This window comes from Oreochromis niloticus, linkage group LG13, assembly GCF_001858045.2.
Source record: "Oreochromis niloticus isolate F11D_XX linkage group LG13, O_niloticus_UMD_NMBU, whole genome shotgun sequence".
In the NCBI taxonomy this organism is placed as follows: domain Eukaryota; kingdom Metazoa; phylum Chordata; class Actinopteri; order Cichliformes; family Cichlidae; genus Oreochromis; species Oreochromis niloticus.
The window spans coordinates 6,955,718-7,074,790 of NC_031978.2; the positions used below are offsets into that span (position 1 = coordinate 6,955,718).

The window sequence follows — 119,073 nt, forward strand, 5'->3', positions numbered from 1 at the left end:
CATTTGCATTTTTACCTTTTAACACATTTAGCGGAGGTTTAGATCCAGACAGACATACAGTAATCCCAACAGTACAGCATTGCTCCCGTGGAACTGCAATATTGCTATGCCTGTGGCAAAATGATTAAAAAGAATAAATAAATAAGAATGCCTGTGAAGCAAAGACGGAAACACACAAAAGCTTCATGAATATATAAGAATGCTAAGTACTTATTATGTGGCAAATATACTGTGGATGGTTTTAATACTAAGCAAAGGCAACCAAAATATACCTTCTTCATATAGATCCTTTTCTCTGTAAATAGCATGAGACATGTAGAATGTCTCTAAAGATGCTTCATTTTCAAACCAAAATGCAAGAGGAATACAAAAAGGAAGCGTGCAGAGCATGTTTATTTCTCCCTTTCTGCCTCAGGCAGTTTAAACTGAACACATTTTCTTTTGCACTGTGAGTTCATTTGAATTCAGTCATTTGAAAAGATAAAGTCTTTCTCTGTCACTTTTTTTTCTTTTAAAAGCAGGAGCTCATTCTTTTCACCTTGTTTGCTGAGCGCTACCCAAAATTCAAACAAGGCAGAATAAAACACATGCCAGTTTCACGGTTCTGCATTTTAATACTCTATGCAGCAGTGTGAGTTGGTTTTCTATTGCCTCATTTCAGAAGTTGAGCATCACTCCGTTTGCCTGTAAACAAAGTGTTGAGATGTGCTGCTCACTGGTGCAGTTGTAAGATGTTGCAAGTTCCAAGTGAAGGATTTTCAAATACCTTTGATTAAAATAATACACAGGCAGAATTGTGGTATGAAAATGCAGCTATGGTGTAGGTGACTGCCATCTCACACTGTTGTTATGACTGGTTATTTCAAAAGCTGACTACGGTTCCAGTGAACTCTCTGCTTTTCTGTCACAATGAGACAGAAAGGCTGAGAGCTGAGACAATGACACACTGTTTTCATTTGAAATATCTCTCGTTTTTCATGCGGATGTTGTGGCTCTGTCTGCTTATTCTGAGACTGTAGAGCAAGAAGACAGAAAGCATTTTGGGAAAATATTAAATAGTAATAATTTTTTTTAAAAGTAATACTGATAGCAGTTTCTGTTACAGCTTGGTAAAAAAAATGGTAATAGTAGGGTAACAAGGCACAAACAAGAATACAAGAATACAAAGAAGAAGTGTATAAATCCCAGTCTATTTACCAGTTACTGTACAAATGTCTATTTTATAATCGATGATTTGTAAAAGAGAAACAGGCCCTCAGTTTTCATTAGCTGTGCCTAAAGAAGCAGATTCATAGTCATGTCATTTTTTGTCAGCATATCATCTTGGTAATTTGTAAAAAATAACATTCAACTATTTGCGTTATTTTACAGTGTTGTGTAGTGAATTTCCTGCAGTGGGTGATGTAATTGTTTGCATTTATACTTATATGCTGATTAGTCTGCTTGCTCTGCCACCACTAGTGAAACTGAGCTGATCACATTGGACATGGTGTTAATAAATATTGAATAAAAAGTACTTTTGCTGAAATGCAGGAAAGATAGAAAATGTCTGAACCCCATGAAAATGATAAAATATACATAGACAGGAAGCTTGCATTACATTAGCATTGTGAGAAAGCTAGACACAAATACAGTCTGTTAAACTCTGCTTCACAGAAAAATGATCCTAATGCTAATCAGTGTAGTGTTTTTAATTAAATTCAGTTCAGTTCAACTGAATTTTATTTATATAGCGCCAAAGAACAACATTTGTCTCCTTAAGGCACTTTATATTTTAAGTTAAAGACCCTACAATAATAGAGGGACAAATAATAGTCAGACTTGCCCCTTTGAGATAGCACTTGGTGACAATGGGAGGAAAAAACAGGAAGAAACCTGCTGCAGAACCAGGCACAGGGAGGGGCAGCAATCTGCCATCACTGGTTAGGGGTGAGGGTAGAACAGCGTCCCCACATACAGACAGCATATGATTACCAAGTGGACCTATTGTTCACTCACCAGCCACTTTGTATATCTTGCTGGTATTGGGTTGGACCTAGTTGGAAGCATTCCTCAGAGACTTTGGCCCATGTTGACACGATAGCATCACACAGTTACTGCAGATTTATTGGCCTCACGTCCATGATGTAAATCTCCTGTTCCACCATATACGAATATGCTTGAAATCTGGTGACTGTGAAGGCGAGTTGAGTAGAGTAAATTTATTTTCATGTTCACAAAAACAGTTTTAGGTGATTGTGAAAAGGCATGTAACAATGGTGGAAACAGCATGGACATGGTCAACAACAATACTCAGGCAGGCTGTGGCGTGCAACCAATGTTTGGTTTGTACCGAGAAGCCGAAAGTGTGGCAAGAAATCAGGAAAGCAGGATGGCTCTCTCGCTCCTGTTGGTTATACCAAGTTTTGTTGCAGCAGAAATCAAAACTCATCAATTCAACATTTTTCCAATCTTCTACTGTATTATCTATTTCTGGTAAACATAAGTGAATTATACTCTTAGTATCCTGTTTTTGATTCAGTGTGTTGTGTGTTCTGAGATGTTCTTCTGCACATTTTAGTTCCCATTGCCTTCCTCTATAAGCAGTCTGGCCATTTTCCTCTGACCTGTGACGTGAACAAGGGCATGTTTATCCACAGAACTGCTGCTAACTGGATATTATCTCTTTTTAGGACCATTCTCTGTAAACCCTCGAGATGATTGTGTGGGAAAATTGCAGTAGTTTCTGAAATACTCAGACCAGCTTGTCTGGCACCAATAATCACGCCACATTCAAAGTCACTTAAATCACCTCTCTTCCCCATTCTGATGTTCACTTTGAACTTCAGTAGGTTGTCTTGATTAGGGTTAAAGAAGCCAGGAAACACTAAACATACATAAACATAAAGGCTAATTTACATCATGGCTCTACTCTCGAAAACTAACACAGATGTAACTCTGGCTGTGAAGCTGATGAAACATAAAAAAAAAAACACAATTCAATTAAATTTTCCTCAACAGTAAAGACTATTTAATAGTTTAATGAAGGTCAATAATGAAGAAACAAACAAAAGCTAAAATTTTTAAATCCTGCTCTTCCAATGTTTTTTTTATCCTGTTTCTCTTTGGATATGCTCTAATGTAAGTGTCAGTTTCTGTATTTCGAGGAGTATCTTTCCATGCTTGCATCTGTCTGCCTACATGTGAGTTGGTACAAGTATGACTATCTGGTTCTACCACTGTCCATGTTTGTGTATGCTCTATATGTGAGCCTATTCAGTCCTGCTGTTTTCAACAGTTTGATGTGAATGAGGACCGACTGTGTTAAAAGCATTAACATTTTCAAACCCCGAATCACTAATCAGGATGTTGTTGGGGAGGAGAGGCATTCGGCAGAATGCTGCATTATTTAGCATCCACTAGTTAGCATCCTCAAAGAAGGAGCTCACTCAAACACACGCACAAACACACGCGCACGCTCGCACACACACTCACGTAAATGTGTTTTTTCACACTTTTTGATATATGAAATACTGAAATGGGAGCTAGGCAGAGCACATTAAACCACACAATCGCAAAATCTCTCAATAATGAGGAAGAAACACATACACAGATTTCTTTTCACAATGTGCAAATGCATACACACATTTTCTCTCACTCAGATCTCAGATATACATGCAGAGACATCCTCAGACATCTCGTCATTGATTCAACCTCTGATAGGTTTCGGCCACTGAGTGGAGGGGGTGATGAAAGACAGCAGCAATAAGAGACAGACAGGTGGGAGAGAGAAGGAGAGATGGGGGAGTAAAACAAGACGAGGCAGAAGGGACGAGGTCTGTTTGGGAGAAATTTGTAGGTCATTATCTCTGGATTTTAATGGGGGTGTTGCATATAAATCCTTTGTGTGTGCATCAGTGTGTGTGTGAGAGTAAGAAAGTGAGACCTGTATCCTTCAGCGCTTCTTTATTCTTTTCACCTCCCTTTCTCCCTTCTTCACCTCCATATTTTCTCCCTAGTGTTCTACACTAGAGACTGTCTTTCAAAACACCAGAACAAAAGAAAAGTCGTACTTTCTGGTATCATGAGGAAACTGTACTACTAAATATATTATGAGATCAACTGGAAGAAAATCTTTCCAAGGTTGGTCATTTTTCTGCTTTAAAATACCCAAAATAGCATGGATTCCTTTATATTAATCTCTTTGGATAAAATGAAAAGTACATGGTCATTCAACTAAAGTAACACCTGGTTTGAGGTCTCTAAGTTGCTGCCATGTTTCCAGTTTTCACATTTTGTTTTTTTTAAAGCAGCTGAAGCACAGCAGCACCTATTACCAGTGAATCATTTTGCATCAGTACTTTGTTAGGCCAAGGATGTTATGCTACTCTTTTACTTTCAGAAACATTTTTAACAAACAGCTTAACAAATAACTGGCTAAGTCACACAGTCAAGTGTGATTTGACATTTTGGAGATGTGATTCAGGCCACCCAGTGAAGGTTGCGTTGGCACCGAGGATTTTGAGGTATTATATGGTGCTTCTTTTTTTAATGTTTTCCTCTGTTTGTTTTATTGTTTCCCCTTTTTATATTTATTGCTGTTTTTCTTTATATTCTTGGCAGTTGGATGGGTGGGGTGGAAGGTTCAAATTCCATTCTAGAAATTCTATTTAAAATGAAATATATTCTGTGTTCATGCCTATTTGGTGTAATGAACTTTAGTTTAATGAGTCTTAAAAAAATCTAAAGATTAAACATGTTTCTTTGTGTAGCTTTTATTTCCTTTAATTTGTGTTCTGTTTTGCTGGATTCTGCCTCCTTTATGTCGTCCTGTTGTCAGTTCTCTGTCTCTATGTTTAATCGGTAGCCACCTGCTTTAGTTTGGTAGTCTTTTTTCTCCTGTGTTGTGTATTTAGTTTTACTCCCCCTGTCTTGTTATCCTTGATTGGTTTCAGGTGTTTCTGTTACCCAGGTGTTTCCTCTGCCCTTGATTGCCTTCAGTGTGTCTTTGTGTAGATATTGCTTTTGTCAGGTCACCTTTTTGTTTCCCTAGTTTGACCTGTTTGTCTGTGTGTTCTTGTTTACAATTTTTCTTTGTCTTTTCTTTGTTTTTTGAGAGTTTTCCTCCAGCATAAATAAAAGGCTACTTTTACTTTATCTTATTTGCCTCTGATTTTGGATTCGGATCTTTTCAACCAAACCCTGAAGGTCCAACATTAGCTCTCAACATTTGGCTTTCATTTACTCCTCAGAGAAATGATTGCCACAGATTTCCTGTAAATCTTTATCTGCTAAATTGTTGGCTTTGTATTCATAAATAACACAATTTGATTCAGTGTTAAGATAAAGCTGTTTACTTAAGCAGTTCTAATTTGCACTGTTAGACAGCCAATACAGCCACGCATCTGTCATTAGTGACTGATTAGAAAAAAATCAAATTCTTTCATTGTTTGGTTAGTTTTTTTCCCCTCCTGATGTATGCAGAATTAGATAAGATAATTAATAATGTCAGTCATGGGCTTGAGTTTCATTTCAGCATTGGGAGGAGGAGTACTTAAAAAAAGCCTTTTGGGTTGGGTGGGGTTACACCCTATACATTTTTGAGCTGCAGGCACAATTTCCTGAGTTCTGGGGGAAAAATATTCTTGACGTTTTGTTTTTATTATTATCCCTACTGAGTTAACACATATACAGGCATAAATTTGCTCCGCCTTTTTGTGTTTTGTCTGATGCTGACTCCCCCAGATGTGACAGTCAGCATGTAATGATTGAACCCATCTGACAAGCTGGTTTGCAAACAGCAACAATTCTAAACTTATGGAAAAATGTCCGAATACCTGACTTTGGACCCTTTTTTCCGTGCGCCTCCTCCCTGATTATCAACTGCCAACACCAGATGAAATGCTGCAGCTGCTGACTAAGATCACAAAACTCCCTCTCTCTGTGTGTGTCACAGTTGTTTACCACAAAAGATTGGTTATGTGAGCTCATCATTCATGTTTTGGGAGTAAAAAGACCCTTCCTTGTCTTCACTGAGTTGATTCATAAACCTTGTCTTGTACGCACACCCCCAACCCCCACAGAAATGTTAAATCTACACCTATGATGTGAGTGGTGGATTGTTTACATTTGAGCTTTTAGGATTATGTATGATTTCGCCTATAGAGGAGACACTTTCTTTCTGTTCACATTTAAATGCAATGGGGGCGATAATAACAGAAGCAATGTCAAAAACTGTGGGGATTAAAATAGGGATGGAGGAACATTAAATTACATGTAGCTAACATACAAATATAAATACTTAGCATGTTTGTTTTATATTGCTGTTTTGGCTCCTCATCTACCTTTTTTATTACCTCCCATCCCATTCTTTCTCTTCCTGAGTCACCCCGGGGCAGTATTTCACATTACTATGTACATCAGACACAGGAGCTCTGGATGAATACACCTCATTCCTCTTTGCAAACACACACATATATTTATTATTACACACATACACAAAGGGCATGCAGTGATCAGTCATGCCTGAAAACAGATCCTTTTTCTCATCGGAACACATGCAGAAAACACAGAATGATACAGTGCAGGAATAAACATACATTAGCGCACACAAAGATCATTGTGGTATCTTGGAATACACACACAAACACGGACAAATGGACACAGAAACAAAGAGCTCATCCAGAGCCAAGTAATGTTGACAGCGACCCTGCTATTTTTAAAGGGCACACTTCACAAGATATCATCTCCTCATCATTTGTCCTCAGGGATCTTGTCTATTTACACAACACAAAGACACACAGACACACACACACACACATGATGTTAGACGCATGTATAGTAACACAAAAGATTTTCACACGCATGCACACAGGAGGGGTTAATGTCCTAACATATATCTCTCTTGATTGGTGTGTCGTAACAATTCAAGCTGGTTAAAACTGAAATGACTTTTTTTTTAAACTGAGGTCATAGGAGAGTGAGGCCTTGTTTGCCCTGGTTTCATTTTCACAACATTTTCAGATTACGAAAGCTATGAATACACTAGATTTTACTGTAAATTCAAAAATAACATGAAAGATAGAAATTAAGTCAGTCTCCAGGTTAAAGGCTGGACTTTTTTCCTTAAATTTTAAAGAAAATTCCTGTTTTTCCTTCTAAGTGCAAAGTGGAACAAATATTTTACTGCTGTTCTTAAATTTTATAGGTTAATGTGATGAGAAATCAAGAACAGGTGGCAAGCTTTAGAGTCACAGCTGACTGACAGCATGAGGGAAAGTTAGATATTTCTGCTTTTCAGATACAGACACAAACACTAAATCATACATCTGCAACTCAGTCTGACCTGTTTTAAAACTGTCTGTCGTGATGAAGCAAGATGCCCACAGTCTGCCTGAGGCAGCCAAGCAGAAAAGGGTAACTCATCTGTTTGGCTCTAATTTGGGTTTTGATAGCTAGTAAATGATGTTATGGCCACAAATCTTTTTTTCACTTGTAGCCATAACATATTTAACATATATGGTGGATCGGCATACAAGAGCTTTTTTACTGGAAGCTCCATTATATCTTTGTTTTACAGACGATACACTTTATTTATGCGTGTGTGGATTTTATATGTTCTCCCTGTGGATGGTTAGGTTTGTACTTCCTCTTACAGGCAGGTAGAACAACATAGATGAGCTTTCTAATCTGCTTTTGAAAATTTACTTTTCCAGCAAAAATAATTCTTAAAAATGTAACCAGTTTTATGATATGACTGTCTCTGTGTTGTGGGCAGCAGTCTAAGTGGAGATGCACAGACCTTCTCCCCAACCTCTGATGAGACCAAGGTGCTCCCAAACCAGCCAAAAGATGTGATTTATCTGCAATCCATCTAACCCAATACTCTCCACCCATTGGCTGCATTGCCTGCTCCTAGAAATCCTGTTTGTAATAACTATGTACAGAATTAGTGACAGAGTGCAGCTCTTGCAGAGTCCAACACCCAGTGGAAACATGTCTTACTTATTGCTGGTAAGAGCTAAGATGGCTTGTGAAAAAAGTTGTCTTTAAATGTGGTTTAGAAGATTTATATATGTGTGTGTGTGTGTGTGTGTGTGTGTGTGTGTGTGTGTGTGTGTGTGTGATCTATGTTGAGTCAAAGGGGCTTTGGTGTTGTGTTCATAAATAGTTGGTTGAAAATGGAAAAGGATCAAGGTGCCTAAATGAAGCCAACACTGACTATAAATGGGAAATAGCCGTTTACTTTGCAGTAGATGATCTAACTTTATAACGTTATTACTGTAAATATATGTGGGTTTTTTTCTCTGCATTAGTTACAGTTTATATTATATAAAATATTTGGACCTAAGATTTGGGGGAAAAAGTAGAGATTTGAAAGAAACATCAGACATGGCATTTGATAATTCTGCCCAACTCGCTCTAAGAACGAGAGCCAAAATACAACATTTAGTGGAAATCAGGGCTGATGTGCATAATTTGTGTGACTAGAAACATGGAGGCTATGAGCCATTAGTACAAGCTTGCCAGGACGAAGGGTCATCTAATCGCATACTGTACATGGAATTGGATATTTCAATATGTCTACTCAAGTGTCCATGTTTAATATGATATACTGTATAATCCCAGTATGTTTGACCTAAATGCACAACAGCTGCTAAGAATGACCTAAAACTAAAGATATGCTGCTTTCTCACATGAAATGAATCTGATGCAACAACACACCGAGGAGGTCTGTACAACCATTAAACCATTTCAGTCACTATGCTGAAATTTACTGACAGCCATTTACATAATGCTTTTCTAACAGCCTTTTTGTGGTGGTTAGGCGATTAACAAATGTGTTGCAGCATGACTAATGAATCATGACTGAATTTACATGCTGAAATGTATTTAGTGATCAGCTTGTGCAGTAATAAGCATTGAAACATTGTTATTCGGCATGGTGTGAGGTGGGTGTATAGCACAGAGGATTTAACAGACTCTAGCATGTTCAAGGTGTAATCTGCAACAAAATAAAAGTTGGAGGCTGATGATTTCAAGGTTAAACATTTCCAAATCAATTTACCCATTCAGTTCCTTAAAGTTACAAATCTAACCTTGGCGTCCTGACTTGAATATAATTATTTTTATCTTTACTTTTTCAGTAAGAAATCTTTTTCTAGCTTCATTTTGACTGGTGCAATGAAGATTTTTAATGTTCTTTTCAGAACTTGTTGTTCCACTGAAAATATATTTTCAAAGTATTTGTTAGCAATATGAATGGGATTCAAATTATTTACTAAAGAGACAGGAAGGACTTCTCATCACTTAAGTAACTACTTCACAGTTCTTCAACTGTAGCTCCATGCTTTTGTCATCCTATGACATGCCTTTATACTCCACTTCACTTGTCAATATTCTGTATCTTCTTGGCAGGCGCTGTTCACAACCTGAAATCCTACACCTGATGATGCAAGCACTGGCCAAATGGCAGCAAGAGAGACTCATTCCAGTCACAAGACTTGTAATCATTCTCTTTATCAGATAAAAATGTGAAAATTTGATGAGGAGAGAGAAACAAAACTGCAGTTTTCCCAGATGAATTCATCTTAAAATAAAACATTATGTAAAAAATACATTTTAACAGTAACTGCAAAGCCTAATGGAGTATATCATATTTTGAAGTAGAGTAAAATCTTGGCTAGAGGCATAATAAAAATTCACTCTGCCTGCCTTATTCTCTTGAAAGCAATATCTGTTGAACACCTTGAAGGGATTTCTTCAAGTTTGATGGAAATTTACACTTGCATTCAATGACGAAGTGATTAGACGGTAACAGGTCAACAATCAAGGTCATCCCGTTCTTGCAAATGAGGTATCTCTGGGGTAAGGAATCTCAGTAATGCATCAAGAGAAGATTTTTTTAAAATTGAAGTCAGTTGGGGTTTCTCATGATATGTCAGAGATTGGTTCCCAACCATATCGGACATGATACAACCAGTAAGGAAACTTCTATCACCCAACTACTTAGCAGTGGTTCCTGGAGCTTGCTGGCTGTCGCTGGGTGAAACTGGTCGCAATGAAGGTGCTACAATGAAAACCTCGTATTGACTGCTTGGTTGCTAGCATGGTTGCCTATGTTTGTTTGTTTTTTCATGTTTGTCTGCAAATACTTACTAACTACTTCCTGAGCAGTATAGTAAAACTAGTACAAATTTCAAGCAGAAATAGAAGTTAGCCTTCAAAGTAAGAGTTTTGCCTCAGCACTACAGCCCACATGTTTCACAAGCATATTTAATTGAAAGTCAAATGGTCACCATTATGGTCCCGTTTGTGTATCATTTTTCTCATATTTCACACTTGTCTATAAACAGTTTCACCGGTGTTTATAGACAAGCCAGTTGGTTCCACTGAAAATATGTATCCAACAATTTGCTTGTGACCAAAGCAGAAAAAAGGACGTTTTTGCAGACTAGTTACAGAATACACATTTTTCCCTAGCGACAGATGGTTGCCAAGGGGTCACCGACTGGTCTCTAGGTTTCTGTGACTGGTGCTTTATTTACTTGATCCTATATTTTCACCATGATTACAACATGTTGACTTCATGTGGTTGCTGGTCATATATATGGAAAACATCAATAGACTTTAGTAATCAAATGTCAAGTGACCTCACGGACACGTTTTTCCTTCCTCAAGAAATTTCATGCAAATGTCTAATGATAATGAAGTGATGATAGTTTATGTCCACATGATAAAAGGTCCACTTCTCTGTGGCATCTTATTGTTCTGGAAAAAATCTAATTCGATGCCGTTACTGTTCTCACACTATACTTAAATTTGATTTGATACTGATTTGATGCCCACCTATTAGATTGCTTTAAACTCTTCTAGACAGTCTTCCAGACTGGCATGAAGTTAAACTGACTGTTGGAGGCATAAATCGGTAAGGTGATCATTTTAGTTTTATGTGATAATTAGGTAATATTCTGATATACTGGATGGGCAGATGGTCAGATTACAATGCTCTAGTCTGTTGCTTTTCTAACTATGTGCTGCCTGGTGCTTATAGATAACAATGCAGGGAATGGAGTTTGTTGTGATTCATGGTAGCATGGTTGTTTCTTATAATGAAGGGTTGAGGAGGATAAAATATGATGCTTGTCTCAAGAGTAGATGAAAACTGTCCAAAACAACAACAAAGAAAATATAAATGGGAACTATAATTTAAAAGAAGATGCACTCTTTTAGAGAATGAGCCAAAGATTTGAGGAACAGAAAGCTTAACAAATACAGGCATTTATCTTCTAAACTGCTCATAAACAAAATGACTTAATTTTTGTTTCTCTTTTCAGTGTTTAAATAGATTTCATCATTCTTGCCCGCTCGACGTAGAAATCTATTGTCATGATGAGCTGTGTCGAATGTAGTTATTTTTTTGAGTACCCAAGAGCAGGGTGCAGGAGGAAGAAGTACAAAAATAAATATTTATTGCTAATAAGTCAAAGAAATGCATAGTCCAAAATCTTCTAATCCAAGAAAACAGAAAAGGCAAAGTCCAGGGAATCAAGAAATCCAAAAATCACTAGGATCACAAGCTCAGGAACAAACTGCTGCAGATACCCAGCTAAATGGATGACGCAATACTGAACAAAGGAATTATAGACACAGACTAATGGGGGGGGTTAACACAGGAGTGTAAATGAAATGCAGATGAAACTAATAAACAGCTGCTGAAAGCAATAAAGGGAAGACAGTCAGCAAGTAAAACGAAAACAGGACGCTACAGAAAACCCACCAAAATCTCAACGAAAACACAAAGAACCAACAGAGACACACTAACTAGACTCCAAAAGTATTAAGAATAAAGCTGGACATTAATCAAGATTAAGATCAAACACAACAACCAACAGAGACCCAAACCCATGGCTTCTGTATACTGAAGTGGGACCAAACCAAGCAGAACCAAACCAACAAAACCAGCAGAAGTTAAATTAAGAACTAATGCTGGATTTGCAGTAGTATTGATGGACAGATCTGTTTTCTTAAAGTGCTAAATGTAGTGCTACTCCTGACTGACTCCTTCACTATAATAATGACAGCACAGTTGCATGCTTTGCTTACAATAAAAAGATTGAGACTGCAGAGTATTTAAGGAGAGGTGTGACTGCTGATACTGGCAAAATGCTAAATGCCAAATGCTAGTGTAGATAAAAATAAAATCAAGAGACGGGTTTATTTGAGCAGATCTTAGCAGTGCATATGTCGGCGTAACCACTTTCACTTATTGTGGTAGTAACATAATGATGTAGCATGTGTCTCATAAATGGTCTGCATATGTTACATGGTTGGTGTAGCCGCAGAGTCATGAAGCAGCAGAATTCATCGTGCAAAAATTACACAGATGTAAATCAAGCCCAGTTTTGAGCAGTTTTTCTCCTAAAGAAAAATAAGTCTTCTGCTTATAAATTAACAAACATTTCAAAATTTCCAAGTCCCTGATGGCAGTTTTGAAAAACACAAATTATTTGAAGGGAAAAAACATATGGTTCCTTACAGTACGAGCGTGGCTTTCAAACTTTTCATTTATTATTGAAAACTAAGTCAAAATAAATCTGGTGGTTCTTCATTTAAAATAAATGCCTTGTTGAAGCCTGTGGGAGTCAACTGGACAAACTAAAAAGCCAATAATTTACTCTGAAATTATAACAACTTACTTTTACTTTTAAAAGCTGAATTTGCTCAAAGGTCAGCTGCAACTGAACCTTTAAAAGAATGATATTTGAGAACCTAACAGGGAACGTGTTTCTTTTTCAGAAACATTGTTGTTTTTAATCATTATGAGCAGTGGGAACATACTGGAATGGATAAGTAGGAAAAGTCCTGTGTCATTTGGACCCACCTTTGAGGTAGTGTTTCCAAGAGGGATCTATATTTATAGGAAAAACATTATATGTGTTAATGATGAAAGTGGACCCTCTAGGCACATAGACACTATTTAAAAAACATCTGTCATGTTAGACATATTCCTCTCTTGCTCATCCTTCTCTTTCTTCCCTCTCAGTGCTCCTTGATGTTCAGCCCCCAATGGTCTTCTTCCAGTCAAACCACTAGTGGGGGAATATCGCCTGTTTCCTTACATGTCATGAGTGGAACGAAGATGCAATTTTTAGTGCCAAAGTGTTATTTAGGAAAGTAGGCCAAGAGCATGAGGATTTTTGAAAAGACAGAATGACAGAGATACACTGAGGGGTAGAAGGAAAGAGATGTGTAAACAAGAGAGTTTCCATCATATTTGTGACATTTTGTTTGTTTGTTCTTGAGACAACCATCAGTCTTGTACATGTCGCCTTGTTTACTGAAAGAAAACAGACAGCCAACATGAGGAAAAACTCTGCGCTTGTTGCCTTTATTCACATACATCACTGCCTCTGCTCTGTAAAACTGAGCTCAATTAATGTGTGATTTAAAGAGTGTCTTTTTAGATTTAACAGTGGTTATGATGTGAGCATGCAAATGTCATTAAATGTGGCACATAATGTTAAGGATGTAATCTTAATTTTCATTAAATCTAATGATGGACTAACAAATAAAAAACGACACATTTTCAAACACCATCGTTCAGGCTTTCTTTGTTTCCTCTGGTGTGCAACTGCCATTCAAGTCACTAGTTTCTTATTTCTTATCTGTTTAAAATGACTGTCTATCTCTCTCTCTCTCACACACACACACACACACACACACACACACACACACACACACACACACACACACGCACAGTAATTTTCCGACAGAGAAGGAGTGAAGCGGGTGAAAGATTTTCCCTGAAGGTAGATGTTACTTCTTGGTCAGAAACAAGAAAACACTTAGGAAGGGTGGTTCACCAGGGGGGAACAAGAATACTGAACAGAGCAGACAAGACTCTCGAATGCAAAGGCAGCATGATGTTTCTATAATAGTGCAAGACCACTTCATCCTCCATTTCAATGATGGAGTGGAAAAAACTGCACACATAAAGTATTCACACTGCAAATTAAATGGCCAGAAATTTGTGCTTCTATCATTTTGATTGGTCAGATTTTAGCCATCTCACACCTCTGCACTTCTTTTCTCCTGGAGTTTTTTGCACTGTTGCTGTGCTTCATGCAGTGCTGATGTCAGTCTCAGCAATACAGAGAAACTAGCAGATTCTTTTTTTTCATTGTGTTTGCATATTGAAAACACTTAAATTAGCGCTGTGGGTGGGGCTGCTTTCTGAGGTGCGGCCTCAGACACGACATTTGTCTGTTTTGTCAAGTCTATAATCCTCATGTATAGAACATACACAGCACAGGCTTCACAGAAATCCTTCATTAATTAAAGAAGTTCCTGATTAGAAGAAGCTTGCATTGTTTTTGCGAAGGCCATGTGTTTCTTATTTGAAAAGCAATGACAAACAGTCCTTTTGTCTTAAAGTTTGGACTGTGTCTAGAGAGAAAAAAATAACAGTATTGCTCTCACTAATCAGATCAGAGAACTGAGAGCAAGAGAGAGACTGTACATACACAAGTACTACATAAAGTAGATTTAAAGTAAATGTTGATGTATGATGTCTGGAAAAGCTGCTCCCAGATGAAATGACAATATTTTATGTAGAACTGAGCTGAAACTGCAAAATAAAATATAAAAAACAAGAGACAGAGCAAGCGGGGAGAATGAGAAAAAGATGACAGAGAGAGGGAGGGAAGGAGAGAGGGAGGGAGGGTGAGATGGGAGTGAAAAAGAAAGGCTGGACTGCTATTGCCACAGGAGAGGTTTCAATTTAAAAACACACAGCCGGCTTTCCTGTCCAATTCACCAAATTACTGACGAACAACTCACCCCCGAAGAGACGGGGGGAGTAAGATAAGGAGTGTGTGAGTGTGCGTGCGTGTGGCAAGGCGTCCCTCTCATCTCATTTTCCAGCTTAGACGACATCTCTCTGTCAGATACACTCACACACACACACACACACAAAGTCAGCCCTCTGAAATATTTACTAGCCTCATGTGGGGAAATCTCTAAGGATTATCCCCAATAACCTGTTTAACTTAATCCTTATCTCACACACATGAATAATAAATCTCTCCCCCACTCCCCGTTGCTCTCCCGCTCTCTGAGAAGGACCGAGAAGTAACGCCTCTCTCACCTTACTCTCCATCACCCTCCCTCCCTTCTCCTATCTCACACACTCACTCCATCTGCTTCATGAACATGAGCCGGCTGCTTTCTCTGCCTCTCCTAGTGTTTTTGAGCTGTTTTGACATATGCACTCCCTCTCTGCTTCTCTTGCTCTCTCCATTTTTTTCTGTCTTTTCACCAATCCACCAATACCTCCCCATACCTCCATCTCTTTCTGTTTTCCCCTCCAGGACAGGAAAAGGAGCAGTAGCTGGGAGCACCAGTGGACAACACTGACCAGAATAACAGGAAGAGGAAGTGGGCAGTGACCTGTGTGAGAGAGGACTGCGGTCAGACAGCTGTGGTTCACCATTTTTGGCTCTTGGATGAGAAAAGCACATCAGAAGGGAGAGAGGAAAAAAGAACAAGAGAGACTCGAAACCTGTTGGATTCACACCTGCGGAAAAACCTCGACAACCTGAGAAGAGAAAGAGGGTGACAAAGACATTTTGGGGTAAAAACTCCACTGTTGGAGTAGCTGAGTTTTTACTTATTTGATAATAATCTTACTAACTAAGAGACAACTGCAATACCCACTTGAGTAAAAACTGATAATTATCTGATGAGTGGGTTTTTCTGATATTTGATTCTCAGTTTTTCTTTGGAAATCCATCTCTGGGATACAACTTAAGAGGCATCAACCCATTTTTCATCATCACAGACTTTCTTATCTCTCTGGCAGTCCAGGAAGGGATTTGTACAAAAGCCTAGTAAAAATCTAACAAAGAGAGAAATCCCTGCTTGTACACCTGCTGCTCTCATTCTACATCAGGGGGGAAAAAAGGAGTACGAGAGAGGAAAAGAAGTAGTCGTATCAGTAGGTGGTTTTTGCCTCTGTTGAGCTCATGACCACCCACCAACCACTGATTTCTACCACAACCTGCGAGATTAATAAAGCATAACTCCAGTCTGAGCAAGTGAACACCTTGAAGGATTTGGGCTTCATTTTATACCTCGACAAAGATCTGAACAGCACTTCTGCCCGGCTTCGACTTCAGTTTGACTGGTAAGTTCTCTTTTTATGTCTTGGAAAGAAAAATACTGTGCATGTGTGTTACATATGTGTGTGTCTGTACCTGAATAATGAGAATGTGAGTTGGTGAAGGGTGTGCTTTCATGTTCAGCAAATGGAAAGTGTGAAGCAGTTCTTTCTGATTGAAAAGCAGTGCACTGCAGCGTACCCAGAAAATGTAACCCAGATCCCTTTAAAACGCTACAGGCTACTTTCCCATTCACTCCAGGGTGAAATGCTCATGAATACTGGTAAAACTGTCTCCAAGAGGGTACAGAAATAACTGAAAATGATGGTTATAACCCCTTTTAAGGACATGCTGTCAGCCCCCGTCACTGTTCACATATGCTGTGCCAATGATCTCGGACAGCTCTGTGTAGATTTGAATGCTGTAATTGAGTGCTGTTCTCCCCCCCTGAGGCTGGACTGTCATTCCTGGAGACAGGAGGTTACAACCATTAAAACAATATAGGATGATCCGGAGACACAGCAGGAAAAAATTAAAACCAATCTCAGTTCACCGGGAGGTCTTCAGTTAATCAATTTTGAGGAGTTAAACAATGAAAAAAAACGTAACTGTCAAGCTGACGTCAAGTTCATTTGCGATTAAATATTGATGAAACAAAGTATGACGCACATCTAATATTAAAAAGTAGCGTAGCTCTTGTCAGTTGAGTGGTGTCAGTTTGTGAGCAGAAGATTTCCTTGCGTTATAGTGAGTTTAGGCTCCCTCTTATCAACCTTTCAAGCCAAACTGTACATGAAAGGACAGAGAAAATAACACCTTACAGTAAAATTTCAATTTCTATTAGGTTATTCAGAGTGTGTCTGTGTAGTGATAGCCACAGGCAACTACAGCAAAGTGTTTCTGTGTACCTGCATATATACCCTGTATATATGGGAACAGTTGTTTTGTAGTACTCTGGATCTATGGCTCAAAGTGATAGAAGTGATTTGATTTGTTTGTTACATTGAAAGCCGTTGATGCAACTAAACCCAGTGGTCTAATTCCTGGAGAGAGAAATCCTTTGGGTGCCATCTGGGAGACTTCACCCTCCCACACACACACACACACACATTACACAAGATTCATGATTAGAGCCATTCATTCATTCATTCAGATATGTCAGTGTGGTTGACAAGCTGTCCAGCTGTGGCGATGTTAGCTCAGCTGAAGTTACTGATTACTACTGAAAGACCCAGTTAAGGTTTTACTTAAAGGGACTGACCTGTATTCTCTGTTTTAGACAGTATACCTTATTCCATTATATATCTGCATAATGTCATTTATTACTTCAGATTTTTGAAATCTTTTTTGTTTCTTTTTTGCGATTGCCTGAGAAACCGATTAATAGGAAAATGCCGTTAATAAAATTAAGAATAAAAATGAGGAATAATCCGACTGGTCTCCAGCTCCCACACTAGTCTGCCCACTGTGGGGAATTAAAAGCTTTCCAGTGCAGCAAACTGACCTGATCTGGCAAATCAGCATTTATATATTTATTGTTTTTACATTCAGTCAGCACCACTTAGAGTTATGGAGTATTTACTAGAGATGGAGCTCGATTTTTGAGAAAAAATTAGATTATAAATATTGCTCACGATGTTTTTGATCATTTAAATTATGTTTAATATGAACAGGAACTCGTAAGTCCAGTATTTAGACTCACTTATTTTGTTTATCTACTGTGAAGTGCTGTAGTTGCAAAATTTGCCTTCAGCAGAGGGGCTGACAGCTGAGTCCAAACCAATGAGGATAAGACTTCAGGCTTTAAATTACTTTCAAATGACTGTTTGTTATCACCATCGCTTATAAGCTGGCCAACATCAGTCATAACCAATTCACTGTATGGAAATGGGATTTGTCTGATGTGACCCAGTGACTGTGTCAGTGAGGACGCTGTGTTTGTGTGTGTGCGTGTGTGCGTGTGTGTGTGTGTGTGTGAGTGACTCCTGGTGTGACTTTCTGGCAGACAGATTGTTAGAAGCTGCTCTGTGATTAAACCTGTTTTAATCTCTACAACACACACTACACTATTCAATAGGCGAAGATCACAGATCTGAGACTGTGAACTCACTCTGCGTTCATAGTTCCCACAAATAAACAAACTCCTGATTTTAAGGTGGCAAAAACTGCTAAAAAAGCTAAATGGTGCCAAACACTGATATTTGTGTAACACAACCTAAAGACTGATGCTGATGTGTTCATTAAAACGAAACTGGTGCCCCTTTGCATGTATAATTTGTTATTTATGTACAAAATATGATTAAAATATGCAAACTTGGGGAAGACAGAACAGATAAAGACATGAATTTAAATGTGGTCAATAATAACAATAAAGTGAGATAGAATTCTTTAAAATGTCTCCAGCTCTGCTTTGCTTTTAGTCAGCTCTTAGCTATGAGAATTTGTTCAAAAGAATCAACAATTTGGTCGTTATGTTGAGTCCAAGCAAATCTCATACTAAACCTGCTTCATTTTACGACAACCTTCATGTTAAATCAACCAACTGATAACTTTAAAACATTTCACTGGTGGCTTGTGTGCAAAAGCGGGATCATGAAAGTGGCATTTACATGGTAATCTATTAGTTTTATTTTAATTAAAGGTACAGATGATGATTATCCACAGCAAAGATATGATGTCTATGTGGTGATTTGTTCTTGAGAACTTTTGCTTCAATACAAGCATTGGGCAGATGTTACTGAATATTGATTTTATATGCTCAAGTTATTCCTATTGAAATCATAAATTAGTTATAATTTCATCTATAGATATTTATGATGTATGGCAAAAAGACTCTGAAAGGAATCATCATCATCAAGGATCTTAGTTGGTCAGTTTAATACTGGAGGGACAGATGCCACTTCTCAAGACCAGGCTGGTTTTAACAACTAAAAAAACAATGTGATTTTAGAGCGTTGGAACTAGGCTAAGTTAAACTTGAATGGACACATTTTTATTTTAGTAATTTTAAATGTTTTAATTATTTAGTTATGAGTTGTTAGGTTAGGATTCTTCAAATTTCCTGCCCATTAGAGATGGTATTTTGAGTCGGGTAGCCATCCTATCACCGTGTAACCCTTAATTAAAAGATTTAAGATAATTCAAAAACAAAGATAGGAAAAAGTAGAAAAAACTCGGTAAGTGTAATTAACTTCTTGCAAATCCAAATCTGACTGAATTTCTTTGTGAGAAAAAGTAATTGACTCAAATCCACCAAGCGTCAAGTTATGCTGAATGACAGACTAAAGGAAAGACAGATTTCTTGTCCTGCCATAGTAAGTGAGGATTAAATCAAATTATATTTCTGTCTTCAAAAACACAGAAGCGACAACAGGACTTCAACATGAACTTCAAATACCCTTCAGCGACCGCTAGGATTATGAAGTCTTGTTGACTCGCTTCTGTGCTTTAGCCTTTGGTAGACTGAAAAACTAGGTCAGACCTGTCTGCCAGTCACAAAACATCCCGGAGAATGACAACTGTATCTCCGAGTCTGTCTGTTTCTGCTCCTCTGTCACACTCACACACACTCTCTTGCCTGCGGACAATGTACAGATGTAATTACAGATATTCCTGAATGTTATTTATTCTTCATAGCTCCGAAAGATGCCTTTGATAAATGATGCCGTAAATAACTTTGTATAATCCTCAAGTGAGATTTGTGTGCCTGACACTTGCAGTTTACAAAGTGATTATTATATAAGCTTATATATATACTGTCAAGTATTTTAAAAAACAAACAAACAAACACCTAAACCGAAAACTCCTGTAACTTTTCATACATCAATCTACATGCCTGCTTTTACATTTTAAATTCAAAGAATTAAAAAACTTGAGTTAAACTATAAAAAAGGGGGCGAACTTGGGTAAACTGGGTGCACTGGTGTGTTTATTTATCCGGGTTCTTATAAGGTGCTAGATCTGCTTTTAAGGCGAGACAGAGAGAGTATGGGGGTGGAAAAAAGGAAAGGGGGAGAAAAAAGGTGAGAAAAGGAAAAGGGAGAAGGAATGATAGACGGGGACAGAAATAGACTGTATGAAAACAACATGCATCTTTCACCTTGAGAGATACAACAAGCCACAAGTGGAGACTTTTAAGAGGAAAAATGTATTGAAAGCACTGTCAGAGAAAAGAAAAGAAAGAAGACGTGGAGGGAAGAGAGACAGCGAGGCGTCAACGGGCAAAAAGAGACGGGGAAACTAAAAAGGGAATGAAACAAAATACAAAATGTTAGTCAAACACAGTGAGACACTTTGAGTCTGAAACTGAGACAAACGCACAGTCAGCAGCAGGAATGAATACCAGGAAGGGTGTGTCCACTTACTAATGATGACTCCACATTAGCAGACCCGACAGCATTTCCCAGAAGGCATTGTGTTTACACTTCCTGTTTGCTGATAAAGGGAAACAGGAAATGCTGTGTCAAAAAAATGCCCCTTTGGGGAAAATGCCCCCAACAGATTTTTTTCTCTGTCAGAAATAACTGTGAATGTACGTGTGACATTTCTGTGTAAAAGTAAGCTGTGATGGTGAGATATTTGTCTTTTTTCTTTCTTTTTTCAGTATGCAATCACAGCTAAAGGTCAGCTTTGTCAAACAATTATTGTTATTCATCTGAAGCTACTTTTAGCTGCCACAGTTTGAAGCTCCACACATTTGATCTGGGAGATTTTTATGCAAACTGCCCTTCCTGACACAATCCCCGGGGCAATTGTGTTTCCTTCCACAACTGAATTGGGGATCATTCACTTGTTTGGCAAATGTGTAAATTATTACACTGTGGAGACACTTAAGTAAGAAATAAATAAATAAATAAATAAAATAAAGGGGCAACATTTTAACTGCTGCTTGACATTCTAAGGTGGAAATGTTATAAAGGTAATCTTGATTAATAGTTATTTGTAATTAATTATAAAACTCCTTTATATTTGTGGTATATTAGTTTATATTGGCTAAACATACAACTTACAAAATGAACAAGTAGGTGTTGAATCACAGGAATCAAAATAATGCCTGATTCAGTCTTTTACTTTTAAGTACTCACTAAATTATGAACTAAGGTGGGGATTTACCCTTCACAATTCCATTAATGTTTGAGTTGTCAGTTTAAAAACTCCCCCTGCTGCTGCTGAGACTAAGGTTAAGCAATTCTTTACATTTTTTTAGTGCGTATTTCAACTCTATTGCTCAGGAATAACATGAATAAAGTTTAAGTAAATGTTTAAGTAAATATTCTAATAGTTAAGTAGCTCAATTTGCCATCAAAATACATTGAATGAGTGGCAGTCCTCTTAAGCAGTTATGGAACAAATCACAGATTTGGTCACCTAAGACGTTTTCCTGCATACGTTTTATATGTTAAATTGCTTCAGTTATGGTGTTTGTGAAATTTAGGCAGATTTAATGAGTTTGATTAACTCTCAAATAAAATTTTTTTAACGTTATTTTATTTTGTTTTAATTTAATTGTATTTATTTTAGCTTTAGTATTGGCTAACATTCTTCTTCAAATTGTAGGTAAGGCAAGTTTAGTGAGTACAGTTTTTTGTTTTAAAGATAACAGAAGGTGTGAATGCTTTCTTTGTTCACTGTACTTAGTTTAGTTTGTCAGAAGCTGACAAACTAAACTAAGTACAGTGATTAGAAATGTACAATTAGAAACGGCTCACTGTTAATATATGATTTACTGAAGATGTAAACGTTTGAAGGGACCAAATGCATATTATTATTATTTTTTTCAGTTTTTCAGAGGAAAAAAAATAAATGGATCAGAAATGGACAAAATTTGAAAGCAGAAAGACAGATTAGCTAAAACGTGCTGAGGTCAAAATAGAAGAAAGGAAAGAAAAACACTATTAAAAACATCTGAATTCCCACAACTCAGCTCTTCATATGATTCATCATGTGAAATTTCATGTTTTAACTTTTTAAAACAAGTTAAAGGAGAAAGCTAATTCTCCTTTAATGGACCCTTCCTTCCTCAAATCCTTGAAATGAATGAGGAGCAGAATGAATGGGAAATAAATCACCTTGTGATCCATTCACAGATCGGCATTGTGACATCACACCCACCCCTTGAAATATAATTAAGATAAACTTTGAGATGTAATATATTGCATGAAAATAAAAAGGGGCCATATTTAATAGTTTCAGACTCTTCTCCTCATGATCATCATTTACATTTTTTTCTTGTCAACTCTACATAAGAGACAGCTGTAGCAGCCGTGCATCATTCATTGGTTTGCGGCCCAAACTGATGTTTCAAAACCTCAAGACTGGCATATTTGTCATGTTGGAGCCAGAAGTGATCATACTTGGAATGGGTTGCTGTTATCAGCTAACAAGCTTGGTTGGCAAGCTACAGTAATAGACTGTAGGGCTGCATTCCACAGACAAACACACACATACTTACTAATTAGTGCAAAATTCATTTTCAGTTACCACAGGTCTAGAAACCTGAAGCACCCAGTGTCTAGACCTGACTGACTGAAAGTGGATACTGGAGATTGCTGGCATTTGCTTTTAAATCAGTCGCTAAAGCTCCATTCACGCAGGTCTAGAGACCAAAGGACTGCTTTCTGTGACCATTTGGCAAGTGGAAGTTGGAAGCTTTTGGCTGTCGCTAGCAATAAAATTGGTCTCAAAGAGGTTTAAGGTGCTTCATAGAGACCTCCTTGGCGTCTTTGCCATTCTTGTCATTGCCATGGTTTCCCATAATTTGCATGGAAGATGCTGACTTGTCTGCAAACAAAAAATGAACTCTTCAGTAATTCAAATTAGGAAAGGTGATGCCTAACAGACAGCTACTTGCCACAGCTGCCTGAACCCGAAGATCAAAGTCTTCCTCATTTTTGGGGGCTGATCCTGACAGGGGTCACACCAGCGGATCTTTGCCTCTATCTCACACTCTCCCTTGCACTCTCTGATGTCACATTTACCCATCCATCAGTTTTTCTAACTTTAAGCCTTTGCGGGTGATTATCATCAACTGCCCTCACAGGCACATTAAAATGTAAGTGACACAAATGGTCTTTTTATCAAGTCAAATCACCAAATACCTGGATTACGGCTTTAAAGTAATAGTAAAAGTAATAAAAAATATTTACTTAGAAGATGGAATAACAGTGTTATGGAAAACAGATGCTGAAGCTACTTAAAGGTAACAAAAATCATAAAGCAAAAGAAGGTTAATAGCAAGTGAAATTAAAGTATTTAGAAGCAACATTATTTCTCAGTGGTATTAACTTTTAATTTAGTTTTGATCACACTGTGTTTATTACCTGCCCATGGGGACAGACGTATGGGGATCCACAGCCAGGAAAAACAAATATTTATTAGCGCTGCACAAATGCACTTTTATGAACATGGTGCTCAGATGTTCATTCAAGTCTCTGTTAGACTGCAATAGAACACAATGCACTTCTGTTTAATTAATTTAGTCCTGAAAGGAAACTAAAGAAAGAAAGCACAAGAGAAAAAATAAAACCCAAACAAAGGGAAGTCAACTAAAGGCCAAAAAACACTACTAAGTCTTTGTCTGAGCTGATTTGCAGGGAGCCGTGTGAAGAGGTCATGGGAGGTCAACAGAATATGAGATTAGACCATTAGAGTGAGGAGACTTTGTGCCAGTATAATCCCTTCATCATAATCTCGCTTTCTTCCTCCCTGCTGCTAATGGCTGGAAGACAATAAGATGCACTAATCTCTGCTGGGATGGCGCGGGGCTGTGCTGAAATATCTGCTGAAGTACAGAGTGCATATAGACTAAAGTGTTTTGAAGATTATTTCCCTGGCATTTCTGCTTTATTAGATAGGGCCCAGTGGGGGGAGACAAGAACGATGGGGAAGACAAACACAGACAGAGAGGGTGAGACAGTATAAGAAAGACTGGCAACAAAAGTGAAGATTTGCTGCACTGCTGGTGTTTGTGTACCACATACACTTTCATTTTGGTTAAATGGTGTTAAATGCCTTGCAGGGAGGAAGAAGTGATGCAACGCACTGAAACGCCTTCCAACTTGTAATCAGTCAAAAGCCATAAATCAAACGAGGTGCCAGTTAGACCCAAGTTTTTACGATAAATGGAAGCAATTTTGAATTTAATATAAATGATTCCAATGATTGCTGTTGTTCATGATTAGATAGCTTGGGTCAAGGTAAATGCGAATCGCTTGCATGTGTTACAGTACACACCACATCAATGGTTTATGATGCAACCTATGAGTGAAGTGGTGAGAAATGTGAGGAAACAGTTAGTAAGACTTACAAGTGTTGGAAAAAACCTGAGGCATGTAAAATGGTCAATATCAGTTAATACTGGTAATATCGCTCGACTGAAATCAGAAGCGATGAGCGAGGGTTTGCACTCTCATAGTGTAGTGACTTGTCAGTTACAAGGTAGCCAGTCCCTACTTCATATCCTGCTTTTTCGCTTATCTAACTTTGAAAGGGACCATCATTTAAATATTAATGCCATTCTGTAATAAAGAAGATGCGAAACAATTGGGACCATAAAGACATCAGGATAATGCCTACTGAAGTCAAGTGAGAGTGTTTTCTTGTTGACTTCTATAGAATTGTCTTTTCACAACCAGAGCACTTGCCCCTGCTGGCAATGAGAAATAATGCAGGTTTAAGGCTTTTCTGCATTAGTATAACTCTTCAGATCTGAAGGTTACGTCAGTCTTTTCCATGCAGTGTATTATAAATGTCTTTAATCCCATTCTTTTTATATTTTTAACCACACTAGCAGCATGATTAACTTTCATGCATCAGAATGAATTGCAATGCAAAATCTCATATATATTAATTATAGTTGCTTTGTACAAACATTTTTGATGAATAATAATGATGTTGGCTAACTTTTTGGCTTTGAGTATTATGTCTCTACAACTGTTGGAGGAGTTGCCGGAATTATGAATACAACTTTGAATACAAAACCCGAGCTACCTTTCTTCCCAGTTGCACCAAGAACTGACCCACATTCCCCCCAAAATGTGTTGTACTACATTGAAAAAGAACAAAGAAAATCCAGAAATCCAAATGTCAAAAAGTCCCTTTATGGAAAGTGGCCTTTCTAATGGCTGATTAAGACAGACATCGTAAGTGGTTGTAGCGTCATCTCCCCTCTTCGTCTCTGTCAGTCTCTCTTTCTCTGTCTATGTCGCTCTCTCGCACTACACCAGTGGGTCAAGACCTAAAATAGGTCACAGGCCTATGTTTAATAGATCCCCATATGACCACAGCGGTGATGTGCTTTCATTCCAGGTCCCATGATGAGGGGCTAAATGTTTCATTGGGGTCCCAGGATGAAAAGCTTTAAGAGCCCTGGTCCTAAATGATAGCTAGACCTCGAGCTCAGCAGCTGACTGTAAGGGGAGGACAGAGAGTCCTTGGCCTTCACTCTAAGTCTTACCCGTGCACAGTGAAGGGGTCTGTCCGTAGCTGATAAGTGGTTTTAATGTGATCCTCTCTCTGTTCCTTTCTGGTCCCTCTCTCCTCTCTCATTTCTACTCCCCCAATGTTCCTTTCTGCATCCTTTACTCCTGTCTTGCCTCTTCCTTCTTTCATCTTTTTTCTTTTACCCCTCTCTTCCTCTCATTCCTCTCTCTTCTTGATCCTATCCTCTTCTGTCCAGATGATGGCTTGGCTCCAGCTGTGGACCACAGGACTTCTGGCCACTATGGCCTTGACTATCATCACTGCTCAGGACTCTGGACTTCCTGGGGTAGAAAGAGAGAATCTCGGCCCAGCTGACATTGTCAAGAAGGAATCCCATCCCGTGCTGTTCAGGCAAAAAAGAGACTGGATCTGGAACTCTCTCTATGTAGAAGAGGAGAAACCTGTTGTGACTCCGTTCAAGATAGGACGGGTATATTAATATTAGTATTTTCACCTCAGAGTTAAAACAGCATTCTCCTTGCCATGGCTGTCTATGAGAAAGCATTTTGGTATTTTGCCACGCCCCCTCAGGTTGGAGCTATAACATGCAAAGTGAATCTAGGGCATTATTTGTTGCAGAGAATCTCTTTCATGCATATCTGAATATTTTTTTTCAGAATAGTTTATTTGCAGTAATTTATTAAAAGGTTGTTTATTTTCTATTTTCTTTCTTTCTCAGCTCAAGTCAGACAAGAGTGTGACAGGTGGGCATTTTAAAATAGCTGGTGAAGGAGCAAACGACATCTTCATCGTGGATGATAAAGGAGACCTGTTTGTCACCAAATCTCTGGACAGAGAACAGAAGAATGCTTACCATTTGACTGCTATGATGTTTGATGTGTCTGGCAACCGAATAGAAAACCCTGGAGAATTTGTTGTCCAGGTGACAGATATCAATGACAACACCCCTGTTTTCACTCAATCATACAATGGATCCATTGAGGAGAGGTCTAGAATAGGTAAGTATTATCACAGATTTTTTATTTTTATTTTCTATAAAGAATTGCCAGCAGCTTATTTCAGGTTAGAAAAGATGTTCATGCATTTATGTTTATCTGTACTGCCTGTGCCTTAACTGTGCAGTGGAAATCTACGTTGTAACCTACGATGTAACTGGAAACCCCTCTTAACCCTAGATTGTAGCCTTCCATGTGCACCTCCTGAGAATTGTAACCACACATGAGGTCAGCGCAGTCTACAACGGCTGAATGGCAAGGAAGGTTGTGGTGTAGGGTTAATAGGGGTTTTCGGTTATAATCTACAATGTAGACTTCCAGCTGAAGTATAATGAAGCATCACACTCTCAAGTAGTTGTTAATGTAATGCAAGGAACCTAAACTCAGAAAGAAAAGGCACAGAAGCATAATTTTCAGAGTTGCTAAAGGAAAAAAAACTTTATTTATTTTAAGTATGCACGTGGCATCTGCTAAACAGGGGTAAAAAGACAGATTCAAAATAAACTGAAGTGTGAAAATCCTAAGAAAAACGAAACATTATGCTCACACCTGTCACAATCATTAGTACATCTCGCTGTGAAAAACACAAGTCGGTGACTTTAATTACAGTGTTGGCACTTAATCATGAAGCATTAACCATTTGACATCTGCAAAACACATACACTTTAACATGATCAGCTATTTACTGTGATGATTTCTATCATACATGTATATTATTTCCTTGTTCCAGGAAAAACAGTGGTTGAGGTGAAAGCTACTGATGCAGATGACCCCACCACTGCTAATGCAGAACTCAGGTACTCTTTGACCCATGGAGACATTTCAGCCTTTGAAATCGACAGCACCACAGGTAGGCTGACTCCAGTGGTACTCACCATGATTGCTATTCTGTAGCGGCCTTTTTTCATCCTGGCAAATTAATTTAGGGTCACTTTAGGGTTTCAAGCTATTTTTACTGGAATATGAGTCAGAGCTGACCTGAAAGATAACACCCTCTCTGAATGTCTCGCTCTTTCTCTGTCCCTCTGCAGGTGTGATCAGCTGCAAGATAGACACTTTGGACCGGGAAACCAGGGAGGAGTATGTGGTGGTGGTTAAAGCTCAGGACATGAGAGGAATGGCCTCTGGCAGCACAGCCACCACCTCAGTCACTATTAAGATAACTGACATCAATGACAACATTGCTTCTTTTACCAGAAGTAAGGAACAGTTTTATGAGCATTTACAGTAATGATAAAGAGATCCTTAAAAAGAACAGATTATCATCAGTCAGGTTTTAGAACCATTACATTATCAAATTGTACAGAATCAACAGAAATATTCAGTCTTAATTAGTGTGTGTTTTCCATCCACAGCGAAATATGATCTGAACGTTCCAGAAAACCACAAGGTGGATGAGACGATCGGGATTCTGGAATTGGTGGATAAAGATGAGATTCAGAACAAGGAGCCCATATTTACCATTCAAAATCTTAATAGCAACATATTCAATATTGAACCCAACCAAAACAAGGATGGAAACCTCATGCTCAAAGAGGTAAGAGACTTATGTGTAAATGGTAGAAAGAGAGCCATAACATAACCATAACAAAATAAGTTTTGTTTTTTTCCCCATCAATCACATATAATCTTATGTTAATAAAATCCATGCTAGTATTATATAGTATATATTATGGATATGGCTAACTGATGGAATTACAAGTATGTTTATCAGCATTTTTACTACAATTAATGCATATAGCTATGTTTGTCACTACCCAGCTTAACCTGTGCAAAAGTTCTGCTGGTTCATTTCCTGGTTTGGCTTATAAGAGGAATGTGGGGCAGCCATATTTGACATATAATTCTCCATTGTATTTCAATCTAACATTCCTGAACTGCCATGGCTGTCCCATATTTTTGTATAATTTGTAATAACAACAACATAAATAACAGCTATATCAGATCTGCTCAAGCTCTTCTGTATTTTATGGTTTTAAAAGACATGATGATTTCATTGGATTCATTTGAATTATTTTGAAGCATAAAAAACCCAAACCTTGACTGTGCTATTTGACTTGATTCAAACATTTTATTCTGCAACAGTTGTTTGGTTGTTGGTCAAAATATGATAAAGGTGCAATGTCAGTCTGCCCCAGGGCAGCTGTGGCTACAACCGTAGCTTGCCTCCACCAGTGTGTGAATGTGAGCGTGAATGAATAATGTCATTGTAAAGCGCTTTGGGTGCCTTGAAAAGCGCTATATAAATCCAATGCATTATTATTATTATTATGTCATCATTCATGCTACCACAAGGAGTGGCAGCAACCTGGTTATCGTTTTCCCTGAATGATTGCCTTTATCATTTTTATTATACATCATCAATTTTAATCAGTACCAGGCTTATAAACTTAGTTAGCAGCTTGACCCATTGCTGCCAATCAAGGGATTGTAGTAAATTATATCATAATTATTTTATGTGGGTTTTCTTTCTGTATTTCAAACAAAAAAACAAACAAACTGTGAAATTAGTGAAATATTATTACTTTTGTAAAAGCAGATTTATCAGTCTGATGGCCATAGTACTACTCATGCACCATCTGTTATCAGATACTATATATCTGTTTCGCAATCTGTTTTTAAAAAAAAAATCCTATTAATGTGTTCATTTTCCTCATAAACACACGTTGCGCATAAATATTACGTAATCAAATCAATAATTTAGTTTTAATGTGCTATGTAAACTGGCTTAGTCTTTCCATGCAGCACCAGGAAATGGATGCATATCCCAAAATACATAAAGGGCAAGTCACTTGTATTTTTATATATGTATATATATATCTATACACACAAGTAAATCAGAGTGTTTTGGGAAGTGTTGTATCCTCACACTTTTTACAGCATCCAATTTGATGGGACCTCATGCCCAAACAGCTTTAGCACAAAAATAGATTTGCAGTCTACCATTACCAATGAGGATCATAGCCACAGCATGGTGACAAGATTTCCACAAATTCAAAATACTAATGTACTGACATTTTCAAAGTGGTTTCTGAAGCCTTCCTGCATACTCTGCCACCGCATGGCCACTAATTATATATAACATTAAAAGGTGCAATGTCAAATTTCAGATTTTTTTCTGCAGGATATATAAGGTGTGACGTGTTTAAGACTGACTTGAAACCTGGCCTCCTTCTGGTTTCAAAAGATATTTATGCTTGCGGGATTTCTAGCAGGTTGACTTCACTGGGTTGTGCTCTTCAGATAAAGTATTTAGGACATCAGAGAGCTGGAAATGTATTCTAATGAAATGAGCTCTGTAATAGCTTGCACCCATGCTGGCCTGGAATCAAATCGTACCTCAATCTTCCCCTCAGCTCTCGAGCCCTTCTCATCTTTCTCAACGGCTGTGTTTACACATACAGAATAAGCCAGCTGTCGGCCACACTGTGGTTAAGGTCTTATTCTTGTTAAGCTGTTTACAAATGCCTTTGATACCTTGGGACTGAGTATCCTTGTTACCATGAATAATCCAGTTAGCAGAATATTCCTCTCTACCTGTAGTGTCCCATTCACTGATAAAAGAGTCTGCCAGAAAAAATAAGAATATCTGTGTATTTCTAATACATAGGAAATAAATTATAGCGCCAATGTGAATATGACAGTAAGCTTTCTTATATTTGCCAAAGTAAAAATCTTTCCATAAAACTTTGCAACTATAAGTTGTTTTTGCCCCCAAAAATATAGAACCTTTTAAAAATTGAGGAAAGTGAGCTACACAAGTTGCATAGACTGATTTGTGACATTTACAGCCTTTTTACACCTGAAATCATGAGTTGTCCTTGGTGGACTGATGCAGGTGTACAAGACACATTTGTGCAAAAAAAAAAAAAAAACCAACCCCAAAAAACACTAAGGTGCAAATGCAGTGTGTCCCCAGTTACAAGGAAAGACATACAAGGAAAATGAGGTCAAAAGATTTAAAGTTGACAGGCTTAAAGAGTAACATATTTTTGAAGGACTACTATAAATTTTGTGAAAGACTGAAAGAAATAGTAACAGAACCCAAATGCATCAGATTCACACAGCATACAGTTGAGTTCTGTGTTAGTGAGAGCTTTAAGCAAACAGCATAATCTAATTTCAGATGCCGTTAAAAACTGGAAATTAACGAGAACAAAAATCTCGAATATTTAATGTTTAAAAGAGCGCAACCTTCCACTACTAAAACTGTTTTGTATATTTATGTAATAAAGATAGTATTGACTCTGCACTGAAGCTTAGAGTCACAGCTATCGATTCTAATCTAATTAGCACTGACATGTTGCTTACTCACTCACACTGTCTTTGTTCCCTAGGCTCTGGACTTTGAGAAGACAAACAGCTACTCTTTCACTGTCCGGATGAAAGAAAATGTCCGAACTCCTGCTGACAACACAAACACTGCAGTCACCAGTGCACAGGTAAATATCAAACAGGGCAACTGAAAATGTATAACTGGATCACTTTCGCCATCTTCAAAGCCAGTTGCCGACTTGATTTTCATTCTCTAAAAAAAAGAGAATCTATGCTGAGGAATGTATTTAATGCTTCACTGTCAAGAAGTACTTTTCACAGATTTGGATTAGCAGGACACAGTGTGATGCTGTGTAAAGGATTATAGAAAAAAAATTCATAGTTTCATAATTATATTTCCAATGTTGGTCTAAACTGTTGCCAAACTTGATAGGTCAACATCAACGTGTTAGATGTAGATGAGCCACCGATCTTCTCTGAGGACATGTACAACTTTAACGTGAAGGAAGAAATGCATGTGAACAACATAGGATTCATCAAAGCCAGAGATCCTGACAGAGCCAACAAGACCATACAGTATGCTGCACGCATTCCCCAAAATAAGTAATAGTGTTACTAATCCTGTAAAGTGTTTGTTAGAGTGATCTTGTTCTCTCTGTTTAGGTTCTCCATCATGCAGCCGGACTGTCCTATCGGTATCAACCGACTCACAGGTCAACTGTACACTCTGAGAAATCTGGACAGAGAGGATAAGCCCACACACATGTTTCAAGTTAAGGCGCAAGAGGAGCCAAGTGGTATGTCACACACTCTCATAAGAGCTGTACGGGGTTTATTAATCCCGTTTCCTCTAAACAATACATCCTCACATGAAAAATTGAAACCACGTGTTTTAAAACAACAGCAATGTTGTTTTAAAACACGTGGTTTCAGGGAGGGAGTTAATGTACAAAGGCCAAAAAAGACAGTTTGTTCTCTTGGCTGAACATCTCTTGTAGATTTATTGAAGGATGGGAGTGTAACACATTAACAGGGATTTTTACAGATTTAACACATCACCATAACACCTGGTCGACCCACATGAGAAGGAGAGAGTAAGCAGGAAAATCACATTAGAGTGTCTCTTTGTTCACTTCCAGCTTCCAAACCAAACTCTATATTTTTAGATCAGCAATGAATGAAATCCAGAGATCTATTTTAGTGGCTTGTCACAGCGTTTAAGGAAGACAATGGTCCCCTGAGCTTGACAAGGTCCTCGATATACAGTACATGTTCTGTACTAAAGATAGATTCAAAATCTTAGTACAAGAGACAAAAAAGAGACTCACATATTTATCAAAAGATGAATATTCAAAAAGAACATCAGTGATATAAAATAAATGTAAAAGATGCTTTAATGTGACGAAAATAGCTGTCCAACAAACAGCTCACAAATAGAAATCCTTTCAGTTACTTGACCTTTAATCTATTCCTTCAGTGACAGAGATATGCACACCTAATCTCCAGCATAGTTAATCACTGTTACATTGGCGCATCAAAGTAAATGACAACTAAATCCTCAGTTTAAGAACTTTTGTGTTTCATTCCTATATGGCTTCAGTATTTGATGATAAATGACACAGACTGAGAAAAGTGTTGTAGAAACAAAAAGTGCAGTTGTTTCCACATTTGCATCTCTTCTGCAAATACTGAATGAGACAAAATTATACTAACACTGCTGAATGCCCTCTTGAATCTCTGTTTGCAGCTTTTGTGCATTTATTTGGACTATTTTCATTGTTGGACGTGTCATTAATCTGATGTTTTCTTTCCTCTGTAGGTTTGGAGTCAGTTGTAAAAGTTAACATTAATGTTCAGGACGTGAATGACAATGAACCTGAACTCAGAGTTGACGACATCTATATATGTGAGAACGATGAGTCTAATACGGTAAGAGGTGATAGTTTTTATATACATACTATTTATCGATTTTAATTATGTTTTTTTAATGTATATAGTACCAAATCACACAAAAAACATTAGCCTCAAGTGGCTTTATACTATAAGGTAAAGACTAAATATTCAGGAAAATCCCCCAGCAATCAAATTATCCGCTATAAGCAAGCACTTTGTGATGGTGGGAAGGAAAAACTCCCTTTTAACAGGAAGAAATCTCCTGCTGACCCAGGTTCGGGGAAGGTCGGCCATCTGCTGTGTCAAGTTAGGAGAAAACATGAGGAGAAGCGTGTTTCTTATTATTAAAGGATGCATCTTAATGGAAACTAAACGCCAACAGATCATGCTGATGTGTTGTTGATGTGTCTTCTGAATTAAAACTCACATGAAGCCAAGCATGTGATGAGCTGGGATAATGAATGCGTTTTACGTAAAAGCCTAAACACATATTTAGGTGTCTGTCTCCTCAATGATGGAGCCTGGGAAGCTACAATAGATTTGTCCATTATTTACAATTAATTTCTTATTTGATTTTTTTTCTAATTGTGACTTTAATATACATAATCTGAAATTTGGATCCCAACCTAAAACTGTGTTTTTGTCACATGCCATGTATATGGCAGTAGATGACTCAATGATTCACATGCACGCCATGCATGCCTGTATAAATCAGTGCATATATAATTTACATATATGGGTTGCACACATTGACTGCAATGAATGTTATACAGAAAGACTTATTTTTGAGTCATTTTTTGGTCTTTCCTCAGATAATTGGAACCTTGACTGCCACAGATAAAGATGATCAGCCAGTTGCCTTCACTTTCAGTTTGGCGAGTGAGAATTCCAACTTCTCCATCAGAAACTATGGCAGTAAGTCTTTCTGTATACTGAACATTTATTTACTTTTCTTTTCTTGCTTGTTGCTTTAAATGGTGCTCTGAGCAAGCACTAGCCTTGGCACTTGTTGCTATGCAACAACTGGAACTCTATTTGAAGCCCAATGCTCTGTTTTTGAAATGTAAAATTATTTTAACTTCCGAAAACATCCTTCGGTTCTTTGAGCCAGACGGGAGATTTTGAGAGCCTGTCTGGGACCATAAGTGCTATCTAAAATGCACAACAGCAAAGACTGGAAATAATAAGAGCTATTGGTTCGATGGGCTTGAAGATAACTCCATCTGTATTGTAACCTTGTCACAGCTGATGATGTTCAAAGAACATAGTAACACAAAGTGGTGCTGTTGAGAGGTCTATAATACATTCAAGGACGGAAAAAAGAGAAACTACATCAAGAGGACAATTACTAACTATGGAAACTGTAGAAAGAGGTCCTGGGCTCAAGTTCAGTGGCTGGCTAGGGTCTTTTTCTGTGGAATTTGCATGATCTCCTTGTGCCTACTTAGGTTCTCACCAGGTACTGCAATTTCATCCAACAGTCCAAACACATACATATTAGCAAGTGGTTAATTTAAATAGGCTGTGCGTGTGAATTGTTTGCTTCTATGTGATTCCCCCTGTGACAGACTAGTGATATATATTTTATGGGCCTGGTTTACTAATAACTTGTAGGAGTGTAAACTGGGTTTTGGCATTAAAAAAATTACTTTGGGTATTTACAAAGAGCACAGTGACAAAATTTCTCAGTGAGAGTTCCTTTCTTTCTCAAGGTGCAAAATATAAAGATAAGAATATTTAAATTAGAAATGCTAACTGATTTACAAGTTTACTGCTAATTGTGATGCTAATTGTGACTACATTTAATTTAGAAAAAAAGCATGTCTTATGTTTTGCACTTGATATGAAGATGAACTGTCTGCACCTGTGCTTAAAAAACAGTGAAACTGCTGTAGATCACCTGTAAAACTAACCAGTTTTGTGAGCAGTATTTTTAGTGGATTGTGCTGGCATGCTAGTTTGCTAATTTAATTTAGTATATCTATAGCGTGCTTTAGTTTTTCTCATTAAATGAGGCGTAATTAGTACATTGGAATATATTGAGGATGACAAAGAATTTTAATCAGAGAAAAGTCATTATTATAAATACACACAATACTAAAACCTCTGAAACTAATGTCTTCAAAGTAGTCAAAGGATTCAAAGTCATGATGGCTACTGTTTGATTCTCATCCATTAAATGATGCAGTGGTCTTTTTCAGGACGTAGTATGTCTGTAGACACTAAAATGAGCTACACCAGCTAGTTGGCACCAGCATGCACAATACAAAGATCTCTTTTTGATTATTCCATATGCCATTCCATAAGGTTGATGCTTGGTTACATCAGCTTTAGGGAAGAGGTCATTCAGTATAGGATACATAACAGCACAAGTAAAAGTGCATTCATGATTTTTATCATCATATTCAGTCATTATCCATGACAGCCAGAGGGAAAGTCATACCAACTGTTGCAGTCAAAAATTAAAAAGTACAAGTAGATGAAAGCCTAAGGTAATCAAATGAAAGATTTAGGTGAGGTGTTAGTATTTAATCTATCTAATCTAAAACCTGAACCATATTGAAAAGAAGATAAACAGAGAAAAATGATGTGAACTTTACTCAACAATTTCCACTCATGCATGTGCCCAGAGGGGTTGACTTGTTGAACTGAAGGAGGAAAGAAAGATAGAATAGTGCAAAAGCAAAGAAAAATTAGGTGGAAGAAAAGATTTTTAAAAAGGCAAGATGTTCAGGAGTAAGAGGAGAGAGGGAGGAGCTGAACCGAAAGAGACTTACAAGCAGTAAAAAAAAGAAAGAAAATGAAGATAAAACTGAAATGGATGCTTTACGTAAGGCAAAGATTAAAGAAGGAAAGGAAAGTAAAAATAGAAAATCAAAAACAACTAAATGGAGAATAACAGTCTCGAGGCAGACTGAAGAAACGGTGGACGGACAAAATCAAGGAAGACATTAAGACCGTCAATGCATCACCTGAGGACGCCTTGGACAGAACCAGCTGGAGAAACCTTTGCCAAAGAGCGGACCCTGCACCAGCGGGAACAACGCCAGGATGAAGAAGGAGAATAACAGAAGATGAGAACCTGAGATAAAAGAGGACTAAAACTAATGAAGAGGGAGGAAAAGCAGTGCCTTGCCAATGAGAGGGGAGGAGAAGAAAGAAGAGCATGGGATGAAAAACAAAATAAGGACACTTGCAGAACAAAGTAGTAAGAGAAGATGAGGACTTGAAAGAACATTAGAAACACCACATTTAAGACCAGGGGTTAAAAAGGTGAAGAGGAAACAGGGATGCAAGAAAGGTGGGAAAGAGAAAAGGAGAGAAGAGAGAAGAAGGTAGCTGTTTGATAAAGTGCTGGTTGTCAGTGCAAACCGATGTTTTCCTATGTGGCTCAAGACTGTGCCCCCCAAAACCCATCTGACAACACCTCACACCACTTAACACACAAACGAAAACATGGCCTACATGCACAAACACACATACACACACACACACACAACAAGAGTGAAAGTGAAGGCTTTTGAAATATTCATCGACTACCAGCTCTTTAAAACTTGCAAAAAACAACCTTCATTACGGGATTCACAAAGACTCTCACACTCCAACAGTCAATGTAGCTGCACAGTGAAGTGACAGGACTCCATGTTCAGACCACACGACTACATGAAGCTTAGTCCATTAATGCCGGACAGACAAAAGGGAAGGGGAGGTAGGAAAACAAAGGGAAAAAAAAGAAAAGATGAATAAGATGCTGGAAGAAAGATATGTAAATAGAAAAAGAAATATAGAGAGGATAGTGAGAAATATCCAGAGAGAGAGGAAAGAGATGAAATCAAACAAAAACGGAGCAGGAGACGAGATGGAGAGGAGGGATGAGATGAAGGGCGGACAGAAGCTGTTTCATCTTTTATTCGGTTAGTTAAGGCTTCATTTACACCCATATCTTTCCACACATACCTTCGCACATGTTGTCATACAGGCATTTTCTGGTTTGTCTTAGTTATTGAGATAATAAACTTAGTTAAGCACCTGGTATGCAGAGCTTTGTTCATCACTATGTCATGTGACTGGGGACAGAGTCAAAATTATGTTGAAGACACTGTGTATATAGGCTAGTCTCATTGATGTTCATGCTTTTGTCTCATCATTTAGTTTAGTTCATCGTGCAGAGAAATCAGAATTCAGAAAATAAAGAATGTATTTGTAGTGAAGATAAATGGTTAAAAACAATAGAAAATCCCTACTGCAGTGCTTCTCAAGCATGTTTTGTTTTTTTATATTTGATGTTTGGTTTTGTTTTTTTATCATGTACGTTTTTTCTCTTTGTAATCAGCTCCACTGTCCTGCATGATATGTGCTCTTGGCCTTTTGGAATAATACACATAAGTGCGTCTCTGTAACCTCCGCATAGTTTAATGCAAAAAGGACACCACGTGTGGCTGGATACCACCAGAGTGTCATCGCTGTTTATTTCCTATACAGCATTGAGGAAGTCTGAGCAATTGTTACAGAACTGAATCTCCTCCTGTATTCATTATTGCTGCTTTTCCCATATACACGGGCACTTGAAATACCTGCAGCACAGTTTTAGAGACAGAGGGTTTATATACTCATTTGTGTTCATGAGCATTCTTTCAACTGCAAATTCAAAGAGCAACAATTTCACATATCCTTCACCGAAGAGTTTAAAAATAATAATGATAATTAAATTGTGGTGCAGGTATTTAATATATTTTCATTTCCAATGTAGAAATGGTTGTGTGCTCAAAACACAATGAACAAATACTTGAACAGATCCTTTCAGTAAACGCTCTCAGTGTTCCCCTAAATCACACAACACAGTGTGACCTGATTTTCACTGGAAATACTTGTACATGAAAAAGAATTGCAACACTTTAAAGAAGTTTAAGTTTAAGAACATACTTTGACTCCGTGTAAGTGTTTGTGAAAATGCTTTCAGGCAGGAAGTTATTCATGCTGGTGAAAATTCAGGGCTTCTGTTAAACACTCTGGATTTGAACTTCAAGTCCAAATGTCAAAAATCGCAAGGTTGTTTTCATTTGAACTTGCCCTTAAACCAAAGCTACTGAATGTGTTTCTTTATTTGAGAGTATTCAGAAGGGTCCTTCCTGCCATTGTGTTCTCTGAAATTCCTCTAGTGGTGGGATATTGTGAAGGAAAGCGTTTGGCAGGAAATTTCTGCCTGCCAGGAGTTTGACTAATGACTGTATTGTTGCTCAGGTCTATGAAAAGGACATCGATGTAATCTACTCAACATGTTTCTTTTAACTAAAACTGCAATTCAGTTCAGTTCTTTTTTTAATAGCTTCTTTAATAACGTCACAATAACAGTAATCTCAAGGTGCCTTTTTTATTGTAACTGAAGATCACACATTATTACAACAAGTCAATATGGCAATTACTCTTGTTGAATGGGAGTGGGAAGGCAAACCTCTGCCTTAACACTGGGGGTTCCCATGTGCCAGGAAATAGGGGGTGAGGGGCAAGAAAAGGCAGAAAAGAATCGATGGAGAGGCTACAAAATGTAAACTACGACAATGAAATGACCAAAGTTTTCTGTATCACACTTTGTCTGGTCACTGATAGACAAAACTACATACAGAATAGTCTGTAATGAAGAGATATTTCCAATCACAACAACATACTTTGCAAAGGAGAGTGATCTATGTTAATACATTTGTTCTGCTACTTCATTTAAAAGCCGCCTTGGCCCCTTGTAGGATTTGCTTTTGCAGATTTTTAATGTTCTGCAATTATTTATGATCCTAATTGACTCCAATCTGAAATGCATCAAAGCTGTAATCACAAATTATCTCTCTGCCTTTATTTAGTCACTCTCTCTTTGCTGTCTTATCTCAAATCTAGTCTTATCTGTTCAGCATGAGTCACATAAATAGACTTTGTAGACTGAGCAGGTGAGCATTAGTTCTGCTTTAGTGAAACAAGGTGATGAGTGAGGCAAATTAAGGGAAATTTGTGAGGCAAAGGTGGTGTGATATTTTGTAAGTAACTTACTATGTGTATTTTTTTTGTATCTCTTTGTATAGATGGCACAGCAGCTCTCATTGTGAAACAGGGCCCATTCAGCCTGGATGACCCCAAGAGTTACAAGGTGGATATAAGGGTCAGTGACGGAGGACATCCCTCCAAGAGCAGCGTCTCCACAGTATCAATCGGGGTATGTCTGTTTTTTGTGTGTGTGATATTGAAAGCTGCTTGAGATTATTTTAGCACTGATCATTTAAAATAATTGCACAGATGAAATGTCTTGTCTCGGTAAACCCAGTTTTAATGCAGTAAACCTGTAGCTTCAATGAATGTTCAGTAAATGGACATTAGGGCAAGGTACTGACTGACTGATTGGTAATATGTTGTAGATATGCCAGTGTGATGCCAACCGGAATCGTACATATTGCAAACCTGAGGCTCGGAGGATGGGAGTCAGTGTTCATGCCCTGACAGCCATTTTGCTTTGCATACTGACAATTCTGGGTAAGTTCATCTTTTCCTTTTTTGTTTTACTACTTATTTTCTTCCCCCTTTCATTGTTTTCACTTTTAGAAACTTAACCCTGAGATTTTTAATGCTATAGTCTGTGTACAGGCTTTTTTAAGAGTATTAATGTTTATAAGAAAATTATTTTTTAGCTGCATAAAATCTGAACCTCAAGTGATGTCACAGATGACTACAAGTTGTGCAGGTATGGAGTTAATAGAAAGCAATGACATCTGTACTCTGCTCCTCATCTTTGCTTGAGGCCAAAAGAGACCTGAACAGATATCTGACAGATCTATCAGTGGTTTAGTTGCATTCTGGGTATTGTAGGTGTCAGGTTTTGATAGGAAGAAAGCATAATGATATATCTGGTTTTTCAGCATCCTTTTTTAAACTGTCCATCACGAATATGATATGAAAATGAAGTTTTAATTTGTTATAATATTAGGTAATAGATCCTGATTTGGTTGCATGTGAATTTGCTTGAGTAATTAGCCACTATGTTGTTTTAAGTTATTTTTGCTTGTCTGTGTTAGAATATATAGAAAGGTGAAAACACATCATTCCCAGAATATTTACATTTATGCTGAAAGTATGGGAAATGCATTGAAATATTTATTGCATTTTTTTTGCATTCGTATTGTAGAATTTGTGCAAGTTACACATAATGGCATGTGCAATATCAGTGCACATAATAATGGGATTATAGTACAACAGGAAAATCCATATATCCAAATGACATGTTTTTTCTTAAGAGTATAGCTTTTCACCTTTAATACCAGAGGAACTGCTTAATGTCATCTTCTGTCTTACAGTAGTAATTATTTTTGGCTTTTTTCAACATTTGACTATTTTCCAAAAAATGTGTCTTCCTGTTTTGCTTGGAATAACAAAGCCAGTAAACATTCAGAAATAAAACCATTTTCATTTCGCAGAATCATTTAATTTCTGCACTCGGTCTGGCTTGTGAAATGCAAAAGCATTTTGACTGATTTCAAAGCTAGAAATTTATCTTACCTAAAAATCTATTTTTCACTGTTTTCCAGTGGCCAGATGTGTTTTCTCACCCTCAGAGACTCACTGAAGTGTACTCCAGGGTGTGATCTGGAGTCCTGTGGTGTAGTGGTTAACACATTCACCTTATGTGTGAAAGATCTCTGGTTTGAGACCAGGAGGAAACACAAAAAATGCTTGAAGGGGTCACATGCTTGGAAAAATGGGAGGGGCATAAAAAATGTGCCAAATCAAATAAACTCATAAGAGAGCAGCTGAGAAAAAAAACACATAAAATGGGTTTGGATGAAGCAAAGCACACCGAAGGGGATGTGGAAGTGAAAAAGGTGATACAACTTTCAAACAGAAAGGGCAATGAAACATGTCACATTTTTAACCCACTGTGTAGACAGCCATGTTTATGCCTGGAATAGAGATTGGATAAAAAAAATGTTGTTGTTGGAAATAGGAAAAGTTTAAAAATTGAACAATATGAGTTAAAAAAATTCTAAGCAACAGGAACAAAACAACATTTTCACTCGCCTTGTTTTGGGTTTGTTTGCGTTCACACACAACAAATAATAAACAAGCTTTTGTGAAATATTTGAAGATTGAATCAAAGATAGATGTCTAAATGTTTAGACAGACAGTAATGTAAAAATAGTACTTTTCTTTGTTCTTCTTTAACTTTATTACCTGTAAGCAGAGAACTTCTGTATATATTGTTATTCTCTGAGACAAATTCATGAAGACAGCATCAGTGATAGATGCAAAAAGCCAGTGCTGAGTGATCGGGACACGTGCACAGATTCACTTGCCCTTGCTTTGCGATAAATAAGATTTGTGTTTTGCGGGGAACGTTTTCCCCTTCTGGTGTTGTTGGTTTTATGAATAATGCAGCAGCGGATGTGAAAATAATGCCTGTAGTTGTGCGCTCAATATTCTCTTTGATACCTTCGCCCCCTGCCTTTTTTTTATTTCTTTGGGAAAAAGAGACAGTTGTCATGTTGGATGAGAGGCACACTGGAGATACTTGGCCAAACAAGAGGGATGTGGAATGAGATGTACTGAAGAAGGAAGGAAAAGGGAGAGGAACTTTAAGATAAGGAGGGATGGAGGCAAAGTGACACATGGAAAAAAGTGTATATCAAGACTTAGATATTGGATGTGGAGAGCGGTGAAACAGGCGGACAGATGTAAGACGGTGAATTGAGGTGGAATGAGACCGGCTGAGTGACAGAGAGACAGAAAGAGGTTAAAGAAGAGAGACACGGAAGAGGAGAATTGTGGGAAAAGCAGCAGAAGAATAGGAGTGGTAATGAGGGGAGTTTATCAGTTCTTTAGGTGCCGTCTGCTTATCAAGCACCACCAAACACTCAACCTATTAACTATTAATACACTCCTTCACTATCGGGCCTTTTCCCCTTCATTTTTTCCCTTCATCTCCCCCTTCCTCTGTTTCTTTCCCTGTGGGTCTCTCTGTCTCCCTAACTTCCCCCTTCTATCTCTCCTTCTCTTTATCAAACAGCCCCAACACAGGCTAGATTAACTATTTAATGCACTTGTCATTATCTGTCAGGGCCCAAAGCAATTTAGCGTGCTCCCCATTCACAGGCACATTTTCTCACATGAAGCCGGGTTTGACACACGAAAAGACATTTTTTCTCAGTCCTTCTTCTCTAAAGAAAGGGCTTCTTTTTTTCCCCCTCTCTTTTCTTGTCCCTCTAAGTCTGATATCTCCAGAGCTTATTAAACTGCAGAGCATGTGTTGTAAAAGATTAATCTGTTGGTTTCCCATGCAAACTTAAATTAGTCCCACTCACCCTCAACTAAAAGGCATGGCTAATGCTGCCCGTCCGCTGAGAGAGAAAGAGGTTCATATCGGGACCGAGGCTTGGGGCCTAATCTAATGTCAAATGTATCCTTCCTTCTCTCCTCGTCGCTCTCTTTCTCTCCTGATTTCCTCACCCCTAAGTCGCCCATTTCTTCCACTTCCTCCTCCTCTCAATCAGTGCCCTCCCCCCTTTTTTGTTTTCTTCTTTTTTCTCTTGCTTCCTTGTCCTCTGTACTCCGTGCCCACTGACATGCAGCATGTAATCAAAAACTTTACTGAGCTTCTTTTACCCTACTTTTTATCAAGTTTGACTTTTTGAACCCCCTTTAATGTCATCATAATGTTGTATACAAGTCAATTCGTTTAATTTTAAAGTAAGCCTGGTTGTTCTGGAAACAATTACAGTTATAGCTTCAGTTTATGAATGATCAGACCGGCTCTAGTCTAACAGCCTGTAGATAAAATCATAAGGGGATTATCGTAAGGGGCTGTCCATCATTCTCTCTGAGATTGTTTTACACACAATAGCAAAGAGCTATTTCACGCAGACTATGAAGTCGAGCTCAGCTGTTATCCTTCTACACATCCAATTGGTCGATATCTAATCAAGTGCATTGTTTAGCTGCTTCAGCTTGCCCACAGTTGCTCTACATGTTTAAGCCACTTTGCAACCCACCTCCCTCACAGCTGGGTTCCCGTGTGGAAATAAAAGACATTTATAAATAACAGCATACTTGTTCATAGCTGCTTTACTACAGGAACACAGATTGATTGATGTTCCAGTCGGATTTTTAAAGTTACTAATGGCATAGTTCAAATCAGATTAAATTTTCATATAATCTGTAATCTTGCACGTTTAATTAGGTTTAGAGTTAGGCCTTGTTCTGCTAGAATATTTTGCCCTGTGCACAGCATGCTACCTCGATTGTTTTCGAGACAGACATTAAAAGTCTCAAGTCTGATAATCGTCTTTGTTACTTGAACTGAAACAAATGTTTTTCTTTATTGATTTTGTGATTTAAGACTCCCATTGTTACACCCCCGCCCCCCCTTTTCTCTCTTTCTCAATAGTTTATTTCATCGTCATGTGCTTCTCTTTCCTTTCCTTCTCAACCCCCCTGCACGTTGTTTTCTCACACTCATTTCCACTTCCCTCGTGGTGTTTACAGAAATTCTCTTCCTGTCTTTTATGCTCCCCTTTCTTGTCTTTCTTTGTGCAGTTACTCTGTGCATGTCTCTGGCTGAGTAGATTCACTTAAGGTTTTCACGCTTGGGGCGAACGTCTCAGATACCTTAAACCATCTATTCCTCATTTTCTCCCCTTCGTCACTGCACTGTTCTCTAGTCTCATTCCCTTGTCAGTGCTCTACTTTTCTCACTTGTTTCCTGGCCCCATTCTTATTCTGCTTTGGTTGCAAGTCTCTATCATGATTTCACAGTCATAGAGCCATTGGTCTGAAAGGATAAATGACATTGCAGTCTGTCTTTTTGTTTTACTGTTGATGTCTTCATTTTCTACCAGCAACAGTTTTGATTCGCTGTGCTGGATATCAGCTGAATAGATTCTAAACACATGTTTCTTTTCTGCTTTTAAGTCATAGTGATCCTGTTCGTGATGAGGAAACGCTACCAGAAGGATTCTCTGGCCAATATGAAAAACAGCGGAGAGATTCATGAGCAGCTGGTCACATACGATGAGGAGGGAGGAGGAGAGATGGACACTAATGGGTATGCAGATGAAAAGAAGCACCACTATACACTTTTAAACTGACAACTTGAATATAACTGAAATGAGCTGACATGGTTTATCAGCAGCCCCCCTTTTTTGCAGACTTACATTTGCTTCCATTTTCTTTATAAACCTCTCAGAGGAAAGATTTTTAACCTCTGAATGAAACAACAAAAACCCAAGAATTTAGAAAGTCTTGTCAAAGAATGACAGAAAATCAATTTTAAGTAAAAATGTAAAATAAATGTTGCTTTTTACTCACCCTTTCAGCAATGCCAGTGAGGCCATTAATGCTCTTTTTTATGTCATTAATTTCTCTTTTGTGGCTGCCATGCATAAAAAAAACAGCTCACAAAAACTGAAGGGAGCTTTAATTATTTAAATGTAGGATTAAAACTGTCTACTGGGAACATAGACAGCTTTTTAAACATTTAAACATTCCTCCTTACCTTATACTGTTTATGTTTCTATTGCATCTTGATATTGGTATTCTTAAAATCAATGAAACAGATATATTCAGCTTTTCTTATGCTTTTTATGGTTTCTTTGCATAATCTTTTTATTATTTTGAAAATCCTTGACAACAAATAATAAAGTGTGCTACCTCCTATATCTCCACTTCTCTGCACTTTAATCTTATCATCTTTTATGTATCTACTGACTTAGTTTTACCTAATCTTAATCTAAATATCACTAGAAATTCTTAATATAAGAACATCTAAGTTACAGAGTTGCCAAGACATTACATTATTACTGGCAGCTTTCTGAAATATATTTTAAAAGACAAAAAGATAAAATATATCTTTATAGTTGAGCTGTAGCATTAAGCATTCTGTAATAAATATGTCAGTGGGCACATTTAAATGTCTTTACCCAGAAAATGTCTGTGATGACGAAATGTGATCAGCAAATTAACTCACTCTATCCCCTTTTCTTTTAGCTACGACGTCTCAATCCTCACCTCCGCTTGCCATGACAGCTCCCTGCTTCGCCACCAAGATCACCGACCCCACCCCTCACTCTACGCCATGGTCCAGAAACCCCACCACCACACTCAGCCCACCGCATGTAAGGGCGACATGGCAGCGATGATTGATGTAAAGAAAGACGAAGCTGATCACGACCGAGATGGATTCCCCTACGACACTCTCCACATCTATGGCTACGAGGGACCTGAGTCTTTAGCCGGAAGTCTCAGCTCTCTGGGAAGTTCCTCTACTGGTTCGAACTTGGATTATGACTTTCTCAACGATTGGGGCCCGAGGTTCAGGACCCTGGCAGAGCTCTATGGTGTAGATGGCCCAGATTACTACCATCAGTACTGATACCACATACCACCACATAATGACAAATCATACACATACACAACAAACATACAGCTTGATACAGTAATCAGAAAGAGCCATAGCAATACACTCACATACTGACCAGAAGCATGCAGGAAATATACACATTCACACAGAAACAGATCTACACTAGATAACCGTGTTCTTGAGAGACTTCTCCAGCTCCTCAAAACAGAATCAGGGAGCTCCTTTTTATCCAGTAACAATGACTAACTTCTGTTATGATGTGTAATTCAGTGAATCCATTAGTGTGTTGTGCCTCCGTCTGTTCACTCCCAGTCAAAAAAAAAGAAAAGAAAAGAAAAGAAAAGAAAAGAAAAGAAAAAGCTTCGTCAAAATCCTGGAAGCTCCATGAAGTTGAGTCAAGGAGGCTCTTCTTTGTTCCTGTTTCCAGTGAAATATTGGAAAGATTTTTAAAGGAACAGAACACCAGGACATCGTTGAAAGAAATAATAGAAATAATGGCTTCATACATTTGCAAGAGGACTGATTATTTGGTGACAATATGAGATCCAGACCTTGAGGATTTTCCTTTACAGCAGTGTTGGGAGTTTTACACCGTAACCCTTTTATTCTGGAAAAGGTCTAAGCAGGTGAAGCCAGTTGGGTTGGGTATGGATGGGTAGGATAATCCCTTCCCTTTCAGTGATGTTACTCAATTACTTAATTTCTTTAGCATTTAATAATTTTGCAGCAGCATTTTGTAATATGATTTTTTCCCCCTGTGGTGACTTTGGCAAAAGACACAGACTATTGAAGATGAAAAGTTTATAATTTCATTCATTAAGTATCCCTTAAAATTAGCATTAACCGTACCCATCATATTGGCCTGTTAATGTATGATTAACTGAATTCATATATTTAAATCCTTATATCCTGTTTAACATTAAAATGTATTGCTAATATAATATTGCAGACTCTGAAGATTAGTTCATTTTGCTGCAAAGAGAATTAAAGGAATCATAATAATTCAATCCAACGGGGGCTGCAAAATGCTGCGTGTGAAAGCAACTCACTGCTGATCTTTTTTTCCCCTTCGTTCTTTTTTTCTGTCTCTTTTGGTATACGCCGTGTGATCTCTTCTAACTTTGATGTGTGTGTGTGGTTTTTTTTTTATAAATTTGACAAAAGGGACACAAACATGGGGAGAACGAGGTGATTTTATTTTTGATCTGTAGTTGATGATTTGATTTGTAAATATGATTGCTTGAGGGGGTTACTGTACTGGGAAACTCTGAGCAGCCACACGAGTTTAAGCTCAAAGGGGTTTGAAGTGTTTGATCACAGCAAGATGCCAGTTATGTTTTCTTCATCTGAAATACTAGAAGAGACCGTCTCTGAGGAAAGTTCAGCTCTGTAAAGTCTGCTTTGTTCATCAGAGCGTTAAGTCCGGTGGGTTATTTTGTGACATGCCCATTGAGTTTGTGATTTTTCTGAGGTCCAGACATGACATCAGGTGTCTGAACAGTAGTCAACAGAATTCAAAAGAAGCATCAAAAGTCCCTGATTTTTTTTTTGCAGTTTTTTAAGGTGAAAACCTTAAAAAACCTTTCCCGCTTTGTGTTCCTAAAACCAACCCTCTGATATGAATAAGGTCATTTTCCGAGTAAGTCATTTTGTCCATTTTCTCAGTTATCTTCTGCTCTGAAAAGAGAAAAGACAATCGACAGACGGACAGAAAGGAAATGACACTACTGATTCTCAGACAGAATTACAGCATGTTCCGAGGGTTTATTTGACAGAACCCATCATCACAGTTATTGTTGAGATGAAAGCCTAATTCTCAGAGGCCTACTGGAACAAAAGTAATTCAGACAACTCAGGAAGCACAGAGTTGGAAAAGCAGCTAGTTGGGCAGCCACAATGACTCTGAGGTGGCTTGAATAACTTTAACCTCTAAACCTTCTTGGCTGCTATCAGATCATAAAACTTGAGATGAAAAACACAAACTTTTTGACAGTCTAGATGGTTATTTAATATAGCTACTAAAAGTTAGGTAATAGTTTCTCCTAATAGTTGTGTAGGATTATTTCTACCTTGAATTTTAGCATTAGATAGTAAGGATATTCTACTTAGCAACAGATATGGCACTTCTTGGCGTCAAATTGAAGTTTTGTCTATAAAATGTCAGTAAATATGAGAAATACCCACAAGAGTTTCTCAAAGACCAAAGTAGCTCCTTTTTTCCTTTCCAGATATACTGGATATTTGGTCTGCCCCGTCTCTTAAGTAATCAGGAACAACCAATCGCAAGGCCGCACTCTGTAGCATTTAAACAATAATCACAGATCTTTTAGATTATTGCACGAATGAATGGCCAGGAAAGAGACCATTGTTTCTGCATTCATTCATAAAGCACCACGAAGGTAGAAGGTCACCAATTGTCTGTGATTACTGTGACATCTGTGAATCTAGTACCAATTGTTGCTGATAGTACCACCCTACTGAACACACACACAGCCTAGTGTGTTTCTTTTTTCTTTTAAAAAAAAAAGTAATTTCATTTCAGTTTATTTAACCTGCTATTCAGTCCCAGGAATTGAAGTTGAACTTGTTCCCTTAAAACTCAGTCCTGCTTGGAATGCCTTTTGATAAACAGTGAGACAATAGCTGGAAGTCCTCTCAACGCCTTCCTGTTGGGGTTCAAATATATATATATACACTTAGCCAGTTCCTTCTCCTCAATCTCAGCTTTGCTCTCCTTGTTTGCCTCACCATATCTCCTCGGCGCTGTCTTTTTCTCCGTCGTCTAATCAGTGAGACCAAACAGTGGACTCAACTTCCTGTCCATCTGGGAGGTTGTGCCCGCCTCTTCCTGTCTGTGTTATCTTTCTCCTGGACCAACACATTGTGCTCACTTCCTGCAAGTCCAGCCTGAGAAATGGGCTTGAAGAGGAAGAGGGAGCGAGGCAAGGAGCGGCATGGGATGAGGTTGGGGGTTAAGAAGAAAGAAAGACGAAAAGAACAATGCAGAGCAATGATTAGTTTTCCAGCTGAAAAGAAACACCTCAGAGCAAAGATGTGTTTTTTTGACCTGTACATTTTGCCATCCTCATGAAAGAAGGCTGATCCCACCAGTAAATCTTAAGTTTATTAAAAAAAACAAACAAAAAAACACACAGTCTCACTTTTGTGGCTTCAAAATGGCAGGAATTGAATCTTAAGTACTCTTACCTTCAGTTTATTTCTCCTCATTGTTTTTAGGCATTGCACTCATGACCTTTGTCAAAAGCAACCCACTGTTTTTGTAAGTGTAAAAGAAAAAAACCTTCAAAAATCTCTTAAAAATTCTGGCACAACAAGCACCACTGCTAAAAAAAAAAACATTTCTAGAATCTAAGAATCTTAGCTAGTTTTATAATCCACGTCCTCGCTCGGCGAACAAACAATGGCTCATTTTTCTGTCTGACATCTTTGTTTGGGTCAAAGAATGGAAACAAACCTTGTAAACTTTGGTTCAATTTTGCTTCATTGTGCAGTGAAAGAAAAACTTTTTGTCCTGTTATTTCAAGCTATTTTGTGGCTCTAAAAGTAACAGTAATTTTTTTTTATGTGTGTGTGTGTGTGCACATCTTCACCATTATTGTAATCATGGCGGTTATTTAAAAGGTGTGCCTGTGAAAAAGAAAAACTTCATTGTTAAAAACCAGCAGGCTGTAGCAGACACAGGTGCTCCATTATCTACTTTCCTAAAAGCAACAAGTGCTGGCTGTACTTAGGTGAGAAAAGCTGGCACATTATTCGAGGCAGATGGATACATTCGTAATTTTGGCCAGCAGTATTTTCAACTTGTTTGGCTCACTCCAAAACGATATAAAAATGTACCACATACATTTTTATGACAAAAATCCATTAATAGAATACATCAATCATTAAACACTTCCAGAACACGGACCATATAGTCAGACATGGCGTAATATTTTCCAGAGCTTGTCATATTTATTTTTTCTTTGTGTGCTGCCAGGACCAAGACTTGGACATATTGGTTTAGACTAACATGTTTCTTCCAATCCATCATGCCCAGCATGGTTTCATTTTTAGGAATTTTCTTGAGCTCTTTTCCCGCTTCTCCACACTTATTCATCAGATTTTGCAACTTCCAACATTTTTCAAGTATTACAATAACACGTTTCGGGACAATGACAGCCATACGAGTGCCATAATTAATTTGATATGTTGGTTATTAGTGGTTGTGGGAGGACATTTACCTCCCCTGTTGAAGGAGTCACCTTGGATTTAAACAGTGAAAATTAAACCTCTCAGGGTGGGATCCCCAAAAAGGTTATTCACATAAATGTGAAGAAACAAAAATATGTAGTGTGCTGGTTTAAAAGACAACATTTAAGTGTTTTTCTTCTGTTTGTCCTATGTTTCAACAAGGGATTTTATTTTGAAATGTATATAGAAAAAATGTGCCTAATAGGGATCTTTCTCTGGCCTCACCTTGTTTATTTTTTTCTTACTGTTGCCATTATTTTTGCCTAAATAACTGTATTTAAAGGATTTTAAACTTGACACTCTCTTTTTTAATTGCTGTATAAAGGAAAACTAGATTCAGCTTCAGCACATGAAAGAAAATAATGTTTGATGCATGAGTGAGTCCTCGAGTGAATATGTAACTTTCTGCTTTTGTGTCCACTTTTGTGTGTGTGTGTGTGTGTGTGTGTGTGTGTGTGTGCGTGCACGCAGGGGTGCTCGTGATTGTACCATGACTGTACCCATGTAGATATACACACAAACAAGTATCAGACCAGTAAAAAACAAAAACAAAAAAGGAAAAGAAACCACATTTCTCTTGTGTGAAACATTAAGGTCTGCAAGGGAGTGACATGTGCCTTTACTCTTTAAAAAAAGAAAAAACATGGAAAGAAAAAGAAAAAATGCTTTTTTTTGATGGTGAACACGATGTTTTCTATATTGTTTTATGGTGTACAGCAACTACTTTTTATTACATGAAATTTTGTAAGTGTAGAAGAATAAAAATCCACTCAAATATGTTTTGTTTATCTGGTGATTTTTACCGACACTTTGGGACAGAAGAAAATATTTCACAAAATGAACTATAAAATGTTAAATGGACTGGTTTATATATAGCACTTGTCTTCTCTGCTTGAGCTTTACACAACATGTTTCATTCGCCCATTCAGAGAAGCACTTTTTTTTCTACACCTAAGGGTAGATCAAACATTCACACTTGGGTACTTGAGAAAGCAACTTGGGTTAAGCATCTTGCCCAAGGATAGTACGATAGGTGAATGGAGCAGCCAAGGGTCAAACCACCAACCTTCCAATTAGCAGATGAGCTGCTCTACCTCCTGAGCTACAGCCAAGACATGTGTGCTGAATAAAGGTGGATGTACTAGCTCACTGGTTTATTTTTATACTAAAAAATATTCAAGTAAGCTCTGACAACCATTTCAAATTGCATCAGCTTGTAAATTCCACTATCTGATGGTATGATACATGATGCCAGTAAGTGGCTGCCTCCAGTTTTGAGCCACCCCAGATGACTTCAAGTAGCCAGAGGTTCTTGTATTTTTAAGTGGTCTTGAGCAATAGTCCTCCTCGTGGAGTTTCTGAAGGGCTTTGGCTGCTTTTTCATTCATTTTCAACCCAGTCCATGTAAATGGCCATTTTCAGAGGAATGATTTTGTTTGTTTGTTTGTTTGCTTGCTTGCTTTTCGGTGTGTTTGTTAATCTATTTAACTGACCTATGAATCAGTCAAGCATAAAAAAGCACCTAATTCAACAAGTGGTGTACCTACATATAACAAACAACTTAGCAAAGAAAAATATTGTAAATTGTATCTTTAGGCATTTTTTTAGCAGCCTGTCGCAAAAACACATAATTTGTTCTGATTCCTTCAGCCAATCAATGGATATAATATCCCAAAGAGCTATTAGCTGCAAACTTGGCAAATCTCAGCAAGGTGTCAAGGGCGTCCTTAAAAAATGTAATGAAACTGGACAAGTGAAGGGCAAAAGAAAAAAAAAGACTATCTACAGTAAATGAAAATCTAAAAGTCGTGTCCTTAAGAAACTTTTCAGTATGACAGTGATGCCAAGCAAACTGCTAATATAGTAAAAGCATACCTGGACAGAAAAACACATGTGGAATAACCTCCCCAGCCCCCAGAACTCAACATTATTGAAGTAGTGTGGGATCTTGACAGAACTAAAGGCACTTTAATTCAATTTTTTTATATGTCGCCAAATTACAAAAACCATTGCCTCAAGGTGCTTTATATTGTAAAGTGAAGACCCTACAATAATACAGAGGAAACAGAGAAAGGCAGCCAACAACCAAAGAAGAGCTTTCGAATGTCCTTCAAGAAGCCTGGAGAACTGTTACTATTAAGAGTACTTAAAGAAATTGGAAGAAGGCTTGACTTGAGTTCAGACTCTACTGAAGAATAAAGGTGCTGATACTAAATATTGACGTTTAAGTTTGTTGGAACTTTACAAATTCTGTTTTTGCCTCATATAGTGTTTTTGCATATTTTTGAATAGATAGCTGCACATATTTACCATTTTGCAAGCAGAATATAAAGAAATGAGGGGTGACTTAAAACTTTTCTAGAGCACTTTATACTGGAAGGCTTACAACACAGCTTGAAAGAACATTTAAAAAACTACATATTGGAAATATTTAATGCTCCACAGAGTAATAGCAATCCCTGACATTATAGTATACGCATATATCTGAAGGACTGATAATAACAATTTGATGGGCTAAAAACAACTCAATGGGGTGATTTGATTCAACACAAAGCTTTTTTGTTTGCATAATCAACCAAACTTAATCACGAGATCCTTAATGGCCAGATACTGTTCAACAAATTAATATGATAGGGGTGAGAATTCTTAAAAACCTAACTAATCTTTTTTAATCTTTTTTTTTAAAGGTTTTATTCAGTATCAAAGTGCCTGTGACTCATGATAGAAAGCCAAGAGAAAAGGAGGCGAACATGAACAATATTTTCTGTCATATCAATCTGTTGAAGAACAACAAGAAACAAAGAATAAGAACAGCAGGTACCATATGTAGTGTGTCTGCCTTTTCATGACAAAAACACGCCTAAGTCTCATGCAAAGAAAAAGTGGAATTTACTGTTTTGTGTCAGGTTTAAAGTGTCAACATGGGTCTGAAAAACCAAAATACTAACAGCACATTCTCTAACACGGCGAGACCAGCTCTGTTCCTTTGTGTAAAATGATCCAGCATGTCAAAGATTACACATTGTGGGGCCATGTGAGGAAAAGCTCTGATCTCCCTCACCTTAATCCTTGACAAGCGATCAGATGTGAGTTGGAGGATATCCTGTGTTTTTCTCCTTTTTTAACATGAGTGTAAATTCACCTCAGGTTCGTGCAGTTTTATTGGTGTAGGGCCTGTAGTGGATTTGGGTGTCAGACCTCCATATGTGTGATCATGTCCATATGAGACGTGACTCATTCTACATGTCCGCAGGGTTAAAACAGAGAAACAGACGCAGACATGAATAAGAAGGAAATACCAGAGTGACATCCGCTCTTTTGGGACTTCTTGGGAGCCATGCACACACAAACACACACACACACAGTTAAAACTTCAAGACTGGAAATTTTGTGATCTTGATCTAGCTGATAAATTATGCTATAAATTAGGACCAGTGTTGTTACACCCTCAGGCTTTACTCAGTGCAGTATTACTGGCCTTATGTCGACCTAACAGCTAATACCTGTATATATTTATAAACCTTTTCCCAAGTCTTTTAATGTTAACATCAGAATACATAATTCGTCTCACTGCCTCACAAAGTCATTCATATGCATACTAAAAAATACTGATTATCCTATACTCTATACCACCCTACTTTTACCATTGCTTCTAAGAAAGGAGAACTAGCAGTCATTAGTGGTTTTTAGCGCCTGAATGAACAACATATTTTTCCCATTAGAACACTCTGATTTAAAGACTTTGTATGTTTAAACAATGAACTTCTCATTAGCGCTACCTAGACAGCACAATGACTTTACGACCCTCAAGCCCTGCACATTTATCAGCATTCAAGCTTTCATATTTTCTCACACTTACAATTACACCCTAATTCAGTCTAATAAGAAAGTGGGATGCTTTTAAATAGCTTTCACTGTGACTTTTGAGATGCACAGACACCAAATCCAGTCTGTCATCAGTTATTCAGGCAAACAGCATAGCTGGGAGATGTGACAGATGTCTGCATGGAGAAGAGAGACTGAAAAGGAAAGAAACTGTTGAATGAGAGAGGAGAGAGATATACTTCCATCCCATCTCTACTTCTGTCTCAGCCTCATCTCAACTTTGGTCCATTTGTGGTGAGGATGGGACGGGACTAGCCGGCAGCCACGTGCTAAACGTTGTGCTACGGTCAAACTACAAAAATCAGACTATTAAAGTGAGGCATGCTTATACTTGAATAAGATTACATGGAGACTGCAAGTGGATAATCCTTTGAAGCCTGATCAAAGAAAGTCTGAATTTTGAAGTGGGGTGCAGTATGTGTTTACATGCAAAAGGAGTTGATACGGGTAGCTGTTTACATGACTACAGCATGTAATCCAGTTAGAGAGCGCTCTGTGTCTTGTCAAGAGCGGTTGTTGTTGTTTGTTGGCATAAAAAATAGCACAGATGAATTTGAGAGAGTGGCACAGGTATCTGTAAGGGAAACATTTTAAGTGCTCACACTGCTTCAGATTATTTTGTGTTAAGGTATATGATATGCGTAGGTTTTTAGGCATTATATTTCCTTCTGGTATTCTATATTTGCAGCTTTATTTCAAGATTTCAACATGGCTTTTTGCTTAAAGGTGCAAAGAGCTAAAAATCTACCCTTACATTATCCTTCACATTGTAGGTCTAATGGTGTACACAGAGTATTGTCAGTGTAAGAAGAAACATTTACATTTTAGACCCTTTAGATTGACCCTTTAGACATTTATTACAGATGCTAGATGCAAGTTAAAGAATACTTCAAACTGTCAAAACTGTGATCTCAGATCTAAAATGACTCAGCAGAAAATAATGGAAAAAAAATTCACAGATGTCTTCAATTTTCCACATTATGTGCAGCCAAGAGAAAATGTCTATGATGCAACCAAAGAATGTTTTCATTTAGAAGTCATTTAAAAGAAACTTTCAGAGAAATGTTGCATAAAGAGGGTGACATTAAACAAAAAACTATTTTTAAATAAATAAATCTAAATGTTGTGCCTTCCACAAGGCCATGCACCTGTGCCTAATTACATGTGAACTGTGGTATTTGGGATCTGAAACACTCTGATCTTACAGTAAGAAGAAGTCAATATAAATGTCAATGGGCTTTAACAGGGAAAAATCGAAAATGGATTTTCTTTCTGTCCAATCAAACGTGAAGAATTTCTTCCATTGTCACAGATAAACTGATGTTTTTTATAAAGCCTTCCAACTCGTCTTCTCGCCAAGCTCTTTTGATAAAATCTCGTAAATAAAACGGTCTGTCTCTGTTGTTATTGCAGAAGGAGAAAACTGTTTTCTTTTGCTTGTCTGTGCAAATATTTCAGTGTGGTGTAATACAAACATCTACAGACTAAACACTGACATACAAAGGTTCTGGCCTCGTGTTGTCCATGAGGATTTGCAATTGGGTTGCTTTTGTTTTCATGTCCTCTGATGGTCTGTAAAGCAGATGTGCTGCTGTCTTTGTAATGGGAAGAAATAAAGCTGTGGCATGTAGATAAATAGGTAGATCACGGAATTGCCAGATGTAAAGGTTCAATGTGTAAGTCATGGCAGAGCAGATTACTGAAATTTACCAGTACCCCTCCCAAATGTATGCCCATTGGCAGCAGTCCTAGCCCTCATTCCTGGTTTAAAAAGCACTGCAGTCAACCATCAGAAAAGCAGAGCTGCATCAAACATCCCACTGACACACTGACAAATAAACCCGAGTTCAAAACAGCCGCTACAAAAACAGGAGCACAAACGCAGACACTGCCCATGTCTAAAAGCTCATATTTGTTGGAACCACAGACACGCCGTGGTTCCCTGTTTGACTAAAGAAAAGACACACGAGGCATTTTCTAGTGAATAATGCACTACGAGATGTTTCCCCACACAACAAGGAGACCTGTTTGACTAACATCCTGCCTGTGAACAATAAACGCTTGTGAAGAAAAAGATATTCTTTTCCTTCCATCCTCTCCATGCTCAACACTCTTTGTTTTCTCCATATCCTGTTAAGGAGCCTTGGAACAGCTGGTACTGCTGAAGCGAAGCAGATTTTAAATGATGTCAAAATATTGCACCAATGATGACAGCGCAAATAATGAAAGCACAAAAATCGAATAAGTTTATCTTTATCTGCTTTATCTTAACTATTGATTAATTATGCATGAAATATAAATTTCAGATATGATGGAAATGTGCATTGATGTACAGGGAGAAAAGCACTGAATACATACTTTTTTGGTTAGGAGTGAACATTGTAGCAGGAGTCCATTTGTCTCAGGTTTGTATCTATGATACTGTTAATGTGCACTCAAAATGAGATGCAATATTTACCAGCAAAGGGGAAACAGCACTACCTGAGCAGACAGCAAGCTCTACGAGAAAACTGGAAGTGCGCTGTCTCCACACTGTGGTTCAAACCGTCAAATACATCCTTCCATTTTTTTCCTAGACATTTGGTTCATTTTGTTAAGAAGATGAGTAAGACATAATAGTACTTTTCAGTCCATTACTAAAAGATATCCTGATTACAAAGCATATGAAACAGGATTTCCTTTTCAAGAAAAAGATTATTTAAAAGCACCCCAAACTGAGGCACTCACTTTATGTAAATACATCTAAAGAAAATTTCCATATATATTCAAATTATATCCCCCAACTAAATGTTGTTTATGGGATTTTGGTTTTTTTAGGTATAACAGAAAAGAGTTATACAGAAAACAGGTCATGTCTTACGTCAAAAGAACAAAATGCAACCACAGAAAACGGAGCAGTCAAAGCCTGAGTCCAGGTTTCAGAGTCAAAAACAGACAGATGGTCACTGAGATGCAGCAGCATGAAGGTCAAAATGCAGTCTGGTAAGTGGAGAGTGGGGAACCATGTTTTCAGGGATGACCAAAACGGGGAAGTGGATGCAGGTGAGCTGACTGAAGGGGATTAGAACCAGGTGCGATGGGTTTGTGCAGACAGGTGACTAGTGGAAAACAATGGAAGACTGAGGACATCTGGTGGGTGGATAGTGTGATGCATGATGTTGTGGCCAATAACAGCAAACCCCAAGGCAGAATTATGACAAATAGACAACAAGAAAAATTAAATTTGGTGCAGGTTGAGACCATAAGGTTGGTGAATCTACAACAGCATTACGTTAACATATACTTATAAAATCAGGCCTTGATTACAGCAAACATTGTAGGGAAAAGTGCTACTTATTATTGTTTTGGAAATTATGTGAGATGAGATTTACTGTAAGAACTCTCAGTAGACTCAGACGTTTTACTCATAAAAATGTAAAGAAGAAAAGTAGATTAAAAGCGAAGGTTAAGATACTTGTTGTGAGGAGCCTCAGTTCTGAAGCTTCTTTCCCAAACAGATCATATTTATGGTCAATCTGCATTTTTGCCTGTCTTTCTAGACAGGTTTGAATCAACTTTCTGAATTACTAAATGCTCCTAACCCCAGTCATTAAAAACATTAATCCCATTTCAGATTAAAAGATTAATCTCAGATGATATTACATCAGTTTGACACCTCCACTGTCTCGCCAAAACAGGCGTTATTTTATTAGAAAATCCTTTACAATAACCTGTTTTATGGTCTGATCAAGTTTTTTAAATAGAATTTTCTATTTTGTTTGTTTGTTTTCATTTCCATTTTATTATCTATTCTGATATATAATTATTACTGCAATGCAAAGTCTACCGTGACAGTTCAGTCTTGCTCAAACAGAAAAGTCAGTCGTATATGCCTGTGGATTAACCAGCAAAAATCAAATTCACCTGTGGGGATTTTGCATTACACCTAAGCATTAGCATGCTGCTGTAACAGCCTGCACTGTTTTGGGAAGACTTTCCTCAGGATTTTAGAACATGGCTGAAGGGATTTCCATTCAGCCACAACGGCATTAATGAGGTCTGGCAACTGATGTTGGGTGATAAGGCCTGGCTAACAGTTGGGGATCCAGTTAAGCCCAAAAGTATTGGACGAGGTCTAGGTCAAGGCTCTGTGCCCTGGCTGCCTGTTTTTCCATATTGAACTGGGAACATCGTTTTCATTTTTTTCATGGGTTTGTGCAAAATGATGCTACTAACATAGATGCATTTAAAAAAAAAAAACATACATGCATGCTATACTTTAGCTTTCCTTTCTACAAACACAGAAGCTGCCCAATGGAATGCACAGTCTGACCTCAAGATCTGTGATAAAGAAGCTCCCGTTACACTAAGGACTGAAGTAGAAACCTCCAGGCTGCAAGCTTTAAACAGACTATGACATTTGCTGGATTTGTAATATTGATCGTTTCTTGGTGTGCAGGAGGTCCTGGGGGTTTAAATACAGGACAGGCCCCCATTTGTCAAAAACTGGCTTTGGGAAATTGGCCAGCTGGAAATGGCAAGGGATGTAGTTGAATAAAATACATTTATTAAAACTAAAGTTAAAAAAACAAACAAGCAAATATATGGGAAAGTCAGTAATTTCAGCAAGGCAGTGAGTGATTGTGAGCCATATGAGCTGCCAGGTTGTTCAAAGTGCAAACGCAGAAGTAGCCTAATAGCAGGTTAACACGTGGGTCATCATTTATAGTCTGGGTGGTCCAGGTGAGATACATTAACTAATAACCTTAGAGTAATAGAGTAACCTCCATCACAAGATCACCCGAGTGTGGACCACTGCGTGTTTGGGCATCATTAAAATATTAGCGTTCCAACTTTTTTTTATGGTTTCAACAGTTTGGTTTCAGTTACTGATTAGTTCATACATCCTAAATTAAATGCTATCCTAAATGTATCGGAGCGTAACTGCGCTTTGTTTTTCGTGAGGGATTTCCTGGTCTTACTATCGGCATATGCCTGCCCTGGATGATGCGCTTCTCTTCCCAGGCATGACACACTTACTTGGCTGCAGAGCCGAGCCACGGGACAGAAACACGGCGAGGAAGCACGAGAACAGAGGCAGGCGAGGGGGGTGAGGATGCGGGTAAGAAAAGCGCGACAGATGACGATGATGATGGCGAGGACGGGGATGAAGATGAGAATGATGATGCTATCGACGAAGGAATGGTCGTAGAAGAAGCGGAAGAAGAAGAAGAAGGGAAAATAAAGCTCTGCGGGATCGGAGGATAGTAACAGTGGTGATGGTGATGGTGAGGCAGTTTGGCTTGTGAGGACGGGACCGCAGAGGCGAGGATGCTCGGACGATCGGAGCACCTGCTCGCTCAGTTTTGATCATTGTGCAGGGTAAAACCTCGGGTATCACCGAGAGTTTAACGAAGCGCTATTCTGAGGAGGTGGGCCAAGTCCCAGGAGAGAGAGAGAGAGAGGGAGAGAGAGAGAGAGAGAGAGCTCTCCGAGGACCTTTGGACTGAGCGCCGGTGATCCAGCTGGGATGTTGTTGTTCTGTTGTCAGTGATGTGAGGCGACATTAAGGAGCTGGTGAAAGGAATCCTGACACATATTCCTACATATTTGCAGGTAAGCAGCAAATTGCTCTGAATCGCTTTCTGTGTCTCTCTCCCCATCCAAAAACTCTCTCTGTCTCTGGTGACCATATTGCTGCAAACACATACACCCTTCTATGGAAAGATATAATACTAAATAGGGAGTTACAGGGAGGGGTGGTTGCAGTAAGTTCATGTTGACCTCCTCCTCACAGTATTTTGCCTCCCACGGAATAACATTATGTAATATTCCAATAGGTGGACAGAGAGGAGATTAACAAGAATCTATAAAGTGTTCACTGATGACATGTAAGTACATTTATTTTATTACTTGCATGCACACTGCACACGCACTCTAGAAACACATATTATATTAAAGTCACTGCATGCATGATCATTTTAATTAAAAACATGCACACAACACATAAAATATCCTACAGCATGACTTGCAAACAAATGCTGTTCATAAACTGTCACATTATAGTGTATAAATTGATGTATAGTAACTCTAAAAGAATCTCACTGCTTAATTAGTGGTTTTTACTGCTATTTTAAGTAGTTTTTTTAATTATAATTTAAACTTTTACATGTGGGAGAGGACTTTTGAACTGTTGAATTAATTGAAAAGTGTCCAAGTATTAATTCATATTGATGAGTTATAACTTGAATATGAACAAATGCTGAATAAATGCATATTGTGAGTGTAAAATAATGTATTTTCATACTCTACATTTATCTAACATCCACCATGCTGGCACATTATTGGTGAACTCTGTTGCACAGGGGAGAAATAAAAGCTTAAATACAAAAAACACACATTGTAGGAGGCAATTACATGTAAGGCAAATTTACTGTTGGGTACCACAAACACTGTAGGTCCCTATAGGAGTATTGTAGGCGTGTTGTAGTGATTTTTGGATAGGCTCATCTGTATCTCGCTTGCTCAGCTTTCCTCCCAGGCTTTCCTCCCACACACTTTAACTCCTTTGTTTCAGCAGTGAAGTACAGTAGCCTTACAACCCTGCAGTTACAGTAAAACTAACAAAGAGGAATGCTGCAGCCCAATGTCACTTTATCCCTTAGATCAAATACTAGGTTGTGTAACAAATATTCAGGTCTATAAAAGAGGCATAGAAGAAGAAGTACAGATAGCATATAGGTCAACTTGATAAGAGAAATCAAAATAGAAAAAAATAAATGCTTAACAACTAGAGAATACAAAAAACATGAAATTCCCCAGACATGGTAAAACTGTAGTTATCTATGTCCTCGTGTTAAAAGACGTATTTCCAGTTTTATTATGTGTGACATTTTCGGTGACATGTGGGTTGACGGTTTGATCAAAAGAGACTCGCTGTGTCAGGGCTGCAGGCACTTCTTAGTGCTCAGAGTCCCCAGAGAATATTAAAGCTCTGCCATGGGTTATCTAAGTGGTGCCTGTCTCCACTCAGCTATGAAGGTCAATGCTGCAAAAAGCCCTTTGACTTTACTCTGACACATACGCTGTAACTTCTAACAAATACTTTAAATAAAGTTGGAGTAAACACTGGTATTGAGAGATTTCTTAAAAAATTATTTATACATTTTTTTAACTTATGACATCTCATGTTTGGTATTGTTGTACAGTGACCTTTCAGGTTAAATATTTCAGTGCAAATGGTGCCTGGAGGTGCAAATAGAACAAAGGAAGAACATGTGTTAACTTTAGGAATCTGATGTTTGCATGCTTGAATCCAAAGATTTAATGAGGATGTGGAAAAATGACAGAGCCTTGCAAATATCATAAACCCCACTAATCGCATCTCCCTCTTTAATGAAGCAAAATATTATTTGTTAGTTGTGTGCACAAGTAATTTTACAGTGTCTTTCACAGTGGAATTAGATTAATTGATGCTCTTTGTCTGCTTTCTATGCTACAAATTACATAACTACTGTTACCATATATCTTTAAAAATGTGATACATGTGGTCGCGTTGTATGTAATGTATTATTAAGACAACTCAGTGATTTTCCACAGAAGGGATGCTTTAATGCAGTAACAGGGTTAACGTAGATTAAGTGACTACCTTGAAACAAGCGATGAACACTGAGCTCCACGGGGACTGAACTTCCGATTCCCTCACTGTGGGGTTCAGTTCTGTGACCCACCCGTCACAGGAGCTGAACTCCTGGGCTTTAAGGGGTGGCATGGACACTCTAACCAAGGGTCCTGTCTGCCCAGCTAGAATCGGGAGTTGCTCTGAGATTGGTGCCGTACCCAGGACTGACAGGTTGAATGGATGACAGGGCTGTGTGGGCCAAATAGACTGTCAGAGAGAGCTGTGAGGAGATGGATGAGAAGAGGGAGAGAGGGACACCGAAAGAACATCAGAGAGAGGGAATACCAGAAAATAGAGATGAAGAAATGATGGAGTGCTGTTGTGGCTACAGGCAATACCTGATTCCCTCAATTTCTCTTTCTCTAACTGTTCCTGTCCCTCACCCTCACCCCCTTTTCTTTTCCTATCATTGCCTGCTTTTCTCTAATCTATGGGGTATTACAAGCTCTGCACAGTGTCTGGAGCTGTTTTACTACAGAACGAGTGTAGCACCTTAGAAATGTGTGATAGCTACTGTGACAACGGGCCCTACTTTCTGTATAAAACAACTAAAATTGCTTATAAATTGTAAACTATTAGTTTTTAAAATTTAGGAAATAAAATACTGCTACCAACCAATGAAATGATAAATGTTTATCAGTCATTGGTTGGTGTATATTTTTATGAATCATGTATTCTCACTCCCAGAACAGAAAATACAGTTATTAAGTCAAAGCTGCCTAAACACAAAGTTCTCTTTAGCATTAAGCCTGATGTCCGTGTTGCACCAACACCCAGCCCAGTAAGTCTGGTGTCTAAACCAAACCAGCTAGTAAAGGCACAAATAAACTTAAGTATAAAAAAAAATCAAAATGGTAAGTATAACGAGACACAAGCTGCAGGTTTGCTGATCACCATCTTCTAAAATAGTATTGTAATCATTAATTTAAACCACTGACGGTGCATAAAAGATGAGCGTAGGTTCTGTGTCTGAAAAGTGACACAACAGCACAAGTGCCTTTAACCTTCATTCTTTTTATTAAATTATTTATTATTAGGTTGATATTGTCATTGTTGTTGTTGTTGTTGTTGTCGTTGTTGTTGTTGTTGTCGTTGTTGTCGTTGTTGTTGTTAAAAAACTCTGTTTGAGGCTTCACAACTTCACTATTTACTGACTGAAGTCATAGTATATAGTATTTATTAACAAAGTTTTTAAACACCAGTTTACAATAACTAAACAGTTCATTACATACAAAATTATTTTTACTATTTAGTTCATATTAACAATTATACATCAATTCATCCATTTCCATCCATATCCTCCAGGTCAGTGCGAGAGGCTGGGAACACCATGGATAGAGGGAAACAAACAACCATGCATAGTGAGATTTACAGCAACGATCAATTAAGAATCATTTAATCGAAAAATCATGTCTTTAAACTGTGGGAGGAAGCCTGAGTGCTGAGAGAAAACCCAAGCAGGCACACAGAGAATAATATGCAAACTTCACATAGAAGCACTGGAGTCAGTCAGCTATGAGGTAACAGTCATTTCAATTTACAACTGATAATAAACGTTGTTATTATCCCAAATGATGATGGTGTTATTATTACTATTATTATTTATTTATTTTTATTAGTAACCCTATTCTGTTTTGCATTTAGTGTTGCCACACTTTACTGCTTTAGCTGCTTAGAGAGAGAACAGTATCTTTTGTCATCAGTCAACTGTCACTCTGCATGTTGTCATGTGTTGCAACATATGTGAAGCTCCGGAGAATTCTGGCACAGTAGATGAGTTTCTGTGTTTGATTACAAAATTTAAAGGATATAAATACTATTTCCCACTCTGCTTGTCCAGTTAGGGTTTTCACAAGCCTTTCATCTCCAACAAACTCTCTCTAAGGACATTTACATGGAATTTTGAGAAATTGGCAGTTGTCTTGTGTTGGCAACTATGTAGAGCTCAGCTCTGTGGAGAAATGACATTATTCCTATTTTGAAATTTACAGCTATAAAAACTGAATATCTAGTGCAATTTTCCCTTTTGTGTGCATTCTATTTAATGGTAAATGGTAAATGGCCTGTATTTATATAGCGCTTTACTAGTCCCTAAGGACCCCAAAGCGCTTTACATATCCAGACATCCACCCATTCACACACACATTCACACACTGGTGATGGCAAGCTACATAGTAGCCACAGCCACCCTGGGGCGCACTGACAGAGGCGAGGCTGCCGGACAGAAAGAAAACACCTAAATCACAATAATGAACAGTCCATTTACAAAACAAATAACAGGCAACTCCAATTTTTTTTGTCTTAAGCAAAATACATGAAATTTCCACAATATCTCAGCAATGTCACTGAAGGTAAATATAACTGTGCCAGCACCAGCTCTCTCTATGCTTTGTGGTCTGGCATGACACTGGTTATGTCATTGTCTGTAAGAAACCAGTTAAAGAAAAAAAAAAATAGTGAACCAGTAGTAGTTCAGAAAATTTGTCACAAATCCTTCTGTGCAGTTTTGTGTTTTACATCCAGCCAGGCTGGACTCTTCAGTGGGCTAAATCTGGCCCATAAATGGATTAAATAATCCAGTCTATTTTCCCACTGAAGTAACTTGTGTGTAAATATAATGCTGTTTGTGTGGGGGCTGCATTTGTTTTTGTCTTTGTATCTGTTGTGATGCGATGAGCCATTTGCTTTGCTTTTTGTTTGCTTCCCTTGTTTTCCTTTAAAAGCTATATATTTCTATGTGTTTAGAGCTTTTAAACTTTTACATATAACATTTTATATATTTTATATATGTAATAAAAATATTCACTTTAAAGATGTGCATTGCTGTTGTATCTGTAATAGAGCTTCATGTAAAGTGAATTCAAACATAACTATATACATAAAATTATATTTTTACTACCATGTTAAAAACAAAAGTAATCTTTACTTTCTGCTGTAATAATTTGGTACTGAATAATTTAAAGGATTTATTTCAAAGCACTTTTTATGGAAATGCTTGATGGTAGATTGCATAAGTTCTTTCAGCTTTTTGATTTGGGAAATTACAATCAAAAATAAAAAGGTATGGGTGAATTAAAAGTGTAAAATGCTGTAAAAGGACAAGGCATGTGCTGCTTTGTTGTCTTGTTAAAGGCTGACAGCTACCACAAAAATCCAAGCACTGCAGCATTCATCTATTTTCTTCCACTTATCAAATTCAGGGTCACGGGGGGGATGGAGCCTATCCCAGCTGTCATGGAGGAGAGACAGAGTACACCATAGGCAGGTTACCAGCATATCACAGGGCTAACAGAAAACCTTCCACAGCTTCAGCCGAGTTTTAATCACCAATTAACTTAACGTCCACCTCATTCGACTTGGAAGGAAGCCAGAGGGAGAACACGGAAACTCCACATGGACTGTAGATTGGAAACTAGTATCTTCTTCCTGTCAGGTGACAGTGTTAACCACTGAACCACCATGCTGCCCACAGTGTAGCATGTTACTACAAAAAAAGACAAAAAAGCAGACAAAGCTACACTAAACTAAAATCTTCACATAATTTAATTGAAATTTAGTGTGATTTATCAGTAGACAGCCCCCTCCCCCTTAATTTCATTCACTCATCCCTCTAAGCAGTTCCTCTCTTAGCTTCAGTTCATCCTATTAAATGTTTGTTTGGGATTGAGAGTTCTGCTCTCTCTCACACACGTACACACACATAAACATGGTCCAGGACAAGACTGGAGTGAGAACAACTCACTATGAATGTGTGAGAGAGGAGAGATCGTTCTGTCTAGCTGCCAGAGTGTGTTGTCCGTAATATCGGTCTGTGTGTGCAGGGACAGTTATATAATAACAATGCAGAAAGCATCGCAGGTTCATGAGTCACAAACACACACACACACACACACATACACAGAAACACACACATGCAGGCTCCTAACACTCTCACTGCGAACAGGAAGTGAGGCATTACAATCTTCCACGTGTTCATGATTTATCAGAATCAGAACAAACTGTAGCGTGACATATTATCGCTTTGACTTGACGAAGACAATGTGTTTGACAGCACGGGATGTGTTTACCCAACTCACTCTATCTGTAATGACCTTTTTCAAATTCTGTATCTGAATGCGTGATACAGACCTACGTCTCCACTGGTTCACAGCAGCTGTTCATGATCCTTGAGAAGAAAAAAGATGTTCACGATTAAACAAGCCTGTTGGATGTGTAAAAATAGAGATCCTCCCTCACCGGATGGCATGCAATACATCTCCGAGTTCCAAAACAAGAAGCCTGACCCTCAATAATACTTTTCTTGATGAATAAAAGGTTTTAAAAATGGCTGTGTCATTAATGTCAATAGTGAGTCAGTGGAGCGATGTGATGAATAAGAGAAGTCGACATGTAATGAAACGTGGAGGAAGTGCCTCTATTGATTAATGCAAAATTTATGCCTGAGGTAAAAGCAGCCTAAGCAACACTAATACATTTTCTGAAATATGAAAAACATTAGCTTAGTTGTGGTGAAAATAAATGGAAAAAGTAAATATAACAAAGAAATCTTCAAGCTGGCAGCTTGGTGTTTGTTCCTGAAAATAGATTCGCAACACAAGGCTTTATGAGGAGGAATAAGCGTAATCTGCATAAACTGCTCTAAAGTTAAGCAAATCAGAGAAAGTTTTATCCACTTGCAAAGGTTTCTTCTTGCTTTCAGATTTTTCAAAGGGTCTTTCCCAGTCGTACAAAAATTATACTTTCCATGTTAACGTGTTTTCCTGGCATCATTGTTATTTTGCATAGCTGTTGTACAATTACAATAGAAGTGTTAAAGCCTCCATTATACAGTATTACAAGTATTATATCCTTGTAGTAAAGTACTAGTATTTGCATTTGTGCACGTGTGCGTGCGTGTATGTGGGGGGTTCAGCTATTGATTGGAACATTTCAACCCTTTGGCCATGTTCCGGAAAGAGCAATAAAGACACACACACATTCAAATGTACACATAGATGCACTCAAAGGTTGGCGTGGGTGGCCACTTGACTGCCTCACAGAAACACAAATACACCTGCACACACACACACACACACACACACACACACACACGTGGCCTGGGGCTTTATAAACAGCCAAGCTCGGAGGTTGTGATTCGCACATCACTCTTTGCTCCCTCCCTCTCTTCCTCCCTCTCTCAGTAAAGCAACACAGCATCTCTCACGTTCTTTCATTTATTTCTCATTGGCCATCCACCCGCCTGCTGTTTGTTTTCTTTCCCTGCCCTCTTTAGGCTCACACCTCACATTTTCTTCCTCACTAATGTGCTGATCTTCCCATTGTTCTCTGTCTTTCTGTCTCTCTCTGTCTGTCTTTGTAGTTACATGTATAGCAGCACTGTGTCGTACAGACCAGTAGAAGTTGGCTCCCTGCCTGTTGAGATGTGCCAATAGGAAACACTTTGAACAGGGGTTCATGCTGATGAAATTGATCTGCTCAGGTAAGGAACAAGTATGGCATATTGTTATTCAAAGACCTGTAAATGAACAATTTTAAGGTCAAACTGCATCTTTGGGACTTCATTCAAAAGGTGAAAATTTATTCTTTTATGGAATATTTTCTAGATATATTTTCTTTCTAATTGTCTTGTTTAGCTAAATCACAGAATAACCCAAACCTGGTCACATGCAGTCTGGGGCACAGTGTGTGAAAAAAAAAACCACATATAACATAAATTGTTTTTAACAATGTTATTGATCAGTTTTACTCTAAATTAATCAAGAAAAAGGCAAAATAACAAAGTTATTATGTCGTGCTGGTACCAGACACAATGAGATTTGTTTTTGTTACTGAGGTAATCCTTTGTTTATTTTTAGTTGGATTACAGGTTGAGCTTTTAAACCCCAGAGAACGAGTTAGACATATTTATAGAAGCTCCCCATCTCAATAAAAGATGAATCGCTGTCTTATGCAACAACTCCTGACCACAATGGAGACAGGAAAGAGATGGAAGGACAGAGGAACAGATGGATAGATAGATGGAGAAGCAGATGGATTGCTGGATGCATGGACAGATGCATGACTCTTCCAGATGTGTGTTTTTCTGTCAAGGTTGCCCTTTGAGAAAAGGATCTATCCTTCTTCACTCCTGTAAATTTCTCTAGTTTCCTCTAGAGTCTGACTCGGTTCCTTTATCAGTTTCTCTTTCTCTCTATTCACCACTCTTTCACTCACACCTTTAATATCGCCGTCATTCTCTCCTTTTGACTCTCTCCCACTTTCTCGTTCCCCTCTCTGATCTATTATTAACATCCCTCTCTGACTCTTCTCTTTCTCCCTTGACACCTGAAATCTCTCCATCCCCTTCAGGGTGTTTAGGCCTCCACCGACAGTGCTTCCCTCCCAGGAAAAGAAATAGAATGATGAATAAAAGAACAGAGTGAAGAGACAGATAAAAAGCTTTGGTATGGGTGGCTCTATCGATATGCCAAGGTATTTCTTCCAGGCTGAGCTGGTAGCATTCAGACATAGAGCTGAAAAGAAGAGCATTTGCAATGTTGCTGCAGTTTTTTCAACAGAGAACTGTTTATAATGTTTTTTCTTTCTTTTTTTTGCTCATTACTGAAGCGTAGTATCCGGTATTAGTGAGCTTAAATGCAATATTCTGACTGCACATGCAGATAACCGTTAACTGCAGTGTTTTTCAGTATTTGACTGAATTTCAAAGCATGTTGTGAAATTTTTTCATTGAGCTCTCAGTGTCACTGCATTTGGTTGTTTTGAGGCTGACACGGCAGCAGTTTGTCCCTGAGCTTTATTGCAGCTGTGCCCCTGAGAAGGGCATGCATTTCCCAGCTGCCAGTAAAAACATCCACATCTGTCTTCTTTTTCTTAAAGAGAGGAAAATGCAGTCAGTGAAGATATTCATGGAGTAAATATATGATTTATTCAGACACTCTTCCACCTTCAGCATGTCCATAAATTCGTTGTGTAGACGTCATAGTAAGGTGTTAATGGGTGTATTTTAACCCAAACCAAAACCAAGTACTGAATGAGAACTGAAGCTGAATGGACACTCAAACTCATGTGTTACAACTGAGTGCTTTAAGTCACTGTCAGCAGTCTCCAAAGGCGGAGTTTTGTTGCTATATTAAACTGAACTGTAACTTCCATTCAACACAGTAAAACAACCAAGATTCAACTAAGATTAGGTAATAAAGGACTCCTTGTAGGAAGAGGATGACCCAAATTGAAAGCAACTGAAAATGGCTATTCAATGAGCTGAAATATTCAAAATGATAAATGTTAAGAACATTAACTGCTAATGATTGTATAACAAACGCCATCTACTTAAATGTATCATAAGGTATATTAATGAAATTGTTACATCTTTACAGTTCAAGACCATTAACTATGTCATAAAGGTTATTTGAACAATTAAGAGAATTTATGTTCTAGTGAACACTTATATTGTCTAAGTATTAAGTGAAAAAGTCTGTGCAGGAGATAAAAGCTAAACATAATCTACATATAAGATCAATGGCATGCGTGTGTGTCAGATGGAGGCAGATCTGAAATAGAATCTTCTTCCGTTCCTCCTCACTGCACACGTCGTCTATCCGCGCTGCACAACGTCTTGCCATATCCCGCCACCAAACCATCAATCATCACATTCCCATGCTTTATGGTAATAGGAGGAAAAACTGCATTTAATGGCATTTTACCTTCTATCTCACCTACCTATCTCTCTTTGTCCCTCCATCCATCCATCCATCTGTCTGAGCTCTCATCCAATCCAGACACAGTATGAGGTCGTTTATTTAAATCTATTTAAATGGATATGAGGCGTGCGCATATACAGGGAGATTTCACAGCCCGGCAGGTCAGCAAATATCAAAGCTGTTCCAGCTCACTAACCCCTGATCTCAGGGCCCATAGGCATTTAGTACATACCACAGGTGGTCAAAGTTATGTCTGTAAGTGATTGTGTATGAGAAATAATTCTATCTATCACCACCTGAAGAAATGAGCGACAGAAGTGATGAAGCATGGCTGAAATTAAAAGGAAGGAGTGAAAGAACTGTTTCTCTTCTAAGATTAAAAGGCAAAACTGGATGAGGTGTCTTGGAACGGCTCAAAGAATAAGAAAAAAGAGAAAGTGCAAGGGAGGGGAGAGGAAGGAGAAGTGAAGGGTAAATGTCTTTGCTAATGTCTTTGGTGCCAATATTGACTAACGCCGGCTCCCTCTGACTTTAGTACACTCAGTGCATCCTCTTCAGATCATTAGCTCTGTCATTATAAAATGGACCTATTGGCTCAGTTGTTCAGTGTCATCACATTGGAAGGATGGATGGATGGGTCCTGACAGGGTGGACTGTGTAACAGTGAAATGTCCCAAAACAGTTAACCTAACAGGTGGGCCAGTTGAGAAAAAAAAATCCATCCATCCTCTGAAAGATAGAAAGGTAGAAAATCAAGCCAAACATTAGAGTACATTTAAAAATGGTTAACAGTGTCACATGTTAGCTAGATGTGTAAAGATTACATAGATAGTCAAAGGCAGAGGATGTTACTCATCTAATTGCTCACAACAGTCAATTGTAACGATTGATGGAATGAATGATTGGTGGTTGATAATACAATTTAATGCCACACCATCATGTTATGTAACATCTTGATCCATGGAAATATTAGTATAAGTGTATGATTGAGTCCAGAAGGGAAAGGGGATATGCAGGTGCTGTTTTAACACAACTAAACATTGCTTTTTCATCCCCTTCCCTAAATTTTTTGTTATCATCTCATCTCTCTCCACCACCCTTTTCTGGCTTATATCCCCTGCACAGCACTTCTGAAAAAGAAGGAAAAAAGAGAAAGACCTAAAAGGGCAAAGCCACACAAGGATTTACACACTGAAACCCAAAGAAAGAGAGACTGAGACAGCGTGTAAGGGGAGAAGGGTCAGGGAGAGAAAGACATCAGTCTTCTAATTCAAAGGGGAGATGTCTGTCTGAAATGGAATTCTGTAATATGATGTTATGGCTGTTTTGGTTTTTTATTTATGAGACTGCTCCAGTTGGCCCTGTGCACTCAGCACTTGCTGGACTTGGTATAATCGCACTTTAGTCACCCAACAGAAAAACAGAAACGCATTCACTGCAGATTCAATATAAGTACAGGATATCAGATACAGTACAAGTTGCTAGAAGCAGACAGATTTAGATGTAATAGATTGTATATAGCTGTAAAAGAAAAAACTTTTTAGATTTCAGCACCATTTCCAAACGACTCCAAGTTGAATTTTCACCCAACCTTATGAGTGTTATTCGCAGAGGTTAAAAATTGCCCAGCTGGGCATGTGGCCGCCTGTCAAACTCTCAGTGGACACTTCTGCCTCTGCTTCTTTCTTTTTAAAATGTCAGAACAATTTCTCAGCTTTTATCTGTTCAGTCAGGCTTTAAAGGTGATAATGTTGTTATGGAGATAATTGTGTAACAGGAAAGTCATCAGACAACTGTTAAAAATTCATTTTTTGGAACTCGGAATGATGACCACTTTTTTTCAGTCAGCTTGGCTATTAGAAATAAATGTATATAAGGACAATTTGTAGCAGCACAGATATCATTAAATCTAATCCTGACCTGAAGAGGTTATTATTGGCAGGTTTCAAGAATGTTACTAATGAAGGTAAAATATCAACTGAAAGTTTTACAACAAAATTCTCATATCAAATTTTCAAATCTACTCTATCAGATAAACTTATCAAATTTAATAATAATAATAATAATAATAATACATAGATACATGCCTTCCTACTCTGATCACATTCAGACATTGACAGAGCTTTATAAGTATTCTCTGCTTATCATGCACAGTTTCAAACTCTGAAGGGGGGTTTAATCGGATTGGGAGCAATTTGGGGGATCTGTATCTTGCCCAAGGACACTTTGACATGTGGACTGGAGGAGCTGGAGATCGAACTACCGACCTTCCGACTGGCTCTGCCTCCTGAGCCACAGCTGCCCATAGCAATGTGGGCAGCTGTTGTTTTTGACTTCATGTTGTTTTGGCTTTCATACAAGTCATGAAATCTGATGGACGACAGGTAATATAAGCAGAATAGGAGTTTTAAAAAGTAATTGTTTTAGTCCATGTGACCTGACTTTCTTTCACCTTGTATCCTAGCTGTACTACATGCTTACTTTAAACAGGTTTTTAGTTTGTAATGTGTTCCTGTTAGAAGAGTTATTTTGAGTCATTTTTGAGTGTGCTACTGAGGCACAATGCTCCCAGAATGCAATGCACAAAAGAAATTTAGCATCTTTTCAAGTTGGAAAAAAAAATGTAAGTTGTAGTGAAACAGTTCAAAAAGTATTCAATCTTAAAACGTCTCTTTGTTCAGTTTTTATCACCAGCAGCTTTCAAAATCTGAAGTTTCTTTTTCAGTTGGTCTACTTACTAAAGAGGTTTAGTGATGCTGGTGTTCGCCCCAGCATGCATCCCAGGGTGCCTTTTCAGAGAAGCAGCAGAAATGGATGAAAGCAGACAGTGATGGACACTCAAGCCTGGAGTAAGGGTGTACTGCCATCTTGTCAGCTGCTTAGAGCAACAATGTGGAACCACAAGAGAACAGAAGTGGGGTAAGCAGGTGCAGCTGTCACCGCACAGCCAAGTGTGATAGGATAAGACACCTGTCACTCAAGAAGAAACAGCCCTACAGAAAGTCTAACCAGTTCAACTGAGGTGTTTTGTGTAAAGTGACAGTGCTCTAAAATGTAAGAAGGATAACAGTAAAATGTTATCCTTTATCCTTTATGCTCAAGGCTTTTTTTTTTCACTTGATAAAAAAGAGATAGGCAAAGGGGACAGGAGGTGTTGTGTTGTGACTGGTGGAAGGACCTAGCGACAGGAAATTAGTCACTTAATCTATAAGTGCATCTGAGCTTCACAATCTCTAGTGAGAAAACACTTTATTTTAGTGAATTTTCCCACATGACTTTAGTGAAAATGGTCAAGGGTGCACATGGGAACACACAGCAGACAGTACAGTGTGTGTGCTGTCTGTGTGTGTGTGTGTACAAACATGCTATTTTTTGCAGTCTTGATTTACAGTACCAATCATAGCTGGATATAAAATGCTCCCTGAATTCCTGTGGCTCATTTTCCAGTCTATATTGGCTCCATCCTGCTCACTGACCAATCATAATTTCCAGTTATTATAAATCAAAACTGGATTTCCAGGGATGACTGACCAATCACAAAAAGGATATACTGCAATCAGTGGTAGGATTTATTCAGTTTTGTGCACACCACTGAGATACCACAGTCTGACTATGTGGTTCATATGTGCATGAAAGAATATTAATACGTATTTCTGTTCCTCTGCACATTCACACAACTAGTTCACAGGACACCCAGTAAACCTCCCAGGTCTCTGATGCACCTGCTCATTAAAAACTTTCCCTTCCTGGTTCCTGCCAAATCAACACTGCCAACAGCTGCAAGTACATTTTACTTTGAACTAACTAACTAACTGGACCAGTTAAGGATTTTGTTTGGAGCCGTGTAAAATCAGCTGTCTTATTATGCATGTGTTCAGTACAACAGTAGCCTATTTGCTTCTACAACCAATGGACGCAAATAGTCGGCTATAGTTGCCTCGTAACAACCCTTTGAGCACTCACATTTGCATGTTATAACCAATCAGCAGGTTCTAGGACTGAAAAATGAAGCCAATGTGAAAGCACCAGAAACCACAGATCCCCACAGACTCTTATGTTGAAATCCCTAATTTTAGCTATAAAAACCTGTCATATGCTTATGGTTCCCCATTCATAACAACTGCAAGTTTTATCAGGTTTAAAGTTCAGTGTGTGCGGTGTGTGTAGCTATAGTTTGTGCTCTAGTTTTGCTTAGTGACATTCTAGCATTCTATTAGTCTTTTAGCACCTGCACCCTGACATTAACTAATTCTGCTTGTGTCCAACATGGTAACTTCTAGCTCCAAAAACCAACAACTTGGCAGGCAAAACACTAAATTTGAGGCTTATGAAGTCCAGAAACCACTGGCTAATGTCACATTTACTATGTCCTTGTTTTAGAAACTATGTGTGGTTATAATCTGTATTAATTAGCTAATTAAATTATGTTTCGGAGTTAGGCTATTAGCAAAGATTATCCAATCACCAATATAGAGAGTGATACCAGTCTTACGTCATTATTCCACATTATAATTAGCATGGAATTAATCATGGTAAAAGGTTGACCTAATTTGACCTCTGTAAGTATTTATTTCTTCCCAGATTAAATAACAAGTAAGCCGAAATCCAATAAGAATTAATAAGTGTGAACCTCGGTATGCTTCAGACTCATTCTTCATCGTGTAAATGCTGACAAAGCAGATTTAGTATTTAGGCTAGTTTGACAATGCTACACTGATAACCTAAATCCTCTGACAGATTATTTTTTACAATTCATGATTGATAATATCATCTAAATTATCTGGTTAGTGTGCCAGCAGTTGTTTATGGAGATAAGCAATCCAAACAAGCGATCAAAGCAACAATAAAGGATGGTGGGAGATGAATGAATTAGAAAAGAGGTTGATGATTAAATGAGGGGAAAGCAGGAATATGGGCCAGCAGGGTGTGATAATGTCTCTCTGCCATCTATCTCACATGGGAGGGCGAGAGACAGAGAGCGATTAAGGGGATGTATGATGTATTCTGACCTATATTCTCACACACAGCAGTGTTTTGTGACCCACATACTACCTCGTCCAATTACACATCTAAATGTAATACTAACATGTGTGTGACTGACTGTGTCTGTGTATTATCAAGAATGAATACACAGCTGTACTTAGAATATGAAGCTTTTAAAGCTGGTTAACCTACATTATGTTATGTTCTGTGGTTTGCTTTCAAAAGATTCAGGCAGCTCACTTGATAGTGGATATTTTATTTTGTTACATTTCAATGTTGCATTAAAATACGTAAAAAAAAATAAGTACTTCAGAGGTTTTACATTTATATTACATGATAACATCAGAGAGCAATCTGATCATTTCTATATTTACCCGATGATTGTACAACCTTTCTTGGGAATAGTTGTAGTATAGACCTTAATATGCAAAGATGCATATTAAGGCTATAGCTTAATAAGAATAAACCATAGGCCCATGGGCAAGCGATTTAAAATATCACTATTCCTCACACTGCAGGAATAAGCCCTGCCGAGTTGTTTGTGCTTGTTTCTTGTCCATTGGACATTGGCCTGTTTTACATCTTTGCTGAGTCAGCGTTGTGTAGCCAAGTCATCACTCAGTTTATTCTACTGTAGTTGTCCATCATCTTAATGAGCGCTTATCAGGATGACGTGTTTAAAGCTTGCATAAAGCCTTGTGAAAAGAAACAAATCCTCAGTACATGATGAATGAAAAATGCCTTAAACACGCATCATCCTCATCCATCTTCCTGAGTCGCTTAAAGCATGCATTTATGTTTTTTCTTTTTTACTCTTTTCTTACTTTTACCATTATTTTTCACTTTCTTGCCTCTGTGACTACAGACATAACCAGCCAGCCCACAGTAAATAAGCTTATACACAGGGGAAAGTTATGTAATACAAATAGTTCACCTAATGCACTGCTTTTTAATTATATTGTCCAATTGATCAGAAAAAGCAGAAGTATGTAATCTTTTTCAGAAATAAAAAAACAGTTATATCCACAGTTATATAATTTATGAAAATTATGTTTTAAAGCATAAGCAGAAAAAAATGACAAATTGTTCAACTGAAACTCTAATTTGCACACACACTACAGTATTGTGTTCAGGAATAAATAACGGTATAGAGTTTGGTAACATTAGAAAGCTTTACTAACAGCTTGTGTGACCCATGGTTGACATTCTGCCGTGGTGTAGTGATGTACTCCAGGACTCAATGGCATCACTTTGGATGTAGCAGAAAGCACAACACCCAAACACACTTGACACTCTCATCCAGAGAGAGAAGGAGTGCTTCAGGCTACGTCCACACTAGCCCGGATAGATTTGAAAACGACGTTTTCGTCTGAAAACGCTCCGCGTCCACACTAGCGTTTTCAGTCGGCCGAAAGCGCTTATGGTCCAGTACTGCGCATGCGCAAAAGTGAGTGAGAATTAAAGAATTTGAAGAAAAGCTATCTGGAGCATGTACAAACTAATATTCATCTTTTTTAGGGCTGTCAGAATTGAGAGCAATCAAAACAACTGCTGTATAATGCACTCCGCTATCTTTGTTTAATTGGTCACATGACTGCATCACATGACTAAAATGCGTCATCGTTTTAGAAAGTCTGCGTTTTAGAGCGTCCAGACTGCGACGGGACAGCTGCGTTTTGAAATATGTGTTTTTGAGAGCGTTTTCCCGTCTCAGTGTGGACAGGAGGCCAAAATGGAGAGAAAACGATGCGTTTTCAAACGAAAACGCATTAGTGTGGACGTAGCCTCAGCTTTTCTTTGTGAGGTGTGAAGTTACTCCGAAGTTTTAAAGTAGAAGGAAATATTTAAGCACATGCGAGGCACTTTGCTGTTTTTTTCTTCAAATATAATTTAGGTCCTCATGTTTTTCCTTCTCCACCTCCTCCTTCATTTCCTGCTCCATTGCTAATGGAACATGATGGTTTAATGGACGATGTTCTCCCTCATCCAATTCCAAAGTCTTCCTGGCATTCATTCAATACAACAACAGGAAGGATTAAAGACCGAAAGGGAAGAAGAACAGCAAGACAGCATTGAAAGAAAGAGGAAGAGATGAGAATGAGTGAGAGATGTTCTCTTTGTTCCTCCTGTTGTCCTGTGACCTGGCTGTAGGAAGCTTAAAGCTTTTCCAGTCACTGCACAAGTGAAGAGATAACATCCGTCATTTAATGTCATGACTGCAGCACTCACAAATTGACACTGTTTGAAAAAAATCCTGTTGTATTTAGAGGATCAACATTTTTTCATACTAGTGTTAATGTTATTATTATTCTTACTACTACTATCATCATCATCATCGTATTAGTTAAATGAAGGACATTGACAACATAGAACTACCTTTTATTGTATTTTTTCATTGCAAGCCTCTTTCTTTACTTTCTCTACTTCAGGTACAGGTTTTTCTTTTTCCTGCATATCTGATAGAAATAGCCATGTTGGCTTGATTCATTCTGAAAGCAATATTTTTAGTGTCAAGACTAATCACATGTTGGAAAAGGAGGAAAAATATTGTTTCTGCAAACAGTGGAATATTTCTGCCATCCAGAGAGGTTCACAGACTGGATGTTAACCTGCTGCTTCTGATGCTGAACACATAGTAGTGTTCAACATCAGAAGCAGCAGGTTAGCTTCACAGTATGACATAAGCTTTGTGTAAAAATGTCCATTTCATTAGTTATACTTTGCAATTATCCCGTTGGGCCCCCTTTTGCCTCCAGAAGTACCTTAATTGTTTATGGCATACATTCAACAAGAGGCTGGAAACATTCCTCAGATATTCTGGTCCATATTGACATGATAGCATCATACAGTTGCTGCAGATTTGCAGATTTCCAATACATCCCAAAGGAGCTCTATTGGATTAAGATCTGCTGACCGGAGGCCATTTGAGTACAGTGAAGTCATTCTCATGTTCAAGAAACCATTTGAGATGATCCGAGTTATCCTGCAGGAAGCAGCCAATTGAAGATTGGTACAGTCTGATCATGAAGGTATGGGCATGGGTAGCAACACTACTCATGTAAGCTGTGGAGTTTAAATGATGCTCAGTTCATACTAAGAGGGCCAAGTGTACCTAAAACATTACACCACAACCAGCAGCCTGAGGAAATGTGAAAGCAGGATGGATCCATGCTTTCATTTTGTTTATGTTGAATTCTGACCATTGAAATTGTCACATCAGAAATTAAGATTCATCAGACATAGCAACATTTTTCCAATGTTTTATTGTCTAACTTTAATGAGCATGTGTAAATTGTACCCTTAGTTTCTTGTTCTTAGCTAACTTGTGTGGCTTCTGGTGAGGTCTTGTCCTGCTGTAGCCCATTTCCTTCAAGGTTCAAGGTTTTATGCAGTTAGAGTTGCTATTGTGCACTAGTTGTAACAAGTGGTTATTTGAATTACTTTTGCCATCCTATCCTTTTGCTGAAAGCAGTCTGGCTATTTTCCACTGGCCTCTGACTTTAACAAGGCATTCTGGCCCATAGAGCTGCTTCTCAATGGGTATTTTCTCTTCTCAGAACATTCTCTGTATCAGAATCAGAATACTTTAATAATCCCCAATGAAATTATGTAAACCCTAGAGACGGTTGTTTGCAAATATCCAGTTTGTGAAATATTCAGAAAAGCCCATCTAGCAGGTCTTAATTCTTAAATACATTGGGGCGCTAATTAAATACTTGCAACCACTCATCTGCTTGTTAATGCAAGTGAGTATGTCACTAGTTTTTTGGGATTTTTTAAGCTTCATGAAATGCTTTGGAAAAGTGTCTTACCGAAAGAAACCATCAAAAAAGCTCATAGCCAAAGTAAGAGAGACCCTGAAGGCTTCTACCAAAAACAATTAGTTTGGAAATGTTCCTTATTTTGTAATGATAGACAAATAAATGTAATATTGCATTGGAAAAAGACACCAGCTGAGAGGTTAATTAGTGCCTGTGCTAGCTGATGCAAATCCAGCATGGGTTAGATGCACACAGAGGGGTTTTCAAATAAACTCAAATCTCTGCAGTCCCTTTATACTGCTAAGCATGAGAACTCTGCACTAAGGTGAATTAAATCATGTCAAGACTCTCCCAGCAGTGGTAAGTTAGACATATTGAAGTAAAACACCAACTTTCTATTCTTTCTAGTCTTTTTTTTAAATTAGCTAAACAATAATGTGTGGAGCACAAACACTTTTGGCTTCATGTCAAAACAGACAAACCTCCCTACCAGACATTTGAAAAAAAATCACTTTTGAACATGTGCCTATGAAAAATACATCTAATAGACTACTAAACACTTAGTAGTGTTTCTTGTATACTTTTAGATGCAATAGTGAACCCATTACAGAATGTCAGTCATTGTGAAGAAGAAATTTACAAGAATGTGATTGCATCATGTTTAAATAACACCAACGATTCAGTGCCAAGGAAAGAAAAACAATTATAAACATGCTGATTCAGAATATGTGTACAAAGTGACATGTTCTTAGTTTCATTAGCGTCCTGCTGAGCACTAGCTGTTTTAAAGACAGAGTCAGGTAACGAGTCAAAGAGAAACCAATTTAAACCGGCTGTGAGGTGGTGAGCTAGCACACACAGGTTCACTGTGCCTTGGCATTATATCTCTGGAGCTCTACTGAAAAGAAAAAGACAATTTTTCATCTTTTCAGAGAAACACCGTCCGTGAAGCAAAGGTAAGCGGCGTTGCCTCAACGTCTTGCGAATGAGAACTACATTAACACTATAATATCCCTCTGTGTGGATTGTGCAGAGAGAGATGTTTCATATTAAAGCAGCAATCAACAATGGAGGAACTACCTCTTCCTAATGAGTAAACACACGTCTTCACTATCTACTGCCTATCGGTACCGACACGGTGGATAACCACAGCAATATGTCTGTGCTGTCTGGTTGGAAAAGTAGTGTATTTGTGTCCATTTGGCTATGCAGAGGTAAGAATTGTACGTACATAACCAGATGTGCTTGTGTGCACTCTTCACAGAAGCCAGATGAGCTTAGCGTGACACAGATGATGCTTTGTGCAGGTTGAATAGTGATTGGCTAAAAATTTGGCCTGACCATGAAAAGGAAGCAACAGTGTCATTTACTACAAAAGGTAAAAGAATAAACATTTTTCAAAAAAAAGCAGCTTGAGAAACACAGACGGTGGTAATTTCCATTGTTTTTAACACTGGATTTCACATCAACTCATTGTATGGTACAACTTTGGTTAGCTGGTTGAAAGACCCAAAAGAGCAAAAGCAAGAATATCCAACAGACATATTGTTCCACATATTTTTAAAACTGGACCTTGGTGATAATGAGCAGCAACATCTAGATGTTGGTCCGCTAAGCTGCACTTAGGCTCTACCTATGATCGATGCACAACAATGCCGGCTCTTAACCCCTAGGTCCAAATTCTAGACTAGAATTAGTTCTTTCAAAGTCAAAATATTTTCAAATGTACTGGTACTTGCACTGCACCTTTCTACTCAATTTGAGGACTCATAGTTCTTTCTAGTATCTGTTAACCCAGTCACACATTTTCATTCAGCTTACCTATACCTAACTACTTTTATCAAACATTGATACACACACTTTGATGAATTTGCTGAGGATCTTGCCTAAGGATCCTTCGACGCATAGACTGTAGGAGTCAGGGATTAAGCCACTGACCTTTTGATTTGTAGATGCCCCGCTCTAGCACCTCTGCTACAATCATCCACAAAGAAGTCTTAAATGCAACCCTAAGAACATTCAAAGCATATTTGCTTTCAACTACAGAATACTGAACAGGAAATGTGCATTAAAAATGGAGGGAAAGGGTGTATGTTTTTCCCAACGATAGAAAACTCTTCATTCATTAAACCCTTTTGAGATGCTGAAGAGTTTAAGGTTCATAAGAATAAAACGAATGGAAGATTTTGTTTTAATGCTGAAGACTGCAACGGTCAAAAAGAAACAGACATATCTATTAAAGAATACTGAATGACACAAAATCAGTCACAGTATTTAAATAAAAAGATGTGCAACTGTTAATGTATCCATAATACTGCTGTCAAAATATCCCCATTTCAAATTGAAAAGCATGTTTAATTTATTGACTGCACGCTAACAAGGTAAATGGCCGTATAGTGTGGTTGAGATGTCTTCAATATCACTTAGGCTGATTGGCTTGAAACCCCTGCTGTGTGGTCAGACACTTGCAATGATGATAATGCACCCTAATGAGCCTCCTGAACGAATTGCATTGATACTGATTGTTATGTGTAACTGGCTTAATTGCCCTTCAGTGTCAAATGTGCTAAATGTTGTCCATTAGCTAATGAATGAGCTCACTTAAAACACATTTTCTAGACATACAGAGATTTTGAAAAAAAAAATCAGTCCCCTAAAAACAACTCACTTCCTATGCAATCTTTTGATCGTGTGTTGTTATCTTTGAAACAACCCATCCTTTGATCCTATTTATGAAAATAAATAAAGCTATATGCAAGAAATCCATTTATTTATATAAGGCAAATATTTAGATAGTGAACAGGACTAACTGGGTATGTTACTAAAGGTAAGTGAAAAATCACCAAAACCAATTCATCTTTCTACTGCCTACAGAAATGCTCCATGCTATGTTATGAGAAACATCTCCTAATGACTGTATTGCTTCTTGATTTACCATATTTTCATTTCATATTTTCATTTTTTTTTTTCTCCAAATAAGGGTGGTCAAACTTTATCATCTCCTTTGAAAATGAGATTTTGTTTCTGCCATTACTTGCATAGAATAAAAATTTCTTTGACTCACAACATATGTATCTGCTATCTTACACCCCACTTTATCTACCACTGCAGCTAACCAGTCAGACACAGTGTGACTGTGAGCAAAAATTGCACAAATGTAGCAAAAATGATAAAAATTATGCAAATTGATATTTTATTTCATTTAATTTGTTGGAATGTTCAGTAAATACTATAGTTTCAAAAAATATAATTTTCTGGCAATTATTTAATGGTTAAGGCTTTACATTGCTAATCATATTTTATCTGTGCTTTCTGTAAGGTTGGATATATTATATTAATATATATCCCAGTGCACCAACAAAAACTAAATGTCATAATATTGTATATGCAATAATTGTTTTCATAATATATAATATGCACTCACCCTTCACTAATCCAGTACTTGTTAGAGATTGCGAGCACTTGATTTGACCCACTTCTGCATTCAGAATTCCCTTAATTATTTGTGGCAAAGATTCAAAAAGGTTTTGGAACCATTTCTCAGACACTGTGGTCTGTTTTGACATGATAGCGTCACACAGTTGCTGCAAATTTGTTGGCTGCACATCCATGATTGCCAGTTTCCTGTTCTAACACATTCCAAATGTGCTCTATTGTCTTGAGATCTGGTGACCATGGAGGCCGTTCAAAAAAATCAGTGTGAGTTTTCTGATTTGGCATGTTATCCTTCTGTCAGCAGCCATCAGAAGATGGTTACTAAGGAGCCCAAAAGCCCCTTTTCCATTAGTACCTACTCTGATTGAATCAGCACGGTTCACTATGGTTTTCAGGGTTTTCCAGTAGGTCATAGTACCAGCTAGTTTTTTAGTACCTGCTCAGCCAGGGTTCCAAGCGATCTGAGCAGGTACTAAAATGTGAAGTCGTCAGTAGCGTCACTCGATGAGTCGTGAGAGTGTCCCACCCCGCTCTGCAGTGTTGCTATGACGAAATCACGTACATTAGGTAGTACTGGATTGTAATGGAAAACCAGTCAGAGTAGAGTCATGGCAACCCATGACGAGTCGATCCGAGTAAGTACTAATGGAAAAGGGGCTAAAGTGTGCCAAGAAAAACAAAACCCTACCCACAATAAAGGATAAATTTGTGCTTTCAGTTGAGATGTTCTAGGAAAATGTGAATTTTTTAGATGGATGAGAGAAAAGATAAAAAGGTAATTTATTTATGATTTGAGTTGATAAATTACCATTTTAGGGTTTCATGATTTTCCTAAGTCTTCCACTGCAATGCAGTCATCTTCAACAAATAAGCCTATAGCATTTTTTTAAGAATCAGTCTTGCTTCCTCACAATGTAATCATGCTTTAATGTAAAACTAGGCACAAAGAACTTTTTCTACACTTTGATTTCAGTGTTATATACCTTAAGATATTTTCCTTGATACTCATTGTCTGACAGTGATGTCACTATTGGCTTGAGTTGATTTCTTTTTACCTAGTAAACCCTTCTCCAGGAGAAACTCTTTCTGCCTCAGTGTCAATGGATGTACACTGAGTCAGTGCTATAGTATACTTCATATTGAAGAGAAGGTGGCTGTAACGCATAACGACAAGCTGTCACATTGAATTTGAGCAGCTGCTTGATGCTTCTGTATAATTTGTGCAGCTAATGTATAAAGTGATGCAGCATGCACAACAGCAGTCAATATGAGAAGCTTCTAACCTTTATAGTTTATGACACCCTTAGTGAGTCACCAGTCTGGATAGGTACACATGCATTTATTAGACGCAGTTTGACCTTTAACACCAGATAAATATCCAAGGATTAATTGTGAAATTAGATACATGCTTATATTCATGCCCGGATCATCAAGTTACAGACGCCTGGGCACAAAAGCCCTAGCCAGCCTTTTTGGAGGATCAGACTGTTTTTTTCTTCAGTAATGAGACATATGAAACAGGAATGTGTACATATATGTACACAGCACAATTCTTATTGGAAAAAAAAAATTCCAGTAACCATTACAATACAGCTTTACTAAAGTACCTGCCAGACCTTTCTTTTATTTATTTTTTGTTTGTTTGTTTTCTAATTAAAATGCTATGTTTATTCTAAGTTTTAGGGTATTAGGCCACATTCAGGAAAAAAAAAAAAAAAAAAAAAAAAAGAAAAGAAGAAGAAGAAGAAGAAGAAGAAGAAGAAGAAGTAGTTCATTTTGAAATTAAAATCAAACGTTTGACATTAAAATCAAAATAGTTTGAAAAAGTCAAAACAATACAAAAGTAGAAATATTAGTACAGTAAAAAAAAAAAAAGTACAAAAATGAAAAGCTTAAAATAGAAACAGTGAGAAATGCAGACAATCTAATGCTACCCATAGGAAATGTTATCAGGAGGCATGGCATGATACTAATTGTTACACCCCCTGTGCAATAAAGAGGATGTACATTGTATCACAATATAACACACAATAAGACACAAAATAACAGCTGATTAAGTTGTTTCACTAATACATCAACACAAGGCATTTTGTAGATCACACAGAAGCAGTGGCAGTTGTTTGGCTTAAAACAACTTTAATCTCCACATTTTGACTTTATTCTCTCTTTTTTCTAGAATAGTATTTTGATTTTCAAAATTTCTAGTTTATTCTCAAAATTATGAATATATTTTTTTCAAATGTGGTATTAATATTACTTCATACAGTTATGCTCCCAGGTAAGAGCTGAAACAATAATGAAGTACAGCTCAGAGAGTTTTTGTCAGGAAAAGCATGTTTGGGATGTGTACATTTAGGAAAGGAATAAACTTTTTTTTCCCCTTTTATCAAAAACTAAAATTAAATAAATAAAATAATAATACAGGTAAAACAGAACTGGGTGCTGGATATCTCCCGGATAGTCCATTGTTTTTTGGTTGTGAGGTTCAGCAGGCCCTTTACTGGTGGGTCAGCCTGGCTCCTGTCCAGTCAAACTTTGAGGTCATAAATCCATTATGACTGTGATGTGCTAATCTCCAGATTAGCTTGCAAGTCATCACAGTGACTATCTCAACCAATTTAAAATTAACTGCAATATTTTCATCAAAAATTGGTTGCATTTTTTTTTCTATAGTTATGCTGATGAGACCCTGGTTTACATGGCTACACCAGTTTTGAAGTCTCTGTGTTGGCTTCCTGTCTGCTTCAGAATTAATTTTAAGATAATTGTAGTGGTTGTTGTATAAAAAGTGCTCTATTAATAAAGTTTTCATTGATTGATTGATAATGAAAATCTTACTATAATATTGGTATAAAGGATTTTGCTTGCAGACTTTTAAGCATGTTTTTTTATGCTCTTTGTGATGACTCTTACTTATTTTTCATTCCCTCTGTTTGTTTTAAATTGCCTGGAATTTTTATTATTAGTCCTTGTAACAAACCACAGCAGACCCAATGACATTCCTGTGCTTTTCAGCATCTTTATTAACACCAGTTTTCACACACACTGTTGCTGTTCAGACACTGCAGCTCTCCCACTGCCAGCTCAACATACCAAAATACAAACAACAACAATCATGACAGTCAGGACCAGCTTTTTATGCAGGTGAGGCATGATTGGAGATGCCACGCAGGTGTGTCCATCCTGCCTCCAGCAGCATTACAGACCACGTCCTGCCACAATCCTTCTTTGTGCTACTTCATGATTTATGTTAAATGACAGGTGCTCAAGTGGCTTTATATGTTTTGACTTTTATGCTTTGTCTTGAGTTAGTTCATCTCTTTAGTGTATATTTTTAATCTGCATTTTCTCTTTTTTCAGGTTATTGTGTCAGTTGGTTCCTCTATGTTTTTTTGGTACTAATTAAAGTGGATTTTTGTTTGACTGTCTGCCAATCCACTTCAATCTGAATTTGAATGTCAAATGTCTGAATTTGGATCAATCGTATGAATAGTTCTACTAGCATGGCTTTTATTTTACTCAGCTTTTAACTGTGACACTTTTTAGTGTATATTCAAAATTCTTATAATTAAAGTGTGCATCAATTTACTTACAATAAATACATCCAATTTTAGGAAACAACAGTAAAGATAAATAAATGTTAACCAAATATGTTGTCTACTTAAATTTCAGCAACATTTTAACATTCCAGATCAACAGATGCTGTTTTTGAGACCATCATAATATAAAGCAGGTGGTTCTAAATGTGTTTGGGGGGGGGGTTAGTTTTGTTTTTGGATAATAGACATATACCTTCTCACACAAAACCACGTGTTTTCCATACCATACTAAATTTATAGCTTCTCCTAAGAAAGTTTGAGTTTATGAACTAAATTTCTCCCGTTGAGCTTTGGTGGAAGTTTGCGTTGTCAAAGCTTCACCTATATTTATCTAAATGTCATTTTTTAAAATAGTATTTACACTTTAAGGCTGATCTAACCCAGAATCACCAACACATGTACATGCAAGCAAAATTTCTCTCATCCTTCTGTACCTTATCTCTGCAGCTGCGTCCAGTCCCCTCAGGGTTTTGTGAAATATAACACTATCATCTTTTATTACAAGGGTTCCCTCCCTTTTCCTTTCCCTGTCACCCTCACTCCAAAATTATTGTGCTTGCCTTCTCCCCGCGCTCTTACTTTACTCTATGTATCACTTAAGTTCTCCTTGTGTCTTAAATCATATTAAAGAGGAAAGAACAAAAGCCTTGCCCAGCTGCCTTATAGGACAATAAAATCCATGGTGCTGTATGAAGCAAATTCTTCCTCAATAAGAAGTAAGAAGCTATATGATGATGTATGATATAGTAAGAGAGCATTAACCAATCCCAGTGAGCAAGCTCAAATGCATGACTTTGCATTGCAATGTCCAAGAGCAATTTTTCCTTATAGCAGGGATTTAACAACATAGCTTTTGAGTATCTATTAGTACCTTATTCTCCTTTATATTCACCTGTAATATAAAAACAAATTATCACCCATCAGGTACATTATGAGGTCTTTAAATTAGCATGATAATGTCTAATTGTGAAGATACACAGAACTGTAAATAAAGGCAGATGCAGACCAGCTGAGAGAACCAGCTGTTAAATGTGTCCCACATGTGCACCAGTCACACTTTATTTGTCATTAAGGAAATTTTATTTTATTGAAGTGTAAGCAGAAGTGATTGCCACTGTGAGTGGAAACAGATTAGAAATTTAAGTATGCAAATGAACAGATGTGTTAGATTATTATTTTATATATTTCACATTAAAAATAACATTTTAAATAGTCTAAATAGTTCTAAACTGAATAGTTAGTCCAGCCCCTACAGGATGACAAATTCTTACATGCTGAAGATCTGCCATGTCCTCCAGCATAGTCTCAAGCATGAAGGAGATATCAAGACACACAAGGAGCACTGGACAGGACCACCACACAGCTGCAAAATTTAGGATGTTTGCAATCTACCTGAAGAGAACGGTGCGTCAGTGACCATTTCTGGTGTTCTTTGGTGAATGCCAGTTGAGCTGCATGACGCTGGGTTGGGAGCACAGGTCCCACTAAGGTATCCCGGCGTGTGTTCCTGATAGTTTGGTCAGAAACATGCACATGAATAGTCTGCCAGAGATCATTTTGTAGGCATTGTTCATATTCCTTCAAAGGAGCAAATGCTGGTCTTGCTGCTTGATTGATGTCCTATTATGGCCCTGTCCAGTTCTGCTTGTGTAAAGGGCTGTCTGTTGGTATCTCCTCCACATTCTTGACACTGTGCTGGGAGATAAATTTTCTTGTGACAGCAACTACTGATGTGCCATGAGCTAAACTGCCTGTGCAACTTGAATGGACCTGGATGTACCACCTGCAAAACTATTCCCTGTGGGGGGTATTGGCTTGTTGTTGCCAATCCAGTGCACCGGTTGTCACTTTCATATGCATAAGCAGGTGAAATGGATTCACAGTTGTTTATGCTTCCTAACTGCAGAGACTGATGTTCCTGAAGTTTAGCTGACTTTGTTTTTTAGTGTTTTGTTGTGATTTAGTGTCCCCTTAAGTGAATGTTTTTGTGCAGTGTATTTTAGAGGTTAGGACTAGGGCTAGGAGTTCAGCTGAGATGGCTACGTTAGTGAATCTCCTCACAAAGATAGATGTTTATGTGCATATGTGTGGAAGGAAGGAAGCAAGGTTTATGCAAATTTAAATCTATACAATTATAGATTTCCTTGTGAGTTCTCTCTAGAGAGAATGAGAGAAAATGGAGTTTATGAGGAAGAGATGAGAAGAGAATTGAAGAGAAAATCATGTTAGGGGAGAGAGGAGACAAAGAAGTGTGCGAGAGAGGAGACATTACCAAGAGAGTAGAGAGGTCCGCTGAGAATCATTTGGGGTGAGAGAACATTTTCCTCTTCTCGGGGAAATGTGTTAAACCAAATTACTGTTGACAACAGAATTATGGACATAGACATTCAAGGGAGAAAGAGAAAAGAAAAAAGCAATGGAGAAGCCCAGAGACTGAAATGAAAATAATATTGTGAGTGTAAATCATTTAGAGACTTTGATTGTTCCTCCTGCTTTACATTCATTGCAGCTAAAGACAGAAAAAATTTTTTTTAAAGGAAACAGCAAATGCATCAGATGGATGTCTCCATCTGTGTCTCCAGACTCCAGTTCTAGTGACTCCAAAATATCCCTGTGTTGTTTTGGTGTAAATGCTACGCAAAGCTTTAAAGGCGCGCTTCTATATGTTCTGTCTCTCCACGGTTACTTGGCTGCACTGCCAAAAATATTTCAGGCAACTGTTGGTTACGTGGGCTGCTGTAGTTCTGATTTGTGTTAGTGTTTGTTTTTTAGCTTTGCCCCTGCTGTGGAAGAATATAAATCAAGATTTCCATCCTTTCTTCCTTGATCTTTGTTGCATTTATCACATCACACACGGTCTTCGTGTTGTGGGCTTGACGGAGGATTGCATGCAAATGCACCTCCATGGCCTCAGTATTTGTTGAATACTGAGTAGTTGAACTGTTTTAAAATACACAAATGCACACACAAACAAACAAGACACAAAGAAAAGTTAATAATAATAATATTTTAGTCCCTCACTGAACTCCAGAAGGAATTTGTGGTAATATGTGCACTAAGGATGGAAATCAAAGATTAATTGAAAATAAGAATTTAGCAATTCCATTTCCGTTGTCAGCATCACTTATCGATTTGACTCCTTATCAGTGCTCTTACTGATTCTCATTGGGTTCTAGAGAAACATGAACAGGTATAAATAGAGGCTGTAACCTGACTCTTCATCACTGCTTTTGTTACCTGTTGAAGTTCAAGATCGGTTCACTCAGCTTTAACATGATTCTGGGTTTTTGGCTAGCTTAGTGTTAGCATGCTGTCTGTGTGTTTCAAAGTTCTGTCTTGGATACAGTTTGCACTTTACCATCATGCCCTTGTCCTTTTGTGCAAAAAAAATAAAAGGGATGTCCATAGCCGCGCTGTAGACTGCGTCGCTATTTTCCTGAAATCAACTGATTGTACCGCAAGTTCAAGTGGAACTGATTGGCAAGCAGACCAACAATTTTAAGGAAGTGAACTACTGTGAACAGTATCCACATTGCCTCTTGCATGTGCATGTTATGTGAATAAATAACTGATACGCACTTTCATTTATCATCATTATTTTCTAAATATGCTTATATTGTGTTGATCTGTAAAACAAAAAAACCCCAGTACAGGAAGTTTGGATCGGCTGTCTGTTTAAGTAGTCCAGTCTCTGATCCTATGAGTCGTACCCAGGAGGCAGTGCAGAGCTCAAATGGAGCAGATGGGTGAAGGGACTTGCCCAGTTCGAATTGCTTCTATCCTACGGATGTCTACCCTGCCTGTTAAACTGTGAAACTGATTATTAGGATGACTGCTTTTATTTAAAATCATTATCATCAGCAACACAAAAAACCAAACCAAAAAAAACCTATTACAATCAGTCACAAGACATGTGACTGGATCATGGGACCATTGTTTTCTATTGATATTTAACTTCAATATATGAATTAAATACAGTTTCTGTTTAAATTAATGCCTTTTGAAAGGCAAAAAGAAACAAAAAGAATTATGATGACGGTGTTAGCATGAATTCAGTGATGAAAGGTAAACTGAAATTTATGGTTTTGATTGTATAAATATTCATCTCCACATCTAGTATAATGTACTCCTACTTGAATGTGTTGCTACAGTTAAATAAATAAATACAGTACATTTACAGCATGTTTATGAATACATAAAAACAACATTGCATCATTTAAGAAGATAATTAAAGTCAAATCAGAGAATACATACTTTATTTTGAGGAACTGATATAGTACACACAGTGGGCGAGCTATAGAATTGTGCAATGGTCCTTTAATCGATGCATCAATGAGCTCACCCTCCGATAATATGGAGAAATAACATCTAAACTACACAGTGATACACAAATAATAAATCTAAATGGCATTAATTATCCACAACACAATAAATAGCTTGACAATATTGGAACACTTTTAGTGCAGAGTGAACAAAACAACTGCAACAGAAAAATAAAGGAAAAGAATAAAGAAGTCTTCTCTTTCACCTGCATTGTGAATGTGGACAGACTGATTCAAAGTGATTGGCAGGAAGACAGATAAGAAGGCAGACAGAGAAACAGGCTGATGCTGGAGAGGCAGAACAAACAGACAGATGAGACATTAAACAGAAATGGAGAGGAACAGGATCGGTCTGTAATCTAATGATGATGATGACTGAGAGAGAGAGACTGTGTGCCTAGACTCTAGGTCTAATTATCTGTCACACACTGAAATGGAATAAGTCCTCGGGGAGAGAGAGCTGGAAAAGAGGGGGGAAGAGGAAGGGAAGGAGAAAGAATGAGGAGGCAGTACAATGTGCAGGGCAAGACAGCAGTTGCATAACATGACCCCCTGGTATACTGTTGTCGTCATAAAACCAGATATCTGATCGACAGATGGAACGAGCCCTGGCGAACTTAACTTTGACTAATTTTTAATTTATTTATGGACAAGTGAATCAAAAAATGTAGAGGAAGGAAATTTCAGAAAACAACACTTTATAACTTATGGTGTCATCTGGTGGTGGAGAATAACCACAAATGCTTCTACCATCCATATATGCGGTAAAACATACTTTACTGACCACAACCTGGACAATGGTTCGTTAAAAAAAAAAAATTGGTTTTGACAAACCAGTTAAATTCTGCACAAGACAAGAGACAGACAAATGCAACTGCTGCTGATGTATGATAATGCTCCATAACGTAATATCAAGGCTTTTCTCAGGAAGGACATGACTATACTAATTAAAAGAACTCGCATGTTACTGAGAAACAAATGCCCCCACAGTCATGTGACAAAGAGAGGTTTCACAGAACTTAATGCCGACCTTTTACGAAAAGTAACGCACAGCATCGACTTTGGTGAAAACCTTGATTTTCAGCCGCAGGACCTGGGCATTGAGTCAGCCATGAACTCCTCTGTATACCTCTGTAAGTATTCTGGAATCAAATGTGAGGCAATTTGTCAGACAGATAAAGCTTGGCTAAAATTGGATCAGGCAACAGGACGACTCCAAGCAAAGAAGCAAATCTACAACAAAATGGCTGAAAAAGAAGGTGTTGGTCCAGTTAAAGTTCAGACCTCAATCTGATTGAATGGTCTGGTAGGACCTTAAGAGAGCTGTGTACAAATGAATGTCAAAAACCTCAATAAACCAATGCATTACTGTAAAAGAGAGTGGGTCAAAATTCCTCCACAGTGATGTGAGAAACTAATAAAGTCATAGAGAAAATGATTGCTGCTTAAGGTGGTTCTTCAAGCCATGGGATGTTTGACATGACTGTAACATCCAGCTGTGCTGCAGCTCATTACACCTAGAAGGGTACAGGACAATGGTTTCATCTGCAAACTCTGGATTCTACCCACAATGCAAAGACATGAATGTTGGATTAATTAGTCATTCTGTGCCATAAATACGTAGATGTCTTTTTCAGTGTTAGCCTTGAAATGTTGTAGTGACACGTTTAAGGTGTACCTTCCTTTTCACCCCATGACATTTGGGATTAGCTCCAGTTCCTGTCACCCTGAATTGATTAATTGATTCACAAAATAGATGGATACCATTTATGACGGTTCAGGAGGCGGATAGTGCTAGAGATGACAGTTGAAAGTGTTTCAGCAGTGCAGCTTGTGATGACTGATTTTGAGAAATGTGTCATTGGGTTATATTGGCAGAAAAATACCAGCTTCACAACACCAAGTTGGATACAAGTTTAATGTACAGATGGACAGCTGTCTTGCTCTTTGTGCTCGATGTGGAGAAATGGTAACATTTGCTGTATGTCTGTGAATATTAATTATTAAAACAGAAATGGAAAAGTATTAAGCCCACACCTCATAATTCTTGGACATTTGCTTTTTACATTTTCTTCAGTGTTGACTTTCAAGTTTTGTTGTTTTTTTCATTTTTTCATTTTTTTGTTGGCTTTTTGGAAACAGTTTAATATTTAACTTTAAGGGTGCACTCCCTCAAACCTCAGTTATTTTTAAAGTAGTTAAAATCATTTTTAATGTGAACATTCAACACACTGAATCACACAAATACACACTCCACCCTGACCTCCATCTCTCTCTGTTTCCCTCAGTGAGCTCCAACCAGAGCCATGGGGAGTACCCAGACTGCCGGAGTGAGAGGGAGTCAGGAGGGGAGGCATCTCTCCTGGTGTCTCCGCTGGTGGTGGCGGGGATCGTTATAGGTCTAGTCCTCTTCCTCTCATGCATCACCATCATCGTCGGCAGCTTGCGCAAAGACAGTCGACTCCGAAACCCTCACCTTCGAGCAAGCTATGGTCAGTCTGTGACACACCTTGACATATTCTAGAACTTCCTTTTTTGGTAACTTTTCAGGCTCCCATTAGAATGTAAATACAGCATCGTAAGACATTAAGTTAATATGCAACTTGATATGTGCATGACTTCAGGTATGACTATACATTTAAATCTTTTTGAGTCTCATGCCACAAGATAAAATTGACGTAAATTGGTTGGGTAGGTTTGGGGTTAATTACAGATTAGGACACGATACCAGACTGAAATATGAAAAAGTCAGCTCTAAATACAGTAGTTGCTGATATGTAAAGCACAGCTGGAGTATGAGATGAGATGCAATGTAGAAGAGCACCACGTAATAGGTTCAAATAAACTGTAGTCCATCGAAGTTACTGAATGTCCCCAGATGACAAAAGTCTAATTCTAGCACAGCACGAAATTGATTTTTGTGTCTCCACAGGACAAGATAGTTTTTCTTATGGAGGTTCAGCAGGTGAACTGAGGTCTAGCTGCTTGGAAGACTTTCCTCCTGGTTTAGACTTTGACTCATACAGAGAGTCTCAGATAAACAGTGTGTATCCTGACTCCCCACCACGGTAAGTGCTTTTTGAATTTAAGATGCCTATGTAACAGATGTCAGTATTCAAATACAAAACCCTCTTTTCAGAGGAAAAGGTTAATCTACTATAGATCTATTGCTTTATTACAACAAAATGTAAATGAAAATGTACTATTGTGATCTCTTTACACTAAATATGAAGGTGAAATACTGGTAGACACCTGTTAAAAATTGGAAACAGAAGGACGCTTTGTTTTTGTTTTGTTTTGTTTTGTTTTTTTTATACATACCACGTGATAATTACTCAGATTTAAAGCAGCGGGAAGGTCTCTGGTTTTGGAAAATTCCTTTTTTCTGGCAAAAAAAATATTAGGAAAACAAGTCAAATGGAATTTTTTGCCTTTCCTCAGCTACCCACTACAGTATATTGGCAAAATAAGAAAGAAGAGCCTTTCGTTTGGCATATATGTGAAATGTCAAGTATGAAATATAAGTGACCACTCATACACTATCATTCACTGTTCTTTGGCCACTTGGTTTGACCTTTTTTCTGTGGTAATTCATTTATTAGAGAGCAGTGCTACCTTTGGTGCCCTTTGCAAGGTTGGCTGTGAATATGTGCATGTGTGTGAGAAAGAGGGAGAGAGAGAGAGAAAAAGAACGGACTTGCTAAAAGCCAGTGTCATGGTGTTTTTGATCTAAATGTCAGCTGGTCTAATTGGCAACTTTAATAATTCACATAAATCCCTCCCCTGCAGTGCATATGTGTGTGCTTCATTCTCATCACAGTTCTTTAGAACCGTTCAAACACTTTACTCTGTTCAGGGGTGGATGATCTGTAGTCTATAACTCAGAGGGAATAATTGTCATACAACTGCACATATCATTTTATTTTATGGTTTATCAGAGGATATTGCTTACAGTTCTCCCTTTCTGTTGGCACCAAGTGTACACTCTATTTCATGATTATCCAGGACTGTCATCCATCTGCAGTACGTGATTGATATGACATTACATCTTATCACTTCCACAATTATTGTCAGACAACAGGGATAACGAGGATATCGGAGAGATAATTTACTGAAATGACTCACTGAAATTTAATAATAATAGTAATAAACAGACACAATGGCACCACATTGCAGAAAGAAATCCAGCTTTTTGCTCTTTTCTTATGTAGTTACAAAGATATTGTCATGTGCAATGTATTGAGCATCGCAGAACTGCTGCATGTGACATGATCGAGGATTCCCATCTTCATCTCCTCAGTTCACATAGAAGGTAAATAAGAATTGTAGTGCTTCCTGGATTATGATCGTTTTTATGATTGATTTTATATGAACTTAAAAATCAAAACACTACAAGGCACATTGTTTTAAGTGAGTTAACCTTTTGTCTCCCTGACAAAGGTTTAAAATGCTCCATATGGACTTTAATTGTGAAGTTTGCTATTGTTTTTGGTCAAACCTCATATGTGAAGGGATACACCTGGTAGCAGCAGGGTTTGGGGGTGTTACATGATGCTTGAGCTGTAGGGCCTAATGTGGGCGACAAATTGCTCCCATACGCAGTTAGAGAATTTCAGTTTGAACAGCGGAAATGTGAGAGTAACTGTGAACAACTCCTCAGCTTTCTATCAAGAAAAAGGAAAGAAAGCAAAGAGGAGAGCAGGAAAAAGGAAGGGGAGCTAGTGCGCTACGTCAGTACTCTGGCAGGAAACCAGAATGTTCTGGACCGCCTGCGTGTGAGACGTACTTTTTGGCTTGGACTACAGGACAGCAGCCAACCAACGCATATGCACAAACTCACATACACTCACATCCATACATTCAAATCACACTTTTTTTTTGTAACCATAGTGCTGGCAAATTATTGTTTGGTACCCTGTGAAGAAGCAGGTAGTTGCAGTCATATGATCAGAGCGTGTGTGGGCGTGCATATTTTTGTGTGTGTAGGCCACAGATGGTTGAGGAAAACTCAGAGAACTCAGATCAACAGCTCACCTGCTGAGACTGTGAACGTTACACTTCCGACACACACGTACACACACAAAGTCTGGTAGAAAAAAAAAAGTCACGCTTGCGGATCAGCGCCTCACCTGTGGAGACTGAAAGCTTCTGCTTCCTCTCAGGGAGAAGCTCAGCAAGCACACACACACACATGCATGGACACAGATTCCTTTCTTTCTGATTTGATTTGCATAATAGCATTGGGGAGCACATAGTGTAGGAAGGCACGTGTGACATTCTCGTCCAGTATTGAGAAGATTTAAATAAGCATTAACGTCACAGCTTTGTTTGCTTTTGATTTGCTTTGTGTTTGCCACTTACATGTGTCCAGATACTGATCTATTAATATTTTTTTTTCAAATCTGTTATGGTGAGCATGTGAAAAGAAATATTTATGTCATGTTGCTCAAATTTAGGCTGAGGTTTGTCCACTATTATGTCTGGTCTCGAGTGTCACAGCGTATGCTGCTGGTCTGATCGCCGATTCTGATCCTATAACGGTGGAAACATCTTAGTTTCTGGTCAGCAGTATATGGATAGTACGACCTATGGATGGAAAACTACAATTTATCCATTTGTATTTTAAGCTTGGAATTATATAGAATTTAGAATCACATTTGCTTCTTTGTTGATATATAATATGCAATTACTTGTAAATTACATGTTGCAGAGGCAGGCAGTCAGAGATGTTACCTGTGTTTTACCAGTTGTACAGCAATAAATGGAGCAACAGCAGCCTGCATTTGTGACTTTTCACGTAACATTCAATAATGACATGTTTAGGAGCAGCTGAGGCGTTTGCAATAATTTGGCCGTTGCTGTGTCAGGCTGCGTGACACTAACTGCAAGTGTCTGACAAATACAGGAAGCGTTTTCTCATGTTATTAAGCTGTAAAGCAATTTCTGCACAGTGTCACTTGTCATCTCATAGGAGGAAACTAATCTTCCCACTGTGCACAAACTGGTAATGTAAAGAGATGAAAAGCAGGAAAATGAAAGTAGACACCTGATTATTGTTTTCTGGCACTAAGAGTAATTTGATATGATGAAAACTGATTTGTTGAATGTCATATAGAGGTTTCATATTGTTTCTGCTTTATGCTGAAAAAATCAAATCAGTTTTTGGTATGATTCACACACAGTAGCAGCACCATCTACAGTTTAACTCCACAGGCAAGAACCTCTCACAGTGGTAAAGAGCAGAAACATGTCGGCTTTACACACACAAATACACACACTTGCACCGACACACAGAGACCATATGCTGTAAGCAAGAGCTGTCTGGTGTTCAGCTCTATAGAGCGTCATAACCATTGCATGAATACATGCCAGAGGTCCTCCCTTTCTGCTGACATGTGTGTGACTTCTTATTCTACTGTGACAAATGTTTAGACAAAATCTTCTAAGTTAAGGTTAGAAGTCTGGGAAATATCTGGGTTTAAATAAACCATGACTGTTAGTAGGAAAAAGGAAGCAGCAACATTCTTCACACTTGTATCAATGGCAAACCACTTCATCCAATGCTTTTGACAGGCTTTTCTTATTCATTGCATGTGAAAGTTTGGGGGGTTTTGCTTTGCTGTAAAGTAAACCTCCATAGAGCTGCATAAAGTGGAGATATCATCTGAATTTCAGGAGCGGGACCACTCCTCCTTCACGCCCCTTCTGGCCTCAGGCTATAAAAGCCCCCCTTCTCCAATACCCGCTGTTCTCATTTTCATGCGAACACTCCTCGTCGTCAGACGCCTCGCAAATCCTAAGAGCTTGATTCCTACTCACCCTTCAGCTCATCACCACGAATTCCCCGTCGCTCAGCCCATCGGACCAAGACCTCGCTCCTTCTCCGCCTGATTTTCCCCTGGCAGTGCGGGATCTGCAAACCGATCTTCCTAGCGGAGCCGCCGTGGAGTGCCATATTATAGCCGGCCCGTCCGGCGCGCCTTCCAGCAGCCGTCCTCGCCGCACAGCCGTCAGTTCTGCCATTCGCATTCCCTGGAACTCCTCTCTCCGCTCCATCTAACAATACAGCGGCTCCGGTCGCTCCCCTTCCTCGCAAAACTTCAACCTCCGATCTGCTAGAGGACGATACCCTCCCAGTAAAAGTCCTCGGCAGAACTCCACTCCGGATCGCCCTGAGGCGCGTCTACAGCCCCGTGGAGCTTCCTGGAAGCACGATCGATCTCAGCGTTTAACTCCGAGGTCGCGTCGCTGTTCCCACGCTCCGGTGTGGTCTCCCGAAGCTTCTTTGCCCACGAATATCTCCGACTGGACTGTCGCCCATCTCCAACAAGTCCTGAAAGAGACTTGTTCGCAGCTCGCCCCACAAACCCTCTTGGCACCGAGTTGCCAAACCCTCAGCCACGTATTCCTCCATTGCTAAACTTTGACACCAACCTCGGCACCGGGATGCCAGGTTTTCAGCCACCTTTTCCTCCTCTGCTAAACACCACAGGTAACCTCAGCACCGGGATGCTAGGTTCTCAGCCATTCATTCCTCCTCCGTTAAACGCCACAGCTAACACCTGCACAGCGTTGCCGAGTCCAACAGGGCTACTTTATTCCGTTTCTTTTAACATCTCAGCGCTCCCGCTCTCATTCACCGAACACCGTTAATTCTCTTCCGGGCACAAATGAAGCTAGCGCTTCCATGAACAACGCCTCCTTGCTCCTTTCAGCCTTACCCGACCAGCTATAGCGGCAGCTCGCCACCTCTCCGAGTGCTCCCTCCTCAGCTGCTCCTCCCACTCAGCGTGACACTCGTCTAGGGTTGCCAGTTCTGCGTGCCCTATAAGCCCCTTCGCAGCTCGCCCCTACAAACCCTCTCAGCACAGAGTTGCCAAGCCCTCAGCCACACATTCCTCCATTGCTAAACTCTGCCACCAACCTCGGCACCGGGATGCCAGGTTTTCAGCTGCCTTCTCCTCCTCTGCTAAACACCACAGGTAACCTCAGCACCGGGATGCTAGGTTCTCCGCTACTCATTCCTCCCCTGTTAAACACCACAGCTAACATCTGCACAGCGTTGCCAGGTCCTCTCACCTCCGCTACTTCCCACCGTATTTCAGCTAACATTCCTAAAACCAGCCGTCCGACTGCTCCTACCTCCAGTTCAGAGCTGCACCTGGCCTAGCCTTTCACCCAGGCTCCATTTCTCCAAGCTAACACCACACAGTTTTCGCCGGCCACAGCAATTCTTCCTCCCAACCCACCAGCCCCAAAGCCTTCTCCTGTATCTGCTAACCTTCGCTAACTAATCACCGCCGGTAACTATGTGGATTTAGGTTCCATTATTATACGTGGTGCGGCCCCTTCTCAGTTGAAAGAGCTCTCCCCGGTCGAGTTTGCTCTAGCCTTCTCGTTATACAGAGACGTCCTCCACACCGCTTTTCCCTCCCGAAGACCAGACTTCGACTCCATCTGACCATTGTTCTCAGCCTCGCGTTACGATTTGGCAGCACCGAATTCTGTCAGTGCCTCATTCAGTTCGCTTCTCAGGCAGCTGCTCGCCTTCAGCAATTTAACCAAGACACCTTCCGGGGCAGTCCCGATCAGGAAATCTACTGCCGTCTTCTCTCTCCCGCAAGTTGTGTGGCGCCCCGTCACGTCCCGCTTCCACCTGCATAGTCTCAGCCCAAAACGATTCAGCCCTCGTGCCGTCCTTCTGTTCTCTCCTGCTTGACCCCAGCTCCCGTATCAGAACCTCTAAACCCGCAATCTCCACCCCAGCATGCCTTTTCCTCACGGTTCAGACAGGCGGGGCAGGCCCATCACGCACCTCGGAGGCCGCACCATTTGCCATGACTTCAACGACTCCAGCTTTTCCTTGCCTCCAGCTTTTCCTTGCCTCAACGCCACTATCTTCACTGCTGCTTCCTTTGCAGCGGCGGCCATTCCCGCCCCGCATGCCCCCTCAACCCCACCAGCCTCCACCCCCATCCACATTCCGGCACTAGAAGTTGCCTCATTTAAACACAAAAAAACAAAAAATAAAATAGGTGCTTCACCCCCTTGATGGCTCCCAGTCATACCCCCTCCCACGTCACCACCAGCTCACGGATTATCTACTCCGAGGTCAGTCTTCTCCGAACTCGGCGCCCCTTCGTCGGAAGAGAAAACACGGAACCTTTAACATCCCCAGAGTTCCTCGGCATAACCCTCGACACTGAACGTTTCCAGGCTCCCCTGCCCATCGAAAAGCTCAATCGCACCACCCTTCTCCTCCAAAACTTCCTCCTCGCTCTCTCTTGCTTCAAACGACGATGGCTGCTCTCCCCGTTGGGACGCTTAAACTTATCCCTCACTTGCTTTCACCCGCTGCATCCAAACCACCACTCCTCAACTCCGCCATGCTGCATAGCTCTCCCAGGGCCAAACTGCGTCTCTGGCAACTTCTGCTCGCTAACTGGAACGGCATCACCTTCTTCTACAACGATCAGCTGCCCCACCCCGACGACGTCCTGCTCTTCACAGATCCTGCCCCTTCTGCCGGCTTTGGGGGTTATTACGGCCGAAGACATTCAGAGCCTTGGCGCCCTACGCAGAGGCAGCTCTGTTTCCAGCCACGTCTTTCAAGATCTAAACCCCAGCATCGCAGAACTCATCAGCATCTCCCAAGAAGCGATTATAAAATAGCCTTGCAGCAAGCACATTGTCCTCCTATTGGACCACTCAGAACACATTCCATTCATCGCATCACAACTCAACCTGCCCTTTCCGTCACTCGACATCGCAACAGTTTCCAGCTTCATATCTCATGCCTTCCGGTTTCTGAGCATCAAAATTCCCTCCATAAAGACATACTTCAGCAGCATCAATTTCTTCGCTAAACTGCTCACAGGTCCACCATGCTCAACCAATACGTCACCCCAGATATCACTACTCATCAACAGTCTCCAGCATCAGTCACCTGCCACGACCCTACACTGCTTACCCCTAACTTCAGATCTACAACATCGCTGCATCTCTACCCTCCAGCTGAAGCATAGCGATTACTTCCTGGCGTGCCCCCTACTCGCCTTCTTTGGCTTACACTGTTCCGAATTCACCTCCTCATCCTCGAAGTTCTATCCGACTCTTCACCCGTGCATGAGTGTCATCCACCCAGCCTCCGAAGACTGCTTCATTTTCATCCTCAAACGAAGCAAACCAATCAATCGGGCAGCACCATGCCTACATACTACTTCAAAATAAACTCTCCTTTAAGACCCTTCGAATCACTAACCCTTTACCTCGACCTCAGAAAATCTCAGCACACCTTACCTTCAAGGCCTTCCCCAAACCGCAGCACTAATCACACTCCCTCATCCCTCATTGCTCATCGTTACCAAGGGAGTGGTCCCTGCTAGTGAAAAAGAAAAATAACCAGTAGATAAACCTAGCCCTAATTGACAGAAGCAGCCAGCCTATGCAGGAAAAGGGTTGAAACATGGATTTCCCAAACTGTAGCATGAGGATCGTATCAATCTGTTTGTTTGCCACTACGCAACAGCATCCTTAAGTTATTAAAAAATTAATACCTTGATATTGAATTTCATTTACATGATATGTCTAGACTTTAAATAGAAACAAGCAGCAGATAAAAACAAAAAAACAAACAAAACAACGAACAGAAAAGCAGTTGTGCAGCTCCCAGCAAGTCTCCCAGAGGGGGCAAATTATTTTTTACTCTGCCACACCCTGCTAACACACATGCTAGTGAACACACAAAGGTGTAAAACACCTCATTCATTATCTAGTGTGAGGTGTTTGCAGAAACAGACACAGTGGGAACAAAGCAGCATATAGCTCCTCAGAGACAAGAGACACAGGGATTTACAGTGTGTTACAACACCTCATTGTGCCTAGCGCTCACTTTCCCTCTGTCTTCAATTTTCACCTCAACATGCCGTCATGCCACTGATGTTTACAGTCAGATTTCTTAGCATAAGGCAAGTGAAAATAATCCACATGAAATATTTATTGAAACCCTGAGTTATGTGAGGGTGTGAGAAAGAGAAGAGAAAGACTGATTGCAAAATCTTACGTTTTGCTGTTTAAATTTAAATGATAAACAATACTTAATAATAAATAAATATAGCTAAAGCCAGTGCAGAAAACTTTATTTTTCCATATTATGTTAATGTATTATATTTCTCCTCATGTTAACTTTTATCGAGTGGAAAAAAGTTAGTGTTCATCCTCCAGCTTCATGTGTTTATGTTATGCTAACCATAGCTATGTAGCTAGCCACCACATAGCACATCATTATTACCAGCTACCCCAACTTCAGTAACCCTGCGAACGTCACTGTTTAGTTTTGGGTCTTCATTTATGTCAGAAGTGATAGCAGAGCTGCACGTTTAAATTTTTCAGAAATCTCTCAGTCAGAACATGGTATATCTACTTTAGATGGAAACTAGCGAGCTAACTCCCTACTAACTTCAAAGTCCATTAAACTTAATAAATCCTGTTTTAATGGATGTCTGGATGTTAAACTTAATTGTCACACCTGGTAAAGCAGCAACACTGATCACTGAACTCTCAGTGATGCCGCAGTGTTTGTTTGACTTTGGGACCTGAAGAGTTTTGACCCGGAAACGGCTAATGACGTCTAACTTAAACACTGGATAGGTGGTTCACATTTGATTTCATTTCATTACTGGTCAGCTTTTTATGTGACGTTCTTTCTTTCTTTCTTTGAACTGAGAAAAGAACATTGCCTGTTGTCTGAACCAGATAATGTTTGCTCCACCATAAATAACCCATCATAATTAATTAATGTGAACTTCAGTCTGGATGGATCTGGATCAACAGGACCACAAAATCATTTCACTTCTATTGTATATATGTGTGTGTGATGAGCATCAACTGGAGTGGACAATAGCTGTTATCTTCACATAGTGGTGGAAGTAGCTCTCACTCACTTTTTCTAATACACAGAAAGGCACAAATTTAACATGAAAGAAACTGTCACCTAGGAGGTCATGTGATTGTTGGGGTTTTCTCTGTTTTCTTTGTATTATTGTAGAATATGAAGCACCTTGAGGCAACTGCTGTTGTGATTTGGTATTGTATAAATAAAATTGAATTGAACTGAAATGAAATTGAAAAAAAAAGAAAGAAAGAAGCTCATACACACACATTTGTGGCACTGCTGTGTACTGATGTTGTTAACCACTGTGCTGATTAAGTTACTCTGATTTACCTCTTCCTGTGGCCCATTCTCATCTACCATTACTTCCACACACAGGGCTATTTTATAAAATAAAAAATACTAGGGCTGCTCATGATTTGCAGTGGTAGAGCAATGATCAGAACAACAGCAGCTGAACCAGTCACGTCACTGTGCCCATGCTTTGCATCTTTCCAGCATCAACATGACGCAGCTGCTGTCAAACAAGGAAAGTTTTACATTGACTTGTATTTTGTTTGTCTTTTCTTCAGTTACAATCCATCTAACCTGCAGGAAATTTAGTTTTTAAGATCTTTCATAATTTTAAGGTTGAATTTACATGGATATGCCCACTTATAAACCTTAAGTGAATATTTTGACTAAAGCCATGGAACTTTAATCTCACTTTTCATTAAGACTTAACAACTGCAGCTATGCATGTATAGAGTCATTAGTCAAGCAAAATAATATTATGGCTTTATTAACAGCTCAGTCCTGAGTGCAAACAGTGAGCATCTTTGGTTTTCCCTACCAGAACACTGAACAACTGTATTTGAAATTTGCAGTACAGATACATAAACCTTTTGTAGACTACAGCTGAATTCTGTACGTTTATAATTTTTTTATGTCTTGCCTATTTATTTTCCAAATGTATGTTTTAGATGGTTTTATATAGAGCACATTGTAGATATTGCTTGATTGCGCATAGTTAAAACTGTCTTTATATTTGAAACTGAATGTCTCAGTGTAACAGCTCATGTCTGATGGTGGGAGGGGTAGGCCAGGCACCATCTTGTCTGCTATGGTGTTCTCCTGTGAACTTCTATTATGGGTGGATGTATTTGAACATAAAAAATAAGGCAATGGCATCAAGTTATCATAAAATGGCAGATTAAATGCCAGCTTATTAAAAAGATAAGCATTGTGAGAGTTCAGCAAGCACACTACCTGACATGAACCGTTTGTCAGCACAACTGTAAATTTGCTAAAGAGATGTTTCTTTACAAAATGCCCATTAAGAGTTTGAACAGATTACTCCCTTTAAGTATGCAGTTATTTTGCAGTTGCAATCATTTTTCATGTGTTGTGAGGGATACATTTTATGTGTCTGCACTTGGAGTAAGCTAAAAAAATTTAAAAAAAAATTAAAAAAAACACCTCCAGACACCCACATACACAAATGGCAAAGAAAAACTCAACTTAGTAACTGATGTTATGATATAAAATCAATGTTCTGTAATTTATCTAACTTTTTCATTTTTGTCTTTTTGTCTGTAGCTATGATGAGTGTGTTGCTCCAGGTTCGACTCAGATCTACATCCCTACAGATGACCCACCTCCTTACTCATTGGTGGACCCCTGTCAGGGAGGAGCAGAGCAGGAGGAACGGCCTAGCTACTCCCTTACAGATCCTTCCCCATATTGCGGAGAGACCTCAGCCAGTGCTGCCTGGTTTTCTCCCTCCCACTACCCACTGGGACTGCAAGAGCAGGAGCATCAACATATTGCATCCATCTCCTTCCCACTGGAGGCAGCACCACCTTATGAGTCAATGCTGCCAGAGCAGGGACAACCCCTCCCTCTCATGCCATGTGACCTTTATAAACACCAATCAGAGAGGGGGGATGATGGGAACTCCCAGCAACTCCCTGCGAACCAGATCTCATAGGACAGTTAATTTGTTTCTCTCACCTGTGGGCTTGGTGAATTAAACAAACACTTGGGATGTGTGGAAAATAGCTTTCGTTTGCAGCTGTGACACCAAACGATAGTCCAAAAGATGTACATTTCTTCCACAGGGTTGCAAAGACCTGAAGAGGCTGAAGCTCCACTTGACTGCAGTGCAGTCAAAACTCCAGCTTTCAACCATTTAACTATTGTTTGTCTATGGACAAAATAAAACTTAAGAACTGCATTATACTGTAAAGTTCCTGGAATGGCAACTTCTCTCAAAGGCTTTCTTCTATGTTGTTTAGTTTAGTTTTGCCATGTTTTGACTGTTATCGTCTCCTTCTTGAAGTAGGACTGATACAAGAGTTGTGTGTCTTGTGCGGAGTTTAGTCTGAATCGCCACTAAACAAATGCATTTACATTTATCCATCATGTCATAGACAACAGGAAATTGAGTTGAGTATGAACAGTATAGATGTGGGTTTTAGTAGTCTAGTTTAAGGTATACACAAGCACACTGAGTACCATCCTTGAGTTTATTTTGCTGTGATGTCACATATCTGCATATTTAGAAATGTTTTGGAAAAAAACTGTACTTAGCTCTGATGTTGTATAGAACATGTCAACTACCAGCACACCACTGCTGATTTACAATTTCTATAGTGTGTGCAGACAGTAGAATGGTGTATGGCAACCTCCAGTGTTAGTTTGTTGGTAGTGGTAGTTTGATTAGAAGGAGTTTGTGATGAAATGGCTGTGTATAACAGGGAACTACCTGGACAAGGAATTATCAACATGCCATTTTTCCAGGTATATTTGTATTACCTTTTAGCACCATGATGATGCTATAGAAGACATTGCTAGCATGTCATTTGAATCTGTCATCACCAGAGAGGGGTTCAACTTGTCCAGCTGTATAAGTTGTCATAATTCTTCCAATCAAGGGCTCTGGTTTTAATGTCAATGCTGTAACTGGATCCCAGCAGCAAAATGTAGCTTGGAGCTCTCCTCTTGTCGAGGTTGGGTTGATGCAACGGAGAAGAAACACAGTAAACTGTAGACTTTATTATATTATTCACTCATAAGGGATGCATCTGTGTTGTTGTTCTTGTTCTGCTCTCATAAAATAATTCACTTGGCTTAAACAGTCACAATCTATTTTTGTGCATTGCACAGAGGTGAGCAACACATTGTTTGCGATAGCCAATAAACTGATTACTAATGAACAAAATAATCTGATGTGGAAACTTTGTGGGTCATTCCATCTTAACTCATTAAATTTCTAGTAACTTCTCTTTTCAACCACCTTTGTTTTCCACGAAATGTTTAGAGTTCAAAATTTGGTTATATACTGTATAATAATTGCTGTGAAAATTTACCTTAAGATGTTAAATACCTTTCTAGATTTTAAAAACAACAACATTAATTTACACATTAGTGTAATATTTGGACATGTATCCTAAACACGATGAATAATTAAAAACAGCATGTAAGTTTAGTGAAAATAGCATTTTTAGGTCAAAAAGCATTCTCTGTGGTTCATTTTACATTAAATTCTGAACATTTAAATTACTTTGTCAATAGTAGTCTTTGACAATGTGAGATGGTTTTTTGGGGCAAAATGTCATCATGACATGTATCTAAACCATGAATATTTTTAGGAAAATCAAAGATGGTTGAGCTCAAGGACAACAATGATTTGAGACAGAGTGACCCAATAAGAGTTTTGTAATATGCAAAGCCTTTAGCATTTGACTCTAAAATATGTTTCGGCTACAGTATCTCGACATTTAAACATGTAACTGTCAGCTGCGAAGTTTCTGCTGGTACTTGTAAATCAAAGGGTCCCCTTGAATGATTATTACATCATTCTGCCAGACAGGCACCAGACTTCTTTTACAGGCGTTATTTAAAAATGTTTAAGATGATAAACATGTATGGCCTGTTCCAAGTGTTAGAATTGCAAAATAGTTCAAGAAAAGATAAAAGAAAATGATCAACGTGTCCTTGATACAGTATTTCCTTGTTATTTTGCTTTAGATGCATCAGGGGAAATTAGAGTTTATACAACAGCAGATATGTGGTCAAATGCATCCCATTAGCAGGTGGTTTGGGTGATCTGATAATGCTGTGTATTGGTGGTCATTTACACTAATATGCATCAGAGCTGTCTGTTGCTGAGCAAACTGCTTAAAGTGTAAACAAAGTAAATCCAGATACAAATGTTTTCGATGTCTCACCATTTATGCATCATTTCCTAATCAGAAACAAAGCAATAGATATGAATGTCTTAATTCTTTGTAATGTCTTGCATCAGCTAAAATGCATCAGCTGCGCATAAATTGAGTTGAGCAAAGGGGAAGTAAAGCCAGTCGGAAGCATTTGTAGTGAACAATTTTGCCAATTAATAATTAGTCAGCATTAAAATGGTAAATAACTTAATAACGGAGAGATAATGTTGTTATTTCGATATATATCTGCAGCCATTCTGTCAAATGGACCATTCAATCATTACACACTCCATTCTGTTAATGAGATGTGGGGAAACATCAGGGCAAGTAATTCCAAAGAAATCTAAATTGTTCATTATTTATTTTGTGTTTGAGTTTAAAACATAATAAGATGGGAAATTCTTTAAACTACAACAGACATGGTAACATGAGCTACAGTTACCATGACATAGACATGATCAGAGGGGGATTTTTACAATGTGGGTGTTATCTCTGAACAGCCAGGCTGGACAAAAGCAGAACAAATCACAAACTTTTCTAACCTTAACCAAAACGGAACAAAATCCCAGACAGCCACTGTTGGTGCACAAAATATGAATATACCTGCATTATGGTCACCAGACAACCTGATCTATTACCTCAGGTGTCTGTGTACATATGTTATATAATTTACTATATGTGTCACAAATACACAAAATGTTTGAATGAAGTGTTTAGAGTTAAAATTCGGGCTATCCTGGAGACACTAAGACCTGTAGACAACATCATCATTCACCAGTTATTGAAGCAGGAAGCCACTGAAGGCTGAGCTTTAATAACAATTTTTTCAATGTTAGTTTAATTGAACAAATTGACAATTTTTTTAAGTCGTCTTTTCGTGTGACATTGTGTTTTAGTTAAAGATGTGCCTATTAGCCCCCAGACTGTTAGCTTGAACATTGTAGCCATAATTATCTCAAGGCAACCAATCTGCTGCTTTGAGCTAAATCTCTGGTGATGTACTGATTTACTGATGTGGGTAAAAGCATGCTATTATAACTGAATCCCTGTTAAATGCCTTGTGATGACAGATTTTACTGAAGGATACCATTTTCTTGACTGTTTCAAGCTGTTGTTAAGGGTTCTAGTTAATCTTTGGTTGTCTTTTGGCTCAAATTAGCACCTGGAAACGAGCCACTCACAACATTGACTTCATTACGTTAGAAACTCAGTACTGCTTTTAAGATTTTAAGCATTCAGTCAAGAGTAATTTTCTCTTATGGATTACCATATGTTGTAATAAAACGTTTTTGTCTGCCATTTCAAAGTTTCTCCACTGTTCATGTTTACTTATTTTCCTCTCTTTCATTTTTCTGACTTTATATATCTTCTTTAATGGTGTTATTCTTATTCCACATTTAGGAGAAAATTAATGGGGAAAAAGTATAGAGTAAAATCATTTGGAAAAATAATTTGGAAAAAAAATGATGGGTTTTATGAGAAGATGCATAAGCCACATAACAGACGTGATATAATCACACAGGCTATCAAAGACTCAGACAGGCACATTTAAACCAATTATGTATTTTGACCATATCCTCCTGAGAACCGAGGAAAAAAGTATCTTCCTGTTGAACTTTTTTTTGTGATTTCCTGTCTCTTTGGAACTGAAAGAGGCCACCCAAACACATGAGATATCATCAGAAAGACCAGGATATCCCCTATTAGGCACATCAGGACTTAGTAGGGTGTCTCAAATAAGTCAAAAGTTATATAGGCCAAAATGACAAATGTCCATAAATGAATATGCTGGGTCTCGGAAGAATATTTAAAAATCAGACTTTATGGTAAACCAGTTTTACATTTATCCATTAGGGGGCGCTGCAGAACAAACAAGCCTGCACAGAAACTGCTTTGGCATGGTTAGATACAACATTTATCTAACTACAGCAGTGTTTCCCAACCTTAGAAAAATCACACGGCACCCCACCAAACAAAAATGTCACAAAAAGCATATTGATAATTTTTCCCTGCGCATTAGGTATAGCGGAATTGGCTTGGTTTGTCCCCAGTATACATTTTTTGTTTTCTTCTGATCACTACTCATGCTAGGGCCTTCATCTGGGTCAGAATTTTCTCCAGGACCTAAGTCAGATTACTACTTTGATGACTACTTTTCTTTTCAGATATTTATCTATTGCTATTAAGCGTCTCACAGCATGACTATTACGCAATTGCTTCTTCGTCTTCCTCTGTTTTACTGGCAGTTGGCAACCCATTTAATTAGAGCAGGTAGTACTCTAGTGGAAGAGAAGGTAATTGTTCTGCCCGTTACTCACGCCGATCGCTTAGAGTACTAATCAGGTGGAACGGTTGGGAAACACTGAACTACAGAACGTCCTGTATCAGAGGAGGAATGTGTCACACCTTTATTAGATTAAACAAAAATGAAAAAAAAAAATGGAAAGATCATGAAAGTTGTCTGATTTAATGCAGTTAATAGGAACTGTGTGAATTTTTTCTTAGTTAAAGTAGACAAAAAGTATTTTTTTTCCAGTGTCTCAGTCTTTAACTTAATTGTTCAGCTAGGATTGCATTACTTTGAAGGCGCATTCTCTGTAAGTAAATAGTATGTTGATGGTTTACATGTGTAACCAATCATAATCTGAGTAATTGGTTCTGAGCTCTACAATGTTGAAATATTGCATCAGTGTGACATTTGCACATTTGCATTTTTTCTAAACAGATCTTTAAAAGTTGGCTAATTATGGGTTATTTTAACCTGACATATTCCTCAGTGTGGCTGTTGTGGTTCTGTGGATTTTCTGTTATTATTTTCCATGTTTTTGGTAGATGTTTAAGTTCCCTGAGCATTTAAATGGGTTTCCTATCTACTCCTCTCTCGGTCACATTTTTTTGTGTTAAGTGTTAGTTTTCTTGTTCTTTCATACTTGTTAAGTTTTAGTACCCACTGTTATTTCCTATTTTACATTGAAGATTTGTTTCTGTCATGCCCTGTGTAGTTTTACTCTCATCTGCTTGATTGTCCCAGTGTCCAGTGTCTGATTATTTTCAGCTGTTCGTCCTTACTCTCCTGTTGGACATTTCCTAATCAGCCTTTATATTTTTTCACAGCATCTACTCCATTTCCCGTGTTTGTTCCCTGTGCTGAGCATACTGTTAGCCTCACTCATTTTGGTTATTGGATTATTGCTTCTTTACTTTCTGGACTCTACTATTTTAGACTTTCTCTTATAAACCATATTAAAGGCTCACCTTTTGCTGAAGTCGACCTCTTGTGTTCTGCGTACGATCTGATATCGTCGTGTTGGTGTTGTTCCCAGATCATCATGAAAATGTTGTTCCAGGATCAACATTGCAAGTGACCAATCGGAATGTTGTGACGTCATACTTCTGCGACTTCGGGAAAAACCGCCGTAAAACAAAAAACTGTACTTAAGCTGCGAGAAACCGCCTCTGTCCACCGATCAACGGACCCTGACCCTAATCCTAACCCTAACCCTTTAATAAACGGTAAGCACAAGTGATATTGTCCTTGCAACATTGGAATTTCATAAATGCAGGAATGGCTTGGCGCGCAAAAGAATAACGTCACAACAATGTGATTGGTCACTTGCAATGTTGAACCTGGAACAACATTTTCATGATGATCTGGGAACAACACCAACACGACGATATCAGATCATCCTGTGTGCTGCATTTGAATCCTCAGCCTTGCACTCCACACACCTTCACATCCTCTAACTTCATACTGTTCTCTTCTACATTTTGTTTTTGTCTGGTATTTTGTTCTGCAAAAAAATTTGCAGTTACAAAAATGATAATAATAGTAATGTCAGTAAGATATTTGGAGAGGTTAGCTGAAGAGTCACAGGGAGATTTTCTGGGTTTGTATTGACTTTTTTACAGAACTGTGGAGGAGGGGAGTCTCATTTTACTCTATGAAACAAACTCTCTGACAAAACAAAATCTTTGACAAATATGAAGGTACTCTCTTTCTAAATGATGTGGTGCACAAAACAACATGCAAATGGAACACTTTGTGGCAATGTGAACCTTTTTTTTTCAGAGCTACATAGTTACACTGCTGGAAAATATGCAGTCATGATATATCTGTTCATCTTCTGTTTACAAGTTGCAACATAGAATAACAGGAATTACAGAAGGAGTCGTTTATATGGAGCCTTTTTGGTGGATGTCATAGTAACAAAAACACAGATTTTCGTGATTACTTTAATAAGGGTTTGACTTTTTGTAACATTAAAAAAGAGTGACTGTAGATGAATAGTTTCCACTCCTATTTGCCTTGCCAATACATGCTAATTTAAATTGAAGCTTAGTTTCAAGTCTTTTATTTCACAATGATTGTTTTTGTTTACCGTCAGTATGTTTGCATGAATCCTCTTTATTGTTAACCCAGTCAACTACCTAACCCACATATCAGTGTGAGCAGTTTAGTTCAGTTCACCAAGCTCTGTGCTTTTGAATGCAGGGAACATGTGATTTATTTTTAGAACACTTTATTTCCCAAAACTGACCTGGGTAGATTTTTAAGATGCTTCTGACATGTGCACACCTAGCTTAAGTCCTGTTGGACTGGTTTATAAGTCAGTCTGAGACACTGTAAACAGCAGTTATAACTTTAAAGACCCATTGACAGGCTACTGCTCGTAAATAAAAAGGTAAGATGACCTATTATTAAAAATCTGTTTTTCTGCCCTTAATGTGGAATTGAATCCAAAGGACTACACTAAACTTCATTTCTCTTGTAGAAAATGAAAGCTCATATTGTGCTCCTGATCCTTGTTCTTGTGGTCGGACTTACAGTGATGCCTGCTTATTCCAATGAGGACTCTAAAGGTAAGACCTGTGTGTATGACTTAGAGAATACTCAAACAGCCCTCACTAAACACTAAGTTTGTTTATGATGGTTTCAATCTTACAGTCATTCCAGATTACATAGCCCTACACGAGCTAGAGAGAGATGAAACTTTGAAGCCATTTACACCAGAAAACGCTGGAGGTATGTTGACTGAGGATAGTTTTTTGTTTGCTCATATTTGTATTTGTGTGTGTGTGTGTGTGTGTACCATGTTTAGATATCTTTGTGAGGCCCAAAAATTAGAATGCTACTATACTTGTGGGGACCAACAGCCCTTATGGGGACAAAATGCCCATCCGCACAAGTTTGAAGACATTTTTGAGGCTCAAAATGTGGTTTAGTGTCAGGGTTACAGTTAGGTTATGGTTAGGTTTAGGCTAAGGGTTAGAGTTAGCCATTCACTTGTGATGGTTAGGGTAAGCGGCTAGGGAAAGCATAAGCAAGCAAGCAATTTATTTATATAGCACTTTCAGAACAACACAGCTGAACACAAAGTGCTGTACACTTGGCATGCCAAAAATGATACATGAATAAGTTAAAAAAAAAAAAAAGATTCACCCAAAATAAATAAATAAATAAGGGTGACAACAAATAATAAAATGAGCACAAATAGCGCCAAATAAAAAAGTATAAAATGATAATAAAAATAAAGTCAAGTAGATGTCCTCACTAAGATATGAAAACAAGTGTGTGTGTGTGTGTGTGTGTGTGTGTGTGTGTGTGTGTGTAAAGTCTTTACCAATATGGCCATGATGTTGCCATGAAAAAAAAAAACTGTACACGCAGTACCTCAGGGTTGCACCTCAGCACAATTTTGAAAGTGCTGACAGGTGTACTGCACATAAACTTACCAGAAATGTAGATTTACTTAGACCTCTCACAACTATGAAACCAGAATATTTTAGAGTTCAGGATAACAGACGAAACCTTTCTCAGAGTATATTGTGGTTGTACTTGGTGTGGAAGTAGTGTTTGACTTAATGATCTTTTTATTTTTTTTATTGCAGGACAACCTGATGATCCATGACAAAAAAGAGAGGTTTTCAAAAGCTTCTTATAAATGTGGCTCCCACCTAAGGCATGCTGAATAAACAAACATGGCAATCATACAAATAATGCTAATGTAAATATTTTGTGTTATATTATATACAGAAAAATAATAAAGTCCAACTTGGGTTTAAAAGGAAAATCTGATATCTTTAATTCCTACAGTGCTCTAATTTAGATGATTATAAGAATACATTTTCTTATATGATAAATAATTAGTAAAATAAAAGGTACGTTACTTTGTTTTCGATCTTTACCTCAGAGAACTCACATGTATGCTATGGAACACAATGAAGAACTTTAACTATAATTAGGTTGATCAGACCTTCCTCCAGTATTGCTACCTTTTATAATATGGAAAATACATAGTACTTTGCAGAAGAATATAAACCCACTAAACAGAGACTTAAAAGAACAAAACTGTTGCATTGTAAAGATGAAAAAAAACCCTAAAGGTTCATATATATATATATATATATAGGTGTGTGTGTGTGTGTGTGTGTGTGTATACATACAATTTTTGTGTGCTTTAAAATGTTGTCAGTGTGACTGCTTTAAGTGTCTTTATTATATGTATTTATATATGCATGAATAAAAACTATTTTTATTATTACTGTTATAACCTAGAGTTTAAATCTGAATGATACACAGATAGGATCCTGCGCTAAAAATACAACCATTGCACAATATCAGATCGTATCATCTTACTCTGAACTCATCGTGGACTTTAGCGCCCTCTGGTGGCTGGTCGTGTAAGTGCAACTGTAGATATACACCGACCTTTAACTCATCCTGATTATTACGACCTGTTGGGAGGAATTTTGGGTGTTATTTTAAATAAGACGTGTTGGGGGAGAAACTGTGGGGAGGGAAACGAAGTGCAACTTCTCTAGATGTAGCTGTCGTGTGGCGGAGTTGCACAAAGCTTCTTTTCCATCAGTCTAAAGAAAGTTCGCCCGGCTGCCATGTGATCCGTGTGCCGAACACCGGCCAGAATGTCAGCCGTCACCGTAGCCTGGTTCTCGGTAAGCGACACCCACTTTTTTCGCTGCCGTCCAACTGAACCGCAGCACGTCGACTTTATCTCATCGGCGGTTTTCCCCTTCGCTTAAATTCAGCCCGAGTTGTCAGCAGAGTTTTATCCGGTGATCACGGAGTTTCTGTAGGGAGCAACATGCGCTCCTTAACGGGACTGGCTGCCATTGCCGGGGCGGCAAGTGTCTACCTCTACCTGCTGTCCACGCATCTTCCCCCGGGACCCAAGCAGCTCCAGCCTGGCTCCCAGGGGGAGCACGAGGAGGTCCAGGAGTACAGGTAAGGAAAGTTTGCAAACTTTGCATGCAGAATTCAAGCTGGGACAAAAATATTACTTTCTGTGATTAGAGCCACTTGTTACTGATGGATATGCAGGTAAGTCAATTATCATAGCAGTATTACATTAACCTGTTCCTTATTAGCAGTATTATTGGGTATCTTTGACAAAGCTGGTACTCATGGTACTCCATTCTTTAAAATCTATGTGCCTAAAATTTGAATTTGGACTGCATGCATTTTTCATTTTTCACCAAAGCACTGTGCTCATACTCTTCATAAGCAGGAAATCTTGGTTGAGAGAAGGTTGTGGCTTTTTTTACTTACACGCTTTTATCTGAGACATTTTTAGTCATGGGGAAAGTGAAATAAAATAGTCCCTGGATACATTTATTTTATGACACCCCTAAAGTCTGTCTTAAAATTCCTTGGGGATTCCCTGGCCTCCCCCCATCTTGGAAACCACAGCATTAGTGACATATAACACAGTAGTGACATTCCCATCGTTGAATTAGTTGGAACATGATGTGAACTCATCTAAAGATATGAAGGTCTAAAATTATATATGCCTTAAATAAAGTATATTTGTTTTTAAAGTATCACATCAACAATAAGTATCACATTAACAATTTATTATTATTATTGTTATTGTTGCACTAAAATATTATCTGCTTGATATTTACATCATGTCTCCTCAAGTACATACTGGACCCAAGCTCGATTAACTCACTTCTAAGTGTGTATGTGTGTGTATTAGTGTATTGAAGTGATTTATTTTCTATATGTGTGTCTCTGCGTGTGTGTGTGTGTGTGTGTGTGTGTGTGTGTGTGAGTGAGTTATGAAACTGATATGTTGTAATGTGCCAGACAGTCAAGTGTGAGGTTGTCTAGAGATGATAGAATAACGCAGACCAATGCACTCTGAAGCCAAGAGTAGGATCCTTGAGTGTGTATGTGTGTGTGTTGGAGAGAGAAAGGGTGCACTCCCAGTAAAATGATATTGCCCATATTTTGTTACTTATAAAGTAAAAGCATAGCGTGAGTGGACCTGGTGAGGTGACGTTTTCTATGTCTATCTTTGCTATAAAAATATAAAAGTACAATATACTTGTACTTGTAATGTATTCATTAATAAATAAACAATGCTGTGAAGGTTGGAAATACTCAGGAAAACCTATAAATTCCCTACAATTGGAAATTTGCAAGAAAAGCAACTTTCAAAATGTATGTTTACTGCAATTATAAAGTTAAAACATTAAGAGAAAAAGCAAAGTCCATCCAACTCTAAAATGTAACCTTTTTGTTTTGTTTTTTTAAGGATCATGTCACCACTCTGTAATGTTATATCCACTCCACTACTCTACATACACAGCGAATGCTTCATGAAGACATTAGTGAGGATGTGCAACATTAACTGAAATCTAAACAAACTATCACCCCATCAACATCAGTACGTCATATTTTCCCGGTTTGTTTAGCTCCAGTATACAGCAGTGGATCTTGAAAGTCCAGACGCACTTACTTATTTGTGTTGTAATTTGATCTTCAGGGTCATCCACTGCAGGTACGATACATGGAAGATGGAGATGTGATCAGATGCTTGCACAGGAAGGTTATGCCATTCCTTTCAAAATTTTAGTTGCTTTCTTCTGAGTTTGTAACTTTAATCTTAGAATTTCTGAGTGATTTTTTATTACAAATGACTTTAATCTGAATAAACTGAGCATCAAAATGAGGTAGAAAGGTGGTTTAAGTGACTTTGACATGGTTGCCATGGTTGCTGGTGCCAGATGGGCTGATATAAGTGTTTCAAAAACTGCCGATCCACTGGGGTTTTTCCACCTGACCACCCTCATAAGAGATAATATCCAGTGATCAACAGCTCTCTGGATGAAAATGCCCTGTTGCGGTCAGGCGAGAATGAACAGACTGCATTGAACTGATAGGCAAGCAAATAACTACTCATTACAACCAAGGTATGCAGAATAGCATCTCTGAATGAACAAAACATCAAACTTAAAAGTACATGGGCTACAGCAGCAGAAGACCACACCGGGTGGCACTGCTCTCAGCTAAGAACAAGAAACCGAGGCTAGACTTCACATAAGCTCACCAAAAGTGACTCGAAAAACACTGAAAAAATGTTAACTGGTCTGATAAATCTCAATTTCTGCTGTGGTCCGAATTTAGAGTGATCAACATTAAAGTGTGGATCCATCCTGCCTTGTATCAGGGGTTCAGGCTGTGAGAATAAGTGAGAACCTGTAACTAAATTTATCACTGAAAGAAACAAGAAATTAATTAATAGTTATATAGCAGCCCCAGTCACATTTTCTAATGCTGGGGATTACAATCAGCCTAATACAGCCCAGCTTCATATCAATATCAAGCTAAATCTCTGTTCCATGTTCAAAGCTTTAAACCACTTAGTGGAAAGCTATATATGAGTGTTATATGTGTGTGTGTGTGTGCAGAGACATAATGTTTTGCATGAGGTTATGTATAAGCAAAATTTAAAAGTGCCCATGATGACACTTGTAGCTGCTTGAATACAGTACATACACTCATGCAGTTTCATGTATCTGAGCCCTTATGCATCATCAACCTGTGGACCAATGACAGAACAGAATATTCATCCACTGACCAGTTGGAACAAGGAATACTGAATGCCGGAGCAGCTGGCAGAGGAAGCCGGCATCTTGAGTTTCAACTGGGGGGATTTTATTGTGTGTGCATGTGAGCTTTGAGAAGTGTCTTCCTACCCTCTGCACAAGTCTACAGGCAGCAACACTATTTCTGTCCTTCAATCAGATATATCCTGTTACTCTCTGATTCGCTTTGGTGCACACATGCGCACAGATAGACACACTTCTCTTACACTTTGTGTGTGTGTGTGTGTGTGTTTTTTTTTAATCAAATTTAAAAAATACTATATATACAACTCAAAAAAAACTATTGCATCATAGTCATGCTGACATTGTTGCCTATGGGTGCTGTAGTTCAACCAATGCAGTAGAAGTTAATGGGGTTTTATTTCAGACTCTCATAAAAATCCAGATTACTTATATACTGCCATGTACGTTCTGTCTATCACTGTATTTTTTCCATTTATTTTTAATTAGCACAAAGCAGAAAATAAGATGGTGAAAGTGATTTAAAACGTATCAGGTCATTTATTGTTCACGGTACTCAGGTAGTGAAGTAGCATCACATGTGAGCAGACAATGGTAAAAATCAATACCAGTTTATTTTTTTAATCTTTTGACAAATAAAGGTAGTCAAACAAACAAAAGCTCACAGCTTGTTAGAATAGTACATACTCTGTTTTTGCCTTATATACTGTATTTCCATGCACACATGGAAATACACACTCATTCTTGTGTTTGTTCCATCTAGGCTAAAGTTCCCATCTGACCTGGACGAGCTACGGGAGCTCGCAGAGATGCTCAAGTTTTACAAAAGACAACATTACACCTATGTTCTGCTGCTCTTCTGTAGCGCATACCTGTACAAACAGTCTTTTGCCATACCTGGCTCCTCCTTTCTGGTGAGACATACAGTAATGCAAACAAATGATCCGAACCAATCCTGTGTTTTGTTGTTGATTTCTGATCAATTTCTTATTCCTACGTGCAAATTTCTTTTTAACAGAGACTGTTATTCTTCTTCAGAACATGTTAGCTGGTGCAATATTCGGGCCCTGGGAGGGTCTGGCGTTGGCCTGCATGCTCGCCACCACAGGCTCCACTTTCTGCTTCCTGTTATCTTCAGCATTTGGAAAGCAGTATGTGGTGTACCTCTTCCCTGAGAAGGTGGCCCTGCTGCAGAGGAAGGTAGGCATGTTTTAAATCCCCTTCTCACCTATTCTTTCACTTTATACTACGCAGCAGATCATTTATTCAGTGAAGGATAAACCAATTACAGTTTCCTCTTTACGTCTTTTTTTTAATCATTTGCTGTCTAGGTTTTAATTTTCTGTCATTTCCTTTTATCTTCTTCTCTCCTCACCCATTCTTCTCCCTCCATCAGGTGGAGGAAAACCGCAGCAGTTTGTTCTTTTTCCTCCTTTTCCTTCGTTTCTTCCCTATGACTCCTAACTGGTTCCTTAACATCACCTGTCCTGTCCTCAACATCCCTATGCCTATTTTCTTTTTCTCCGTGTTCATAGGTGAGACCATAGTTTCAAACATGAAACATGCAGACTAAAAAACCTACAACACAAGTACTGATCAGTCAGCCACCGCTCTCTCGCTTTCAGGTTTGATCCCCTACAACTTCATATGTGTTCGCACCGGAGCCATCCTCTCAGAGATCTCCTCACTGGATGACATATTCTCCTGGGGGACGCTGGCTCAGCTCCTCGCCATCGCCCTCGTGGCCCTCGTGCCCGGAGCACTGATTAAACACTACAGCAAAGGTCGCCTCAAAGTGGATGGCATGGACAGCAACGGAATCAGTGAGACCGATATGAAGCAGGAACGGAAGAGGCGATGACGGAGTGTGAGGTAAAAGAAGACCTAAATGTAACTTAATGTGAGAAGAAGTGAGGTGAGGAAAAACTGACCGCTGGTTGGCATGTGACCTTTTGACGACTCCAGATTTCTGTAAGGTCACGCCAGAGAGTTATCATACCTACAGTACGATCTGTTCTGAACTTGGCTTCTGATCATGTTACACCAAGTTTTAATACTGCAGGTTCCCCAAAGGTTTGGGGTAAGTTTTCTGAGATGGGGCTGGAAATTTTTGGGGCTCCTTTGTTACAGCAATACAGAGGCATTTAAATGCCCTAAAACAATAAACTTATTATTTAAATAAATACGCTGTAATGATCTGCACCTAATGTCTTAATTAAACAGGACAGGACTAGCATTTTTATAAGGCTTTAATGTTACTCACTTTCTCTTCTATCAGCAGTCCAAAATCTAGAAATGTTCAGATTATTAATCAAACATTATGGACTAAAGCAGCATGTCAGAGCATGTGAGAAGGTAAAACAATCATATGTTTGAAAAATATTTTACCTTAAAAATAGCTGCGGGTTTATTTTTTCAAATTTACCTTGTTTCATGCCATTTTTTTTAACCCTGCGTAATGACCCTGAGAACTTTTTGAACTTAACCATCTACCAATCCCAATCTAAATCCTAAAACAAACAAAACATAATTGAAATTGAACATGCAGTCTGAGTGTTTCTTATGGATATGATGATTATGAGTATGTTTGTCATACTGTGAGTTTGTCATACTGTGAGTGAAACGTCTTCAAGCAACTTAAAGAAGTCCAGACGCTTTTCTTTCCAAGCTCTTTAGACTAGGATGACCTGGATGACTGAGAACCTTCACAGACACTGGGAGTTTCCTTTCTGGGCAAACTGAAGGGTGTCTGATATACAACATCTTGGTGTTCTTTAAAAAATATAATCGAATTTAGTGCCTTAAAATTACTTTTTTACATTTTTTCCCTAAGTTTCCATTGGCTGCTATTCGGGGTTTGTCTCTCTGATCTGGATTTTGTGTGCAGAAGTTTGTCTTGGTGGAAAATACACACAAAATATGTATGATAGATTTACACTGAAAATCCTATCTAGCTATTTTTGTTTTAACTTTAACACGTTAGATCAGCGGTGAGAGTTGAGGCTCAGGTGTGAAATGTATGGTTTTCAGGGTTTTTATTGGTTTTCAGCGTTATTTTGTTATCGTTTTTGTCGTTAACTCTGTTTTCCTGGGTCTTTTCACGTGTGTTATGAATGAATCTTCTTTTTTTCGGTACCGGTACTAGTTTTATTTTGTTGTATTTATCCGCGACACCTTAAAGGCCGGTCCGTGAAAATATTGTCGGGTATAAACCGGTCCGTGAGGCAAAAAAGGTTGGGGACCGCTGCGTTAGATGGACACTGGACTGGATCTCTTTACAGACATTAGTTTAATAATGTTCTTTATTTTATTCATAAAGAAGAGCAGCTAGACTCTAACATTTTCTCTTACATATGTTTACTTAGTAACTCATTTGGTAGTCATTGCTGTTGACTTCATGGAGAAAATATATTTGGACTTTAAAATGTTTTGTACCTGCGTTTCCTGAAGCATTTACACATGTGTCTTAATGAAGCTGTTTTTCACTGACATGAGAGGTGTGAGGTTTCATGGTGGTTTTAACAAAGGAAATAACCAGATAATTTAGAGCAACATGCTTTAAATGTTGCAGAAATGTGGAGCTTTTCTGAACTCATTTACAGTAATGAACTAGCTTGTTTTTTGATTTTTTTTAAGAGAGACATTATAATCACTTGTAGAAAAACACTTAAATCACTCAATTCATTCAGTGAAGAGTTAAAATCAGCTTTCCAGCCTTTTATTGTCATTTTTAAATATTTAAACTACAGACATGAGAAAATTGTATAACTATTAACACGTGTGATGTTGCACTTTACATTTGACTGGAATTGTTTGAGAGTCAATGTTTGAGAGAAGAAAGTCTTTGGAAAGGAGTCTTGAAATCTAGCTTTTTATTTATATCGTGGAAAAAAAAAACACACAAAAAACAACTTTTAGGTGCAACAGAGGGGCAACAAATAACCTTGACTGAGAAAATGACAAACCTTACAAATCTGAATTGTCTGGTGTGTATTTTAGAGGCATTTCATGATCAACCTCATTTCAGGATAATTGTTTGAGTAAATGTATACGTAATGTTTTTTGATATCCTGACAATGTACTACAGTTTAGGATTTAGAGTATCACATTTTATAATGTAGCCTCCCAGTGTGTGAACTTTTCCTGCTTTCCCTGATTTGTGAATGTGAAAAACACCCAAAGTGCCTAACTTATTTTTATCTGCAATTTTGTTAAAGCTACATGATATAAATAAATAAATTCAAGTTTGTTTGTTTTTTATCAGCAGCGTGAAATGACATGTTTATGGGGGGCTGGGGAGTTGGTAAGTATGCTGCCTTTATTTTTAAAGGACTTTTTGTGTGGGTGGAGGATTTTTATTTTCCTCTTGTTTGATCAAAAAGCT

General features: G+C 38.4%; 3 protein-coding genes and 2 long non-coding RNA genes across 8 annotated transcripts; 4 read left to right on the forward strand and 1 right to left on the reverse strand.

Moving 5' to 3' along the window:
• Positions 1-15,167: 15,167 nt before the first annotated feature.
• cdh5 (cadherin 5) lies at positions 15,168-50,023 on the forward strand. The gene is made up of 15 exons (XM_003438241.5): positions 15,168-16,165; positions 25,816-26,049; positions 26,299-26,578; positions 27,306-27,425; positions 27,607-27,774; positions 27,931-28,112; positions 30,913-31,017; positions 31,284-31,426; positions 31,514-31,647; positions 32,670-32,779; positions 33,556-33,658; positions 38,812-38,942; positions 39,142-39,256; positions 43,682-43,814; positions 44,756-50,023. The coding sequence occupies exons 2-15, from the start codon at positions 25,816-25,818 to the stop codon at positions 45,138-45,140; spliced, it is 2,343 nt and encodes a 780-aa protein (XP_003438289.2). The 5' UTR covers positions 15,168-16,165; the 3' UTR covers positions 45,141-50,023.
• Positions 50,024-54,454: 4,431 nt separating this feature from the next.
• LOC109204829 (uncharacterized) lies at positions 54,455-56,215 on the reverse strand. Its single transcript, XR_002064350.2, has 2 exons — positions 55,623-56,215; positions 54,455-55,425 (listed from the first exon to the last, which is right to left on the reverse strand). It is a non-coding gene; the product is annotated as an uncharacterized LOC109204829 (long non-coding RNA).
• A 1,981-nt stretch (positions 56,216-58,196) lies between these two features.
• On the forward strand, positions 58,197-106,125 carry bean1 (brain expressed, associated with NEDD4, 1). Of its 4 annotated transcripts, XM_025897414.1 has the most exons (7): positions 58,202-58,859; positions 59,084-59,134; positions 62,230-62,444; positions 66,284-66,403; positions 91,013-91,216; positions 91,657-91,792; positions 102,193-106,125. In XM_025897414.1, the coding sequence occupies exons 4-7, from the start codon at positions 66,379-66,381 to the stop codon at positions 102,581-102,583; spliced, it is 756 nt and encodes a 251-aa protein (XP_025753199.1). In that variant the 5' UTR covers positions 58,202-58,859; positions 59,084-59,134; positions 62,230-62,444; positions 66,284-66,378; the 3' UTR covers positions 102,584-106,125. The 4 variants fall into 4 exon arrangements, with proteins under 4 accessions (XP_005473741.1, XP_025753199.1, XP_005473739.1 ...); XM_005473682.4 differs by lacking the exon at positions 62,230-62,444 and having other exon boundaries at positions 58,203-58,859; XM_005473684.4 differs by lacking the exons at positions 62,230-62,444; positions 66,284-66,403 and having other exon boundaries at positions 58,197-58,859.
• A 3,257-nt stretch (positions 106,126-109,382) lies between these two features.
• LOC100690160 (uncharacterized) lies at positions 109,383-110,887 on the forward strand. The gene is made up of 4 exons (XR_269698.3): positions 109,383-109,498; positions 109,589-109,676; positions 109,762-109,839; positions 110,706-110,887. It is a non-coding gene; the product is annotated as an uncharacterized LOC100690160 (long non-coding RNA).
• A 514-nt stretch (positions 110,888-111,401) lies between these two features.
• Positions 111,402-117,710, forward strand: LOC100711168 (transmembrane protein 41A-B). The gene is made up of 6 exons (XM_005473681.4): positions 111,402-111,770; positions 111,864-112,059; positions 115,453-115,603; positions 115,728-115,889; positions 116,086-116,224; positions 116,315-117,710. Exons 2-6 carry the CDS (start codon positions 111,920-111,922, stop codon positions 116,548-116,550), a joined length of 828 nt encoding a protein of 275 aa, XP_005473738.1. The 5' UTR covers positions 111,402-111,770; positions 111,864-111,919; the 3' UTR covers positions 116,551-117,710.
• Positions 117,711-119,073: the final 1,363 nt, after the last annotated feature.

Excerpts from the sequence above, each read along its gene's own strand:
- cdh5 (XM_003438241.5), top strand. The coding sequence starts at position 25,816 with ATGATGGCTTGGCTCCAGCTGTGGACCACAGGACTTCTGGCCACTATG. Across the intron at positions 26,579-27,305 it reads TGAGGAGAGGTCTAGAATAG|GAAAAACAGTGGTTGAGGTG; the intron begins GTAAGTATTATC and ends TCCTTGTTCCAG. Across the intron at positions 31,648-32,669 it reads GGCGCAAGAGGAGCCAAGTG|GTTTGGAGTCAGTTGTAAAA; the intron begins GTATGTCACACA and ends TTTCCTCTGTAG.
- bean1 (XM_025897414.1), top strand. The coding sequence starts at position 66,379 with ATGCTGATGAAATTGATCTGCTCAG. Across the intron at positions 66,404-91,012 it reads GATGAAATTGATCTGCTCAG|TGAGCTCCAACCAGAGCCAT; the intron begins GTAAGGAACAAG and ends TGTTTCCCTCAG. Across the intron at positions 91,217-91,656 it reads TCACCTTCGAGCAAGCTATG|GACAAGATAGTTTTTCTTAT; the intron begins GTCAGTCTGTGA and ends GTGTCTCCACAG.
- LOC100711168 (XM_005473681.4), top strand. The coding sequence starts at position 111,920 with ATGCGCTCCTTAACGGGACTGGCTGCCATTGCCGGGGCGGCAAGTGTC. Across the intron at positions 115,890-116,085 it reads TGGCCCTGCTGCAGAGGAAG|GTGGAGGAAAACCGCAGCAG; the intron begins GTAGGCATGTTT and ends TCCCTCCATCAG. Across the intron at positions 116,225-116,314 it reads CTTTTTCTCCGTGTTCATAG|GTTTGATCCCCTACAACTTC; the intron begins GTGAGACCATAG and ends TCTCGCTTTCAG.